Here is a 139243-nt window from a genome sequence, read left to right on the forward strand (position 1 = left end):
TTAGTAACCTAACTAAATTCTCCTTAATACGTTGTCTATATATAATCCCCTTAAGCTAGCGACCTTAAGAGAAGCTCTTAGCGGCCTATACGCAAAATAGTGGCTAGAAGCTATATAGGACGAACTTAAATCTCTTCTATAAAACAAAACCTGGCGCTCCGTCTAACGCTTATTAGTAAACTCTTTATATAAAGTCCTTAAAGGCAAATAGGTATTTAAGATTAAGCATAGGCTAAAAGGGGAAATACTTAGGTATAAAGCACGCTGGGTTATTAAAGGCTATAAATAGTAGTACGGTATTAATTATAATTAAACCTTCGCCGTAGTAGTTAAGCCAATAGCCTTCCGCACGCTATTCGCCTTAGCTACTTATTATAATCTTAAAATTAATTAAATAGATATTAAAACGGCATTTTTTAATAGTTAAATTATTAAGGACGTATATATTAAATACCCTTACGGCTTTAGCAAATCTAAAGAGGTCTACCGCCTCCTTAAAGGTCTCTATAGTCTTAAATAGTCACCTTATATATAGTATAAAGTTATTTACAACTTCCTCGTAAGCCTTAGCTTCTAGAAGCTTTAAGCCAACTATAGCGTTTTTATAACTAAGAACTCCCCTTTTACCTCTACGAATGGCCTTATTATATTAGTCTACGTAGATAATATTAAGATTATTGGCAGCAGAGCCGCCATTAACTCTCTTAAATAGCAACTCTACAGCAAATTTAAGATAATAGATCTTGGCCCTATTAGCTACTACCTTAGTATAACCGTTACTCGCAATCACAAGCTAAAGACCATTACAATCTAATAACGCAGCTATCTTAAGCGCGTGCTCCAGACCTTCCACTACTGGGATAATAAGCACGATAAACCCTTATTAAATCCGGTAAAGACTCCTATAGATAAGAAAGATTAATATCTTAAACTATTTAACGGCTAGGCCTTAAAGGACGACATTAAGACCTATTAATTATAGGTTGGTTCCCTTATATACGTAATAATTAAGACCTAACTAGATCTTACTTTTGTAGTTTTATAAGTTAGCTAGTTTAGCCATAATCCGGGACCTTAGTATTTTACTACAATTAAACAGATATTCTAATATATTGTAGGAACTCTAGACTATAGAATAAACTACAGTAGTAACCACTAAGATTTAACGCTTATCGGCTACTTAGATGTAAGCTATAGTAATAATATTATAAATTAACGCTTATCCTCCGGATATATCTTTATGCTTAGCGGTGGACTAATTACCTAGAGCTCTAAGCGCTAGACGACTATTACCCTATTAACCACCAAATCTAAGTATATAGGCCTAATATAAGCAGCAAAGGAAGCCTTATAGCTAAAGTTGCTGCTTACTAAGTTATAATAGATTAACTAACCTTATATAGACGTTAAGGTACGGAAAAACAACTTAGCAGCGGACTTAGTCCTTAACGCCACTAAATCTATTACGATTTACGGTAATAATAAGTCTTTAATAGCATTAGCTTAGAACCCTAAATTTTACTAGTATACTAAGCATATTAATATCTAACACCACTTTATACGCGATAAAGTCACTACTAAACGTATTAAACTTACTTTCGTTAACTCTAAGGATATAGTAGCTAACGCCCTTACTAAGCCCCTTGGTCTAATCAAGTTTAACCGATTTCTTACCTTAATAGGCCTTTGTTCTACTAAAGGATAATACGGAGGAAGCACTTTAGGGTAACGTTGGAATAAGAATGTAGTAAACGGAGCAGCTTAAGCATCTAGCCTTCGCGCCTTACCTACTGCAATTGGCCTTAGGGCTCTGCAACGGACGAGGAGAATTAGGTTAGGTAAGGGGTAATTCTAAAACTTATATTTACAGCTTCCGATTTTAATAAGTTTTACGTTTAAGATAGGCCAATAAACAGCTTAGCTTATACCAGCCTCACGAACTGTCTCACGAGCTGCCTTATAAGATGTCTAACTTACGAGCTACATTACGAGCTTCTAGCCTTACTAATCGCCTTACCTACTGCGACTAGCTTCTACGCTTTGTAACGGACGAGGGGACTATATTACAATCATACTAGGTATACAGGGAGTTTTAATAGGCAATGTGGTAGATGCAATACCGTTTGAGGGGGAGTGTTATTTTCACCCGATATTATATCACGTGACTCGGTTGTCGTCAACCTTTTATCTCAACCTCCTACTCAGATAGTTCAATTAACCACTTCTTACACTTGATATTCTGCAATCACGCTTGCCTTGACCTGCGCGTTCAACAACAGAGCCTCCCAAGAACTGGAGGCAGTTTAAGAATACAATTTGTACCACGCCGTGTTTCATTCGACGGTGAACTAATATGGCGGATGGGCCCTTTCGTAGTTACAAAATGTTATACTCCATGCTATAAAACAAGAAGTTTTCCAATATCTGCCCGTGCCCCTCAAGCATTTGAAGGTACATTTCTATGGTTGTGAAAGTCGAGCGAGGAAATTGCCGTGAAATATTACTTCTGAACTGGAGAGGAGGGTCTGCTACTACAATCTCGTGTTCCATTATTTCAAACTCTTACAAATAGTATTAGGGACAGATTGATGAGTAGTAGGTGTGTTACGGAAACGGGGGCCCTTTTGTAGCTCTCTTTTCAGGGATTGGCGGGCATAAAATGTGCATCACGCCCGCACTCTTACCCATTTGGTCCAAGCCCAACCATGCACGTTCCCCGCAGAATGAAGCTCCCGCTGACTGTTATCTACTTGTGCCCAACCTCCCTAGTGCCAACAGTATTGTTATCAGACCCACCATCGTGGTTTCTAGTTTATTACATTGGTGATCTCGATGAGCAACGGATGTCGCTCCCTGGACGACCCACCAGCGCATGCAACACCTGCAGAAGGAAAAAGGTCAAAGTAAGCACAGCCTAGAGACTCCCTCCCGCGTGCTCATAGTCATAGTGCGATCAAAGAGCGCCGAGCTGTCAGCGGTGTTTGAGCAGGGGTTTGCAGTGTGAAGGCTATGTAGGGAGTACCAAGCTTGTTGTTCGTTCCTCTTCCGGCTCGCCGTGTCCTAGTTATTATGTGGCTGAAAAGCCTGCGCCGTCGATCACGGTGTCATTGGAATCTCAGGCTATCTCACGTTTCTTCTCCGACTATGTTCACTGTGGAAGCAGTTCTGGGGTTCCGGGAGGTCATTTACATTTCCTATACGAACTCTTCGATAACGGCGAAATTACTCCATGCCTAAGCGAAGCTTTGACTGCAACAGCGTATGCGAGCTTGGCTAACCAGTTAAACTTGGAGAGCTTGAGAGTTAAAGCAAGGTTGGTTTACGGTACATCCTTGACCCTGGTAAACCAAGCATTAGGTAATGCCAGCCAGGCAGTTAAAGACGCCACTCTTGGAACAGTCATTCTGCTTGGTTTATATGAGGTACGAAGCATGCATGGGAAACTTGGTCAATGACGGACACTCTGATCATCGTAGTATATCATGAATGACGGTAGCAAGCCATACCTTTTGGATTTGCATCATAACGGACGAATGGCACTCCTTCGACTCCGTGGAAGCAGGCAATTGAACACATTTTGCGGTCACGCCATGTTTCGAATGGTTTATATGACAATGGTGGGTCTTACACCTCTTAAATCATTATTCATGTATCAATTGAACGACGCTGCAGCAATCGACCTATCTAGTAAAGTCGTGGTATCCACCGGAAGATATTGTTTTCCCAGAAGACCTAAATGAGGGCGCCCTATCTAAAGTAGTATTTCCAATGGACCACCCGCTCGCCACCCCTGTCACTCGCGTCATAAGACTCTGCGCCACGGCTATGGATCTGCTCCGGAATTCTGGCTCGTCTCCACTTTCCCAAGAACTGCAGAATGTAGTGCGGGAGGCTGCATTAGCGGATGCTGAACTGCTGCAGTGGAAAGAAAACGCACCCGCTGCATGGATATACAAATCTGTGATTGTGACGCCCTCCCAACGGGCACGGCTCCCAGAAGCATTCCCTAGCTGGCTCGAGCAATTCGAAATCTACGCAGACTTCCGCATGGCATGGGTGTGGAACTTCCACCGCAGTGTTCGGCTTCTCCTGCACCATGCCGTCCTCTGCTGCCTCAACCGCCTAAAGTCGTATCCTGACTGGTCACAACTCTGCACCTTGCCAGATTTCTGTTGGGATACCCATGCAGAAGCCGTTGCCACCATGGTAGATGAGATCTGTGGGAGCATGCCATTTTCTCTAGGCCAGATTAGCGCGAGGATCGTTTCAAATGCCTCACCTCTAGGACTGACGCCGCTTGGTGGATTTTTAGCTTTATATCCACTACACTGTGTGAGGACAAGGGGGAGGCTGGACGATAGGAAGTTCGATTACGTGAATGGTGTTTTAAGACTCGTCCGGGACGGACAGGGGGTCAAGCACGCGCAGAATATATTGGATTGGCCGTTCGTAAACGCAATATCTGGGTTTTCTGAACCACGACGTGTTGCATTGCTATAGTCGTATTAGAGGCTTTGCATATTCAAGTCCCAACCACACTTGTGAGTATCTAATGATCATTGTCTGCTTAATCAATTTACGTATCAAATCTTACAGTGAACGTGCAAATTACTTGACCATTAACGAAAGGTAACTATATGGTATAGAAACATTCTTAAGTAACCACTATAGACTCCCTAAACTTGTACTGTGGTCTTGCCATCTGACCGGTGCGCTATCGATTTATAATCCCCATCTTGTGCGTCCATATTCTTCTCTTGGCCACGAAGAAGCCTCATCGGTCCGCGCACGAATGCAGACAAGATGTCCATCATGTTCAAAGCCTGGAAGATTGCTCTGAGGCCGAGAGGGCCTCCCACATACTTCACGTTGCGCATAGTGTATGGTTTGGTGTTGTAAGCGAATAGCATCAAGACGGCGAAGAATGGCATCTCGCAGCTGAGAACTAAGGAGGGAATGGCAACGGTTACGTCATGGTAGGATAGGTACTTAGTTGACTTGATGGTGTTCGAGGAGACAAGCAGATTAAGGATAAACTGTAAATATAAGGTCAGAGATGCTCTAATTGTAAATCACTGGATGTGGAAAAGATAGGACCGCTTACTCCTTGAATGACGTTCAAGAAGATAATGCCTTTAAATGCGAGTAGCTTTATCATTACGTTGTAAGGGGATAATTGAGGCTTTAGGCGCTTATAAAATTTAAGGATAGAGAGGATTGCTAATGTAGTGCTGAGAAGTCTGATTATAGTGATCTAGAAGCTGTTTAATTTTACTTTCCGTAATACAAGTGAGATTAGGAAACCGTAGACTTACCCAGATATGCGCAAAGTACGGCTTGTTCGACCTCGCGCAATATGTGCCAGCCGCCAACGATGCCGCTGTCGCAATCCATAGTATGATGCTGACTGGAATGAATTGGAGGACAAGGTACCATGTTTTCTATTCCCAGTCATGTTAGCTCCTCGTAGCCAGGTAAAACAATATTACAGAGGCATATCAGCATACTTTCAACCACGGTGGACTATTCCCTGCATACTGTCCCCTCTCTAAAGCTCCATCACCAAATAATTCATTAAAACCGTACCGGCTTGCAAGAACGTAGTCGCACAAAAGGAGCAAAAACGCTGATAAGGCAAGCGCAGCTCCAAAATCAAGAGCGGGTGCAATATACGGCCCCGCAGTCTCCAGCCAGATGGAGAGGAAAGAAATAATGGATACCCAGGGTACAAGGCAGGCAATTCGAATGATCTGGCGTTGTTGTGCGGGTGTCGAATATTTCATTGCGTGGCTGAAAACTAGATATAGGGATATCACAAGAGCGAAAGCTCCACAGGCTCCAGACAGGATCATGGAGAAGGTGTGGAAGCTCATAGATCCAACGAGTGGCACAATCGCTGGAGAAGTTAGCAACTATATAGTGTTTAGGAGCTGTGATTCTAGCATACTAGGTCCACTCTCATTGGAGCTTGGGCATGTATGATTTGATGATCCAGATCCAGAGCCATGGTGGAGAAGACCTCGAGCTACGTTCATGGTTGCTATGTATTGCCCAGGAGGAACAGCTAAGAAATATGTAATGAAGAGAGGCAGCAAGTGGTGTAACTGCTGCGCAGTTGTTGCGAAGATGTGGAGGTGCTTAATGGGTTAAAAAAATTCCAACAGGACGTCTTCTCAGCCTTATATGATACTCGCGTCTGCTGGAACAGTGAACGCGGCATCGCTACAGTGCAGGAATTATCAGATGCAGGCTGGAGGATCTCTTCTACTGGTTGCACTGGCTTAGGGCCGGAAAACCCTTGTGTCGATCTTTTTCGCGTGCCAGGTAAGCAAGCCAACGGCTGGGAAAACCCTGCCAGTTCTTTGGACAAGATTTCTTGTCGAAGAAATTGTATCCAGGTTTCCAAAGGGCAGTGCAGAAGACTTACATGATTCTTAAGGATTGAGCCAGTTAGAAAATTTGCCGTACGCTGGTCTTCGGAGGCTACAACCTAATCAACTATCATCACTCACAATTGCGTTTCCTGGCAAGGAACGCTGAGGTGTCTGATCCCGGACATGGCGAAGCATCAAGCTCATAACCATGAACCCCTGGGACAGACCACGTCTTAATTAGGAAATGCGTGCGAGCTGCAGGAAATGTGATTAAGAGCATCAACAGGACCTCAGCTGGACCTCAGGGCCTCGTCATCTAGCACCGCCCTCAACTCTCTCTATGAAGACAGAAAAAATAGACAGGCAGCAAAGTCATTATCGTTTTCAACTTTACAGCTACAGCCATGTGCATGACCAGCTTCCACCCCTCCTCTGCAGGTTTCGGAGTCAACTTCGCCTAATTGCCACTAGCTGTATATAGCAATCGTAGCGAACGCCTCTGTTTGCAGCGTCGTGGTCTTTGTCAAATATCGTGAGGTTTCCACCCGTACGATACTGCCAGATTTCATTGACCTCTCTGCAGAGACAGCGTTGTATTCGCGTTTTAGAGGCGTGGGCAAAAAGGGGAAGAAAGAGGAAGCGTACATCAGGTAAGTTCTGAATTGCTTCAATTCGACTGTCAGGTGACGTGTCACCTCGCTTATATATTGCTCTAGTCTTGGTATTTTTTATACTTGGAGGCTGGTAGATAAGGACATTTGGTTGCAAAAAATCAATAATACGCAGACACCCATCCATAAGATAGCTATCATAAAGCTTCCACATCGGAACATGTGGCTCAAAAATAGGTACCACGAGCTAGCCAGTGCCATAGCCAATCCTGAAAGGTGGGTTCGTTGTGGAATTATAGGTCAGCTAGATACAATGCCGATAAAGCATCTCCGAGATTGCCTTGGATGAACATATGCTTGAGTTAGCTACCCCTCACTATTTTCACTAGTCATTACTGAAGCCTTTGTTTTTGAATAATCGCATTGTTATCTGTTAGCCGGAATTTGAGGCTATATATTGTCCTAATTGGCGCTGTCACTAGGACCAGTCTTTTCTACTTTTAAACATTTCCAAGCACGTCGAATACCGAGTTCTCCAGCATTTCTTTGACACCACCCTTAAGTGTCTTACCGACTGACGACCCAGCACATACTGCAAATGATGAGTCTACTCAGCCTACTTGCCCAGGTATGTATGGCACTTCCGATATATTAGTAGACTTTCACGACGTGGAAGAAATAGAGCAACTCGAGCCGTTGTTGCCAAGCTCGTTGGACGGCGATCAGCATATCGAACGAAGGCATCCAATATTGGCATTGTCTGAGAGAAATGAAAACTTCAAACCATTTGTGAGGGACGTAAGGCTACCGCCGCGCAATTGCCGCAAAGTAATGTATCCGTGCTGGCCTGGCGAAAACCTCAAACCAAGTCCTACGGAGAAGAAAGAGATAACGAAGTGGTGGCAGATAATCTGGGGACGCGGACTCAGCCGCGCTCGCAGGTATATCCATACGGCTAATAAGGTAATAATCAAAGGTAGTGGTTCATCCCACGATGATCCGCAGGGTGGTCGAGAAGACTACAAAATTGACCGGGAACCAATAAAATTTACGAAGAAAGAGCTAAAGTTAACTCAAGCGATTTCGTAGTTAACAAAAAAAGCTGGACGCGAGGACTGCTAGAACAATTGTTAATGCTGTAGGGGGATTGAGACGAGCATGGAGAGCCTCTCGCTTGAGCCCTTCAATGCTGCTGTCTGCTTTTTCTTCGTCGCCTACCGGCGAGCCCAGCGAATCCGATGAGGTCAGTACTGTTTAATAGCGCGATAATGACATCATAGACCTGTGTGTTTGAGAAAGTGGACGTAGAACTAACGAAAGGAATCTCAGCGTGAGATTTAGGAGAAAGGCAGCAGAGGCGCGTTAAGCAAATTTATGTCTTCGCACTAGCCCCTGTGCTTATTAGAGTAAATTTCGCTTCATTTGAATGTATTAATAACTATTTGAGGAGAAGGATGGTTTTTGTGAAAGGGTTTTTTTTTTAAGAAAAAGACTTTGGCGAGGAAATTTTTTTTTTGTGAAAATTTGGACGTTATTTTGTAATATTTTCTTTATGCTAGCTGAGGGAGTACATTCTGCAAATCTAAAGCTTACTGTTCTTTAAGTTGATGGCATGTCGATTTTCCCATGAATGGGTTGTCGTCAAAGTTGGGATGCCACGATGCCATCCCTGCCTACTAAAACGGTCAAATCGGAAGCTCGGTGCTTTGGCATGACGCTGCGAGCTTTTTGAAAGCTCCAACAGCCACGACTCGCGCCTCTGTGACTCGCCAATTCGTCGTAAGAGTTAATCCAACCTTCAAGCATGAAGTCCGAAATCTGCGCCTCGGCGCGGAGCCTTCATTGGGCCTGCCGAGGCGGTTTGGCCTTACGTCGATCCGCATTCCAATATCGAAACCCAATACATATACTTGCGTCGCACTCACAGACCCGACCACAACCCTCGCATAGATCTCTAGGTCCTTTCCGTCAGCTGCATGACACTTCACGTATTCTTGCGCGACCTCCAAAATCCCGCGACCGAGGCCCAAAGAGTACAGAAGATACACAAACAGATTTTGGGGCTCTCGATGTACTGGGCAATACACCTGCGCCGACAACAGGCATTGATGCATGTACACCTAATGGATTCTCATTGAACAATGGGCTTAAACTTAGTGGGAGTGGAGTTTTGCTCGTAGGTGGAGAGGCCTTTCGATGGCGGCCCTGGGTGCGGGAAGGGCGCAAAGAAGGAACAGTTGGCGAAGGGAGGGTAGGAAATGAAGGAGAGGGCGGTGGAACTGGTAGGCTGAAAAATCCCAAAGGACAATGGGAAGTACAGAAGGAGGCGTGGGGAGTGTTCGACTTGGTATGGCCGAAACCAGGTTCGCAATACCAGCTCAGGATCTCTTTAATCTACATTTACATCGAAACCTTTCAAGAATATGGTAGGCTAATGTGATATATCTGATCAGATCTACTCATTATCGGGACGGGTCCTTTAGTAATGCCAGTATCGCCGACAACACGAAAACACATCAGCGATTTGGGGATACGGCTCGAGATCCAAGACACGAGAAATGCGGCAGCACAGTTTAATCTCCTTGCCACGGAACGAGGCGTTCAACAGGTAGCAGCGGCGCTGGTACCAATGGGTTGGAAAGAGGGAAATTAAGATAGCTCAAAACCTAAAAGGATAGTGGGTGAGAAGCAATTGTATTAATGGTGGTAAGGTTTGATGCATATCATAATTGTCGTCATATGTCGCAGGATTATATTTGTCGGGCAGGCCCTGAGATGTGTATTCATATGTATTTATATTGTGAGTATTGGATGACTTATGAACTAACCTTACGTTTCGTCGGAAGACGTGGTGTTCTTTTCTCCACTCTACCAATGTTTCTGATCGAGTTTCCTTGGTTCCACAAACATCTTCTAACAAGCCTTGCTATCTTCAATCGTTGAGCAACCATGTACAGAACTATGTCTCTGCTTTTTATGCTGGAACATTCGTTACTTAGCCTTTCACTCTCTTCTTTGATGCTAAACAAACAATTCGTCGTCCTCCTCAGTACCATTCTTTCTTAGGGTGCTTCCAGTATAAGATTAGATCAATTCTCCACTTTCGTCGCGTTATTGTCCTATTATTGCCTCCACATCTTGACCTTACATCAATCACCAGCGCTTTACGTATTACTCATAGACTCCGCCACTGTCCCAAACATGTGCAGAAATAACGACGTCCGCTGGCTCCCCCGGAATAAGCCCGAAATCAGGTGCGGTCACGAGCGGCCTGACGAAGAGACCCCATATTCTCCCTGTTGGCGAACGATGTCCCGGAAGGCACCCGAACAAGCCCCCTTGCTCATTCACAAAGCAGATGACTAAGGTCAGGAATTACTATATGCGCCGCAGACCTTGTCCAAGATGTTCTGTCAAGAAGGACGATGGTAAAGAAAGGAAGATCACTGAGGATGAAGGCGGAGATTGCCTGAATGGAAACGGGCACGAGATGGGGGAGGACTCTAAGAACAGGTGGGAGCATATGCAGGAGGAACTGGAGTTGAGAGAGAAGCGTGAGGCAGATGACGCAGAGGTGGACGTTGCATCAGAAACAGCGCAAATAGGAGTAGCAGCAGGAAATGTTACGGAGGAGGATCAGATGGCCGCGGGCATGCCACCAGATACGAACGAGCCCCACAAGCCGAGGATTTAGTCGTGATGAGCGGTCGGAGTTTGTTGGACAGGTCGCTAACGAACCGACTTAGCACTAATTGACAGGCCTACAGTAGCGGATAAGTTGAGAGAAGTCGGCGAAATGAGGCTAGAAGGCAAACCAAAAGCACAGTATGCCAAGTTTGCGAAAGGGGGAAGCGTTGCCGCCGAGGAGTCAACCATTGACCCAAAGGAAAATGAAGCTACTCCAAATCTCCCTTGGAAGAAAGCTGTGGCTAGTGAAGGGAATCTCATCATTTCTGACGTCTTACAGCATATATTTGCCAAGGATGCTCTGGGGCAATCATCCTGTCCCAAACCTTGACACCACGTGACTGAAAAGCCAGAAGGTCCTAATACAGATGGCAATCCTATCCTAGCTACTCTTTCTTACGTCTTACTTTCTTCGATTAGCAGTGTTCGAGTGTCCTTGTCGAGCAGCTGCCAAGAAACGGCGACGATTTCAAGGATTTCTACACCAGACATTGGGCATGTTTTGATCACGGAGAATGATCTCGCGACGGTGCCGATGAATAATGCAAATCAGTGAGTGTGACCGTTGCGAGGTCAGCGCATCTATTAATGCAGGAGTTTAGCAAGGACCAATTGGCTTTTGCTAATCCGTCCGTCACCGTTAAGTTTGAGTGAGGGAGAGTAAGATCTCAATATAATTGCGATGTGTGCGTGTTTAATGGTACAGCGGACCGAAACGTAGCCACGCTTTCCCTATGACAGTAGTGGATGTATTCCTACCCACTATAGAACCTAATCGCTACACTAAGAAAAGTACGGATTCTGGTATCAAGGCAACACACCCCCCAAAAAAATAACAAGAAAGGCTATAGAAGAAAGTGACAGCAAGAAAAAGGACGTAGTAAAAGAGCCGTCCCTATATGTGTAGAGAGAAATAAATAATAATAATAAGCAAAGTACAAGTTTCCAATCAGCTTTTTGCCATAATTATTATAAACCATTGTACCGCGTCCCATGCCTTACAGTCCACAATATATCATCAGCCTAGCTCAACCCTACCGATCCCGTAGACGCGCTTCGTCGTCTATAAGTAGCTTAGTCCTTCGCGCCAGGAGTTGTGTTCCTCTCGCGACTATCTCTCTTGCTCCCTAAGAAGCGGCTCCTAACCTTGGGGCTGTTCGGGCTAGCAGTGCTCTGCGTATCGGCGGGTGTGAAGCTGCTCTTGACGACGACTTTGCCGCTGCCTGCTTCAATGACCTTCTCGCCACCAGCGCCCTGGTCGCCGATGAAGAAGATGCCGTCACCGAGATCCTCGGAACTGAACAGCGCGTGGTCCTTGACTGAAATCTTGAACTGCGCGTCTGCCGCACACGGCACTTTGAACGACTCGTCGAACGTCACTTGGCTCGATGGCGACTTGATGTGTTTGGTTTTGTACACTTCCTTCGAGCCAACCGAGACGTGCACCTGGACTTTAGACGATGCTGGGTAGCCGGATGCCGAAACGATGGTCAAGTTCGCGATGCCATGGTCGCCGACAAGGGACTGGGCACCAGCGAAGGACTGAGCACCCCAGCTCTTGTTCCGATTGTGCGGCGAAGGAGTGGCGGTGTTTGGGCTTTCGATGCTGATTGCAGGTGTCATTTCGTCGACGCTGCCGTTTGGGGTTCCCTCGCGTTCGAACTCCTCTCCCCCCTCTGCGCCACGGCTCTTGCGCCGCCTGAAACCGCGACCAATGAGCGAGGCACCTTTTACTACACCGCCACCCACGAGGACTGCGCCCTTGCCAACGCCCTTCACCGGCGCACCAATGACCTTTCCGGGAGCTGCAAATGTTCCGTGGAAAGTGGATGAGCCTTGTCGCGCGCGAACAACATAGTCCGGCTTGAACAGCATCTTCAGCCTGATAGCTCCCGATTTTCCATCCAAGCCTAGCGTAACCTCTTGGGACACGAAAGGCTCCAAGATTTCAAGGTTGATAGCAGTTTTGCCAAGAAAGTCTGCCTTGTCGCCGAAATCCCAGTCGTAGACTACGACCTCAAATTTAGCCGCTGTCCTTGATCTTACGGGGATCTCGAAAAATTCATTCCACGCTGGATGCAGTGTCTTTTTCTGTGTCTTCGTCTTGTGAACTTCTTTACCATTGAAATTGAATTTGCAGTATGGGTCGCTATAGCCATTTCGGTCTGCTGCTGGCAAATCTGCGGCGTCCAGGATATCAACACGGAGAGTACCTTGGTTGTTGAAGCTCTCACTAGGATCCAAACGCATTTTGATGGGTAGGTATTTCAAGCTAACCGTAATCTTGTTTTCATGGTTATGGTCGTCTTTGAGCGTGAGTTGGGTTGGCGTGTACTAAAGAGGATTAGAACATTGTGAAGAAGTGAAGAAGCAAGTATCTTACAAGGCAGCGCCTGAGCACATCAAGCGTGGGTCCGGTCAATTTGGCTATGATACTGTTTTCATCACCTTCGCCTTTCTTGTCGACGTGCTCAATTAGTCGAAGAGTGATCTTTGAGAAGTCGATCTCCCGGACTATCGCATCACCAACTATAAACAATTGTTAGCTTAGGACATGACTAGTCAATCCCTGATATCACTCACTCTCATTGAACGTGTGATTTCTTGATCGCACTTTGGTTGATGAATATGATGGGAATGCCATGTCATCCATGAGAATTTCAACGTAGCAATTCGTTTCGGAGAACTCGCCGTCAATGAGCTTGAAGACAATAAGACCGGATTCTGTAGGATAATTAGCATATTATCCTGATACACAACGTGTACCGTTTTACCATATTGCGCCAAGTCCTCCGGTCCGAGCTTAATCTTCGGAATCTCCTTCTTCTCGCTAACGCCAGTCTCTTCTCGTTCCTGCTCTCCCTTCTCAAGTTGCTTAGCAAGATCGGCATCGCTATTAGCATTGCTGGTTTTAAGTGAAGAAATAGCACCAACGGTACCACTCTGAGAAACTTTGTTATCGTCAACACTCTTCTGAGGCGAATCAGTGCTCTTTCTCGGAACTTCAGCGCTTGCTCGTTCTTTGATGCTCTCCTTTTCCTCTTCATCCGGATCTACGACGTGGTAAGTCGGATAGAACGAGCAGGTAAAGTTGAGAACACCCTTGGGAGAAGATCGTGGGCCTGTGCGGAGCGGTTCAGATAGTAGTTTCTTTTGTTCGTTGACCACATATTCGCCATTCTCGTCTTCTCGAATATATTCCGCAGCAGATAGCTCGACATGGCCTAACGATCGGTCCTTACCAAGATTCTCTTCGTCCATAACTTCAAGGAGCAATTTCTCGCGCTTAGAGTGCATTGGCACGTAGATGACCTCATCCCAGTCCGGATTTAAGTTATTCTTGAAGGTGACTGTTCGACCCTTCTCCACACCTGATAGAAGAGCCTTGACGTAAGGATCAGATTTACCCATTGTTTCCACATTGCGCAAGTCACGGGCGTTTTGGAAGTGAAGACGCATGACACCAATAGGTGTAACGTAGCCACCTGATCCACCAAGAGTGCCTTTCAGCGCAACAGGCTTCCATTGCAACATCATCTTTGCTCTACCAGTCTTCACACCTGCAAGATTGTACCATTCGTTACCTTTGGCCATTAGATCAAGCATGTTATCAAGGCCAATTTGATAGGTGCCAATGATTGGATCAGTACCAATTTCTCGGTCGTCCTTAATAACTAGTCCGAGTTTCGCCTTCTTCCGATCAGTGATGAGGAGCTCCTTCGAAGCATTTGACCAGATGGGGTTATTCGTTCTCTTTAGCTTCTTCGAGATATGTATCTCTTTTCCATTAAGAAGTAGCACCGCATATGGGTTCAATTGCCCAATCAAACTCTTACTACCATCGAGTTCCTTGGCTTGCTCCACGGTGAATCTGGCAATTCCACTCATAGATTCTGGCGGGGGCTCTTCTGTGCCGTCCTCAAGTTTCGAACCTGCGAGCACGGGGAAGAAGCGAATATCAGCTTGGACAACACCACGAGCTCTTCCATTTGCCAGAACTTCAATTTGCTGGTTTTCATGTTCGGGGTTCTCTTCAAGTTGTTCCAGAGGAAATGTGGCAGTTCCAAGTTCCTTGTCTTTACGATATTCATTGTAGTCGTATAGCTGAATAGTCAAAGAATCTTTAAGAGAGGTGATGATGACGTTCACTGTTTCGTTCCAGCGTGGGTTCGCATTCTCAGGTACAGTCTTTGTCCTCCCGAGTTCTTGTCGGCTATTGATGGAAACAACCGCATATGGATCAGGCGTGCCCGAAAACTTATCAGGATTTTTCAAGCCCTGTGCACCATGGAAAGTCACTTGCAGAACACCGATGGCTTGATCCACCGGGTTGCCCGCAAGCATCTTGGCAACTTCGATAGGGAAGACATTAGGGTCGTACATCATCGGGCCAAGATTGGCGTGAATCTGCTCCATAATGAAACTCTCAAGACCTGGAATGAAATTGATGTCGAATCCGAAGGTTTCACCACCGAGAGGCTTGCAAACATAATCGATCGTTGGTCGTTCTAGGAACGAAATTTCGACCTTCTCAATATGGGGAAAAGGAAGCTGGAGCTTGACTTTCACTCTCATCAAGCCTGAGAAGGCCATGTCTTCGACAATGACATCCAGACCTTTGCTGACGAGACCTTTGCCGACGCGAATTTCCAGTACGATCTTGGGATTGATCTTGTTCTTTATCTGCTTAGAAGTAAGATCTGCCGTGTCGTTGGGAGTGAAACTGAATTTCCAGTCCATGAGCACAATATCATCCTGGGCCTTGGGATAAGTTTTGACGTGCTCTAATCTGGGAGGCTTTGTTCCAAGAATGAAATGTTTCAGTCTTAGACTATCTAGAAAAGCTGGTGTGGAAGTGGATAGGACCTGGTCTACAGAGTTGATAATTGTTTCGCATAGAACCGGTGCATAAATAGGCCAAAACTTGACCAGGAAGCTGTTTATCCATTCCAAGCTCTCGTTGTCCGTTTCCAGTCTATTCTTAGCCATTTCGCGGTTAACATCGTCCCGGAAGTTGCGGCGTACACGACGAATAGAAGTTCGATAGTAGGTTCCGCAAGTTGCCATGATGAGGAAGACCCATCCTAATCCCCCACCAAGGACTGCCACGACCCAAGATGCCAAGCAAGCAAATATGATAACTCCGGTGTTATGATACCAATCTGTTGAGCGCGTTAGTGGCGGGAAAACGTCCATGATATCAATATACAAACCTCCGAAGAATTTGTCCTCGATTCTGCTTTCTAACCATGTTTGGTGGTCCAGCATTGTTCCGTCTCCCTCGTCTCCCATATCACCTTGGCCAAACCTTGGCGCCCAACCTACTCTCTCCCAGCGAGAATCGTCCTCTGGCGGATGGCCGTTGGCAGCAGCTGCATTCGGGGTTGTGGGAGATGCTGATACAACTGCACCCTTTTCTGAGGGCGGCGGAAGGTCGTATTTGTTGCCGATCCCGTCATCCTAAGAATTTCAATACGAAAAATGCCGCAAAACAAAGCTCGGAGTGGTTTCTTACAATGTCAGTAACTAGTGCAGTCGCATTGGGTTTGCGTTCGTGGTAAAAGTTAGCTGGAATATGCTGTAAGATATTAGTTAGCTCAGCAGTCTCACTCGGTGTCAATGCGGGGTTATTTACGGATCGGAGCTGAGCAGTTTTCTCTTCTGGAGATGCGTCAGGATCAAATTGGAATACTGCAGAACCCGCCGCCTTTGCCTCTCTCAAGACGGTGTCTTCAGCGGCCTCAGCAGTAACGCTCGAGTCCGGGTCTTGTGCTGTGTCTATCGCGCCTTGTTGTTTGAGCTCCGACGCATGGGCGGAAGCCATTGTGACTAGTGAATGAAGCTTAGGCGGAGAGGGAAGAGAAGCGTGCAGGTAGAGCGGGGACTGCCGACGGGGAAGAGATGGAGTTGCCCTCAATGATGGTGGTGTTTCCGAGCTTGTTAGCTGTGCCCATTAGCTCGCTCGATGGGTGGACTCTAATGCGGACCTTCAGATTAGCAATGCAGGCCGCGTAAGACTGATTAGCTGGGCTGAAGGAGCAGAAGGAGCAGGAGGAGAGAAAAGATAGAGATGAATGAAGAAAAGGAAACGGAACGACGGTTGGGCTTTGGAGTTAGTGATTGGGGAGCGGCCAGGGCCAACAAATGACGAGGAACTTGGAAGCTCGACAGAAACCCCGGTCCGGTGGAGCTTGGAAACAGCAAACGCCAGCTCGGCTGGGGCACCCTAGGGTAGATCCATCGTGGCAGCCCATAATTCACACTGAAGACGCAACAGTCAACAGTCAACATTTGAAATTACGTTCACTGCGACTGGCCAACGACGTTGAACATCTGATCTTCTGTAGTTGGGCACTTTTTCGCTGAGGCGTCGCTCATTAATTTCTACCATGATATCGCGATATCGCAGCTTGTATTCATCCATCCCGCTGAACCCACCAGCTGAAAGACTCTTATGTACAAGTAGTGGAGAAAAACTAAATACTCGTGATCTTCATTATGCACGCCCATTAGCAAAACGCTTCGTGTGTTGTCAAACCCATCCAATGCCATTGCCCAAAGCTAAAAAATAGCCGCCACCATGCAAGATCAACGCAAGTGTCGCCCGCCTAGAGACCTAACGCCATGGTGCATCCACCGGGTACCGTCGCCCTCCAACGCCGCCGTCCACTGGCGTTACATATCTATGGACTCTCTGCCTATCCCTGTCACGTTCCCGATCTCGGTCCCGCTCCCGATCCCGGTCTCGGTCATGCTCCCTAGACCGCTGCCTCGAACTACGATTGGTGTATTCATAAGGCTCTCTGGTGACAGGTGGCTCCGAGTCTCTTGGACTCGTCTGCTTCACTGCATACCTTACATTTTGCCGGGGATAGTGTGTCGACCTCGGAGGCATTGCCGGCCGCCGATCAGGCCGATCATAGCAGTTATTTGCCTGCATCTGTGCAACATGTGTTGCGAACAAGGGTGATTTTGTAGGGCCATACGCCGGTGGCTCTGGCTTGCGGTTATCTTGCGAGTACCGCCTTTCCTCATAGTAAGGAGGAAAGTATTCCCGTGGACTAGATGGAGGCTCATGGCTTCGCCGATGACGCAGTACTGGGCTTGGGTGGTGCCGAGGAATATCAGATTCAGAACCTGTGGACGATAGACTGTCCTCCCTTCGCGGATGAGGCCTCTTATGGACATAGCGAGGTTGTGGGTCCGTCGGGGTAGGGTTATCTTCAACCTCTCCATCCTCGTCGGCACGCCGATCGGGAAGGCTGCGACGTCTGCTCCACGGGCTCCAGAAATGACGGACACTGTTTGCTACAATCCTGCCACGATTCTCTACAAATTGGAGGGGTGAACGGGGAAGGTTTTTAGAGAAACGACGAACAATGGCAGGCCTTCCTTCCCGATTGCGGTACATAGGGTTTCTGAAATACTCGGCGACTCCATTGCGTTCATCCACTTCGTTGTGATTATCTACTGAAGAGTCTCCAGATGTTTCACTAGAGGTTCGAGGTTCATCTACCTCTATGTGTACTCGAGTAGAAGCGTTCCTCTGCTCCTCTGCTTGGGCTTCCTGTCCTAGCCTCTCTGAGACTCCTTCATACCATCGTACCATAGCTGCATCGGGCTTGTCGGGAAAGCTTTCTTTGGGGAGAATTTTCGGAAACGGGTTTCCTGTGGCTGGATCTATTATATCAAAGTCGCGTACGGCATTCTGTAGGAATGGGACATGTTCCTCAGGACCAAGCAACAGCTGGATTGTCTGCCATTTGATGAAACCCTTCTTCTTTAAAGCTGGTATACATGGAGAAGCGAATGTGTTGTCGTTCGGAGCAGGCTGAAGTGAGTGAAGGCACCCGATGGATTTGTAAATGAAGGCTAGGGAGCCAGGCGGCGTTTCGACGAATAGGACGTCATAGTCACCGCCAACAGCACGATAGAAGGTCGCAAGCTGTGATGGGGTGATATCTGGGCACTCGCTGGGCTCGTAGTGTGAAGTCTAAGAAGATTTTTCGTCAGCCGCTGCCTCTGTGGACATTTGTCTAGCACGGGTTGGCAGCGCAAGGGTACATACGATGTAGTTAGCTATTCCAGCCAAAAGTCGATCCAAGAGATCGACGCCGCAGTTGTCCTGCTTGAAGAGGTAGCCCCAGAATTGAAATGCTTCTTTGCTGGCCGAATCAGCTGGCTCTGTGGCCATTTTATCTCAATCGTGGAAAATAGCGCTGTGCGAAGTCCGGAGACAGTGTTGGGCAAGCGGCCGATGACGGTTAGGAGGATTGGTTCATCCGATGTCAAGAATCCTGCTCTGCATGGCGAAGGGCCTTGGGAACGACGTACATATAGCTTTTTCACGAGTAGCCGCTGAGCAAGGTGACTGGAAGACTAAGCCCCAGAGCTGGCTCAGCCGCTGGCCAAATGGTCTCTTGCTACAGGAACGGAGTTGCACAGCCAAGGATGCCCCAGCTGGGCGAGTGATGTAACAACACGATTGCACAAGCCACAGCAGGCGACAACACAGCCGCAACCCCATTCAGGTACGCCCGTCGCTCATATAAAGGCAGCAGCCCGAAAAAAAGCCCGTCTCTCTCCGAACTGCTAAATTCCGATACCCGATTGGATCAGACGTCAACCTCACGGAGCAGATGACGCCTGTCGACTGAACTTTGTTTCAGTCACCAGATCATCGCCAGATCATCACATGCTTACGGGGGTATTCCGCCAACTAGCAAATTAGTTTAGATTAACATGTCTATCACAGATATAAAGCAGTCGTGCTTATATGAAGCTAATGAAGGTAGAACCGCCTCATCCCGGGCATCTAACTACACTACCTGGCCTCGCTATTTAGACCATCATAGCCAGAAAACACATTTCATTTTTATCGAAACTAATGTTCAAGCAGCCTCAAGCTTCCCTGCACCACCACGTTCTCCAGAATTGACCCTGGAGGAACATCAATCGTGCTACCCTCTGTCGCCACGATGATGACCGTGCCCTTCAAGGTGACCCCTCGGCCTAGATTGACCGCACCGGTAATGGTGAGGTGATCCAGCTCGACGATCTTAGGAATACTGGGAATACGCGCTTGGAAGCTGGAAACCTTCTTAAAGTCGCTGCCGAGCTTGATCAGAGGAGCCGGGCCGAATCGGTTCGGGTCAATGACGAGTTGACCGTGCTGAAGGGTGTATAGATCTGATTTGACCAGCATAAGATCGGAGCATGTCTTCACGGGCAAGAACCTCCTCCGAGGAACGTTCACACCGTGGGCGTTGCTGAAGTGGCGAATGGCAGCACCAACGGCGGTCTCGAGCTGAATGACGGACAAATCGGCCTCACCCTTCTTATCCGCTGCGATTGACTTCTCATTAGGAATAATTTCCATGGCGAGCTCATTGTTCTCTACAACGCGCTTAACTGCCTCGAGGTTCATCCAGATGTTGTTGGTGTTGAAGTACTTGAATTTCTTGATTGACTTGAACTCATTGACATGCTCCTTAGGAACCTGTGCGATTTCTAGAAGGCGGACGGAACCCTCGTAGTCGATGATGGTACCGCCCTTGACGTCGGCCTTGGTCTTGTCTGTCAGCTCCATTATGTATTCCGCCTTAGAATCAACCATGTGCTGTAGGATGCGGAGATCCACAACAGCTCCCAGGTTGTCTGCGTTGGACAAGAAGATAATCTCGATGCCCCGCTCAAGAAGCTTGTCCAAAATGCCGGAGTTATACAAAGACTCGAAGACGTCACCGTGGCCTGGGGGATACCAGTTGGCGATGTCTGAATCGGCGGACTTGGGAGCGGGTAGAAGAGAGTCCTTAAGCACACGGGGGTACTTTGACTGGTTGAATGTCATGATGTCGATGTTGTGACCTTCATACTTCTTGATGATGTTGGCCGTATCAGTGTCAGTGTTGAATGAGTTCATGAGCACGAAAGGCACGTTGACGTCGTATGTCCTGTTCAGGTACTCAATCTGCCTAACAGACAAATCAAGGAAAGACATGCCATCACGGACTTCGATCACAGACTTAGGGCCAACGCAACCCATGGAAGTACCAAGGCCACCGTTCAGCTTGACCACGGCAAGCTTGTTCAAAAATTCGACAGATTGGGAGTTGGCAAGATCACTGTAATCGACGACCTGCTCCGCCTTTGGTGGTGCAATACGGGACCACTCAATGGCATTTCCTTTAGCCTTGTCGTTGAGGTATCTCCGGAAGAGAGCAAAGAAGTTGTCCATTTCAGTCTCAAACCTCTGCAATCGCCAAGTTAGCCGTCATTTTATATGCATATTTCCACGGCAGCCATACCTGCTTCTCTTTCGCATCCTTCACTGTATCGGCGAGCTGGTTGAGGGCATTGCGCATCTGGGAAGCTGCAACATTTGTGGAGGTGTTCTCGAAAGCCTGGGTAGAACAAAACTCGTTAGTTGATATAATTCCAAAAATTTTGTAAAAAGTGGCGCCCAAGAGAGCTCAGTTAATCGACCACGAACTGTTGACGGACTTCATGTGACGTGCGAATTTCATCGTTATCGTTTGGTGGACGTGTTCGACGAGTGACGTGGGTATAGAAATCTTGCTCGATGGGACTCAGAGTAAGCTCCAGGAAAGCAGTGACGCATGTCTGGTGGCTTCTAGAGCTCTGCTGAGCTAATTTTGGCGCGCCTAGGCAAGGTGGTATAGCTTGTCAATGTTGAGAAGGCTGTGCCAGGCTTTTTTTTGCAAGGCAGTTCTAAGCCGTCAATACGGTTTTGGGAATTTCCCGCGATTGAAATATCTTCCACGAGCCCGTGTAATGTCAAATAGAGCGATGTAAATGCTGTTCGAGTGTGTGGATGACGCTGTCGTTGCGAAGGTCGAGCAATGGGGCGAGCTAGCATAGCGGGGCTCCTGGAAACAGAAAAAAGTCCACCCACCACATGTGATTGGGTCTTTCCATGGTGCTTTCTGGCAAAGCTCTCCGCATCACCGTTGCCGGCAGCAGCAGAGGGCTTCAAGTGCGAGGGGATTGCGCGGGAAGCCATTGTGAGTGAGAGTGTTGAGTCTGGGAAGATTGGTTTCAAGTTAGAATCAGTGACGAAGAGGGGCAAAGCTCGCCAGGGAGCTTGCTTGGCTAGAAAATCCAGATTCTTGGTCTGTGCTGCGGCTTACTTGACGAGGGATGCCGGCTACAGGGAAATTCCAAGCCAGGCAATTAGACGGTTGTTAAACGGCAAGGTGTGGGTGAAGGTGGTGTTCAGAGCCCAAAAAAGTGGAGGGGTGGTCTCTTATATCAAGTTGCTGTCGTTGGAGCAACTAGCAGTGCGGGATCTAAGCACATGTTTGGCAAGAGCCACATCTGGGCACGAGTCCGACGAGCTGAGGATATCCCTCTATCGGCTCCCACCGTTCATCTCCAGGGGACGATCTCACGCCGGTCTGCTTCCTGTAGGGGATCTCATTACTCAAGAAGTATCCCAATGCATTTGAGCATCTATTTCTACCTCAGCATTGCTTACTTCTCTAGTATCAAGTGTAAGCTTCAGATAGCGACTCTGACTGCTCAGTGCTACAATGGAATTCTAACGAGCGGTGTAAAATATTTTGAGCCTAGAAAGTCAGTGGCCTAGGTTTCTGTGGCGGAGGGCTTGCGACTCGCATGCTGCTAAAGGATTAAACGAGCTCTAGAAGTTGTCCACGGCGGTAAATCCGTTGAATAGATCGCCAGAGCATGACGCCACAAGCCCAACAAGGTAGTGCAGGTAGTGCAGGTAGTGCAAGCAGGTAGTGCAGAGAGTCACCAGGCTTGCCAGGTATAAGACGCCACGAAAGATGGCACCACACTTGTAAGCTGCAGCTCGCCCTGGGAAAAACAAACCATGCCAAGGTCGTCACCCTCGGCATGTCAACGCCAGAAGCGCAGCAGTTCACACCCAACATGCACGGTACCGATAATATTTTATTCGGGAAATTGAGATCTACGCCACGTATTGAGTTGCCGAAAGCTCGTGGCGCTCATGACCTCCCACATCTTCCGCTGGGGCACGTGGGGGTATTTAGAGATCCAAAATGCTCAAAGAAACACCCCTGTCTCCACCATACCCACCTTCAATGCCCTGATTTCCAACACCAAGACTTCCAGCGGCTGGCTTGTTTGCCGATTTTCAATATCTCCCGTCTCCTGAATTATCCTTATCTGGCTGAATTGGCTTTCTTGTGGAGGCCTGCTGGCGCATGAGGCCCCTTGGGCTGTTGATAGATAAAGGAAGCCAAAATAAGCTCTGCAGCCGTGGGTCTCCAATTTCCGCCTTGCAGGGTTCATTGTTCAGCTCGCCTTTACTTTACTTAGGGTTTGAAAGCTCTGAAGATTTCAATAGCTGGTGCATCTGCAAAAGGAACTGCCATCGGCTTCGTGACGCGTAATCTAACGTTGGCTCCAGGAGAAATTGAGCGGACGAAACCGTCCATCAGTCGAGCCACCACTGTCGTTGCAAGGGACTCCAGTGTCTCAAAGGATGATTCCTCAATGGTCTAATACAGGGTCTGAGTTTATACTGCTGGAGTGGCTTAGAGTCAGAGTGACTTACCTTAATCAACATCTGTTCCACCTTGATATATTCATCGGTCTGGTCCCTAGCAAGACAGTCTATCCATAGGCTTGCCACTACAGGTTGCTTCATAAGCCTTTCATGACTATTTACACCAATAATGCAGGGAACGCGGACGTTTTTCAGGTAGAGAACCCTAGATATCGTGTTGTCGCCGTAAGCTTTGGAGTACGTGAGACCGGCACCATCGCCAAGCATGCTACCCTTGGGATAAAAGACGTCCACTTCACAAGCTGCAAGTGAGACTGAGCTGGCTGTGGCGGACGCAGCTCCTTCAATAAGCTGTGCCAGATCCATGCTAGAAAGCCAGCTCGGGCCTGCCTTTTCAACTGACGAGATAGCGCTTTTGCTCAGCCTTCCGTAGTGCACAGTGCTGCTATCCACCACATCACCTTCAGCAGCAGAGCTGAACGGCTGAGGCAAAGAGACCGTCACGGTAAGTAAAGCTGGTTGCGGTTTTTTCCTACCCCAGACATCGACCCCCGCATTTGCAGTCACCTGGAGATTGGAGACAGAAATTTGATCAGTGACCTCTGCCTGATAGCACTGCCAGACAGCCTGACGCAGCAGCTTTTCTTCGGCCATGGCTAGACCTGGACGGCGCCCTTTTAAGATCGGCGAAGATTTGACTTCTGAGAGAACGCTGAATAAGTCGAATATTGTGGCTAGCAAATATCCTTGACAGCCGTTGTCGTAAGGAGTGCTTGCTTCAAGTATTGAGAGATGTCAATTCGTATAACTAGTCCCCGCGCAGAACTCTTCCCGGTGATTTATATTCACACCACGAACATGACAGTGCAGGGGCAGCTCTTAAATAGGTCAGAGACAATATAGGATACTGCGAAATAGATCGTCGTCTCGTAACTCAAGATCTAGCTGGAAAACTGGTATGTTTGAACAAATGTGTCCACTGGCATGGCGGGGACTCGCGGGNGATGGAAAAAGTGACCCTGCAAACCATACAAATCACGAGGAACATCAAAAGTCGCCCAACTCTACGGATTTATTAAGCCACAATAACGTAGGTATTTCAAATTTTAAATAGGTAAAGGTGTTAATGTACCTTAAATATTATACCCTGTGTTTTGATTATTTTATATCTTTTATGGTTGTTATATTATTAAGCTACTTTGCAGTGCCAGTTTTTATTCTCACAGCCTTGCCGAGCTTTTGCGCCTTAACCTCTTCGGGGCGGCGGTGGCAGAAAAGCCAACCTATGGAAGATGGAACACTCCAGAATAGAGGAGAGGCACCACCATTTAATTCCGCCCTCAGCACGTTCACTTAAGCTCACCTATACTCCCCGAGCTGCCCAATAACCTCCTCTATTAGTCCAGCATGGCGGACGCTCTCAAAGCTGAAGGAAACAAGCTCTTTGCAGAGAAGAAGTTCAAGGAATCAATGTATATTCCCCCACGTTACCCCAGCCTCTCAGGCCACCATATTGACTTGGAGTAGTGAGAAGTTCACACAAGCTATCGCGATCGAGCCGGCTAATCATGTGCTCTATTCCAACCGCTCCGGTGCCTATGCTTCGTTGAAGGACTTCGCTCATGCTCTGGAGGACGCAAATAAGGTGACTGAGATCAAGCCCGACTGGGCAAAGGGCTGGGGACGGAAGGGAACTGCGTTACATGGACAAGGAGACCTTGGTGAGTGCAATTCGTCCAAGCTTAGGCTGTATACCTGCCACTAACCGCCTGCAGTTGGTGCAAAGGACGGCTACGAAGAAGCTCTGAAACTCGACCCGAACAACGCTCAAGCAAAATCTGGTCTAGATGCAGTCAAACGCGCAATTGATGCAGAAGCAAGAGAAGATGGTGTTAGCGGTGACCCCAGCGGAGGACTAGGGAACCTTTTCAACGACCCACAGATGCTGCAGAAGCTCGCGAGCAACCCGAAGACAAGCGGGCTCCTCGCCGACCCAGATTTCATGGCCAAGCTTCAACGGCTCAAGTCAAACCCTAATGCCATCGGGCAGGAGATGAGGGACCCGCGCTTCCTGCAGGTAATGAGCGTTCTTTTGGGTATAGACATGCAATTTGGTGCTCCAGGAGCCGGCGAGAACCCCGCGGACGGGGGACGGGCAACAGAAGCAGAGGAGGATGTCCCCATGCCCGATGCGAGGCCTGAGCCAAAGAGAGAGCCCGAGCCAGAACCAGAACCAGAACCAGAAGATGAGGAAGCAATTGCTCAAAAACAAGCCAAGGAAAAGGCCGACCAGGAGAAGAAGTTGGGAACGGAATGTTACAAGAAGCGGCAATTCGACGCTGCTGCCGAGCACTACACCAAGGCATGGGAGTTGCACAAGGACATCACCTACTTGACAAATCTCGGTGCTGCTAAATTCGAGAAGGGAGACTACCAAGGCGCGATCGAGGCATGCCAGCAAGCCGTCGAGTACGGCAGAGAAATCCTTGCAGATTTCAAGATGATCGCTAAGTAAGCTCCAGCGTGCACAATACTATTAAGTCCATATAACTAACACTCGTCCAGAGCCTTCGGCCGTATCGGCTCAGCCTACGAAAAGCTTGGCGATCTTCCGAACGCTATCCTCAACTATCAGCGCTCCCTGACCGAGCACCGGACCCCAGAAATTCTCACAAAACTCCGTGCTGCCGAAAAGGCCAAGATAACCGTTGAGAAAGAGTCGTACATCAACCCGGCTGAAGCCGAAAAAGCGCGCGAGCTCGGCAACGCCAAGTTCAAAGAAGCCGACTGGCCGGCCGCGGTGGAAGCCTATAGCGAGATGATCAAGCGCGCGCCGAACGACCCGCGCGGCTACTCGAATCGCGCCGCCTGCTTCATCAAGTTGCTGTCGTTCCCCAGCGCGGTCCAGGACTGCGACGAGGCCATTAAGCGGGACCCCAACTTCATCCGCGCCTACATCCGCAAGGCTCAAGCCTATTTCGCCATGCGTGAGTACAGCAAATGCATAGACGTGTGCACCAAGGCCATGGAGTACGATAAAGATGGCAAGAATATGCGCGAGATAGAGCAGCAGCAGCAGAAGGCGATCCAGGCGCAATTCTCAGCACGGGAAGGCGAGACTGAGGCGCAGACACTCGAGCGTATCCAGAAGGACCCGGAGGTAAGCTTCCTTTTCCCATACTCACTTCGTGCCCCAGCTTCGCCGCTGACTTGGAGTAGATCGTGTCTATCCTGCAAGACCCCGTCATGCAGAGCATCCTGCAGCAAGCCAAGGACGACCCCGCGGCTTTGCAGGAGCATATGAAGAATGCCCAGATCCGCGCAAACGTGCAGAAGCTGGTCGCCGCGGGCGTCATCCGCATGGGTCGGTAGAGGAAGGAGGGCAGCAGAGAAGTGAGGATGGAGAGGGAGCGTCAGTTCGGGCTTGCAGCATGGTATAATTAGTTTGGTATATTTTTCACGATGGACGCGGGCTGGTTCAATGTGCATAGCGAATTTTAGGTAGCATCTGGCTTACTTTTAACACTTCTTGCCGGCCACCTGTCCCTTCTCATAAATCATCTTAGGTCGTTTAGCAGTGATACTTCTGCAAACTCTACTGACAGGTCAATACTAAGGCCTCTGTTTTTATATTTCATCATGACTGCTTGCAAATTCCGTTTTTGCATTGAAGGCCGTTTTCTCTAAAACAATCGATCTGTGTAGTAGTTCGGAATGTGGCGAACGCCAGCGATAGCTGCAGCTACAGCGAGGACTTTATCTTGATAAATGAGGACTGGATCTTTTCCACGTGCCCAAAAGAAATGCTAGGGATGATTAGCATGAATTATAACCTTTCGAAATTTAAATCCCGCCTAAGCATTTCGGAAGCTCTCTTTATATATAAGGTGAATTATTACTCCGGAAAATTCACCCCAAAGAGCCACTAGAGTTAACTTGATGTTTAGATCCGTAATGATAGCTTTGGAAGTCTTTCGGCTATACACAACTTCAACTTTGGCTTCTAAAGACTCCCAAATCTGACAAGTCTATGCCTTATAGATTTTTCGAACTTCTAATAGGTAACTCTTACATCCCTTACTCTTTGCATCTTGGCGATGGATTTAATCATACAAAAGAGTGTCGCTATTATAGGCTGTGCCCATGACTATTATAATACAGCCATTTATCGGGTCAGCCGCCTTACCGTCCTTAAGGACATATAAGGTAAAAGATGGCTAATTAAGGCGATAACTAATTGGTGAGCGAAATAAACCGGAGGGTTTTACCAAATATTCTGGTGGCGGCGAATACGGATATCCAGCTACTGCCCAGCTTTTAGCTTTAGATGAAATAAATTTATTAAAAGAATCGCTAAGATTTAAAATCGGCTTCTCTAGCGCTGCGAGATATTAGCTAGGGACAATATGTGAAAGCTATAACTTTATACTGCATATTCCGACAATAAAGTGCCAACAAATCCAGCAGGAGCGGTAATACCATTCTTTCCAAGTCGGTTTGCCTAATTAAAGAAACGGAAGAGACAGGCCGCCAAGAATATGAATATGTTGCTGGGGTAGATGAAAAGAACTATTGATACTACGGAGGTCCCTAACAAAAGTTCTTGCACCTTCCTAATTAGGAAGTTTTAGGAATAATAATACTTATTACGGCTTTTTATATTTTTATATATTATCTTACTAAGTATAAATTAAAAATATAATAGGGAATTTTTATTATATATAGTATTAGGCTAGTAAATTAATATTTAAAGTTTGCGTGCCTTAATATACGCTGTGTAGACTCTAGTATACGCTACGTAGACTGTAAAATACGCACCTGTGCTTGCGCGTACGTCAGTTTGAAACATCCTAATTAGGAAGGTGCAAGAACTTTTGTTAGGGACCTCCGTAGGCTTCGCGTCTTAAGGGCGATCCAGTGGCTGGATAGGTCAAAAATGGGCATATTGTGGGACCCGGCTAAGCGGGTTGCTTACGCCATTCTCGTATACAACCAAAAATGTGTCTTGGTCTATCTCACTCGGCTGAGGGCGGTCTTGCACACCCATTTAAATCTAAATTGCGATCCATATATCCACAATAAAGACCTTTTTTATTGTAATCTATATTATAGAGGGCTAAAGTAAGGTCTCTATATTATATTCAAGACTTTTCTTAATAATTTTGGTTGTGTTTTAATGGTACAGGCCTGATTGGCAATTTCTGCCTTGCTGCCTCAGCCAAACTCACAAACCTCACCCTGGTGATCTGATCATGCAGGACTAGCCGTGGTGCCGTGTTCCGGTGTCCCGACACCACATCCAATTTCGCTAGGAACTGGCCAGGGGTGCACCATCCAGCGTAGACACCGTGCACTTACAAAAGGGCTGTGTTTGCAGCAAGGTGTGTGCACTTGCAAGAAAGGTAGTTTTTTAAGCTTAATTGTAATAGTGTGCAAGAAAGCGAAATTAGATGTGTGGTGTTTCGCGCACACTGGCTGTAGTTTTAGGGTTATGTCTTTTGTACAGCTGTCGGCGTGGGATGAGAAAGCATCTGGCGGCAGGTACTTGATCCGACTTGGCTTCGACTTGGTATAGCTTATACACACCCCACCATCTCTCACAAATGCTCCAGCACACAGCCCAACCTCAGTTTTTACACGTCTATGCTCGGTAATCTGAACGAGGTTGGCATTAAGATTGGCTGGCGTCAAGGCCCCTCGGGGAAGGCGTGTGACACCCGCTAGCGCCACCCTTACACTGGCGGAGGCGGGAGGCGTTTTCCACTCTCAGAATCTGCGTTACTACTTGACTCATTTGCCGCCTGCATTCTCACCACCAGAATGCACCAATCTGCCAAAGAACCACCGGTATGACAGAAAGACGCTTGCCAGTCAAGCAATTGGTGATATTGTGTGAGTCCCTCTTCTTCCCTTTACCTCATCCCTGCAGCATCCGCCCTTTACCAATTAAATGGTCGTTCTTAAGCCCATGAACGAGCTAACAATTCTCTCTTATCAGCAATATGTCGTTTCGCCGAACCAATAGCTCTGACGAGCGTTTTTCCTTACCTACCTGAAATGATCGAGAGCTTCGGAATACCCAAAAATGATATCGCTCGGTGGGCTGGATTAACTTCGTCTATATTTTCACTCTGTCAATGCTTGACCGGTATACCATGGGGAGTCGCTTCCGATCGGTTTGGGCGCAAGACCGTCATCCTCATCGGCTTGATTAATACCATGATTACGACGCTTGTATGGGGCTTCTCGACATCTCTGCCAATGGCTATTGTCGCAAGAGGGCTCTCGGGAGCAGGCTCGGGGAACGTGGGCATTTTAAGAACCACGGTGGCTGAGCTGTGCCCTTGGAAAGTGAGCTGCGCCAGTGAATAAGGCTAAAATTTGGTTGTGGTTGCATACTGACTCTGGAAAAGGAATTACAACCTCGAGCTTTCAGTATCATGCCTCTCGTTTTTACGATTGGTGCTATATTCGGACCGGTAATATTACTTTACGCCTCATCGATTTCTCTTGATTACAATGCCCTAACAATGTCGATCGTGTAGACCCTTGGAGGTGCTTTAGCAAACCCTCTACACACGGACCCGAAGAAACCACGAGGACACTCATTTCTTGAGAGATTTCCGTATGCTCTACCAAATATTGTAGCGGCTTGCATTTTCCTCATCGGTATTACTACTGGATTCCTGTTTTTGAGGGTGAGTTTATCTGTTCTCTGGAATCCTATCTCATGTGTTGATCATAAGTGGGTACATGCGAGGGAAAATATATTGAGTCCGTACTGCGCAATGTAACTTTTGAAGTACTTCAGGTACTTGTCCCGAACGAGGTATACAGAGGACCTTTATAATTCTCTTGGATACCCGAAGCAACTTACGAGGGTATAACCAGGATACCAAATAGAGTGGGCACCTTAACAGATGGGATATTTGAGTTTTTTAGAAGTGTAACAGGAACCTAGCTGACTGTGACCAGGAAACCCTCGACACACGTAAAGATCTTCCCGACTACGGCTTAATTCTAGGTCGAAGACTTACCAATTTCCTAAAAAGGCCATTTAACGCATTGAGGGGGAGAAAGAGCCCAGAAAGAGAGCCTTTGCTTAAACCATCACACCACAAACCACACATCAAGGTTATTGACGACGAAGAATCGTCATCGCAAGACTCAGAAAACTCGCCCGAACATCAACTAAGGCCCAGTTACAGAGACGTTCTAAACAGACAAGCTGTCATTAATTTAATAGTCTATGGACTTCTCGCACTGTATACTATAGCATATGACCAGGTATTTAGCGAAATTTGCCTTGGATATAATTGACTTCCGCTAACCCACAACTGAAAAGCTCATTCCAGTTTTCATGCATCATCCTCCACAGGATCTAGACAGTCCAAATGTTTGGCTTCCATTGAAATTTGCGGGAGGGTTTGGCGTTGGTAAGTTAACTACTTTGAGCATTTCCCTGGTATATGGATACAATCGCTTAAAGACAAGCTCCGCATGCATTCAAGTGCACAGGAATTCTGCATGACTAGTAGAGGACGTGCTAACTTGGTGAATAGATTCTAGCGAAATTGGTGTTCTGCTTACCATACAGGGAATTGTCTGCGTGACAATTCAGCTCTTCATCTTTCCTCCAGTTGCACACTACTTAGGCGTACTGCGTTGCCTTAGACTAGTCTTCATGATCTTTCCCTTCGTCTTCTTCATCACACCATTTACAACTCTACTCCCGACCACGTTCTCGAAGCAAGCTGCCCTTTTCGCTATCTTGATTGTCAGGGGATTCGCCGGCATATTCGCCTATCCCACATCCACCATCCTCATAACTAACAGCGCAAGCAGCCTGCGCACTCTAGGCACACTCAACGGCATCGTCACCAGCGTGTCCGCAATCGGCCGCGCCCTCGGTCCCGCCATTGGCGGCGGCGCCTTCACCATCGGCGTCAAGCACGGCTACATCATCACGCCCTTCTGGATCCTAGCTGGCATCGCGCTCCTCACAACCATCCCGACCTTCTTCCTCGTCGAAGGCGCCGGCTTCGGCGCCGACGAGGACATCGACTCTGACGCCGACGCCGACTCAGGCACCGAAGTGCTCGCCAGCTCCGCCTCCTCCTTCGACACCAAACCCGACGACCACGACGACGCGCTGGGATCCGAGCCCGAGTACGGCGAGCCCGTCACGCTGCTCAGCCGCACGTCGACCCGCTCGATTGCCTCGGGCGCGCTGGAGAGCGATGACGACATGGCGTTCGAAGAGGGCCCGGTGAGCCGCTGGCCGCGGCCGGGCCTGTCGCGCGCGGGCAGCGCGGCGCAGGACGGGCGGAGGCGTCGCTCGCCTAGTCGGAGGTCGTCAGTGCCGATTGGCATGGGTGTTGGGTTCAGGCGGTTCAGTTCGAATCTGGGGTCGACGGGGTTTGCGGGGGGTTCGTGGGGTGGGTAGGGGAGATGTGGTTGGTTGAGGAAGGGGCTTGAGGGAGTAATCTAATGATGCTAGGTTTTGATGTGGTAGAAAAGTTGTCATGTTGGTAAGGGGGATCATGTAGACGTCTGATGAGAAATGGGTGAAATGTAGTCGTAGTAGTAACGATCGTCTGGTCATCAATGCATAAACTAAACCACAAGATCTGTAAATTCTCTTCCTACCAGCTTTCGTGACGGCGTGATATAATATACACTTATAGCGGTAAACTGTCTAGCTCTGCCGTGCCTGCCAAAAACCCTCACCTTCTCAGCCCAGGAGTAAGAGGAGTAGTAAAAGCTCATTAATTTAGCGTCGCCATCGCGCCGACAAAGCAGCCCAAGAGTCATAATGTCCGTGACATGAAATGGCACAAGTAAAGCAGTGGCGCCCACAACATCTCTCCGCGTATCGTGACGATGTCAATCTACCAGTTCACACTATAACTCTGCATGCTTGGATCTGTATAATTCCATAGCATCCCATCTGGGACGAACAGAGCAGAAATATCAGCATCGATGCCGATGTTAAAGTCAAAATTTGAGTAATCAAAAGTAGGATCAAAGCCCGTCCCAGTCCCCATAGATAGAAGATCGGGTGTTTGAGAAGTGGCAATGCCAGTATTGTACCACGCCGGCGCGGTCTGAGGAGTTGGTTGCTGGGTTTGCTGCTGGGTTTGCAGAGCTTGTTGTTGCTGATGCTGCTGCTGATGGAGTTGTTGGTGTTGGTGTTGGCGTTGTTGTGGAACAGGTGAGGAGCCACTACTACCCATGGCCACTTCGGACAGCAGATGTAACGGCGTTTGAGTAGCTGAATTGGGTTTTGAACGCGACTTTGGAACCGGTTTCTGATCCGGGGCGGCGGTGGGACGTTCTTCGTCATGCGAGCCGCCTGAGCAGAATCCCGGCGCGTCACCTTTGGCGGCACCTTCTTTGATCTGCGAGAACTTTTCCTGCAGGCGCTTGGCGACAAAGTAAAACTTGCCATGTGGGCTTTGTGCATCTCTCGAGACGATTGTATTGAACAGTTGAACCAGCTGTTCCGTGTATGATTCAATTCGCAAGTCGTCTTTGTTGATAATATTGCCCATATCACTAGGGCTCGTCACTGAAACCCACATTTTCATGAGGCATACAATAGCATAGATAGCTCGCACACCTGAAAGTATGAGTATGGAATAATTTCAGGGGAGATTTTTGTAGAAACTTACAGAAGATGACAGGTAGGGTGAGAAGAATGTCTAATGGAACATTTAGAATCGTCTCCAATATCCCATGGGTTGCCGTAAGGCATTCTCCGAGAGCCGCGATATGGGCAGGGCCGACTAGATCCTGTTTACCCACTTTGGTGTAACTTTCTTGTTTGAAAGGAGTTTGGGGGTCTGGACCAGATTGGTTGTGAAGAGCAATCTCATGGATGTAGAGATTGGTGACATGTTCTGCAAGTCGAATTGCAGCTAATCGAAGTCAGCGGTCTTGGAAATAAAAGAATGCATGGTTTTATCTCATCTAGTGGCTATTTTCTTGACTCAATGCTAATGAGACATGAAACTTACGATCATTGTCTTTTGGCCTTTGAGCTTGTAAGGTCTTAAGTTCGTTCTCAAAGACTTTGAGAGCGTATACGACCTTAGGTTCAGATATGCCTATATCTAAGGATGGATCATCCATTGAGAATTGCGCAGATATTTCTTCCCCAATATGAGCCATCTTGACATGCTGGCAAAGGATGCGGTCAGAAGGAAGTGCCTCGGGCGATGTTTCAAGCATGTTTACGCTTTCCTCCATGTATCTCGTCCAACGAAGAAGAATTGGGCGCCTTAGAACCATCGCAATGCTCATGCAAAGGTAATAACAGACAATGAATGTTCGACGTGCTTCAATACTATTGGCATTAGGATGGCTTCTCGTGAATGGGCCGACATTCAGTTTTAGGACGTTCGGAGTTGGTCGCCTTCCGAGGCCAAGATCCAAAGCCATGACCGCAGCACAATTGACCATCATATAGAAATTGTGTTGTTCGTAATGAAGTGGTGGTCGGTACCTGATTCAAAACATTCAGTGCGGTTCCAGAGCATAGAATACGTAGAATTAATGGAATATAATTTCTAGTGGAACGCATACCATAGAACGCCTAGTTGAAGGGCTTGGACTATTTCCAGTGACTTCTCTCCGTTACGCCATATGATATCGGCAAACTGATCTTTCAGCAACTTCGTTAATTCTCTCTGAACATCTTGATTAATTATTTGTTCAGTGTTGCCGTGTGAAGATCCGGCAAGAATCGCGAGGAAAAGTAAAGGCTTCTTTTCCCTAACTTCTTTAACTGTTGTGCCAGGCGCAAGAGGAACCGCCGGGAAATGAGGGCAGATATCATTTACGTAATGATTGAATATTATTTCGGCAGTGTCGGCATCCATGAGGTTGTCAATAAGTCCGTTGATATAGGAATGATCAGCTTGGAACACCTTTTTGTAACCGCGTTTCATCTTTCCCCAGTTGGTGTCGTTGGAGTTCGAATCTGGGTTTTCGGCCATATCTTTGTGCATATCCTCCATATCTTCTGGTATGGTCGACTGGAACTAATTAGTTCAAGTAAACGGAGCGAAAGCTATAATCCGATCCTCTGGGAGCAACTCACTGTATTGCTATTTCCTTCCTCTATCCTTCTTCTCTTGTTGTTAGGGCTACGATTTGGTACTCCAGAGGACACATAGTTCATTGATGGCTCTGAGAGTCTGTTTGATAATCCCCATTCATGACTCTCTGTCCCACTTCTGTAGGAGCGCTGGTCACCTTGAAGCTGGGGCGGTGCTGGTTCATAGGCAGGCGATACCTGTGCTGAATAAGGCCGATTATCCCCAGGACCTCCGGACTTTTGAGCGTGTAATGTAGCCGTTAAAGCATCAATCTTCCTCTCTAATTCTGCCACTCGACTGTCGGCCTTCTTTTGTCGCTTTCTTGTGGGAGGGGTCGTTATGCTGGTTTTACCGTCAGCCAATACTCGAGCACTCAATCACCCTCAAAAGGGTCTTACCACTGCCTGTTTGCCTTTGCGCAACGTCGGCACGGAAGTTCGGGATGGTTTGGATCTTGATCACATCGCACCTGATTATGTTCAGTCGCCATAATAGTGTACCACGATTTTCCCAACGTACCTTTAGACCTCTACACGAATCGCAGGCTCGTGGCCTTTTTAGGTCTCTAGGGGATTTAGCGGAGGAACTTTAAATGGATTAGCACACGCTCAAACGCTCAGCAAGTAGGCATCCTCCTGTCGACGTAAATGATCAATGTGATCGCATGAAGCGAAAGAGCATGCTAGAGCAAATGCAGTATTACTCACTCATCGTGGTCACCATCTGCATCATTCTCATTATCTGTTGACGCCTCCTGCAAGCCTGGCGAGGGTTCTTCGAGCGTAGGATCGAGGGCGGTTGAGGGTGGGGCGTGTTGATGGTTCGTGGCGGGGAGATAGTACGGTTGATGAGCAGCGCCATTGTTCTGGAGGGTCGAGCTCGCAGTATACGACTGTGGGATTGCACGAGGCGGCAAGGAGGTATACTGCAATCTAGGATCGATTGGATCGGCCATTTTTTGGGTGAAGGTTGAAGTCGGTTCTCGTCGAAGGTCGGGATATCGGTTTCTCACAAAGTCCGCGACGGAGATCTTGGGAAGTTGGGAGTTTAAACGACAAATACCGTTTCGCGGACCACGAGGCTGACCTCAGAGAAGTTACTCGGAATGACTGTTCATTCGTAGAGTTCCGAGAAGATGGATGAAACATGTAGATGTCCGACCGGTGGTTGACTGTGTTTCCGCTGTGTTGCGATTGAATCATAAAATGTACGGTAGCCGCAAGGCGCAGACGAGCAGTTGGTTCGTAAGCTCTCGAGAATCAATGGACCGCAACCCAATCTGGCCAGCCTGCTTCCCTGATTCAGGAGTACGTGCTGCCTGCTGCCTGCTCCCTACTTGGAGAAAGGTCGGGCTCGGTTGGGCGACGGAAACGATTCTTCTGCTTCGATGCTTTGTATTTTTGTCTAGAATGTTTGAGGACATGAATTTCTTCGGAGCATGCAATGACTATTTTTCGATCAAAATACTACAGATTTTTCAATACACTGGGTAACTTCGCAGTATGCTTCGCCGACGGGACAGAAAGCTGCTTCAAATTACTCCAGGATGATATGTGGAAGGCGCCGTAAATCGAACAATATTCCCCCAAGAAACAGCTTTGGTGGTAAATTACTCCACAACCTAAAATTATTACGCTCAAGACGATCAACCGCTGGTCATCACTTAACAGAAAGCAATGAAGATGGTTGAGAATGACTTGGATTTGGATTTTCCGCCAAAATCAAGGCCTCAAGAGCCTGATAGAGCTATTCTATCGAACAATCATACTGGAGTCTGACATGCTCGGATACATAGCCACCACAATTACATGAAGAATTCCATGCGCCGTTGAGGCTTCCACTCGGTTTGATGCTCTAGGTGTGACCTCAAAAATAGCTCCGGAAACCAAGAAAACCATTCAAGTCAGCTTTCATATTTAGTTCTAAAGTGCTTTAGATGCTTATCCAAAATACACATGGCGTGGTGCGAGCTAAGCGAATGGCTCTTTGCGTGTACACCTTTATAATGATGTATGGGAGAGTCTATAGCAGGAATCTCTCCGCGTTGTCAATGCATCGGGAACTACAATCGGGTCTCTGTGGGTAGAGCTCCAGTCGCTAGTGCCATTCCGAGGTCGCCTTGGAGATCTCATTGAAACCAGATGGGAAGTTTGGTACCCAGCGAGATTACATATACGTGTGACAGTTGGTTGACAGATGAATGATAGTGTTTGTACAATAATGGAGAGCTGGATGGCAGCGAGCTACAGTCGGATATAATTGGATCTCAAGGCGCACCACCGTCCACTACGAGAATCTAGAGGGCCTCTAAGTGGCGTAATAAGTTAGAGGGCGAGGGCAAGTTGTCATCCAGAGCTCACGGGAGGAATGATAGCAACTTCGTCGCCAGCCTTGATCACCAAATCCATATCCGCCGCATCCTCACCATCCAAATCAATGTATTCGAGGTTGACAGTAACTGCACAGCTGCTGAGGACTTTGCCTCTTATTCCGGGATATTTTCCTTCCAGAAGCTCAAATAACTCCGCTGCACGGACAGGAGCAGGGATATTTTCGGAGTTTCTCTTAGTGAAGGAGGAGGCGGCTGCAAAGTAAAGTAGAGCAAACTGCCCTGCAGGAGGTTTTGGGTTTGCCATTTCACGGAGACTGAATTTTGTAATCTGTTAATAACTTCCCTAAATATAAAGCGGGTGCGTGACAGAAGCATTGGGGAATAATCAGATATAATTTGAAATTCCGCAGAAACGTTACTTGAAAGCAATCTTCGGATAATACATGCTATTTTTGGAGATCATCATAGAGAAAGGTGCGAAAGTTGTGAAAGCTGGCTTACTCTGAAATTTCCTAAGCCATTTACACCGAAAGCCACCTTGAGTATTCGAATAAAAACTGCTCAAGTTATGTTAGTCTGGGTAGCGCTATTGCTAGTAGTTATGGTGTGCCTGTGAGAAACGAAATGCAGAGATTTTTTGGACGTGGTGTTGAGGCAGTCGCGGCTTCTCTACTCAGTCTTGGCAATAGTCATCATCGTCTTTCTCGACTGGGTCTAGCGTTGGGAAATTCTTGGAGATGGCAAGTTGCGACGGCGAGTTGTTTTCTGCACTCAACACGATATGCCTAGGCCCAATGCTGCTGCTCTTCGAACCACTGATTTCTCAACGGCCTGTTGGAGCTGCATCATTAAGCAGCGCCGTCAACTCCGCCATCTATCCAACCTTCACCCTACATCATCCTCTTCTGTTCATGAACCTCCGGTCTTCAATGCCATTGAATCACCACCTCCTGTAGAAGGCTTACCTTTACGCCCTGAGCATTGGGCACAGATCCGGCAGCAAAAATCTCAGATTCAAAAAGCACCACTTCCCAGACCCAACCTTGACCTTGAACGAAAACCTCTCAACACCCGGCAGAAGAACCTAAGCCCTGAATTACAAGATGATCAGGTTGCTGGTGGACAGGAAAATAAAATCTTCTCCCTGAGGGAGAAACCGAGAGCAATACAGTGGCGGAGGAGACTTCAGACACCGTTTGGTGAATTTCAAATGAGAAAGGTAGCGACAGAAGTACCAGTAGTTGGACTTTACCATCATGAAAGGCCAGAGGTCAGGATTTCGTTTCATAGAACGCTGGAGACCAAGCTGGAGACCGAGCATAATCCTAAAAGAAAGCTGGCGATGGAATATCATCTTAAAAATCAATCTCCGAGAAAGCCATTGATCACGTATCGGTCTAGGAAACAGCCACTAGTCAAAAATCGACCTCAGATAGAGCCATCAGTCACATATCACCCTTATGGCCCAGGCTATCGAAAGGTGCCTTTTAATAAACCAGAGGAGAATTTATGGGAGCTGTTGGAACTGTATTCTTCCAAATCAGAAATCAACAATGATTCAACAACTCAAGAGGTATCTGGCGAATCCACAAGAAGTCTTTCCGCAGACCTTCATTCCCATGCTTTAGAATCGTTGGGCAAAACACGGCCTGCATTGGGCAAGCAGGCGGAAGCGATCTCGCACCAAAAAAGATCATTCCATAGCTCTAGAGTTGTACGTTGCTCTCAGTATCTAAGACCTCCAACCTGGCTGACTTGACCTCACAGCGCCCCCAGCAGACGACATTCTCGTCTACACCTATGTCCACTTCTCTGTCGCCACCGATAAATTCTCTATTAGAGAGGAAGCCAACGATTCGGGAGCGGCTACAGCAGTGGCAAGAGAAAAATGGTACCCCGAACTTCGATATTCTTAGCTCCTTTGAAAATCACCCACGGGTTCGTGATGTGACCAACGACCTTACAAGAATAGGTTCTTCTGAAGCAAGCAATACCCAGTCCTATGAGGATGATGAGACCGAGGAATATGAAACCGTTACAGATTTACATACGACTTCACTTTATTTGCAACCTGGTGATCTCGCTGAGATATTGTAGGTCTTTCTTTTCTTAATTCTATTGACTTCATAGGAATGACTCACATCACTTTAGTCAGGCGAATCGTGAGCCTATACTTAGTGTTTATGTCCAAAGCATTGGGTCACAGGCTCAGTTCTATACAATGACTGGAAAGTACGTTCACCGAGACCAACAAGCTGCCCAATTTGTCATTCCCAGCTTCATAGGTCGATCATTACTTGACAAGATCTTGCCATACCTGCCCACCAAGGAGCTTACACCAGAACTCCTCAATAAGTCAATCGATTTCGATATTGGTGTTCCGCGTGAAGTTGGTGCGCCAATATTAGAAAGACTCCTTGACCTCTGGCGTGAATCCGAAAAAGTTTATCGAGATAATGCATCCATTCTCGATAGCGCATACGCCACGCTGTCTAAGGTCAGCAGTTTATACTCGAAAACGTTGGAATCGATAACTTGGAAACTTCTTGGACCTCAAGGATCTGAGAGAGAACAATTCATCCCTACAACAGCTATGTTACTCGCGGCACGCAAAGCACTCTTACGTGCTGGATTCAGTATCTGGTCTGACTCACGAAACCAACGTGTCACTGGCCTCTACTCAATCAGGGTAAAGAATGAGGTGGAAGCCGTGGAACTTGTCCGGGACTGGATGCGAGACTATCAAGACTACTTAGCCCAGGCAAGCAGAGACAAAGCGGTGAAACGCTCGAAAATACTGAGACCAGAACAACACAGCCAAGGGGCGGTTCTAGTGGACAGATTCGCGGCTAAGGCTCGAGAGCTAATCTCCATCAGCCGAGGAATGCGAGAGCCCACTGATTCTGGGGGTGTAGGCCCAAGCAAGAAGCGATTCCCTATCACAGAATCGTCAAATGCGGTTCGAACGGTCCAAAGCCAAGAATTCACGGACGCGGATCGGCTTATAATCTCTTTCCTGGAGTCATGGTCACTATCGGTGAAGTTCAGAGGCTTGCCACAATTTCTCTCTATTGGACCAATGATTCTCCGTGCAGTTGGATGCTACGAAGACTATGATCACTCACGGGAAACTGGATACATGTTTCTGCAAGAGATCGGGGTCTTGGTACCGTATGAAAACAGGATCGCGTATGACGAAGGCCTGATGCTACCGACATCGCGGTTCTCACGCCAAGTGGAGTTAATAAACACCAGGGCGCAGTTGATTCGTAATGATCCTGGCTTTCACGATTCGATGGCGGACATGCGTGTGAATTGGGCTGGACAGACGATATACTGCATTGATGATGAAGGAGCCATGGAGATAGACGACGGTCTCTCGATAGCCAGAGTCGAGGGTAAAACCGGCTCACAGGCAGAATACTGGGTCCACGTCCACGTTGCGAACCCAACAGCGTTCTTCAACAAAGACCATGCGTTAGCCAAGCTTGCTGCACATATGACAGAAACCGTCTACACGCCAGAACGGGCATACCCAATGATGCCGCAATGGAGCAGCACCCAACACTTCAGCATTGCGCCCGGTCGGCCCGTTCTCACTTTCAGTGCCAGGATGGACTCTGCAGGCAATATTCAAGAGACTAAAATCCAACCTGGCACGGCTCGAACAGTGGTAAATATGACCCCAGCCACGCTGTCCCGCTACCTCTGTTTGCAAGAAGAGGAGGAAATAATCATGACGGTCGGTGGAGAGGTTCCAAAGAAACCCGAAGCACGACGTCGTATGCGAGATAAATTCCACCCGGATCAGATCAAAGACCTAAACATCCTAAACATGCTAGCCAATGCACGCCGCCAAAAGCGTAAGGAAGCCGGAGGTGTTTTTTTTGAGATGACGAGAGCTGAGGCTGCGGTTTACGAAAGTTATAACCGTCCAGGTCTAGGCTGGACCAGACCGTCTCGTGAAAAAGCTCGATTTGTGGAAGGAGACCCGGTCATTGAATTGTACGCGAAGCCATTTGTCAATTGGTTCGATGAGAGAACCCGCAAAAACATCATGGTCCAGGAGATGATGTTGCTGGCTTGCGAAATAGGAGCATCCTGGTGCGCCGAACGGAACATCCCCCTCGTATATAGGGGTACGGCACGAAAATCATTCAATATGTCTGTTCAGCGGTTCAAAAAGGAAGTTCTAGAGCCTGCGTATGATGCAGATGGAGTACTGCCTATGCATGTTGGGATAGAGTACCTGAAAGTCTTCGCGGGCCAGACTCTCCCGTCCACTACATCGATCCCGCATGGCGTCCTTGGACTACCACACTACGCGAAAGTCACAAGCCCTCTTCGCCGGTATGGGGACATGGTTACACATTGGCAGATCGAAAGCGCGCTGCGGGAAGAGGCAGTGACAGGTCGTAGTCTTGTGGGGAGCAAGGAAAGCAAATACCTTGCTTTTCAGACCCCAAAGATGATCAAGATCATGACTACGTTGATTCCGCGAGAGCGCCTCATCTCAAAGGTTAAATTTAACTCTACTCGGTTCTGGCAAGCCCAGTTCTTCCATCGCGCGCACAGCTTCAACGAATTGTCACTACCTGAAACAATTAAAGTCATCGTAACTAGAGTTTACAATGATCAATTCTGGCATTCAACCATCTCTACTGATTGGTCGGTTGAATTCAACATGGAGTTACCAGAGACTCTGGGGCTGCCGGCAGCAAAGGTCGGGGACTGCTGGGAGACTCGATTGGTAAGGGTTCATTTGTACTATCAATATAAGCAAGTGGTTCCGATTCGGTTGATCTCGAGGGAGGCGGAAGGATAGCTCGGATCGGACAGAATTTTTGCGGTTGAAAGCCCACCTCCTTCCCCCCCAAAAAAAAAGAGGCGGCGTCCAGTGACGTTTTCACGGCTTTTCAAATGTACATTAGCAATCCGCCAAGGCGTCAGATATCAATAGTATGTCCACAGTTGACCGACGATCAGCCGGGCTTCGAATACCAAGTTTTGCGAAGGGTCGAGACGTCAGCTTCCTTTTGCCATAAGGTTTCACCGCGTCTTCCAGACCACGGTCTTCGGACAGCTTCACGATTGCGGAGGCGTCGGACGTCTGCAACTGTGCAGCGGGGCTTCGGTGCCCTTGGGATGGGCCCAGGCCACCCATCCTGTCACGCCGTAGCACGACCAGACCCGGCGGAAAGGTCTGCTCGATGCTGGACATGGTGGGTATGGTGTTTTCTTGTGTGACGTTTGACGAAATGGATCCTTTGGCACGCGTGTACAAGAGATGCGGCGGAAGATTCCAGCTCGTGGTGCACGATGCTTGGGGATCGGAGGGAAAAAGACTTTCGGACGATGCAGGGCGGTGCCAGGCGGTGCAGGGCGTGCTAAAAGTGGCGACTCTGAGAATTGGNCATGGTAAGTTTCTGGTTGATGCGCATCCGACAGTGACGATCCGCGGAACAAGACAGATGGCGGTCAAGCCACACTCGCCAGCGGCTGCGGGAGATGACCAACCATGCGCATTGGCGGCGAGTCATATCGGACTGAACAAGATTTCGACATATCGAAGACACTACCGGCGGGGCCAGACTCTAGAATGCATGAATCGTGCACGTCTGGCTCGAATCGGTGCTTGCTGGTGGTGGTGGTGCTGGGTGTAGATCTTGGATGTGGGGCAGGGTCTGTGGTGAGTTGTCGCCATGGCAAAAAGGATCGGCCCGCCAGAATGGGCCAAATAACGATCCGAACGGACTCGAGATGTGCTGCAATGGCTGTCATGTTGGGCTGTGCGGGTTAGGATGGGGGCGATTGGGGGTGTGGAATAAGTGTAACAGGCTGTCTTGCCCGCCGTCTTGCCTTCCCAGCTAAAGGGCAACCACTCGATGCCCACTCGTCGCCCGCCTGTCGGCCTCTTTGATGCGGGAGCTGTTGGCTTCTGCCTGTGGTCTGCTGGCTGCTTGGCGATATCTGCTGCAGCCACGTTATCTGCCACAGATCGGCCTGCCAAACTGAATCCATGGTGACGAACCCGGAAGCCGACCGTGTGGGCCAAATGCAGCAGGTCAGCCTGACCACGCGAGTCAACTGGTCGATCCGTCCCAGGAGTGACACTGCGAATTGAGCCATTGAGCTCGTAACCTGGTTCTTGGGTCGGAGCAAGGGGGGAAGACGGGATCTCCTGTAAGATGGCTCGGGGGGTGCCATGTTTGCGGAGCGTACGAGTAAAGACGGCTGCTGCTCGAGCTGGGCTATCTGGATGATGATATACTATTAAAATCCCTATAGGTGTATATCTATATATTCGCAGGGTCCATCTAGACCGCACTTCTCCGGTCCATTCGAGCTTCTCCGAACTTTTCCTATACTGCAAGTCTCACTCATAACGCACTGCGAAGCTTTTTTTTTTTTATCCCAGCATCTGACTGGACAAAAGGTGCTTCCCGTCGTAGGTCACAATGACGATCCAACCTCCTAGCTCATCCTCGTTGACCGAGAATGTCCGTCCTGCCGACGAAACACTAACAGTCAACGACGCCAACAAGAAGAAGCAGCCCCAGCAACCCCGCCAGCTGCTGTCATGTACCAAATGTCGTGAGCGCAAGGTCAAGGTAAGCTCCCCCAAAAAAACCACTGGGACACAGCGTCTTGCCCCGTACTCTCGACTCACTCATATACGAAGTGTGATCGCACCAAGCCTTGCTCAGCGTGCTGCGCTCGTGGGCAGCCGAAAGAGTGCCACTTTGTGGTTGCCGAGGGCGGCGACTACAGCCCTATCCAACAGTCCTACGAGCTTCGTAAACTGCGCGCAGAGAATCTCCGCCTGAAAGAGCTTCTACGCGCAGGAGCATTTCCACTAACAGACGAGCAAAATGAGCGGCCCACGTCTTCAGATCGTCCTATGGTGGAGACGCCGTGGAAGCGGGCGATGAAGAGGAGCGCGAGTTCGCGGCAAAAGAGGTTCAAGAGCCAGGAGAAGTCGGACAATCTGTATTTTGGGAGTCCTAGCCTGGCCAATGTCATCAATGATGTTCGTAACCTTCTCATCTTCAACCGCGAAAGTCCCCTTTTTCTCATCGTGCGCGTAGTTCGCCAATCTCCAGGTCGGCCCGCAGTCCTTGACGCATGCCATGCCACGGGGCGCAGACATCTATGCTCCGCAGAACCCCCCCGCGTTTCCATTCGCAACCATGTGGCCGGCGTACCCGCAGGCTTGCATCCCGGCTCTTTTGAATTGTTTGCCTCCGAGGGATGAGCTTCTGGGTTATCTCGAGACATTCCAATGCCGCGCGCAGAGCTACTCGTTTCCTCATATGCCCGACGAAATCACCGCCATCGAGGTCGAGCGGTTCTTATCCGACTCCCAGAAAAATGCAGAGACATTTCCTGACATGCTTGCCCTGCTTTTTGCCGCGCTTGCTCAAGGATCGCAGAATGGCGTCTTTGACAAGTGTGGCGGCAAGTGGGTTGAAGGCGCCATGGAAGCAGAGTCGAAAAAAGGGGACGTCTACGGTAAGAAAATGATTGGTCTATTCTAACTCGAGCGCAACATTGACACCGCAACTACAGTCGCAGCGGCAATGCAGGCTCTACGCATGGCATCCTTCATGAACCGTCCCACGCTACTTGCTATCCAGACGTTGATCATGATCGGGCCATACCTGACGAACAGCGGACGTTTCCTCGACGCATGGACGCTATTTGGCCTCACGATCCGCCTCGCCCATTCCATTGGCCTGCACCGCAATCCCAAGTATCTCGATCCCGCCCCGCCGCCGCGAGAATGCGCTCTGCGGCAGATGCTGTGGTGGTGGATGCTGCACATGGACCAGCAGTACTCCATGACCCTAGGCCGTCCGCTCGGCATCAGCGGCATCGGGGACTGCTTACCACCAGAGCCTCTTACCACGAACCCGATAATCTTACGGCTAGACGAGTTCGTGAACCAGCTCACGGTGTTGGCGAGACAGATCCTCAGCAGCGATCGGCTCACCAATGGGAAAATCGACAACTTCACAGACAGGCTGCGAGCGCTGTGGGACGCGATGCCCGAGATGCTCCAGTTCGACGAGTCCTGGCTGGATGAAAGCAAAGAAATCCCTGAATGGCCGCTCGACGCCATGGCAGCCGGTAAATCTTGCCCCTCCTTCCACACTCAGGCCCCCGCTAACCAATTCCCGTAGTCTTCTACGGCAAAACGCACAACTACCTAATCCTGCTCAACCGGCAGCGCGTCGACGACCGGAGTTCGACGTCGCACTCGCCAGCCGCTGGCACGACGACCGCAACGCCTAAACCCACAACGGGGCCCCCAACCTTGATGCCCCCGGGGCCCGCGCCGCCGTCCCCGACGTCGCCGCTCCTACGCGGCCGCGCTCTCGTCATCTCGTCATCCACCGCCCTCCTCTCCGCCTTCCTCTTCTTCTACCATCGCGTCCCCGCCGCCCTCATCTGCTGGAACATGGGCCAGCAGGCCTTCAACAGCTGCATGATCCTGCTGCTAGACGCGCTGGAAACAGGGGACCTGGCGAACATTCCGCGCGTCGAGCGCGCCTACGCCGTCTTCGTCGAGCTGGAGCGAAAAGGCGTGCACAAGCTGGCCGAACTGGCCGTCGGGCGCGTGAGCTGGGCGTTGGCGCTTTTACGACGGCGTGAGAAGGAGGCCGCGGAGGGTGAGGCGGGCATGGCGGGTATGGATGTGGGAGGGGCGATGGGTATGGAAGGACCAATGGACACGGTTATGGGCAACACGGGGATGCTGCTGCTCGAGGATCCCGGGCTGCAGAGCTTCAGGCCCGAGCTGTTCGCGCCGCTGGGCTGGGACATGGCTGGGCGGGATCTGCACCCTCACTCTCATTCCTATCCACAACCTCAGCCTCAATCTCACCAGCCTATCCAGCAACAGCAACAACAACGGCAGGAACAACAACAGCAGCAACAGCAACAGCAACCGCAGCTTCAGCAACATCAGTACCAGCAGCAGCAGCAGCAGCAGCAGCATCACCTGCAACACCACCACCAACAGCCCTCCTCTCCCTTCTTCCCGCAACCGCACCAACACATCCTGCCCCACCCCCCTCAGCAACTCCCCCAGCAGCACCAGCACCAGCATCAACACCAGCACCAACACCAACGCCAACACCAACAATACCCTTTCCCACTACAACACCACTCGACGCCCTCCTCATCCTTCCAGTCTCACCCGCCCCAACCCAACCCCTTCAACCCCCCGGCGCACCCCTACCCGCGCAACGCCGCCGCGATGGACCTCGGCGGGGACCTCGGCGGGGACCCGGGATGGGCGACGCGGGGTGCGGCGGTGGTGGGAGTAGGAGTGGAAGTTGGAGGAGTGGGAGTCGGAGCCATAGATCCCGGAGCGGGCGTGGGGGTAGCGGACGAGGCGCAGGAGTGGGGGATGGACGGGTAGGTGGGGCCGCGGTGCTGGATATCATCTCGCTGAAGGCGTGGAGGAGCGGACGCATGCAGCATGAAGCACGAAAAGGATGATTGGTGGCGAGGCTCGTTTGCGAGGGACGATGGCAATAGAGCGAGGTGGCTTAGACGTGTATTAAAAGTCCTCGGGTTGAGTAATGTATAATACGCACACCTCGCTCTCTACACAGAGTGGGCATTTCGGTCTTCGGTAGAGAGGGGGCTTTGGGTTTGGATTTGGATTGAGGGGTAGGCGTTTACTTTCGTAGCGCGCTCCAATCTAGTTTGATTCACACAGTTCAGGTTATAGTCATTTCCATTAGCAATACCCCAATCCAACATCCGCCCCCCCCTTTCTTCTTGCAACCCAGACCCATTAAATAAAAACCCCAAACCAACAACCCCGCTCTATAAACGTGAAGCATATCAAACACCCCATCCAAGCCTACCCTGCGCGCCAGAATGCCGTAAATGCCTACGCGCTTCTACCCACCGAACCTGAGTAAGTAGCGATAGATCCAAACCAACTGATTAAAACGGACGAAACGCCAACATGTCTAAAAGCCTGATCCTGAATGCAAAAAGGAGAGTCCGCCCACGCAAAAAAGAACCGCCTGCCCCTTGCAGCGAGTAGAACGTAATGGAAACGAGCATGCATGCATTGCGAAAAAGATCTTATTCCGGTCTGTAGAATAAAAACTGTTCAAGAGTCGCGGGTCGTCTAATCATGCAACTGATGCGTCGGACAGCTCCCCGGCCCTTTAGTCTCCCACCACCTGCGGATACAGCTCTGTGCGAACCCAAGTTAGCTTTGTCCAATCAACCCCATTAACCACACTCCTCGAACCAATCCTCTTAACCCATCCCCTAACTCTTACCCCCCACCCTCATCCCAATCCAACCAAAGCACCGAAGTAAAAGGCAAGGGGAAAAAAAGGAAAAAAAAGGGGGGGGAAACTCACCCGATGAAACTTACACAAGCACAACAACCTCCCCATCTCGTCCCCCTCCTCGAACTCCTCGAAGCAGATGACGCACTCCTGCGCCTCGCCCTCCTCGCCCACGCAGTCCTTCTCTGTCGCCTGGTACACCAGCATGCGGTTGCTAGCCGTCACCCGCCGCGGCCGCGAGCCCTCGGCGCGAGACGAAGCGGCCGCACCGCCGACACTACTACCATCGCTACCACCACTACCACTGCCACTGCCACTACCGCTACCGCTACTACCGCTCGACCGATGTCGCGCCGCCACCCCCCCTGCCCCTACCCCTCCCGCTCCTCCTCTAGCACCCCCACCCCCCATCCCGGCCGCCGACCCGGATCCAGACCCCGACCCCGAAAAATGCTCCCGAATACACTCCACCACATGCTCCTCGCGCTCCGCCTCCCCGCCATCGAGCCCACGCGGCGGGAGTTCGTTCCCGCAAACCGGACACTCGTCCTCCTCCGCGATCTGGCGCTGCGGATGCTGCTGCTGCTGCTGTGGTTGCTGGTGCTGTTGCGGCGGAGCCAGGGGTGCAGGGAGCGGGGGTGGAGGCGAGGGTGGGAGAGGGGCGTTGACGTCGAGGAGGGAGCGGTAGCGGGAGGGGGGGGCGGAAGAGGGGGCGCGGTGGTGCTGGGAATGCTGGGAATGCGAGTGCGAATGGTGGCGGTTATGGTGGTGGTGGCGTGGAGGTTGGGGGACGTAGTGGGAGTGTGGGCGGGGCGGGGGGTCGCGGTGGGGGGTGTGCGGGTCGGTGGGTAGGAAAGGAGGGGTCGTCGCAGCGGCGGAGGAGGATGGAGGAGCGGGCGGAGGCCAGAGGTCTGAGACGCGGCTGCGGTTGTGGAACGAAACGCGGCGGTCGCGGAAGGGGTCGGGACGGTTGCGGGGCTGGTCGGGGCGGGCCTGTGAGATGTCGCTGTTGGAGGTGCGGCGGTGTTGCCGTGGGACGCCGGCCGAGGAACTGTCGTAGGTTGTGTGGCGAGGCCGGCTTTGTGGCTGAGCTGGTGGAGGTGGTGGGGGGTTTATCCCGTAGTCGAAGTTAGGGAAGGGCCAATTGTCGGGCTCTATTTGGTCGGAGTGATGCTGAGGGGGTGGGCTAAAATTCGGGTCTGGCACACAGGGGTTGCAGACTCGCACTTCCTCACCACCTCCAAGAGCTGGATTCCTGTAGGGACCGAAACTCGACATTACTGTTTGGTCTTCAGGGTCACCAGTAAGGTCGATAATGGTTGCCCCAACCCCAGTCAATTCAGACGGAGGGTGGACAATGAACTGGCGGGGAATCGTGATCCTATGTGGCGAACAATTCGCACAAACCACTCGCCCGCATTTTCTAGAGGTAAATGGTTAGCATCGTAGTCTCTAAGGAAATAGAGAGCTGCAAGCAGTGAAAGTAAAGAAATCAATGAATATCAAAATCAACGCACTTCCTCTCAGCACGATACCAAGTGAAGTTCCTCGCAAAACACACCCTCCTAGAGATATAAAACACCCTAACAGTAATGAAAAAGCGGAAAAGCCTCTTCCCATCCTCCACAAACCCATCCCAAACCCCTCAAACATAACAAAAAACTCCCCCAAAACATACCTGCAATGATGCTTCCGATACCAAAAGCTAAACTGATTCCCACAAACGGGACACTGCGCGACCTCCGAATCCGGCTGCCACGCCGGCAACACGATATCGCTCTCCCTCCTCCCCGCATCCACCTGCTCCGCGCGCCCACCACCATGATGAGGCCGCGCAGCCGGCAACGCCGTCAAATCAATAGCCGTGGCCGCCGACGACCCCGACGCCGCCGACAGCGGCAGGAACGACGCGCCGCTCCCACCACTACCACTGCCCGCATACCCAGGCCGCCTCGTCGGCGGCTCCGGCGCCGTAAGCCTCCTCTTCCTCTCCGCAATCCCCAGCGCCTCAGGCTGGAGCAGCCCACCACCACCACCACCGCTGCTACCGCGTCCCCCCTCTGCCGCGTGCGCCGGCGGCAGCGTCTGGCTACCGCCACCGCCACCGTCCAGGAAGCTAGGATATGGGCCCGTAGCATCGTCGGCGCTGGTCTCGCGCAGGAAGTCGAGCCAGGTCTGTCCGCCGAAGGGCTCGGTGGGCGGGGGGCCGGCGGCCAGGAAGTGGGCCGCCATTGCTTCGTCGCTGGCGTGGTGGGCTAGGGGGTGGGACATGTTGCTACTGTGCCCGTCATAGCGGTTGCTGTAGTAGTTGTAGTGGTGGTTGCTGCGGTTGTTGTAGTTGTTGTGCTGCTGCTGCTGCTGCTGCTGGGTGTGGTTTGGGTTGTCGAGCGGTGGGATTAGGGCGGGGGTGCTGTGGGAGTGGACGCGGGGCGGGAAGAGGCTGTAGTCCATGGCTGTGAGGTCAGCCAGGCAGTTGTCGAACGCTGCGGATGTGTGCTCGGGCGCGTATTGTGGGGGAGAGAACGCGGAGGAGGCTGAGGGAGGGAGGGGTGGAGGAGGTGAGGTTGGTCGTGCAGAAGGTTGGAAGAGCTGTGGTACCGAGAGGATTGTTCGGTTCCTCGCCACGGTAGAGGTGGAGGTTTAGTAATAACTCTGAGGTATTCCGTTCGCCTCCATGTGCATCGATACACTGGCGGAGGGTAATGTGTAGTGTTCAAGCGTCGGCGTAAGCTCGAGGCTCTCGGGGAGTGTTTGAGGGGAGTCACTAGTTCAATCCGGGATTAGGCGGTGGCGGTTGCTGGGCATGTAGCTAGCTGGAACGAGCGTGGATGCTAGAAAAAGCAAGTAGGTTGGGTAGGAGGGGGGATTATGGTGCAGTATAAGAATGTCAGGCTTGGTGCAGCAGAGACAGAAAGGAAAGTCAGTAAGTCTCGTGCTGTTTGGGAGTCGGCGGTGGTCGAGTGGTGGATGTCCTTATCTCAGAATCTCAGCCGCTTCGCAGAGGAATTGTGGCGGTTGCATAACCCAGCACCTACCACCCCCCCCTACAACCCTACAACCCCCGAATTCCTCCGCGAAGCGTCTGAGAGCTTATGGGTGCGCGTTTGGTGTATACTGGGTCCTTTTTCCAACGCGTGTTGATTTTAAACAACCCTGGCGGCGTGAATATACCAGCTACGGTCTTAGTGCGCGATGCATTTGAATTATAATAACTGCAACTAGCTAACCACCGTATTAGGGGGCGAGATACAGCCTTAAAGTTTAAAGACGTGTTTTTAAAACTGGTCCCTTACACCTAGCCTCTTTGCTCTTATAACTATACTCTACCACTATAACTTGGTTTACCCTAATACTTTAGGAGCTGCTTCTTAGTAAACTAAGTTGTGGTGGTGGAGCGTAGTCGTAAGAGATTAGAGACTATCTATTCTGTAAGGGTGCAAACCACGCCCATTTTCCCTCAGACCCAGTAATTGTGCCTTGGTACTCTCTAATTGGCTAGCGCAAGGGGTCTCCTCTGGCAGAACTCCATAATATTGTGCAGAGGTAGATTCCTCACCGACGGCCTAAGGCACCCGAGATAAGGATGTCCCAGGTACGGGTCTGGGGCCGTGCTCCATATCGAGCACGCCCTCTACGTCGCCAAAATCATTAATTTTGCTACCTACTTAATACCCCGTCATTTGCCCTTCAGCCCTCCTACAATCATGCAGTCTTTTAGTATACCATTTATACATATTCTAAATCGCACACTGATCCATGGTGCTTGTGGTTGATAAATTGGTTGGTTTATTTACATGTAAACAGACGGTTTTTGGTGGTTGCGCACGTGCCAATTTCAGCCACTTATTTTGGCGACGTAGAGCACGCCGTCTTTGATCTGCTACATCAAGTCGTAAAGAAAAGGAAGGTCCTTATTATACTTTATCGAGTGGGAATATGCACATATGAGACTTGTACGTATATGCGTATATGCACTAGGCCCTAATCAAAAGTGGCTCTGAAGGCGTTTAACTGCTCCGTTGCGAATAGCCAGAGTAACGCCCAGTTCGGCTAGCACGGTCCTACACAGCCCTTCTATATGAAGCCTTGTGCGTCTAATTGTAGTTTATAGGACATATATGTGTTAGAAATAAAGCTTCGCAGCCATTGGGAAGGACGGAAGAGCCTATAGACTAATAGACTTAAAGCTATTTGGGTGTATAGATATCGTAAATATGTCTATTTTCCTATGGCAATTTAATGTGGGTCTCCATAGCTTATATAGATTTCTCTTATATAGTGTTCTGAAGAGGTAATGGTAGTAGCAGTGATAGTAGCAGCAGTAGCAGTAGTATATTACTACTAGCTCTGTACCTACGCCTCTGCCCGTGCTTCTGCCCACGCCTCTACCCACGCATACAGCGTTACCTTGTAACGACGGTAGAGTTTAGGGAAGCTTAGAGAACTCGGAGGACTTAAGTTTACTGCGGTGGTGATGGCAGCAGTGGTGATATGGTGACGTTTTAACCCATCATTTACGTGCGTTATATATTCGTGCTCTACCATCATACAGCTATAGAATGCGTCCTACGCGTATATTGCCTTAATCAGCCGGATAAACTGATTAAGCAATAACTTGATGAGATAAGAGGACCTATACATAGGTGCAGTAGATGCATAGGGGTCGTAGCTGAGCAGCCGAGCTGGGCCTCAAATATCCATGAAGCAAAGCCCTGCATCTGATTAGCACCATTCGAGTCCAGCATAGCCCTGCACTCTACTCCGCTCTCTATTCTACATTATTCTCTGATTTGGGCGCCTCAAGGGATACTATTCACTTCGGTACGTCTACTGTAGATCCATTGCCTGATATATTTCTATCAATAAATCCCTCCTCCCCCGCAACCTCCTCTTAAATTAACGAGCCAATCTCCCTTCCTCGTGAGAAAGTCCGGCCGGAAGTGTATACGTAATATACAACGAAAAGAAATGCCCCCTACAAAACTCTCGTTGAAATTACAAAGATACTCTCCCAAAAGGCTGCAATCCCCAGAGTTTCCGTATGCTCAATCCTCTTGCGACGATCCCGCCTTTGCTGGTGGCCAACAAGCAAAAAAATCTGTGCAAATTATGGCCTAGTAGCCTTGAAGCAAGTCAAAGTGCCCCGTCCCATTACGCCCAGCCCTATGACTGATGCTGCCACTTTTTGGCTATACAGTAAGGAAATTCGTCGCTATCGCTTCTATGCAGTTCAATAGCAAAATAAAATAAAATAAAATAAAATAGAAATAAAATAAGTACCAGAGAAATGTGCTACGTCGGCTTGTTTTGGAAAAGGGTTAAATGGAATCGAAGAAAGAATATTTCATTATTCAATGGGTTCTATCGCTCCGACTCGTGCTCACGCTCTTCCGCCTAGCATCCACCAGCTCCGCTGCACTTTCCAGATGCGAGCTCATGTCGTAAGCATTCGCCTGGATGCTGTCACTTGCGAGACGATGGTGCACGTACCCAGTGCTGAGCGGTCGATCCGGCTGATTCATTGACTGAGGCGGGACCAACGAACCGCGCCGATGGCCCGGATCCGTTGCTGCTTCTCCCATAGGATAGATGCTTGAAGCCGCAGAGTGTCCAGGTGTGCGCTCCGGGGAAGGCGACAGTTCGGAAGAGCCGAATGGTAGCCGCACCGGAAGGTTGTCCGGGCGAAGATGCTGTCCGACCGGCATGGGAGATATAGACATTCCTCCAGGAGTATCTGGAGGAAAGCCTGCAACCGTCGATAAATGGGTTACGTCGATCATAGGTGGTCCATCTCTTGAATTGGTCCGCCTTGAACTCCTCCGTGGTATCGTAGGCACGCGGTTTACCGTCCCGGCCCGTGAAGGCTTGGAACTTGCGCGTGAACCTATCCGACTTGGAAGCTCGATGCCACTCAGAGTGTCAATCGGCCCTAACATTGGAGGAATGTCCGAAATTCGATTCATACGATGTTCGAATGGGTCGTCATGGCTACTTTGGTAACTCTCTCCATCATCCATAATCAGCGGCCCAGGCTCCCCTGTGACTTCTAATACTCCTCTTGCTGCATTTCCGCCGTCTTCGCTAGGTGCCACATTAACAGCTGCGCTAGACGGACCGTCGGGGCTGTCTTGATATGGCTCATGATGAACAGGCAGAGATTCTTCGTCTTCGTCCAGTGACATCATTTGTGGTGGCATCCGCGTGCTTCTCACAACCTCAAATCCTTTGCCTTTCTCTTTTCCTTTGCCGCCGAAGAGGGTTTTGAACCACCCGGTAGCGGAAGATACTGGCCCCATGGGATCTGCAGGCCCGGTCTTGAGCTTTCGCGTCTGCAAGTTTGACAATGCCGGACCTCTAATGCCATAGTAGTAATCGGACTCGCGGACGGTGTAGTCAGTCTGCTCCCGTCGTTCACTGAGATTTGGATCCGAGTCATCTCTATGCATCCGAAGATAAGCTGGAGCAATAGATCCGCGAGGAGGGGAGAAAGAAGACGACCCCTCTCCAGAATCACCATCTTCAGCCTGTTCTGGAGAATCTCGATACGGAATATTCGCTAAATCTGCACTTGCAGTCGAGCCCTTGCTACGTGCGCCAGGAGTGTATGGATCTATGGTAGGTCTGCGAGCTCTAGGAGGGCGGTAGTACGGATCCACAGCCTCGGCATTCGTTCCCAGAGCCAAAGTGGGCCTGCGAGATGCTGATCCAGTAGAGCCACTCCCACTCCCGCCAGGAAGGTATGCGAAAGGGGTTGCGGAACCAGGTGTTCCTGGGATAGGGCTAGTGCCTCCAAAATTGCTATACTCGCCGCCCTGGCTGAACTTGTCGAATCCTAGGCTTGCCTGTTGGCTTCCGGTTAACGGCTGATTTAGCAAGACCGCAGAGCTTGCGGACAAGCTTCTTGTTCTGCTTCCCATAAGCTGGATCGATTTCGAATCGCTTTCTGCACCTAGCATTGCGGCATCGGAGTTGAGACTGCTTCGTTGATTCCTGCGATGAGTACGCCTCGAGAGCTGACGCATTCCAAAAACTCTGGTAAGTCCACCCCTTGTCTCTCCACCAGCACCTGCTGCTCTGGCGACAACTTCAATAATCGTCTGGAGTCCATTCAAGAAGAACCCAAAGACAAGGACAATGGCATGTAGCAAGAGGATCGCATAGCCTAGCCATCCCTTTGCCGACTCCGAGACATCTAGCGACGGAACAAAGGCGATGCTAAGACAGGTCGTGACGAGTCGAATGACGGAGAAGAAAGTGTGATAGGCATTCATAGAAGTGTTTGCCTGGAAGGGTCGGAAGGCGTTAAGTGTGAGGATCAAAATCACCTCACAAATAGCAAGAAGAACAACCTGGGCGATCCCGGAGGGTTGTATTGCCCCAATTGCGACACCTCGAATGCAGGTCAAAAGAATGGGGATGAAGGCGAAAGGTGCTGCCTCGTCCGAGTATGTGTTGTAAAGTGGGCCATAAGTCAAAACTGTAGGGAGGTCATCAAAAAGGTGAGCCCGGGGTCGAGTCGTGAAGATTAGCCAAAATATCCAAGTTACAAAACCCATGACGCCAACCAGCAATGCGACGGCCATGACAACGACTGACGCTGGGGAGTGATATGCAACCACGAGTTGGAACATTGAGAACGCAATGATTGGTAAAAGGAAGTAGTTGAAGAAAATCCGGACGATATTCCCAGCCGTAAACGGCCAGTTCAGACTCCGGAGATCTCTTTGCTGGCTATGTCTAATCTGGCGATGACTCCATCGTATCATGAATCCTAACTGGCACAACAAGACCACTGCGAGGGTTATACCGAGGAGCCACACTGCCATGCCGGCCCAGATATCATCTTCCATTGACATTCCTACCAGCTGGCCGAGTCGCGAGAGCCCGTAAGTCCCGTTGACGAAATATATTCCATCGACGAGGCTTTGGGTTCCGTTTTGATGGCTAACGAAGCTTTCGTTGAAGAGTAGTACCGACCAGCTTGCTTGACTGACCACTGGCTGGTAGAAACCCGGGTAATTCAGGTTCAGGCTACCTGCTAAGACGATGAATTGAATATACTGCAGGCAGTCACCAAACCCAGGTGTCACCAGCCGCAGCAAATCTTCGTCCCGTCCATAGTTGCTAGTCCAATGGAATGGATCTACAGTGCCCCACGGACTGAACATTGCTGCGAGCATGGTTGCAATAGCCACCAGCGCTAATACTGCTGCAGGAAGGTATGTGAGAGCGTCTGAAAGTTTCTGACCAAGGTCCGGCGTAATGTTGGCAGACACACAGGCTAAATGAGGGGCACCATCATCTCCAGAATCAACCCTGACGGTACTCGCTAAGGTAGCGAAAGAGTACAAGCTGAAGAAATCATGCCCGACCGTGAAAGCCGGCAAGGAATACGGATCGCTAGCATTGGCAGTAAACGCGGGAGCAATTGGGCATGATGTGTTGACTGTCGACAAACAGAATTGGCTTGCAGGAGCAGCGTAAGGCGTGTAAGTAAGAACTTTGTATGTAGAAAAGAGTGTCGCATATTTGTTATTCGATGAGCTCAGGTCCACGATCTTGCCGAATGTGATTTTTGGATCCGACCAGGATTTGTCGTCCGGCGGGGGGTAGGTACCAACAGTTGCCTGCCCGGATACATTGCCATAAATTGTGATGTTGAGGTTGTGGCTTGGTGCCGTTCTATTGAACCTGGCCGAGAAATAGAGGGGTATGAATTGGAGCTGTAAAGGGTCCGACTGGACGATGCCAGGGTCTAGGCAATTCTCGAAGTTGATGAAAACAGCCTGCGTAAATGATGTGAAGAAGGAGAGAAGCAAGAAAACCAGTAGGTGGGGTGAAAGGATATTTGGCGGAGGAGCAATCCAGAATTTTCGTCTGCTGCGAGGGGGCCGCCGCGAGGGCTTAACAACTGGCGCTTCCCTTCGTTTTGACCGGGAATGGTTTTCCCAAGAGCGCGAGCACATTGTGAAGAGTGTCATTGCCTTCTCCTGGTCCAACACCTCATGGTCACCAGCAAAGCTTGCTCGTAGCCCCTCGGATATAGTGGTGGAGGTAGCCGTGTTGTCCATCAACCAGCAACCAGCCAACCCGCCCTGTCAAAGTATAGTCTCCAGCTCGAGCTTTTGTTGAATCGAGACCCTCAAAAGCCCACGTAGGTATGGCGGTATTATATGCGTTGTCGGGGCCCAGACTCTGAGCTGACTCTGGGTACTCGGCCAACAAGAAAAAGCCCGTGACGGTGAAACAGCACAGCAGGTGGAACTCTACTCCGAGAGGCGAGCGATAAAGTTATGAGGAGCAGGGGCCGGCGGTGATGTTCTAGGACTGTTGAGTTGCCATTCTGTACTCGACAGTCGATTGCGTAGTGAGCGAGCGTGGTAGGAAGGGAAAAGGGCGTTAGGTGCGACTGCTGGGCGTTTCGGCGAGATACTCCAAGAGGGCTGTCGGCGGGTAACGTGAGAAGCCAAGCGGTGCGACCCGGGCAAAACCGGAGGGGGAGGGGGAAGGGGGGGTGCAGAAGGGCTGGGGACAAAGCAGAGGGGATGTTTTATGGTGTTTGAGGAAGTGCGTTGGATTCCTGCGCGCAATGTCACGCTCGTAACCTACTGGCGGATTTTATGGTGTGGAGGTGGCTCAAGCATCACGCAACGGCATAGGGTTAGGACCAAGTTGCAACCTTACCAATCGGGCACATCTCAAGCTTTCTATCTACCAGGGGCGCAGCATCGTCATGGCTATTACATCGTACTTTTCATCCAAGTCGACTTTCTCATTCGCGCCCCGTCGAGCACGCTGAGCAATTCCATCGATCTAAAGCAACACTAAGGCAAGCCGTCGCAGCGGAATACGATTCGGACGTTTTTTCGGCAATGGCAACAGCGGCACAACACCAGCAAAAGGTAAACAGCACGATGGCGAGATTTTCTTCGTGTAGAGCTGGCGGGCAGGTTGGAGGGCGGTTGGAGGCGACATGGGGACTTTATCGGCCCAGCGAGCAGCAAAGTCCATCGTCATTTCAGTTTTAAACCCTTGTTCGAAACGAGGGTGAGGTAGGAGTCGTGACAGATGCGGCAAAGCGTCGACGCTGTGGCAGTGCTGTCATTGCAGATCAGCCCTCCACCATGCCTTAATCTATTTTTACCTACTCGTCCGTTCTTGGCCTTCAGACCGATGTGGTACATATCGCTGAAGCATCCCGAAGCCCCGATTGAATGCTGCAAAATGTCACGTTCTACATACGAAAACGAACATCACGCTCAGGATAGACTTAGTTTTTTTTTGCGAGCAGCCCGAGAACTGCGAGCTAGAATCCGTAGCCCCCATTTAAGGCTCAATAAATTCAGTTTGTTGCCTACAGCTCTTTAATGTAGGCTGAGGGCCTTCATAAGAGGCTTATCGAACCCGACGCATGTACTAAATTACCTATTCGACTGTAATTTCTTTTAGCTCGACATGCGCATGATTTGGTTACTGCCACTTCTCCCCATCTGAAGTTAATATGTGGTGGCATCCAGCGATCAGATCACGCCTCAATTAAACCAATAACTTACATGTAATATATCTATATGATTGAACGAGTGCTTCAAGAGAACTAAACGTGTTGTGATATTGCTTCGTAGGTGATTATAAATTATGAATTCAACCATTGCTGCTTTACTTCCCAACATCGTATCCACCCCAAACTCCATATATGCAATGCCACTCATACAGCCCAGATACAGACTCAAGAAATCCAAAGTCGCATCGATTTCCTCGCGACTATAAAACATTCCTCCCCATGCCCCTCATCTAATTCCTTCCCAGCCATCAAACCATCGGCCTCGGCGTAACAAATCTATCGTCGTATGCCGGCGGAGCGCCAAGGTGCCCCAACGCAACATCGCTTCTCGACGGGTCGTACGGCGTTGCATGCCCGCTCCCGGGTATCATCGGCGCACCCCCATGTCCCGCATACTCCGAGGACCCACCAGCGTCAAACCCGCCTAGTGCAGCAGCTCTCCGCTTCTTCTGCCTTTGCTTGAGGAAAACCAAACCGACCACCACCAAACCAATAGCGAGGACAGCAAGAGCATAAGGTATGTTCGATCGGCTGCTATCCGCGAAGCTGAAGCCCAGGAAGCCGTTGGCGACGCCGAGAGCCAGTATCACGGGACCGGCGTAGCGATGGATTTTACCCATGAGGGTTGGGCGCAGTGTTTTCTTGTAGAGTCGGTGATGGAACCAGCCGAGGCTGAGTTGGACGAAGAGGAAGAAGAGGAGAGTAAGGCCGAGAATTTGGTGGGCTGAATTGATGTGTTTGGACTGTAGTGGAGAGTTTCAGCACCAACGCGATTAAGCTGAAATGAGAGGCTACGAAGTGTTGACTTACGTGATTGTACATCATGCTCAGATAGAGCCCTATCGCGACTCCCACAATGGAAACCAGAACTCCAAGAGCTTGCATACTAGCGTGAAACATGACCTTCTCCAGCACTCGCAGCATGACGACACCCATGGGGAATATTATTACAAAAGCGCCGCACATTGCAGTAGCGTGTAATACACCAGTCCGATCGTTATCCTGCGTCGGGCTGCCCACTATCTGGGTATTGCTATTCTCCGTAGCAGCCTTTCCAGTCGGCACAGTCACTCCATCGCTATCCTGCACCGTAGCCTTTGTCATGTCCATCTGGAAAACGCCATATTCGTCGTGCCGCCGAATGCCCGCGCCCTTATCGTCACTCTCGAGGGTATGATCTCCTGGTCCGACGGCAAAAATGAACTTCTGCTGCGTGTTGCCAAAGTCGATTTTCTCTCTAGCCAACCCGGTGATGTTCTTGCACTGCGCATTGACGACGTAGATCTCGCTGTTGTTATATGTGATAACTCCATTCGTGATGCCATTGCCGGTGACCAGTTCACAATCGATCTCGGGGTCCCAGGTGGGCTCGACATGATTGCCACAAAGACGTGGAGATAATGTTACACCTGTAAAGCAGGACTCATGTCAGCCTTGCTTTTCGGCAGCTTGAAATATCCGTCCTCTTTGAGCTCTAGAATCTAATAGTACCCTTTTTGTTTGCGCTGGTGTACGCCAGAAACATCAACGATCCGTCCATTTTATCCCCGGTCCCAACCGCAACCCAAGAGTTACCGGCCGGAGCCTCCATGTGGAAGAAGATATCGCCATTTGACTTGACAGCAGTAAGGGCAAAAGTGATATTTCCGCTATCGGTGGTATATACGAAGGCAGAAGAAGCAGTCGTGGTATCATCTCGATCTATGAGCGGTGCCGCGGGCGACCCCTCGGACAATGCCAATGCTGGGCAGTTGTCAGCCAACCAAGTTGTGGGTTTGGAAGAAGCTGGGGTCGCGCACTAGTTACCAACATGGTAAGAACAACCAAGACTGTGTGTGTGAAGAACATGGTGAACGAACGTGCAATTTCAAAAGACGAGAAAGAGTTAGAAGTTCTCTGCCTCAGCGACTAAATCATATGAACAAAGAAGGTCAGAGAAACCTCGCAGGCTTCCAGGCCCTTTATGAACTGCCGTGGCGCAAAGCACAAGTTGAACTGCCAACTCTCAGATGCGCCATGGCCCTGCGGGAAGATCACCAGCGAAGCTCAGCTCCTTCTAGGGCTGGGTTACTTTTTGCCACTCTCTGATTCGCCGCAAACTCCACTTTGTCACAGCGCCTCATGGCTTGAGAAAGGTTCAGCTCAAGGCGCTTGTGCCTTGAGCTGACGCATTTATCGACTGGGTGCTTCTGCTATGTTTCAAACGCTAAGTTGACATAACCAGCCTCGCAGCAACTGAGAAGCCCCACCGGTACTGCGAAACTCGCAAACATTCCCACGCACGATTCAAATCCCGACATTTCTGATATCCCTTCAGTCCAACGAGTAGGTGGTCCGTGCGCGGACACTAGTTTCAAAACAACACGGCACCCATGGCTCCGAGTAATGAATGAACGTATATTCATACCACTTATCGTACTCATATCATTAAAGTCTCCAGATATTCGTTATCGCGATAATATTGCGATAAGCAATATCACCAGGCTTAGCAAGGCGTTAAGGGAGGCGATCGTCCTCGGAGTCCTCCCAAGTCGTCACCCCCTTCTGCCTCTCGAACCAATAAGCTCATCAATAGCTCCTCCCTCCATCCTAATATAAATTAATAAAATTTTCCTTATACGTATATTTCAGAACGATAGGCGTATTCACAATCCTTTATGAACACCGTACTACCCCTTTATAATACCGCCGACTACCACTAACCCTCCAATCATATATATATATATATTCATAAGCTTATAAAATATTTATTCATTTATAAGATTCAATATCGTATCCATGTCACTTCATAACGATAAGCATATCGTGATAAATGAATGAATAGGGTTATCGTTGGGAGGCCTGGACGGCACCTATCCCTTCGCACGGTGGTTTGCGTCCACAGCTATCGATAAGGACTTAGCCAATCAGAGGCCCTGATTCTAGGGCTCGTGATATGCGGTTGTGTACAGGTGAGCACGGTGTTCCTATGCTTGGCGCCCAGCTGTGGACGCCACCGTGCGAAGGGATAGATTCCGTTAATTAATTACCTACTATAATACCTTCTAATCATGCTAATTAATATAGATCTTATTAGCCTACTTAGTATTAGGCATTTATGTTAAGCAACTTAAATCCTAAAATTAGGCGTATATATTTAAATTACTATAAAATTAAAAGCTTTATATTCCTCAAGTACGGGCGTTAAATTCCGCTCGATCGATTGGCTAGTTCTTGTCGATAACCGTTGGACGCGAATTAACGGGTCAAGGGAGGGATGCCCTCATGAGCGGCTTCACGCCATTTAGCACAACTCACAGACAATTGTAATATAGACTTGAGACGGCATTTCCTTGGTCAAGTTGTAGTTTAAGGCTCTGCATGTTCCTCTGCTAAAGTTCTCCCAAGGCCCCCCCAGATTTAGTACATTGTGGCAATGTCTGAACGGATCGCACTTCAGCCAAACCATTCGGTCAGCCAAAGTGCGGACATTTGCAAATATCGAGATTCACGTGTCACAAGCGCTCCAGTGGTATGTGAAATTGCCTCAATATATTGCTAATCAAGTTCCAGAACAGCATTACGACAGCGTGAAGGGACAAGAGACGACTAAACCAAAAGGAAAGGGGTGATCGGGGAGTCGAGACTCGGAGATACTTAAAGATAAGATCCAAAACAAGGAAAACCCCAACAGTCGAGGTTCGGAATAATACAGAAAGTCCGAATAAGATTAACTCCACATGCAACAAAAGAGATTATACAAGGAAAGGATCAAAAAATGTTGACCGGATAATTCAGAATGAGAACTCTGTCTATTTAAACTGACTCTAGGAGTCCTTTATATATATAAGGTAGGTATAGGCAACAGGATGGTAAGCAAGTCCGATTTTGGTCGACAAAAAATAAAGACCTATCGCTGCCTCAAATCCCAGAGTCATTCTGATCTACCAATGGATTATACACGGTAGGGTTAGCCGACACCCAGTTATCCCATTCAGTGCAGGTATTCCTCGTTTCGTCCAACGACCCGATCGAAGTCACAATTTCCTGCTGTCGTTCAAGAATTTGAAGCGCAAAGCCTATATTTTGTCAGTCATATGCATGTGTCTTCGAGTAGTTCTGCCATTGTCATACCGGAACTAGAGTGCCAGGCAATATGGCAGTGTAGGAGCCAGACACCAGGATTATCAGGTTTGAAAGCAATCGCAAGATATCCATTACTAGGCAAAAGAGCCACATCCCTTCTGGGGGGGTTGTTGAAATTGAAAGTGGCCGGGGCGTTCACCGGATCATAGGTAGTCGTGTTTTGCGCCAGTATGGCAAAGTCGTGCCCATGCAGATGGATAGGATGGGTGACTCCCATGGAATTGACGATTCCCGCGTACTTTGGGTGATCAGGGTACAGAGCACTTATAGTTAACACCATGTAAACGAAGCCTTGGGTGTAATCATCTGAGAAGATTCATTAGTGGAAGACTTGAAAAGAAGCTGGACTTTACGCCAAGAAAAACTACTATCACTCACAGTCTACCACGCAGTACTCAGGATTCCAGGTTGTGTTATCTAGGTTGAGAATGGTAGGATTGGAGAAATTCAACCACAGAGGTTGATTTAGGATATCCCAGCGGGTGTAACCGTGAAATTTCTGCGTAAGGTCAAGGCCGACTTCATAGGTATTATTGGTCACGTTGTTCTGAGGTTGTCCGACAGTCCATGGAACAATAGGTATCAGACTTGCGTATGGTTCGTCCGCACAAGTTGTCACAAAGTCATAGGCCGAGGAACTGGGCAGAGCTGTGTTGTTACTGTCGTATCTTATGATACCGGTAGTATAATTGGCAGTGTCATGGGCTCCGTTACTGCAAACAGGAGACACTGTCCGAATCCAATAGTTTCCGTCACTAGTTGGCGTATCGGGGTTCGCCTCGACGACGATACTATAACGTTGGCCTAATAAACCATTAGCCTCAGTTACGGTTATCTCAAGAAAACGGAAGTATCCATGGAAGATCCCTAAAACATCATTTTGTCTTCCCGAGATCAATGGGTTGGTGATTCGACATACCTATGGCGACTGCGAGCGCGGTCGTGTTATAAGGCTGGATGGGTACGAAATCGGCCGAGATAACCTGCATGACGTGATTGTCGATAGAGAAGATAAAATGTGTAGCTGTTGATGCATTGATGATCCTTATAAGATATCTTCTTCCGGCCACGAAAGTCCTGTTGAAGTAAGAGCCAGTGCCGACACAGTGGGTGTCTGACGAATCACAAGTGTAGTGACCTGAATGATATTAGCTAAGAATATGCTGCTCCGTATCGTCGGCTTAGGGTTGTGCATCAGGTTGGCTCGGGCAGGAGGAAGTGTGAACGGCAGCTCAATCAGTCGTAGTCAAAGTGTACGCACTTTAGATAGGCTTCCGAAGGCTTTCAAAAGACGCTCACCAGCCACGATACATAACCCTGAACCGACTGGAATGTTGCTCACCTTGTCCGTCTAAAAGAAAACTGTCAGCTGTTGGCGGCATTGCGTCCAATTCCGTCTGAAATAATTCAAAAGCACTCTCATGAATCCAATCAGTCATAAGAATCGGAGCCCACTCTTCGTCCCAATCTGCACTGCTCGGGCCATGAATGAGAAGCGGACCTAAAGCATGGTCAATCTTGTGCCTTTGTGATGCTTGAAGCAGGGTTGGAACTACCAGCTACGCCGTCCGTATATTGCTGAGAGTAATGACTTCAGGGATGAAGGTTAGCTTACATATATTTGATGAGTTGAAGCGTGAAACCGTACCTGTGATACCATGTGTGGCCATATTGAAGCGCTTTGAAGCTATAAGTGAATGTGCTGCCTTGGGCAATAGGGCATTGGGTAACGCCTGAGGCGAAGTTAGCTAGATATACAAAATGATTACTAGACGAATGTCGATTAGACTTACCATTGACGCCGTCCATTTTATTGGTATGAAGCTGTCGGATGCCGTGCCAGTGGATGCTGATGAGGTAGTCAGTACATTCGCTTAGTGTTATGCGTACAACGAAGTGTTTTTACTTACGTGGTTCCGTTATCAGGGAGCTGGTTAGTGACATGAACAACAATTTCATCTCCCCAGCAAGCCTCGATAAGAGGGCCGGGATAGCTGCCATTGGTTACCTTGGCCAGTGGTTTGGAGTATCCATCTGGAGAGATCTACCTTTGTCAGTTGTTGATCCCACATGTCTCTATCCCTACGTCAACACTGACATCTTTCTCACTTATTTCAATAAAGTATTCCCGAGTCGTTCCTGGGGGAGCCAATGCCTCATCTAAGGAAATATTAGCAATGCATCAGGGGTACAAAAGTTGTACATTCTACATACAGTCCGTGTTGATGTCATATTGCGTGCCGTACGGGGATTTTACCCAGCAATCTCGACTATCAGCTCCATTGCAGCTTGTCCAGCCACTGGGGTAAAGGCATTGGAAACCAGGATACGCTTGGTGTGAGTAGAGTGGAGTTTTTTGAAGTGTAGTTGCAGATGGTGAAACTCTCGGGCCCAAGGTTCGAGCAGAGGTGAAGGAACTAATTCCCGATAAAAGAATGAAAGCTTCTAAGTGATGCCTGAGAATGCCCATAATGAATGACAACTGAAGAGAGTGAAGTTGGTCGATGATTTCGGCAGGAAACGGATGATAGCATGGCTTTAAGAGTCTACATCGTTCAAGGACATGGCCCCGAGCTAGGTGACCCCTTGCTCAGAACCAAAATCAATCGCCTAAAGCGGTTGAAAAGGTAGGTAGCGCCATAGCTATGGTGGGCCTAAAGGTCTTGAGGCAAGGGCTGAGCTAGTACATGATATGAAGGGAAAAGAACTATCCTTAGGACTAGGTAGCGAGCACCCCGCTTAGCGAGCCATATAACAATATGCCTCATTTTTGTAATTGCATAGCAATTTACACCAAAATCAACAAGCCTCGGCATAATGCACGATACCTAATTAAGCCTTACACTCTTATAGGGCCGAAATTAATATATAGGATGTTATATAAGATATTATCTCTAATATTAAACGGTCGATTTACAGGACCTCTAGTGCCTGTAGAGCGCCTGGATTAACTGTTAGCTACCGTCTTACCGGCTATCTCTTATACTATTTAGCTTATCTAAGTCTTATACATCCTTTTTAAAAACGGTAAGTTGTTAAATATATTTAAGAATATTAATCCTAAGGCCTTCTATTAAAGACTTCTATATCCCTAAAAATAGCTTATATAATTTTTTAAGAAAGTAAATATTAAATTTACTATAAAAGTTATTTAGTAGTAACTATAATCGTATTAAAATATATTTTATAACTTTTTATAATTTATATAATATATAAGTTATATATTTCTAAAACTTATAATCCTATAATTTTATAAGTTTTAGCCCCGCTACAGTCTCTATTTATAAACTTACGTCCTAAACCTCTTATAGTTTTTTTTAAAAATTAGTCTATAATAGTAAAGAACTATTAGTACTAATTATCTTAATTATAAATACTAATTCGCGACAGCTTAGCTATATAGTTATTTCATTTTTAGCCCTTTTTCTATAGCTCTTGTTTAAAATAATTACTTAAGCTACTATTATAAAGCCTAATATATATATATTTTTTATATTAAAGTTATAAATAAATTTTATATAAGGGTTCGAAGAGGCTTTAGAGCAGATTTAAAGGAATAAAATATATTCTATCTAAATCTAGGGGTATAGCTCTTATAGAGAACAAGACGTTGCGTAAAGAAGAGAAAGGAATAACGAGAGAATTATGTAATTAAATAGTCAGGGGTCCTGGTGGTCGATGCGTGCGTATGTGCGCACGCGGTCTTCGACGGACTTTAGTAGAATTCGACGGATCTGGCAGAACTTGGCAGAAGTCAATCAAGCTGGCAGAATTCGGCAGAATTTGGTTAAAGCGTCGAAATTCATCTGTCGAGTGTTTCACCGAGACATTACTACTGTAACTGGGCTAGTCCCGTTACAATTTATAACTACTAGATTATTATTTTAAGATTTTTAGCCGTCGAGCTAATGATTTATTCTAGTATAGAGGCATAGCGTTAAATAAATCTTTACTTTTAATATTTATTAATAGTTTTACTCTATTAAAAAAGAAAATGGAGATCTAACTGCCTGTTTTGGAGGGTTTTATCGCCGTTTTTAGAGGTCGCGTTACTAAAACTCCCTGCCGCCCTAAGCCTCTTACTTACCAGTCTAACGTTAAGCCTCTCGCTTACCGCTCTATACCCTTTACTTTTTAATAGGTAGACTATAATCCTTCTATATGCCTGGCGCTAAAGCTATATATACTCTATAGCTCCTACCTCTAATCTATTTAATTTAGGCCCCATTTCTCTTATCCTTTACCCCCCCATCTTCTTAACCTTATATTACTCTTTAGATCCTTCCCGCCGTTATTACCCTCTAGGTCCCTCCCGCCGCTATTACTATAAGTTCTCTTCTAGCTCCCTAGAATGCGGCGCGCTTAATTATCAGATCGCAGCTTATTATCTAGTATTACTAATAATAAGTATATAGATATAGATAGCGACGGTAATAGCTACGGGACAGAACTAACTGTTTTTAATAGTAATGCTAATAGTAATACTAATAGTAACGCCAACTGCAACGCCAATAGTGGTATTAACTGTAATACTAATAGTATTGCTAAATCTAATAATGCTTGCGAAGCGCCCGCTTAAGTATAGCTTTATAAGAATTAAGACTATCTATTAAAATACTACCTTAAATAGTTAAAAGAGTTTAAGGAATCCAATTTTATAATATAGAACTACGCTAATAGTAGTATAAATCTCCTTGGCCGTATTGGGGATTAATAATATTAGTAAGTAATAACCTGTTTTATAGCTTTCTCTTAGGCTTAACCTAGAGCTAACTATTTCTAGATACTATACCTATATAAGGAAAGACCCTAAGAAAACGTACTAAGTCCTTTTACTTTAGCTACTTTATAGCTTTTTTAACTGGCTCCTAAATTAGAAACGAAGGAAGGGGGGTAAAAAATAGTGCGGGATAAAGCTTTCTAGCTCGCTTAGTATATACTAAAAGTACTATTGCCTTATATATAAGAGAGCAAGTAGTAGGAAAATTGCTAGTAAATTAACCCGCCAGATATATAAGGTAATTACGTTCTTTTAGCCTAGTAAAGTAAGGCGGAGCTAAAATATCTTTTCTAGGTACTTTAGAAACTAGTGAAGAAATATAACTTAAGTAATAAGAAGTAAGAAAAGCCCGTTATAGACGTAGAGGATCTCGCCCTAGTTCTTAAAACTAACTTAGTTATAATGAGAAAGAGATATATAGTTAGGCGATATTAGATATAAGTCTATTTCTTACTATAGCTAGGCTTTTGCACTATAAGCTAACCTAAAGCTCTTCTTAATCTATGCTACTAATATATAAAGGTTCAATGGAGGGCGGGGGGGGCGAGCAACGGGCGCCCCCTGATGACTCTATAGTAGTAGAGTAAAGTTTGCGATACTAGCGCGTCCATAGGCTTGTTACGACAGCAGTGGTTCCCAAGGACGTCAAAAAGTAAGGTAGTAGGAGCACCACAGGTGACTCGCAGGCGCCTCGCAGGCGAGTCCCAAAAGGCGAGGAGATGGATTACGGGGTTTTCTCAAATAGAGTTTTCTCCCTACATGTACATAAGGAGTAGTCCGCGTGGGCCTAATAGGGATCCAAATCGGACGTTAAGCAATGAATTATTATTAATATATAAAGGTTATACTTATTTATAACCTAGAAGGCGGGCCTTATAAGATTATGCTTAAGTTTATATTTAAATTTACTAAGGAATATCTTAGCATAAAAGAAGCGTACATTCTCTTTCTACCCTATTTCTTTTACCTTATACTTATAGAGAACTAGTAATACTTTCCTAATTCCTAAAATTATCTTTAACCCTTTACTTATTCTTAGCCCTTATGTTTTTCTCCTAGGCCTTCTCTTTACTAACTAAGCTTTTGTGCCCCCTGATCTAATATTTATAGAGCAGCTTAGTAAGCTATATATTAAGCTTAGGCGTAATAAGTTATTACTACTACTCCGTTTAGACCTAGGTAATATCCCTATATTTTAGCGATTAATTAAAACCCCCTATAGCTATAAGGTCTCACTTAATAAGCCTTTACTATACTTAACTCTTTTGCCCTAGATTAAGGACCTTAGCGCAATTATAGGATTTTAGCAGGTTGCGCGCCTATATAGTCTCCGTTATGGCGTAGGTAAGGTATTTAATAAAAATAGTAAGTTTTATTGTATAGAGCTAGTTCTATTAAAACCTTTCTAACGTCTATACTACCTAGGTAACGTAAGTAACGCCCTCTAAAACCTAATAATGTAGTATACCGACGCTCGAACATTCCTAAAGCACTACCTTTTATGGCGTGTTAGTATAGATACATAGGTAATCGTTTAAGGCTTAGAGCCTTAAAAAAAGTTAATAAAAGTAGTATACTGAATAAGCCGATTAATTAACCTGTGGCGGCTATAGTACTTAATAATAGAATAATCCTTATTAGTAAGCGAGAACCTATATATTTATTCCTTAATTAAAGTTTAAAATAAGCTAAAGCTTAGCCTTAAGCGCAAAACCACAGGAAGTATAAAATGCTAAAAGCTTAGCCAAGAAATTATAAATAAAAGACAATGTTAGAGAAATGCGCTATTGGAAAATATTAAGAAGAATTAGGATAATAAATAAGCTATAATTAATATTAAGCGGCAACTTTCTAGGGTTATATTTAGCGAGGATATTAAAGCAACCTTAAAATCTAGCGATAATAGATTAGTTGAATATAAACGCCTTATTAAAGTAATTATAACGCTACCTAGTACGTTACTAGAAGATAAGATATATAGATATAATAATGCCATTAATGCGGTTATAGATTACTGTAATATTAAGGAGGGTAGAGTATACCGGCTAAGTTATTGCTAAAGATAGTTTAGGATAGATATCGCCCTTAGCTAAGTTAAGATTAAAGAAGATACTAAGATTTTAGAAGCGGCTAAAGCGCTAGAAAGTATAAAGTTATCCTTATATAAGGAGAAAAGACTAAAAATATGCTTTATCTGCCTTAGGAATAAAAAGCTTATAATTAGTAAGCGTATATATAAGTTCTATACTCTAGCTGCTCTTATAAAACATTTTTGAGGTAGTTATCTCTCTAAACTCCTATAGTAGGGTAAGATTAGATATAACGTTTATAAAGTAACCCTTAAGCATAAAATATATCTTTAAAATTATGCGTTTAGTGTATATAGGACCTTTTCCTAGTCATTACGCGCTTATCTTATTATTCTTTACCACTTTTTATTTTACTTTAGTCTGTTATTATCTAATCCTATTATAGTATTTAATAGAATAGATATAATAATTAGGATTTTATAATTTATCTAGGAGGGGTAATAGGTAAGGTAAGGAATAAGGGCTCCTCTTTAGCCTTACTATATAAGCCTTATATATTACGGAATAAACTAAAACCAGTAATTATAGACTAGAAAACGCTGCCTCCTTATATTATAACTTAGTATTTTAACTAAGCCCTATAAAGCCTTAATCTAAGCTATATTAGGTTGGCTTAACTTTTCTACACCTAATCTTTAATCCTCGCGTTTACTTATATTTAATAAAATAGACGTAATAACTAGGAGTGTATAACTTGTTAAGGGGGGTGTATAGCCGTAGCGCCTAAAAGTAGTTAGTAGTTATATAATTAGAGGCTTAGTTAGAGGACGTGTTCCTATAGCTTAGATTAAGGCTCTATACTTTATTAAGCTATATTAAGTAAAGTTAAATAGTATTATATTCCTGCGTACTAGGCCGCTAATTACACTACTCTACTTTTTAGGTATATACTAATATATTCTATATACTAGTCTATCTTTTATATACACCCCTATACTAATCTAATAATGCTATAAGTGCTCTAACAGCTATACGTAGTTCGCACTATCTAATTACTTATCTAATTATACCCTAGAACTTAGCTTATAAAATTACCTAGCTTATAAAATTAGTTCCTATAAGTCCTGGCTCCTATAAGGAAAGTATACTTAAATATTTATCTTATTCCGCTTTTAGATCTAAAGCTAGTGTATATACATTAAGTAAATATTTTTTATTTATTATTTTTTTTTTAATATCCGTTGTATTATACTACGTACAATACTGCGCATGCAGCCTCTGGGCTATGGCGCTATAGTTCTATATATATAAATCCTTTCTAGGCAGCTTAATATATACTAGTAGCTATGTCCTAGTAGTTTATAAACCCCTAAATTAGGAGTTTATAGTTTCCTAGTAAAAATACTAAGATACTACAACTACTAGGGAATGAGAAAATGGTAAGAAAAACTATAAGAAATCCTAACCCCTATCCCTATCCTTTTGCAATTTATTTCTGTACTTTTGCTCTCTACTATCTTTTAACCTAAAAGCCTAGTAGGAGTTACCTCCTTCTAGACTCCTATTAATTTTATTCTTCCATAGAATCTTCTACGCTAGTACTATGTACTAGTTTAGCTGCTCTAAGATTCTCGCAGTCTCTATTATTAGCAAAGTGTTTTTCTTTACAATTAATGCAAAGAGGGGTGGTATGCTTGTAAGGCCTGCCGCTTATTAAGCAGGTAGGACAGCAGTGGTCTTTAGATAAATGTGCAGCCGCATAATATCTATAGGCCCTAGTAGAGCATCTATCTCCTGTATGGCCAAATTTTTAGCAGCTATTACACTGCGTAGTAGGAGAGACTTTGAGGTATTTTACTACCTTAGTAGCTGTACCTGCAATTGATATCTCTTTTTACTTAAGGATTTCTTGTCTTTTTTCTTCGTTCTCTATAGTAAAAACTATAGAGCCAAATCTGGTCTATGGATTGTGTCTTTTTACACTAGATAAGATCTATCTAGGTAGTCCTTATATCCTTATAGGATTAAAATTCTCAAGTTCTTCTTTTAGAAGTTTAGAGCCTCCTTCTCTTAAGAAAGGTAGGGTAGGAACCCCATGGGCTATAATTTGAACCCATGGTTCTAGTTTTTGTTCTCTTTGAAAGGTAAAGCAGTTATGCCAGATTTCCTTATATTTGACTAGGAAATCTGCATTATACTCTTCCGTAGTCGTAAGGAGAATATTTTGTTTTCCTTTAGTTCTAGCTATAGATGCTAAAACCGGTTTTTCTACTTGCAGTTTTNATNNAAATAGTTAATTNACTTTNTTTCGTATAGAGAAGGTATNTANAGGTTNGTCCTTTTNGTCTGTAATTANGACTAGCTTTCTTTCTTATAGCTGCTTTTTCTTACTTCTAGTAGAAGTAGAAGGAGTAGAAAATGGTAGTGACGAAGAAGGTAGAGAGGACGAAGTAGGGAGGTCCTTTTTTAGCCTCTCTGCGTAGGTTTCTTTGGTAGGGGCTACCTCCTTACAGAGAGCTTTTACTTCTTTAACTAGTCCTTTTAGGACATCTTTTGTCTTTTCTTTTCCTTTTATAAAGGGATTTTCTCCTNCTAGGATACTACGTGTATAGTCCTCTAGCTATTTAACTTNTTCCTTTTTATCTTCTTCTTCTTCTTCTTCTAGCCCTTTATAGGCCTGGATTAGGCTATCTAGAGCCTTTTGTAGGTGTTGTTCTGGAGAAAGGGGAGAGAAAGATATACTAGGTATACCAGCCGTAAAGGTTATCAGTTTAGTTGTCTTTTTTACAGGTTTTTGGTTTTCTTTTTCAGTAGAAGACTGAGGATGTCCTCTTTTTTCTCCTGTCCCAAATAGGCCAGGAGAAGGAGAAGGGCCAGAAAAAGTAAATGTAGATATAGACTCATTATCACTTATTTCTATAGGAGGTTTCTTTTTAGGCCTGCCGGGCCTTGGCATTTTATAGGGGAAGTTTTCTAGTTTTTACTATCCTTATACCCTTTTTCCTTACTAATCCTACTAGAGGATTTCTGGAGAGATTAGGTTTAAAGGTAGTAGTAATACTAGACCCCTGGTATTGGTAGTAGTAGTAGTAGTAGTAGTAGTAGTTTTAGTGTTCCTGTCCGTGCCTCGCTTACAAGCTAGGACTACCCCTAAGAAGAATTTTCTGTTGGGGGAAAGGGGGTAAAACGACAATTAAATCCACCTATAGCTCGCTAAGCAGTAGGAATTGGGTCTTGAAAGTTGGAAAATCGATTGTTTTTGGTGGTAAGATGGGTATGCGTAAGTTTTGAAGTGCGGCGCTACCTTTTGGTAAGGTTGCATGTGTGGTAAATGGTTAAGTAAATATATAGGCGCAGTAGAAACACCGGTCAGCCTATTTTATCCTTTAAAAAAGCCTAGTCTAATTCTAAAATACTAGCGTTAAGAAGCCAAAACGGCTTTTTAGAATAGCTCCCTTTCTAATACTAGCCTTACCTTTACGCTAACGTTCCTTACGCTAGTAATGCCTAATTTAGGTATTATAGCAGCCCAAAATTTTTAGGGCACTAAACGCCCTTAGAAAATTAGCTATACCCTATACCGGCGCCCTTTTAGCCGCGCTATACTAAAGCCTAACTATATTTAAGCCTTATGCGTCGCGGAATAAACTAAACGCCTACATCACTAGAGATTGCTTGCGTGCTCTTAAAGGTATACGTAAATATTATAAAAATACCAAAACTAGAAATAAAAGAAATTGTTAATAGGGGGGGTAGGCTTCCTATAATTATATAATAGCTTCGCTAGTATATAGATTTGTTTTTTGTAACAACCCTACCTTATATAGTCTCCTTATATACCACTATATACCTACGTCCCTGTGTAATAGAAATTTATAACGCTAGATCTAGAAATATTAAAGAAGTTCCCATATAAAAACCCTTATGAACTTTATAACGACCCAAAGCCCCCTTATATATACTTAAAGAAGTTCCTATATAAATAGCCCTATAAGCGTAGCTATAAGTTTAAGCCCCCTCGCGTAACCTAACTACCCCTTTCTATACTAGAATAGATATAATAAGTAGGGAAATAATTTAAATAAAGAGAAAACACTATAGAATAATACATTTATATTTTTAAGGTATAAATCTATAAACACCGTAGTCTTAAATACGACTAATAATTACTAAGATAGCATGCGTTCTAGGTCTATAAGAAATTTAAAAAATCCTAGGTTGTTAGTATGGATTTGCCTTCTATTATCGCTTTTAAGGTAGTAAATAAGTTTATCTAAAGAAAGGCCTAGATCCTCGCGAATTCTTTATAGCCCGCTATAAGTTAAGCGGGTAGAGGCTTTAGTAGGAATAGTAAAATATTGTTTTATTTCACGATAGGCTAGGCGAAGAAAGGCTAGGGTGGGTATAGTATGAGGTAAAAGTTTAATCCTTTTACTAGCTTTTATTAGGACTCTTTTTTATATTTATATCCTGCACTTATAAACTTAAGACTATAGAGTTAAGGACACTATATTCGATCGTCGCCTATATTTAATTAATAACGTTAGTCTTATTATTAACTAATATCTCTTTATTACTGTCTGCCCTTATTTCTTAATCCTTAGTACTAAAGCTATTTTCTCTACTTAATAATGTCTTTATGTCCTATTCTTAATCCTTAATACTAGAGTTACTTTCCGTACCAGTTAACGCCTCTAGGTTATTATCGCCATTCCTAAAGTTAGTTTCTCTATCTATAAATGCCTACTCCCTAGCTAGTAATTTAGGAACGCTATACTTATAGGTACTTAAGGATTATGCAATATTACTTAAGGAGAAGTTATAATTAATGCCGTTAGGGATATAGAATATAATAACTTCTTTAGCAATATTTAATATAATATAATATCCTTTGCAAGAGGTATATTTTTAAAAGTAGTAGAATATATAAATAAGGGTATAAGTCTGTGTGCCTCTAAGTACTAGCTGCTTAGTGTCTTAAATATAAGTCCTCCTTTAGCGCAAGGTAGATTAATAGGAGTTATTATACCGTCTATATAAGGCGGAGCGCTTATAAAGGGCTTAGCTAAAATGCTAATTAAACTACCCTATAACGTACTAATAGCTTCTTTATTATAGATAGGGAGTAAATATATAAGATTAACTAGCTAAGATAAGTTTATTACTTAAATAGTGTTCTATTTCGTAAAGAGTAAGCGTTAAAAGTGGATTATATAATGCTATTCCTGCTAGTAAGGCGTTATTAGGGGTTTATTATTGGCTTATAGTTCTAGTTTATAACTTTATGTAAACGCCTCTAAACCCTACTACGGCGTCTATTAGGCATCGTTAGCTATTTATATTTAGTAACAGCTTAGCTAATAGTTACTCTTAGCAGTTCCTTACGTGTAAGTTACTCTAGGCGCCTATAGTATTATCCAGAATTAGACTGCTGCGAGTAGTCTTTAGCTAAAGAGAGTACTAGTGGCGAGAGCTTAGGACTAGTATAAAAGAATTAAGAACTATAAGTGCTGTAGAGTAAAAAAATACTGCGTAATAGCGCCCTTTATACCCTCTGCCTAGGACTAACGCTAAAAGCATAGCTCTAATCTAAAAACATTAAACTACGTAAGCTGCTTCGCTGTAAAACTAAGTTATATTAATAGTTATAGGATAATCTCTTTACCGCCTATAGCTTTTAGGTATTTAGGGGGCTAATACCTCTACTAATATCTAGTGTCTAAAGCCCTTCTTATAATATTAAATAAGTCCCCTATTTAATTATAAGCGTAAAACTTAGCTTAATTAGATTATTAGTTTTAAACAATAATTAACTATTAGGGCTACCCCTAAATACTAGTATATAGAGCCCCTTATCCGGTTCCAGATAGAGTAGGAATTTTATTTTTAAACTTTTTCTTAGTTACGCTAGAGCTAGCTAAATACGCCGTAGCTTTATCTCCTAACGCCTTACTTATACTATATACCTTAAAAACTATAGCATAGCGCTTAGAAAGTAGTATTACTTTTACCTATATTATATAGGTTTAGGCAGAAATATTAATCTTTAAATAACTTATATAATTCTAGTTAACAAATTTATATAAACCCCTCTAGCCGCTAAAGTGTACGGCGTTTATATAAGCTTCTTTATATTAATGCTAATAAGAGCTAGAGTTTATTAAGACTACTTTATAATCTAATAACTAATAATAGCTAAGCACTACTTACAAAACTAGAGACTAGTGCGTTAGTCCTTCCGCACTAATATAATATTTTAGTTAAGTATTTATATTTAGTAACAGCTTAGCTAATAATTACCCCTAGTAATGCCCCCTTTAATTAAACAGCTACTATTAGATTTAGTCTAGTAATCTACGCTTTTAGGTATAGGTAGAATACTAAGTAAGGAGTAATTATAGCTAACGGATATTACGCGCCAGCTTTAGGGTAAAGGGGTCGCTAATATACTTCGCCTTGTTTAGGTAGTATTAACCTCCCTTTTTAAACTTAGTTTTAGCTCTATTAAGTAGAGAAAGAAATATTATAAAGGGCATTTACCTTACCTTTAAATGTCCTTAAATTAAGCTACCTTTTCTTTAGATACTAAGCCTTATTAAAATATAGTTCTTTTCTATACTCGTTAAATAAGTCCTATTATATATAATGCCTTAAATAAACCTAAATTTAATTACTAATAATTCTTATAGGTCTATAGAAGGGGCTTAGGAGATAATCTATATATACTACTATAGCTTTATATATTTCCCACCTTGTAATTAAGGATAGGAAGAGGATAGTAATAAAGAGGTGGTAGTTTTAAATAATAGTAATAAATTGCGGAGTTCTGGCCACCCTATTAATAGATTACGCTAAAGTAACCTAGTAGAAGGGCGAATTAATACTACTAATATTAATAAACCGAGCCGGAGTAACAATAATAGATTATTAAGTAACGATAGAAAACTTAGGATTTAGCGTAATTTAGTAAGCGAGACTCTATAAGTATAATACTATATAAAAGAATAAAGTAGAAATTTAATAAGAAACTATAGAACGCCTATAAAATACCTAGTAGTCTATTTACGTTCTAAAATCCGCGTTTTTATCTCTCTTAGCTTAACCTCTTCCGAGCTCTATATAATTTATAATAATTTCTTAAGTTTCTTAACACGGGTAGAAGATTTTATTTACCGTATTATTAATAAAGGACAACTAATATATAATAATAACCCTAAACTCTATAAGTTTCTTTTTAAGCTAAAATGCTTATATCCTAAGTAAGTACTAGTTATATTTAAGGTTAGTAGGCTTATAGATTTATATATTAAAGAGTTAAAGAATAATGCCTAGTATATATTCTTTAGCGCTTATTCTATCTATTATAATCTACTAAGTGGGATTATATACCTCTACTAGTGTAGTAGGAAAGGGTTAGGAGGAAGTATAATAGGACTTTTACTAGTTGCTAAATTTATAGGGCTTCTTTTATAGGAATTTCTCTAGTTCTTTAAGCTAGTAGAATCTATTATATAGGAACTTATTTAGTATACTAGGTTTATAGGGCTCTTTATATAGAAATAGATTTATATTAAAGTTATTTTCATTTTTATATATCTACTATTAGTACTTTCTTAGCACCTGCTTTATATTTATACTTACTAAAATAGTTTTCTAATTACTACCCTTTTCCTTTAAAGAAGTTTCTTAAATTAGGGCTTAAAAAATATATCTACTAACCCCTTTTATAAGTAACTTAAAAATCGCCTTACCCTTTATTAAGGGTTTTAATGCTATATAATTAGTTAGATATAAAAGACTATTAGGAGGTATCTGTGAATTCCTTTTACAGCTAGTATATTTATTATTAAGTAAATTTATAAAGATTGCTAATAAAGTATTTACCTAAGTAATATATTCTATCTGTAAGAAATATGGTATACTAAGCGTATAGAATATAACTTATAAGATACTACTATAGGAGACCTCCCGTTCTACTATATATATAATTTAGCTTAACTACTAATAACTGCTATATACTGTTTTTATATTTACGTTATTAATTTCTAGGGGCTTTACGGTTTTAATAAGTTAGATTTTAAAATCTTACTTATAATATTTTGTATAAGAAAAACCTACTTTATAAATAACGCGTTAAGGACTATATAATTTATTAAGATTATTAGTTTAGTGGTAACGCAATATCTCTACTATTATTTATTAGCGCTACTATGCTAATTTTGCGCGTATTTGTGACACCAGAAGCCGTTTATTGGCATTACTTTAGGCGTAATAATGCATTAGATTACCTGTTCCTCTAGGGTAATTAGTTATACTATGGAGTCTACTTTTACTTAAAGTATAAGTGGTTAAAGCTTAGCCGAACTATAAGAGCGGTTAATAGGGCGGTTAGTAAAGCGGCAGTTTTCTAATATCCCTAATTTAAGCTTTCTATTTTGTAAATCTCTACTATATAAGTTCTAGGAAACCGAATTTATTCTAATATTAAGCGCCTCCTAAGGAATAAGCTGCTATTTAAGTTGCTTTTATAAATTAGTATATAATACGTAATAGAATGCCTCTTTATTAAATTTTATTAAGTTATAGCTACTCTATATATTCTTTAGACTCCTTATTAAAGCCGTTACTATTGTCCTCCTTACTTATATATTTATTATTTCGCGCTTTTAGGCATTAAGAGAAATATGTGTATTATCTATATTTATAGATTCTCTCTAGGGCCATACTATTAAATAGGCCCGAGCCTTTATCTAGAGCTAATCTATCTCCTATAGGACCGCGCTTAGAGACAGCACTCTCTTTATTAATGGTCGTACCGTGTCTTTAGAGTTAGTTATTGGGTTCTAAGTTAGGCTCCTAACTACTAACCATTAGATAAAGATCTACCTCCTTACTATAATGTTTATATAGAGGATAATCCTCTAATCCCTATTAGTGTGAATAATTATCTAAAGCTTGTTTATAATAGAAACGACCCTCCTAATTATAAAGGTTAAATGTGTTAGTAAGTATTTATATATATAGGACACTTGTATATTACTAAGGCAATAATAGTTAGCTTTAATTGATATTAATAATAGCTTATAATTACCTTAATGCTCTATTAAGAACTATTCTAAAATTTAGGTCCTATTATTTAATGTTTTTACGTCTTTAAATAATAGATTAATATAGAATTAATAAAAGTTTCCGTTAAATTATTAGCTTATTTCTTTGTAAATTCGTTAATATATCCTGTTGTAAGGGGTTTAAGATAATGCTAATGGCCTAAGTACCTCTCCGAGTAACCCTTAGTAAGTATATATTTTTGCCTACGGGCCGTAGCATACTCCCTACTAGTAGGTATCTAGATAAGTAATAGTTAATTCTTCTATAGGTCGCCTAGATCTTAAGGCACGTAATATTTTAGACCTACTAGGCGCCTAAATTTTTTCTAAAATAGGCTTTTATACTATATATTACGTGCGTGATTTTGCCTAGCCTAAATTAGCCCTACTAAAAAATCAGCCCTACTATATGATTTTTATAACTGCTTACAAGGGCGTCTTTATTTACATTTCCCTAAGATAGTTATAGCTATACTATAAAAAATTTCCGGTATTATAGATAGTAAAAGTGCGGATTATTTATAAAGCATATTAGTAGTATAGCGCAATTCTATGCAGGTACTTAGTAAACTAGCAATCTATATCTTACCTAGTAATCCTTTAATAAACGAATACATTACTCTGTATATAAAGGTATTACTAGCGCCAGACTATATATAATAGTATACTAATAAATATATTAGAAAGCTAAAGATTACGCTATTACGATCCTAAATATAACCCCTAATACGGTTTTAAATAAACAATTATACCTAATATAATATAATAAGCTTATAAACTTATTCCTTTTATAGCTAAATAGAGTATAGATAAGGCTTTGGTAATACTAGCCCTTAATAGGTTAGGTTAGAATAACAGGTTATAGATATTTAAAGGCTCTAAACCCTTTAAACTTAATAGTAGAGATATCCTGGTTACACTATATAATATTTCTTAACTCTTTTAAGGATGGGGCTGTGGGCTTGCTTATATATTTATATAGGTCCGTAGTGTTATAAGAGCCGTATTAGATTAAGGACTATCTTAAAGTAGTATAGGATTAAAAGCAGTAATGTTGCCTAGTTGTATAGGAGATGTTATATTAAGATCGCTAGAATGTGCTAGACTCCTATACTATGCCTATAGAACCGTAGTATAGTAATTAAGTCCGTTATTTACCCCTATAGTACTAAAGAAATAAAGGTTAGAACTATCCGTTAATATATTTATTAGTAGATGTTATATATAGAAACTAGTATTTAGCAGAGGGTTTTAAGGGAGAGTAAAAGGAATTGGCTAAGGCTTGCGTAGGATATCTAAATAAGGCTAAGAGAAATTAGGAAGGTCTTTAGGGAGAGTAAAAGGAATTAGCTAAGGTTTGTGTAGGATATCTAAATAGGCCTAAGAGAAATTAGAAAGGTCCTTAGGGAGAGTAAATAGAATTAGCTAAGGCTTGTATAGGATATTTAAATAGGCCTAAAAGAAATCTGGAAAGTCCTTAGGGAGAGTAAAAGGAATTAGCTAATTGAAATAGGGTTAAGAGAAATTAGAAAGACCTTTAGGAAAAGTAGATAGAGCTAGCTAAGGGTTATAGAAGATATCTAAAGAATCCTAAAGATTGCTATACGTGTTCTAAAAATCCAAGCTATTTAGTAAATAATTTGTAGTATCTACTAGCCCTTTTTGTGCTAAAATAACGCGTTTTTAATTACTAGGATTTATTTAGGAGGTTTAGTTCGCGCTTTAATTAGAAATAGTTAGTATACTATTTATTTCCCCTAAAATCCTTCTTCTGGGGTGCTTGTTCTAAAGCTATTAAATATTATTTAACCTTTTTATTCCTCTAATACTCTAGTAGGTGCTACTAATATTAAATAGCGCTGTAGAGCTAGAGAGAGTCTAACGGGTAAGCTATACCTTTAGCTCTTTTGCTATAGGAGAAAATTCCCTCTACTTTCTGTACTTGTCTTATTTCTCTATCTAGGCTTTTAATATAATAAACTCTATAGGCGTTATATATCTCTTAAACCTATAATATATTAGCTACTTAATTTAAAAAGGGCTAAAGGTAAACTTATATTATTTAACAGTCTAGGGCGCCGAGGCCTATTAAAGCTTTAAGTTTAAATTTATTCCACCTCTACCTAGTAATATCCTGTTATTTAAGGTAGATGCCCCTACTAAAATAGATCTAATTCTGTACTAAACTCCTATAGTCCTTACTAGGTAGCTGCTTTTTCTCTTATCTTTATATTCGCTTTACCTTAATATCTATCCTATTAGAAAGGAGAGATATTATTAACTATCGAGTAATCGTATTATTAATCCTTTATATATTATTAACCTTTCCTACTTTTCCTATCTTTGCTACCTTTTTTACCTCCTTAACCTCTTTACCTTAAAGTCTATTAAAAAGACTATAAATAATAGCATAATTGCGGCTTTATAAAACTAAGGTTAAGTTTAGCGCTAGGTTTAGAGATGGCTTTAAAAGTCCTCTAGGCGGTTTATATAAGTCTAAGTATATATCTTTTAGAAGTAGAATTTTCGAGCTAATAGTAGTTACTTGGAATAGAGCTTTTAGGGTAAAGCATCCGTTCTAGGCTAAGTCTCCTACTTCCTCGTAGGCTAGGCTCCCTACTCCCTTATAGGCTGAGCTTTTATTATTAGCTAGGCTTTTATTATAGGCTATGCTTTTATTATAGGCTATACTTTTACTATAGGCTAAGCTTTCTACTCCCTTATAGACTGGGCTTTTATTATTAGCTAAACTTCCTTAAAGTAGGGTTTCTAATTCTTTATAAGCTGCGTCTCCTTTACCTTCTTTAGGAGCTTAGAAAGATAAAAAGAATTTAAAGGTTAAACGATTAGCATAGTTAGGTAAGGAATTTAGAAGATTCTATATCCCGCTTTTAAGATATTAAACTCCTATAACCTTATCTATAGAACGCAGCTATTACGCAATCTTCTTAATATTATTTAACAATTGCTATTTAATATAAGTAACTACTTAAGTAAAGGGTGTAAGTTTAACCTATAGAGGAATATAGATAAAGCGCGTAAGTAAACTATAACACTTTATTAGTAAGCTTTACTTCTCCCTTTTATACCTAAACAATAGTTAGCCTGGGAAAAGAAAAGTATAAAAGGGTTTAAATTACCGTAGTACCGCCACATACTTTATTAAATTACTATTAAAACTAGGGTATTAGGATTTTATAGGCTGTTAACCCTAAGAAAGAAGGCAACGGGGTATAAGTAAGAAAGAAGTGTAAAGGTTATAGGGGTTTACAATCCTTAAGGATTATAAACCCCCTATAATTTTAGCTTAGTATATATTAACCTCCTTACCTTATTATTCCCTAAAACGCTAGCTTATCTAAACTCTACTACTATAACTTATACTCCGTCAGAGATCTATAACGGAATACTAAAGCTAATTAAAGTTAGGATAGGCAGTTATCCCCCTAATTAAGTAAACTAAGCTTACTTACTACTGTAAAGTCTAGAAGCTACTACTAATATACTTTTTTAAAGATATATAGGATGCGTAAGCTACAACGATATTTCCTATAAAGGATTAAAGGCTAAAATATTTTAATAGACTAAGGGTGCGGCATGGGGCACTAATATATAAAGCTGCTCTTTGCCCCGGAACAGTAGAAAGATATAATTACCTTTAATTACTCGTTGCCTTGCCGCTACTCTATAGCTATTATTTATTACCTTTCTATTTACTAATCCTTTATAAAGCTGTATTTTATTTTACTCTATTTCCTCTAGCTATTTCTAGGACCTCTATATATAATATTTATATATTAATATAGATACCGTCTCCCGCTATTTAATGATTGCTATAGCTATGCCTTCCTTTTTTAACTTTATAACCGCTTACCTTATACTCTATTTTAAAGGCCAATTATAGGGATTAATATGCTCTATAATTATAAGTTATATAGCGCATTCTACTACTATTATAGTGGCGTTATTATTTGCGAAAAGATTAAGTAATAAGGAATTTTTAAAGGTTATCCCAGTATGCATATTATATATATTACTAGCTAGCTTTATTATAGAGATTAGAAGTTTTCTATATTTTCTCCGTAAATACTAATATATATTAACGTAGTTTTTAATAAACACTTCTTATTATCCTAATATCTATCCAATATATATTATTATAGGGATTACGATCTTTGTAATTGGAATAGGGTTAACTATAGGTTTTATAATTTAGTGCGTAAATAAACCGAATTCTCTTTTATTGCTAACTTCTCCTATAGCAGAAATTCTTATAAAAGGTAGATTTTAAAATGTATCCTTTTATTTATTACCTACGCAGAATATATCTTAACTATTACGTTTATAGTTATTAACGCACTTAGGGCAGATAATAAAGACAATAATACATTAAAAGGAGATAATAAATACCGGTATATTACTAACTTAGTCTCGCTAATAGTTAACGCTCTCTATACGCTAATTATGTTTATCCTCTTAATACGCCATTAAGATAATAACCTTTTACCCTTAATATCTCTATATATAGTATTTTATTTAGGCTTACACTAAGGCGTAAGATTTTATATAACCCTATAGAAATACACCCTCCTACTTTACCTAGCGTAAAGCCTAATATTAAATTAGATCTCTAATTTAGTTTAGTTCTTTAAAACTAGCGTAGATACGTTATTAAATATAGGGAGGCGAATATTGTATTTATATAAAGCTTTTACTAAGATATATGTTTTATTTTTAAAGTATAATAAATATATAGGAGTCTTAGATTCCTTTATAATAGAATAAATTAATTACGGTTTATATAGATTTAATAAATAGTATATAGCTTAGGTAATACTAGCGGTAAATAGGTCTTAGCCTTTATAGTAATAGTTTCACCATTATAAAGTAAATTACTATATATCAAACTAGCCTATATATAGAACTTAATTTATATACTAGGGAACTCCTAAAATTATATTGCTTATATAGTAGATAAGAATCCATCTAATAGCGTTTTCGCCTCTATTTAGCTGTTTAGCGCTTTATTAGTAAATATATTTATAAAAAAGGTCTCTCCTCTACCCTACTACTCTATAACTTACTTAACTTAACTAAATTACGCGTAAATAGAGATCTATACGCTGCTAAATCTACTACCTTAAATATCCGATTCCTTAGATTTATTAAACTTAACTAATTTATAACCAGATATTTAACAAATACTTATAACGACGGTTTATACCCAAAGCTCTTCTATAATTCTTATTCTACTAATACTTAATATAGTCTAGAATAATTACCCTTCCTATTAATACTAAGCCTCCTATAAATACTTAATTATATAGTTATATATACAAGGGGGAGCGTTTTATTAATACTTTAGACTAATAATTTTCTAAGAGAAGGAATGGAGATTTAGAGAGTATACTAGAAGTTTTTTAAGCTATAGCTGTAGTTGCGTACCAAAATCGTTATCAAAAGAAGTGCAGCCCCTTGCTATTGTTAGCATTTAGTAATTCCACTATTATAAATAGTAGCAAATCTAGCGTTACTAGCAGCATTTAATCTAGCGCCACTAGTAACAGTCCCTTACTATCACTAGTACCTAGCGATATTAGCGTTACTGGTAATAGTTTATCTAGCATTACTAGTAATAGCTAATTTAGCGTTATAAGCGGCTTTCTATAGAGCGTTTCCGCTAGTAATAAATAGAGCGCCGCTAGCAGCAATTAAGCTAGCGAATTATTAATGCACCCGCACTCCTTCCGTTTATATTAACAACCCTTCTCTAATTTCTATCTTACTAAAACTTCCTAAAATGCTTTAGCGGGGGCCCGTTAGACAAATATAAAAACTAGCTAGTAAAAGTAATAGTTAATCTGGATTATGGTTAGGATTAACTTGCGGATACACTAAGGGTCGGACTATATACTTATAAAAAGTAGTACCGCGAAATTACTAGGGGATTTTATAGAGATAAGCGGTTATAGGAAACCGCTAAAGACGAATTATTAATAAACCTTAGAGTGACGAAAGTTAACTATAATAAGATTGCTATATAAATAGGATCGTATACACCAATTTAATGTATATAAAGATACCATATATATAAATTATGCCCTCTTAACTCTAAAATATCTTACTTACTACCTTTATAGTCTATGCAAAATTAAAAGACCTAAACTCCCTTCTATCCTAGACTAATGCGCTCTATACTATAGTAATAGTAAAGATATAATAAGGAAAAGTTGGGCTAATAAGAAGGAGATAGATCTTCTCCACTGGCGTAAAAAAGAAAAGGATTTTCGCGAGATTATAAAGTTAATTCCTAGTAGGATAAAATTTGTATATACAAAGCGGTATACTTATATTATAAATAACTATTAAAGGGAACTAAAAACTAGTACTAAAAACTAGTAGTGGTTAAGACCTAAGATAAATTAACTCTTAGAGCTGGTTTATAAGACCTATAATTAAAAGGAAATTGCAGGAAAATTTATAAATAGGATACTATACGCGTATGCATTAATATATTATATATTACACCCTTATTACACTAAGCAGAAATCCTAACCCTAGACTAGTTTAGATACTGAAAAAGTTAGAGAGTTATAGGAAAAAGGACTTTTATAAGCAGAAGTAGGAAGGGATATAGGAAGAAGACTAGATTTATATAGGAATAAGTTAAAATAGTTTAAATAGGTAGTCTCTCTAGTAGTTACTTTAGCAAATTACATATCTATTAATTTAAATAAAGTATGGGCTGTAGAATCCCTATAGTATATCTTAGCCTATTTATACTATAATAAAGCAGAGTAGCCTTTTTTATACCTATATGCAAGCCTTATAATCCCTAGTATTATATTAATATCATAGTAGGTATAAATAAGTGGCGCTAGCTAGCTATTTACTATATCTAGCAGCCTATACCCTATTTACTACTTCTACCTAGTTATCTAATAGCCCTTATAGTATATAATTAGCGGCCGTTCTACCTACAGCCTAACTATAGAAAAAATTACCTATTTAACCTCTCCTTAGACCTAATAAAACTCTCTAATAATTATAATGCTAGTAAAAGAGTAAGAGCCTAATAAATTAAATATAGAGTAGCTAAGGATAGCAGGCTCTTCTAATTTAGAATCTAGTGCGACTTAGTTTATACTAACCTCTAATACACTACTATAGAAAGGATCCCTACCGCTAGTTAAGTAAACTATATTACTATAAGAGAAGGAATTAATTACTAAGAAGGGATACTAAAAGGTAAGATAGTAAGTATAACTTTTATAACGCATATTCTAATTAAATAGGACATTATTAAGGCTATAGATGGTATTTTTAGAAAAAGGTTTAATAGTAACGAGGTATATACTAAAGGCCGCTTAAAATGCTAGCACTTTACTAATTACCTAAAATTAGAAAGGAAAGCGCAAGAAGAATAACAAATGCGTTATTATTCTACCTCTAGCTTTATCTTTAACTTTCGTAATAACCGCATTAGAGAGGAAGCTTAAAGAGTTTTAAACTTTAATATAGAACTAGTTTACTAAAATTAGGAAGGGGATAAAAAGGAAAGTTATAATACTAGAGGAAGCTACTAAGAAATAGTGTAAGGAAATTAAGAAGGGAATAGAAAAGAGGGTTATAATACTAGAGGAAGCTACTACGAGATAGCGTAAGGAAATTAAGAAGGGGACGGAAAAGAGGGTTATAATACTAGAGGAAACTACTAAGAAATAGCGTAAGGAGATTAAGAGAGGGATGGAAAAAAAGGTTATAATTTTAAAGGAAGGTAAAGCCAATTAACTTTAAGGTCTTAATTATATAATATAGTATAGTAAGGACTTACTTTAATTAATAATGCGTTTTAAAGGATATAGGTTAGACTATTAGATTTTAAAAAAGAGCCCTATTATTTCGTCTAATATATCTAGTTAGGTATTAATAGTTCTGCCTTTTAAGTATATAAAATAGCTTCTACGGTACTATATTCCTTTCTCTAGTAACTAATTATAATATTTTCACCTATTAGTCCTTCTATATTTAGCTATACTTGCCTTTTAAAAAGGCCGTCTACTTATTTCTTATAATTCCTTTTTTTATAACTGTTTTAAATAGGCCTAGTATTACAGACGCTTTAAGTACAATGTTATAACTACTTGGAGAAGAGTTAAAAGAAGCTAGTTGGTTAATATAAGCACGGTCTAGAATAGAACCCGTAGAACCATATAACGAGGAATGGTAAGCAGAGTCACGTGATATGATCTATATAATCTGTATAATCTATAAGATCTATTACAGAGTAAATAGAGTAGATAGAGCAGATAGAGTAATAACTTTCTTAGGAGTACGGTTGTGTATTTAAGGACCCTTAGTCTCTACCTAGATAGTTCCTTCCTTATAGTGATTCTTAGAATATAATTAGAGTTAATCTGTTGGGCAACCACTCCACCAATTATTATTACGTTATTGACTTTTGTACTTACATTTCCTATACACCTAGCCTATTAACGAACCCATTGTAGTTCTTACTATAAGGTTCCGTTACATAATCACTACCTGGTTATAGTATTAATATAAGAAGTTAAACAATATACCACTAAAAGCAGCCACTATAACGCCATTAACGGCAGCAACTACTTTAAGGATAGGAGGTAATACTAGTATAGCAGATACTGACTTATAGCAACCTGTGACGGTTGGACAGCTATAGGAAATAGTTAACTAGCTAATAGCTAATAATATAGTGTTAGAAGAAAGACTTAATGGGATAGAAGCGGTAAAGATTAAGCTACTATTAATTAAGAGATTTATAGGAGAGAGGTTAAAGCTTAAAGGATTCCTTACGCAGATGCACTTTAAGGTCTTATAAGAAGAAGTAAAGTTACCTATACCCGTGGATCGGATAGCCTACGCAGGACTATTCTTGTTAGGAAAAGCACTTAAGTAGTTTAAACCTTACCTTACGGAGATATAGGTAAATGGAATGACGACTACTAACCAAGACGTGCGATTTATATTCTTAAGTTAGGAAGGATTTATAGAATAACTTACGCAGATATTTGGAGACCTAGAAGAAAAAACTATAGCAGAAAGAAAACTCTAAAACCTTATATAATGAACTTTAGCAATTAAGTATACGATATAGTTCTAGATACTAGCAATATAAGTAGAGTAGAATAATAGGGCGCTTATGGTATAGTATAAATAGGGACTTAAGGCTAAAGTCTAGGACGTAATTATCCTAATAGAAGATACGGATACCCTAAGGGATCTAATAGATTAGGCGATTAAGATTAACAATTAGATCTACCAAAGGGAATAGGCTAAGAGAGGCTAGAATAGAGTTTTATAGTTATATAAGGCGCAAAGTACGCAATAATAAAAGCTAAGTTAGAAACTATAGTATGGCGTAGAGCTAATAAACCTAAGTGGTACTAAAGAAACCTATAAGAGAGGGAGTAAACTATAAAAACCTAGGGGACAAGGATTAAGTAATTAAAGGTCCAAGGAGTAGAGGCCGAATTAGGGATCTTAATAGTAGAAGATATTTAGGCAGACTCTATAACAAGAGAAATAGTTTAAAGAAGGAGCTTATATAAATTACGGAAAACAGGGTTATTATATTAGAGACTGTAGAAGTGGGCAGAGTCACTATATAGTAAAGGGCATAAGACTAGCAGACAATATACATATATAAAGGGATAACAATGTACTGCGAGGAACAAAAGAATATTTAATTAGAAGTTTTGCATTTTATTATAACAACGCATACCAAATTTATAAGGACGCTAAATATGGCGCAAGCTACTAGTTATAAGAGCTAGCACCTATAGGATATAGAGGAACCAACGAACTAGTTCGTAGATTGGATATTAAGGACGATAAATTTAACCTAGGTAAAACATTCCATAACAATAAGGTAATAAGGGCCGCTTACTAGGAGCGAGTAGACCTTGGAAATGTTATATTAGAAGTAAAGGATAATTCTATTACGGAATAAGGAATATTAGTAGGGATTAAAACCCCACTAGATATAATATCTATTGCTTTATAAGATATAAAAGAAGTAGAATAGCGAACCACTTCGGCACTTAATAAAGGTAAAAGGCTAAAGGCTTAAGATTCTTATAGCAAGATAAAAGATAACTAAGATTCTTAAGACGAGATAAGGCAAGCTTAAGGACCTATAATAGACAATAACTAATAGAGCAGAGTAGCAGCTTAGTTCAAAAACATACGAATAAGCTCGGGATAGAAGTTCCTACAGGTATAAGATTCTTAAGACGAGATAAGTAAGATTTAGGACTCTTAAGACAAGACAAGGACACTAAGTAAGCCTAGTTAGACTAAGGCTGGAGCTAAGCTTAAGTTAGAAGCAAGCTCGGGATTAAAGAACCTAAGGGGTTAAGAATTTGGGGTATAAATTAGGACACCCACAGATAAAAGGTAAGGAGCTTCTTTATAGATTAGAGAATCTACAGCACAAATAATAATTAGACTGGGAGACGAATATATAGACCTAGAGGATTTACTAATAGAATAAAGTGTTCAGACTAAAGATTAAAAAGTCAATACTAGAATTAAGAAGTAAGAAGACTTTAAGAATTAGAGCGTAAGACGCAAACCAAAAGAAACTATAGAAGAGTTTAGGTAAAGAATTATTACATAGCAAGAACAGAAACTAAATAAGAGATTTAGTATATTGGGACGTATGAAGGACAGAGCGCTAGTATAAAGAATTACTAATAGACCGAGAGCAGGCATACTAAGAGCTAAGTGGCTTACTAAACTAGAAGATAAAGAGGATCTAGGGATTCTAACTAGGTTTGAAGAATGATATATAAAGGGCTATTACGACGCAGTAATAAGAAGATACTTCCTTACGGACAGACTATATATACTCTAGCAGCTATACTAAAAGTGGTATAGGCAAAGGCACAATAATAAGTGGGAAGATTTCTATATATAGTTAGATAAAAAAGTTATCTAGGACTACCTAATTATAGAAAAGGCCATAACGCATACTAAAGGAGCCTTAATTATAATATTAAAGGATTTAGAGAAATGTTTAAAGGACTAGAGAAGCAAGAGACGTATCTTAATACCTGTAAATAAAGTCGTAATATTTAGATTAGTATAATAGAGGTTTAAACTTAGGGATAAAGACAAGCTAAGAGTTAACCTAAAGCACCCAGTATACTATATATTATTATAGATTGCGTGCGTGGACAATATATATAAAATGCATAAGAATCCGAAGAAAAAGAATTAGAAATACCCTATAAGGATATACTAGATAACGGACGAGTAATAGTATAGGAATACTAAATATATATATGGATGGTATCTAGCAAAGGTCTAAGAGGAAGGAAGTTTAGTACTTTAACCAGGAAGATTTCTTACGGAAGAATGCTTAGACGGACAACAGTGGTAAAAATGCCTAAAAAATATATGTTTATGGTATATTAAAGATAAAAAGCGAACTAGGCATTGGCTAAAGAATAAGCTAAGTATACTAGGATTAAGCAGCTAATAGTTAGGAAAAGTAGAGGCCCACGGGACCAAAGGGAGCTAGTAGTAGAGCCTTAGACCCTTAAAGAAATTTAAGGATAATACCTAAATTTATAAATTAATTAGTAAGATTAGCAGTTTAAAGCGCTAATAGATAGTGGAGTAACGCGAAACCATATCTTACTAATAGCAGTTAAGAGAATAGGACTACCTTATAGATAAAAGGAGCAACCTTACCTATTAGTTATAATTTTAGGAGATCTAATAACCTATAGAGGAGGGATCATTAATCTTAAAATAGAACCTATTTAGATAACTATTAAAGGAAGATAAATTGAGATATCTTTTAATATCCTACTATTAGGACGGGACAAGGTAGTATTAGGCATGCCTTAATTATAGGAATATAATCTAAGGATTAATTGGATTATAGGTTAGGTTAATATTAGAGATACTTAACGCCGCAAGATATAATAATAAGTTAAGTTGGTATAGTACTAAGTAGGAGCAACCTATAAAGAAACAGAAAAAGGACTAAGTTATATACTAAAGAGATACCATAAGTATGGTAAGAAACTATGGTTACTAGAAAGTAAAAAGCTATTAGAATATGTAGCATGGGACTATAAGATAGAATTGAAACCAGGAATAAGTTTAAGGTTCTTTCTAATCTATAAGCTTACTAAAGAAGAAGGTAGAGCGTTAAAAGAGTTTATCTAGGAAAATCTATAAAAGGGATATATTAGACCATTATAGTTATTAGCAGGTTATCCAGTACTATTTATACTAAAGAAGAATAGTAAACTAAGGCTGTGTATTAACTATAGACAGTTAAATAGCATTATTAGGAAGGATAGGTATCCTTTACCCTTAATTAGCGAAATCTAAGATAGGATAGGTAATGTGCAAATCTTTATAAAAATAGATCTAAGATGGGCGTACTATTAGATTAGGATTAAGGAAGGCGATAAATGGAAGACAGCCTTTAGGTTAAAGGAAGGACTATATAAACCATTAGTTATATAATTCGGGCTTATAAACGCACTAGCAACGTTTTAGAAATGTATTAATAATATATTAGGAGAATACTTAGATGAATTTATTATAGCATATTTTGATAATATCATTATCTACTTAATAACTAAGGAAAAACACGGGGAATACGTTAAATGGGTCTTAAAGAGATTATAAAAAGAGCAGATGCTAGTAGCAATTAAGAAATGCGAGTTCTTTACTAGGAAGACCAATTTTATTGGATTTATTATTAAACTAGGCCAACTTAGTATAGATCTAAAGAAGATTAAGGCTATAGTGAATTGGCAGGAACTAGAGAACGTTATATAGTTAAGATTATTCCTAGGGTTTTATAATTACTATAGAAGGTTTATAGCGCAGTAATTAAAGGATATTAAGCTATTTACGCGGTTAATAAAGAAAGAAGAACTATAGGTATGGGGAGAGGAGTAAAGAGAACTTTTTAAGAAAGTTAAAGAGTTGTTCACCTAGGAGCCAGTTCTTAAGATCTATTAACTAGGACTAGAGACGGTTATAGAAACGGATATATTAGACTATATACTAGGGGCGTGCTTTATATAAAGGCATTAAGATAAATGGCACCTAGTGGTATACTATAGTCGGAAGATAATACCACTAAAGTTAAACTATAACATCTATAATAAGGAGTTATTAGGTATAGTTGCAGCATTAAAAAAATAGAAAGTATTTTTATAAGGTATAGAGAAACTATTTATAGTTAAGACGGATTATAAAAACTTAATAGGATTCCTAATGATGAAGGAACTTAACTAAAGATAGGTTAGATGGGCAGAGATGCTTATAGAATACTATTTTAAGATTTAGTATACTAAAGGTACAGATAATACGCGGGCAGATGCTCTAAGCCGTAAAGCTAAACTATAAAATGAGGAAAAGCTATTAGGGGCTTTATTACGAAAAGATATAGACGGATTAATTAGGTATAATTATCCGAAAATTATAGTAACTTAAAAAGATAATAAACTAGAAAAGGTCTATAAGACACCAGAAGGCTTTTAGGTATAAAGAATTCTAGAAGTATAGTTAGAAAATCTATAGACGGATATATACGAAAATTGAGAAGTAAAGTATATCCTAAGAAGTATAGCAGAGTAGTTTATGGAGGACTTTTATAAGGGACTAACTTAAGAATATAATAGAGCTATGGGCTTAGTGTTAAGACTCTAGAAGGAGTATATTATTAACGGAATCTAGAGGATAGCTAGAAAAGTTATAAAGGAATATCTAGATTGCTAAAGGAATAAACCGATAAGATATAAGCTATATGGAGGGCTATAACCTGTTAAAATACTAGAGAGACCATGGGAGGTTATATTATGGGACTTTATTATTAAGTTGCTAAAATTAAAAGATCCTATTACTGGACAAGATTATAATGCGATTTTAGTGATAGTAGATAAGCTTATAAAGTAGGGATACTTTATAGTATGTATAGAAGAAATCTCAGCGGAAGATGTCGCTAGAATCTACGTTAAAGAAGTGTTTATAAAATATGGAGTATTAAGCAAGATTATATCGGATAGAGATCTAAAATTCGTAGCAGTATTTTAGGAAGTGTTCTTAGCGGAGTAAAGAGTTTAAGTAGTAACTTCCACCGTATATTATCTGTAGACAGACGGTTAAATAGAAAGATTAAATTAAACGTTAGAACAGTACCTAAGGTATTATGTTAATTATACATAGAATAATTAGGTATTACTATTACTAGTTATATAGTTCGCATATAACGTAATACCTTAAGGAGGGATAGGTATATTACCATTTAAGGCAAATTACGGATATAAGCTAAGAATATTGTTATTACTATAATAAGTAAAGAAAATGAGTAGTACAGCTAAAGAAAGAATGAAGATGTTAATAAATCTTTATGTAGACCTTATAGAATTAGTAAAGAAGGTATAAGAAAAAATAAAAAAGTACTATAATGCTAAGAGATCTAAGGGACCAGATCTTAAGGAGGGAGATAAAGTATGGCTACTATATAAAAATTTCAAGAGTTGACGACTAAGTAAAAAGTTAGACTATATTAAACTAGGACCTTTTAAAATTATATAAAAGATTTCACTGGTCACGTTTAAGTTAAACCTACTAGCCAAAATAAAGATCTACCCTATATAGCATATTACAATGCTAGAGCTAGTATATAGGAATATTAAGCCACCGGTCTATGAAGCAGACATGTATAGAGGATAAGAAGAAGATAAATGGCAAGTATTAAAGATTATTAATTATAAAAACATTAACGACGAAATATGGTACGAGGTTAAGTGGATAGGCTATACTAAGACTACCTAGGAACCACTAAAAAATTTAAAGAACGCTATGGGAAAGGTATAGGAGTATTAGAAGAGATTAGGTTAGGCAGTATTGATAAAGAAGGATTACTAAAGAATGAGTTACCTAAGGGGGACCTAAAAAGAGCAGTTACCGAACTACTTAGATCTATTTCCTTCTCTGTTAGAAGAGAATCCGTTCTTTTATTACCTAGTTCCTACAGACCTTATTTTATAAGCTTCTACTCCTTAGAGTAAACCTTTTTATAAACGCGTTAAAGATACTAAACTTTTGTAAAGGTAGATTACTAAGCCTTAAGGGCACGAGCAGATTCTTTAGATTAATGATGGGCTTCCGCCAGCGCTGCGGTAAGATCGCCCTTAAGCTTTTCTGCCTTAAATTAAACATAAGACCCTAAGACAAATTAATTAGGGAACCTAACGACTATTAAGAGTAATAGGTCGCGTATATTTAATATTAGAGATGGAGCGAACGTTATAGGATAACCGAACATTTACTTTAGTGCACTCTAAATAAGAGGAAGGTTGCCGGGATAAAGGACTTACCAACGCAACGTAAACTAGCCCCTCTTTTACATAATAAGAATACGGAGATAGCATTATCTCACTAAGAGATAATATTATAGTAACGGTATAAGACCAATGGGCTATAGAGGAAAAAGAAGGTACTTTAGGTATTATAAGTAACGATATTAACTAAATTAATTAGATGGATATTACACCTCTAGTAAACGACTTAGAGATGCTAGATATCTTTAAAGACGAAGATAGAGAGGAGGGAGATGGTATTACGGACGCTTTAAGTATAATATTACGACTACTTAGAGAAGAGTTAGAAGAAGCTAGTTGGTTAATATAAGCACGGTCTAGAATGGAACCCGTGGAACCATATAATGAGGAATAGTAAGCAAAGTCACGTGATATAATCTGTATAATCTGTATAATCTATAAGATCTATTGTAGAGCGAATAGAGTAGACAGAGTAGATAAAGCAACAACTTTCTTAGGAGTACGGTCGTGTATTTAAGGACCCTTAGTCCCTACCTAGATAGTTCCTTCCTTGTAGTAATTCTCAGAATATAATTAGAGTTAATCTGTTAGGCAACTACTCCACTAGTTGTTATTACGTTGTTAACTTTTGTACTTGCATTTCCTATACACCTAGCCCATTAACGAACCTATTGTAGTTCTTGCTATAAGGTTCCGTTATACCTAGCGACTTATAAGGCTAATAGCCAGTTATAATTATATAAAAGACAGACCTAAGGCTAAATATATTAGTAGCTAGGGTTAAGATCTAGGGATCTATAGGATTATTAAAGCTAAAGTCTAGAAGGTACCTACTATTTATATCTCTATATATAGACCCACTAAAGTTACAGAGGTAAACATTAAGAGAGCTAGTGGAGTTTTAGTAAAGGAGGTAGTTTTTAGGTTATAGATTAGAATATATTATATCTCTTATATAGATAAAGGTAATAGCTTTAGTAGCTTATATATACTATTTAAGGCATAAATAGAGGTCTATCGTATTATTCTAATTATTAAGGTATTTCTAAAGATCTCCGTAGCTCGCCTTTATAAATTATAGCCCTTAAAGATTTAGTGTCTTATAGGGTCCTAGATATCTAATTTATTAGTAACAGTAATATAAATATAACGGCGAGGATAACTTATTATACTTTATAATTCTAGGATGCTTTTCTAGAATTTTAAGTATCTACCGCTTAATAGCAAAGTTATATTTAACCTTAAACTTCTCTTTAGGTAATTTAAGCACTACGCCTTATTAAAGACGGAAGACTACGGTAGTAGAGCCAAAAGTGTATTTTATAAGCGCTATAATATAGTAAATAGTGCGAAGACTAATATTTATCTTAGACTATTTAGTAAATCGGATTCTCTTAACGCTAATTTATTTTTAGTTAGCGTTATATCTTAGCAGCTAAGGCTTTAATAAAGACTAATAGATAAAATGGAGTTCTGCCTATTTAAAATAACGTTACGGAAACCGATATTGCTAAAGACTAACCTTTATTAGATAATACAGGATTTACGTTTATTTATGTTAAAATATATAAGGTTTAAATTACTACGAAGATATATAAGTGTAGTAATTGTATTAAATAAGAGGTAAGAGAAGGATATATTAATTTAGGCAGCGAAGGTTGCCTAAGTCTTCGCGAAGTGCCTATAAGATTAAATAGGGTTAAGGGAAAATATAGGCGTAAAGACTGTAAAAATCCTTAGAGATTATAAAGCATTATACTAAAGAAAATTGGTAATCTTAGTAACAGTATATAGGAACAGTGCCTACCTAAAGCGATTTTAGGCGATAACGCGGAGGAACGTTAGTATATTAGGACTGTGACATTTTAGATAGCTAAAATTAGTATTTTATTTGGAATTATATATCTAAGTAAAAGTATAGTAACTATTTAGCCGAGCGCGCCCTAAATAGAAGCTTAGTTGTATAGTAGGATATTCTAAGCTTATTATATTTATAAATTTATAATGCGTTAACCTATTAGGGAGGCTATATATAGGTTTCGCATGGTATTACGTATATTATATTAGATAGGCTATATTAGGAAAACCTTTTTATTTTTCTATTACTTAGTTCTTAACCTAGTATTTTATTTTCTATTTTTTAGATCTAGACTTTAGAACGCATTTTTATATTTAGTATATAGCAAAATTAATAAGTAATAATGGTCTAACTAATAGATACTTCTTAAACCGCCTCCCCCTCCGTAGTAAAAGGAAACTACTTTATACCTACTAGGTTAAACTATAAGCTCTTAACCTTAAAATAAAGCTATAGTCATTTAATGCTACTATATAGCTAGGTACTTAAATAGTAAGCTATCTACTACTAAATTAGCACTACTTCCTTAGGTCCTACCTAATATAGAATTAATATTTACGTCTTTTCCTCTAAAAACATTACTATTTGCTTTACTAACTAAATTAATATATTGCTCTAAAGGGTTAGCGTTACTATTAGCTGCAAAATATAGATAAAAAATAATAACTTAAAAGTTACTAAATAAGGGAGCTAATATCTAAGTAATAAATAATTTTAGTCAGACGCTACTATTACTAGCCGTAAGTAACGGGTATAAGGCGGTAGTGAAGTTACTACTTACGCAGGACAGCGTTAATATAAACTTTAAGGATTCTAACTAGGAATAAACACTATTATTATTAGTGGCAGAAAATAGGTATAAGGTGGTAGTAAAGCTGCTTCTTATAAGGGGTAGTATTAATCCAAATTCTAAGGATAAATGTAGTGCTATACCGCTATTATTAGCTGTAAAATGCGGACGTAAGGTAGTAGTAGAGCTACTACTTACGTGGGATAATATTAATCTAGATCCTAAAAACGCTCTTAAAGAGACGCCGCTACTATAGGCTATAAGAAACGGGTATAAGGCGGTAGCAAAGCTACTACTTATATAAAGAGGCGTTAGCCTAAACCTTAAGGGCTTCTATAATTGGACGCCTTTGTTATTAGCTATAGAAAAGGGGTATAAAGCGGTAGTAAAGCTACTACTCTAAAAGGACGGCATTAACCTAAACTCTACCAATATTTAAGGTCGGACCCCCCTCTTATAGGCTGCTGGTGGTAGGCATATAATAATAGTAAATTTACTGCTTATAGATAGTGTTAACCCTAATACCGGTAATAATAATAACTAGATACCGCTTTTATAGTTTACGCAGAGGGGAAGCGATATAGTAGTAAAGCTACTACTTACGTAGAAAGACGTTAACCCTAACTCTAAGGATAGTAATAGCCGGATACTACTCTTATAGGCTGCCTAAGATGGGTTTTAGGGTATAGTAAAGATATTACTTAAAAATGGTATTAATACGAAATCTAAGGATAAATATAGTAAAACGCCGTTATAGTAGGTAGTAGAGGGCTGGTATAATATTAGAGAAATATATTCGTTAAATACGTGGGTAGTATAGCTTATAAATATAAGATATAAGCTAGTAATACAGTTGCTGCTTATAGAGGACGATGCTAATATAGACTTTAACACTATATATACTTAGAAGAAGACTAGCTATAAAGGTATAGTAATAATATATATTTTTGTTAATTGCGTAGTTATTTAAATAGTAAAAGGCTGCCTAACTTCCAGTACTAAGTAAGCCGTATTATTAACTCTACTATCTGCCGTCTTTCCAAATATCTCTATAGTAGCAATTCCGCATTTTTACTAATTTACTTAAAATATTTTTAGTAAGCTTTTAGCAGTCTCCGTATATTATATATTTAATTTAACTATAAAATGCTATTCCTAGTGCTTATAATAGGCAGTCCTTATTTATCTATATAATAGAATTATAACTCTTTCTTACCTTTGCCGCTAAGAACGTCGCCAGCTATAGCGCACCTAGAATTTTTAACTATATGCCTATAATTAGAATAAGATCTAGGTCCTAGCGTTAGGCATATTAAGAAGTAGCTAAAATTGCTTCCCCATTTAGGAGTGTCCACTTCCCTATAGAGTAGTATATTAGGTTAAAGCTAGCCAGCGCCTATAGACCTTTTATTTACTTTACTGCTTAATCTTTTTCTTTATATATTCTGGATAGGGTAATAGTTATCTTCCTTAAAAGTATTTCAGATTAAAGCTTATGCGCCACTTACACTTTTTATATATTACCAAATCTAGGCGGCTGTAAAGCTATATCGTCTTCGCCTATAGGCTGCGTTTCTTTAAAACATAGTTAGGTAATAATTTTAGGCATTAGTCCTTAATGCTATTAACATTTTAAATAAAATGTTAAAGGAGACTTAGGGAAATCTTATCTAGAGGCTAGTAAAAGGGGGTAGGATTAGTATAAGAAGTTCGCTTCTTTATCTTGCAATTTCCTTATACAAATATTTTGTAAAGTTATCGTAATTATAACTATAGATTTTAAGTATACTCTATCTAGACTTACTCCTAGGAGTTATATAAAGCTTAGGGACTATTAGTGCTAATATTAGATAGTTGCTTTTAATGGCTTTTAAAACAAGACCTATATATATCTATTAAAATACTAGCATCGCTAATAATAATAATCTTCTTACTTAGTATAAATAGACTTTTAAATGTTCTAATTAACACTTTAAAAGAGCTTAAGGATTTTAATTTTAGAATAGGGGTTCCTATATAGGGTAGGGTCGAGTTACTTTTTAGAAGCGAATTACTTAACTATTTTAGCTCTAATAGATTAAGAATATAAAGGAAAGGGTAAGGATAAGTAAGGATAAGAATAAAACTAGTTGGGGGATACTACTAGTTATACCTCATTTTATATTAGCGAAGATCCTAAAGGGGGTAAAGCTAGTATAAGGTAGATATAGAATATATTCTAGAAATAGAGTTTCTTTTATATCCCTTATAATCTAATTAATATAATCACGCCGCCTAATAAGCCGTCTCTATAGGGCTATCTAGAGACGCTGTATAAATTAAGGTAAAGTATAAATAACCTTACCCTAATTATCCTAGCTACTCGGAAATCTAAATATAGTAGGTATTAACTAAGGGGTTGCCTATTGTGTAAAGGCTTAGGGGATAGGCGCAGTAGTTCTATATAACTAACTAGGCTAGGGGTTTTACTAGAACCTAAAGAATATAAGCGAATAAATGCTATAGCGCTTTTTAAGAGTATTAAAAGCGAGAAGGCTAAGTATGCTTTATATATTAGAAAGTAGATGCTGCAGCTTATAGCTGTCTATTATAATACAGCGTCTTTAGCTAGCTTATTCTATATATTTCAATTCATTTAGAAATTAAGGATCTATTAGCCATAAAGTTAGCATAAGTTTAAACGCTTAAGGTTCTACGTTACTAAAGAATTCTTAGGCTAAGGCATTTCAGTATTTATAACGCCTTAGCTCTATTAGAGTGTCTCCCTTTTATAATTAGAATTTATGCAATAGCGGTCTTATAGAGATAAGATATAGCTACGCCCTTTTCTTTAAGATACTGTTCTAAGTCTTTTATAAAGGCTAGTTTCGTAAAGGATATAAATAGGCCTATCTTTAGCCCTCTAGTCGAAGAAACTATCTTATACTAGGAGGTAAACTAGATAGCAAACCTCTTCTTAATGGCTCTTATTTGTGGCATTTATAACGGCCCTTTTTTAAAGGATGACTTTTTTGGCTAGAGCTTTATAGGAATCTCCGAAAATTCTATGTTTAATAACTAGATAGGGACCACGCCATTTTAGGGGCAAGACGTATTAATGGCGGGTACCTACTTTATATTAATTAACGGTATAACTAGACCTGGGGGGGTCCGTATTATCGAATTTAGCTAGACGCTTAATTCTAAAGGATAAGGTATTAGAACTATAATATATAATAAAGCTATAAGTAATATTAAAATTTTTACTAAAGTAAAGGGCGCGTTCTAAAATAAAGGTATATTTTAGCATATCTATCTTTATAAAAAATTGGAATTTAAACCACTAACTCCTTTTATTAAAAAAAACCTATATTTAAAAATAAGCTTCGGTTCTACGCTAACCATAATTTAAGCTTAGTATTTCTTAGGTTTAGCCGGGCATATTCTATAGCCGAAATTCACTAGTTAAATATACTTTATAATTATAATAGCGTAAAGAGAACATAAAATAAAAATAAAAACTACTTAGATAAATTAGGTTATAAATAAGGGGCTAAAAATTATAAGGCCTTTAGAAGAATATAGAAAAATTTAGTCTATCTATTAGATAATAAAGGCTAATCTGTACTCTTCTAATTTTTAAATTTCTTAGTTAGCTATGTTAACACCAGTATAAGATCCTTACTATTGCTAAAATTTTTAGGGTTAACTAAGCTTTCTAGTTCTAATACTAGGAGCTTTTCTCTTCCCTAGTAATCTAACTTACTATTAAACGCTATATGCTAGTAAGCTAAAGGCCTTCTTTAAGTTAAGTCAGCCTTACCTTTAAGAAATAATATCTTTGGATTAACCTGTTCTATTTTCTAACTAGGCTTTATTACTTTAGCTATTAAATAAGACCTGATTACTATAAGGGCTCGTAAAGCGTTATCCTCCTTTCCATATTCCTGGGCTGTAGTAATTTCTTAAACGCTTACTTTAACCTTTCTATAGCTACTACAGTCCGTTTTAAGTATTCTTTATAACCGTTAACCCTTCTTTTAATTCTGTCTATTTTTTGTTGTATTTATAGTTAAAACTTCTAAAATTCGCATTAAATCTAGAGCCGTTTATCTTAGAAGGATTTAATAGTAATACGCTCTTTAGCAAGCTTTTCTTTACGTAATTTTATATAAAGATAACTCTAGTATTACTCGCAGCAGTATAGATTAGGCTTGGTAAACGGTTTAATAAAGCTCTAAGTAGAACCGATTTTAATTACAGCTTCTCTTATATAAGTAGGGTTAGTAAAATAAATGTCTAATAGTTCCTAAGATAAATAAGTTTAATCCATTAGGGTATCTATTAAGTATTAGTAATTAGAATTATTTTTAAGCTCTATAGTGCTATATACAGCAGTAAGTAGCTATAAGTATCTATTTATATTATATTCGTCTATAAATATAACATAAAATAGGTTTATATTCTCTTAGCTAGTATATCTAAATAGGTTTCCTAAGTAATAAGGAACCCTAGCGGCTATAGCTGCATCTAGGAGGCGAGGAGGCTTGCGTCCTCTACGCTATCTTACTTACAGCTAGTAGCGTGCATATTTTATATAGTGTAAGCGCCTAAGATATTTAGCCGCGGTATAGATATTATGTATATATAAGCTATGCCAAAATATTATATATTATATTTTGCCTTTAACTTTAGAAAATATAGCACGTTTTAATTTAAATAGAAGTAACTAATAAATTTTAAAAGACTTAGTAGAAGCGTTAAAGTAGAAACTTTACGCTATCTAGTTTTTAACTAGGCGCTTAATCTAATAATTAAGTAGCTTTAACTAGATTCTTAGATCTAACGCTACTTAATTTAAAGTAATTAATTGGTAAGAACCATGCTCCTCTTCTACTATAGTTTAACAATAGTAGAAAATAGCTATAAGTTTTTGTTCCTTAGTGTATATTACTTCTATTAGAGGTTTCTTAAGACTTATAACTAATTAAAGATATTATCTAGTAATATTAAAGTAGGGAAGTAGCTCTAGCTTAAACTAATTATTCTCTCTAGCTCTGCTTTATAAACTATACTCTAAGTAGTTCCTCCTAAGTATCTTCTACTTAATATTATATTGCTTACTAAGTAATTGCTTTATATAAAGGTATTAATTCTAATCTATAGCGTGCTACTTAACACCCTAAAACTGCTACATAATCTCAGCAGGATTCTTTAAAGCTATTAGTAATTAAAAAAATACCGTTAATATCTAAGATGGTTAAACAGCTTTCTTTTTAGCTCACTTTAGTTTCCTAATCTACTTATTTAAAATAAGCGGTTTAGGTTTTATAGTTTTATTTTAAGGTATAGTTATTTAATTAATCGGCCTTTAGGGGGAATGCGGCCTTAAAACTTAATAGACCTAAGTTGCTAGACCTAGTCGTGCCCTATTTAGTAATAGTAATAGGCGCAATAACGTCTTATAGTTACGTTTACTATAACGCAGAATATAAGTAGTAGATATATTTTGCACTGGCTGTATTAATATAAAAGTTAGGTAAAAATGGTTTAATATAGTTATAGTAAAGGTAAGGGGCTTAGAAAGAATAAGGAGATCTTTTAAAGACGTAATATAATAGCTAAGCGTTACAGATTTTTATTTCTTTGTTATAAAAGGGGGAAATTAAGAAATTTTAAATTTTTTTAAATAGAACCGAATATCTAATAAAAATTTTAGCTAAAGGAAGGATAAAATGCCCTAGTAGGATTCTAGATTTAAGTGCAGAAAGTTAGTTTTCTTAGCTAATAAGGGATTTTACTCTATAAGGAAGTGTAACCTATATACTAAAAAAGCCTATAAATAATAGGAACCCCTAGGGGAAAATAGGCTATATAGGGTAAGAGTCTGTATAAGCGCGTATCTTAGCTAGTTTTCTTATCTAATAAGGGATTTAAATCTATAGGGGCGCGCAACCTATATGCTAGAAAAAGCTATATACTATTTAAACCTTTATAGGAAAATTAAACTTTATAAGTTTTATAAAATACGCTTAACTAATAAGAGAAATAGAATTCTAGCCCTTGCGGACCTATTTCCGTATTTCTTACTAAAGGATATAAATAGGTAGCTAGAAAAGAGATTTTATGCTTAATAGTTTTTAGCTCCTAAAAACCGTATAATTCTTAGTTAGGAAAGAAAATAGGAAAATAGAAATAATAAATTAATTTTAAAATTATATCTAAAATTACTAATTAGGATAAGTCTTGCCGATTTCTTAGTCTATATAAGATTATAGTTATAATAAAATTAACAGTATCTAGCCGAAATGGCATTAAATAATCCCTTAATATATAAGAGACACCTTAGTAATAAAGGTAATCTAATTTATAACCTAGACTACGGTTAAGCCAACTAACTAATTTAGTTATTTATATTTTAACTAGAGAGATCTAACAACTTTATAAGGCGGAGTAGTAGTATTATAATAATATTATAATAAGCTTAGATATAATGTAAAGAAAACTTAATATTAATTAAAACTATATTAAAGAAGGGTCTACTATAAGCAGTAATAAAATTTATTCTTTAAAGGTTTACCTTTTTAACGAGTACTATAGTATTAAAGGGCTCGTATAGCAAAAGTTATTTAAAGTTACTTACGAGAGGAGTTGGCGTATATATTATTTAAGCATTTATTTAGGAGGCGTCTTTAAAGGGATAAGGGAGAAATTGGAAAATAGTTTTAGTAAGTATTAGTGCGAAGTAAATAATGCAAAAATACTAAATATAGGAGTAAAGAAATATAAGAATTTATAACTTAGAAAGCTTAGTTAGTTTCCTATATAAGAAGTCCTAGGGGCTTTATAATAACCTTTTATATTAAAAGCTTTATGACTTTAGCAATAATAAAAAGTCTAGTTATATGCCTATATAATTATAGCACCTATTGTACTAACCGCGTGCCTACGCGTTTGGTACACTAGGTACGCGTTTACGCGTTTAGTGTACTAACTACTTGCTTACACATCTAGTGCACTTATAAAGCACTAACTAATTAGGGGGAGGACATATTAGTATATAGACTACGTAGTCTACCTTAGTATAAGAGACAGTTACCACTATCCCAAAGAGCATATAATACTATACGTATTTCGTGCCCCGGGATATAACTTACTCGTACTATTAAATTGGTACGAACACTAATCAGTAAGCGCGCATAGATTAGCAATCACTCGACACCTCCCCCCAAGCGATACTCGACAGCGACCACCTATTTAATCCCAGTACGACCTACTAAAAGGTTAAAAGGTAAAGGATTACGGACCTATTACCAACTCTATATACTTATTTAAGTCTTAGTACAGTTTACTAAAAGTTTATAAACGCGAATACAGACCTTTATAGAACCCCCTACCCTCCCATAAACTACTATAGACCTACTAATTACCTTTATAGACCGTTACAAGACCTTACAGAAACCCCCTACCCTCCTATAAACCGTTACAGACCTATTAACCGCCTTTACAGACCACTATCCCTTGCAACGTCAGGGTCCTTAGAGTAGGTGGTCCGTGCGGGAACACCGTTTTCAAATCAACGCGTGTATCTATATAGAATTCAATCATCAATTACACCACCACCATGCCTTCNAATCGTGCTAGAATTAATATAGACCTTGTTCAGAAGACTCAATGCGACGTCCCTCCAAATAAGACTGCGAAAATAGCTCTTCCTAAGCCCTCCGTTGCCCAAATTCGAACCTCTCCAATTGGGACCACCATATTTCTGAGCACGGGTACCGAATTCAGCTAATCCAATTGGTTAGTTCTTATCGATAACCTGAGGACCCATTTTGACGTTGCAAGGAATAAGACCTTTTCCACCCTGCTATGTACTATATTATATAGTATAGCAGATATAAGCAAGTAGATTAATAAAGGTTAAGAGAAATAGAGCCAAGGAGTCGACCTTATATCTATAAACAACATTAATAACTACATTAAGTTTAAAGTCCTTAAATACGGACATTATAAGCTTATAAATAATAACCTATAGGAGCAATATAAGGAAGACTTTACAAACTTTACGGAAGCTATTTTTAAGGCTTGTAGTATTATACCTATCTGTAACCTACAAAACCTTTTACGTCACTAAGGTATATAGGTTAAAAAAGATAAACGAGTTACTATTGCATAGTCCCTATACAATACACTATATAAGAAAGACCAAATAAAATAAACTAAAGAGGAAATCCTAGACTAGGTTAAGGCCACTAATAAACTCTTTACTTTTTCTAAACTTAATAGGATTACTAGCCTTATACCTAACATACTTAACCAAATTCGTCTAATAAACCTAAGTGTATTTGGAATTAATCTTATAGGCTAAAGCACACCCTATTCTTAAGCTACGGACTATAATACCCCTATAACCCAAGTTACGGACTATAATACCCCTATAAACCAAAATACGGACCAAATTACCCCCATTATTTAAGTCACAGATCCGTAAACTATATATCCGCAAACCACATATCTGTAAGCCATATATCCGCAAGCTATAGATCCGTAAGTTACAGATCCGCAACCCACCTAAGTAAAGACCTATGGTAAGGAGCTAGCTAACTTAGCTAAGCTCTATACTAAAAAATCGAAGTATAGTAGTAAAAACAACAATTTTAACTTTAAACTAACTATCTTTACGGACCTTTATTAGAAGGCCGATATTCCTAAATAGGAGTTCGGCTAAGCCTACTCTACTATACTATATAGCCTAGCCCTTAACCACTACTATACCAACCTTAAAAGTAACCCCCTTAGTGTTCTATTTAATAAACTATATAAAGCTATATGTAACTACTTTAAAGGACCAGAATATAAGCGTAATATCCTTACCTAATAGAATGCGACTAAGCTACGGACCGTAATTAATAAGAACACCGAAAAATTAACTATAGAGTATCTATAAATCCTTATTAAAGACCTCCGGCACCTATAGCACGGCCTTAACGCTAAGCTTTAAATAGACAACTTCCTGCATAATAAACTTATTACGGCTTACTAGGAAGTAAAGCCCTATAAGTATACCTACTATAAGCCTACAGATATCTTAGCTGGCCTTATTAATAATCTACGCTCCTCTATTATAATGTATAAAGTCTTAAACCCACTAGGCAGCACTTAAGCCTTTACTATAAATATTCAATATCCGTAAACAGACTTAGACGTCTACTTTATAGACCGCCGTTACTACTAGCAGCACCCGTACTAACTAAGTCCCACTTATAACCCCTATAGCAACTCCCGTACAAAAATATACCCCTATAGACAAATAAGCTAAAAATACTTTGTATGTGGTAAGAAAGGATGTTAGTCTATAAGGCATACCTAGAAAGAATATAACAGGTCTAAGAAGAGATTTAATAAACAAATTAACCAGTTTATCTTAAAATATAAAGGAGAGGAAGAAGAGGAGCCCCCTAATAAGTCAATAGAAGCCCTTATAATTAACTTTAACCTAGATAACTAGGAATAGGAGACCTTAGAGACGTTCTTAACTACTTTTAGACCTTTCATAGATAGCTAAGCCTTTAATATTATAACCGTATTAGCCGACCGCTTATTTGTATACTTAATTATACCTAAAAACCAATCTATAAGTATACCTGCTAGACCTATTACGGACATTACAGACTATAAATAGGACCTATTTATATACATCACCACAGAACGCTATACCTCTAAAGAATTCTATAGTATTATAATTAACACAAGTGCCTTAAAAAAGTCTACTACGGGCTATAGATAATACCTTATATATAAGACCACCATAAATAATAATACGGACATTGATATTACGTAAACTAGGGCCGTAAACATCTAATTCGGCATCAGCTCAACCGCATTAATTAGATTAGTTAAAGTTAAGACTCTAATTAGCCTAGTTAACTTCCACGTAATAAAAGCAGATACCCCCTTCCTACTCTATCTTATAGACATAGATAAGTTATAGGTGTACTATAACAATGTTATAGATACCTTAATTAGCCCTATAACTGCCCTAGGAAGCAAGTATATTACCCTACTAATTATACGATAATTCGGACACCCGTTCCTTATATAAGGAGAGACTTTACGGACCTATATTTAGGAATCTTTTAACTATAACCCATACTAACTTACCAGTACGGAGATCTACCGTCTACACCGCCGTTTCGGCCACCTATTAGCTAAAAGGCTATATAGAGTCCTTAAACGCTCTAGACACGACGACGTTAATAGAAAGGCAGTTAATTACCTAACCAAATACTGCTCCTTCTGCTAGAAATACAGACGTTCCCTAGGCTAATTTAAGTTCACCCTTTATAAGGACCTTAACTTTAACCACTTAGTATACATAGATATTATATATATTAACAGCAGTCTAGTATTATATATAATTAACAAGGCAACCCACTATTAAGCCGCCCGTTAGTTGCAAAATATATTCACAAAATACACTTAGGATATTTTACGGACCTACTAGATCGACATATACGTTAGACCTCTGTAGTATATTACCTATAACGCTAATAGGAACTTCATTAGCAAGGAATTCTAGCAGTATGCTATAGCCATAGCTATATTAACAAAAGCTATTCCAGTTAAGGCGTACTGGTTTATTAGGCTTATTAAGCGAGCTTACCTAGCTCTATAAAGAGCTTACCAAATTATTACGGATAAGTATAAGGATATTTAAAAAGAACTGGCTTTACAGATAGCCGTAAAAGCTATTAATAACACTACTAGCCCTAACGGACTAGTATCTACCCTCTTAGTTTATAGAGCCTACCCAAGGATAAGTAACCTAGGCCCTTCTACCCTATCTATTATAAAATAAGCAGCTGTAATATAGAAGGCAATAGCTAAGGTAGTTAAGCTACGGGCCAAACAAACTATTAATAACGCCCTATACTACTATAACGGACCTAATACGACCTTAGTATACAACCTCCCGCTTAACTCTAAAGTCCTTATATAGCGTAAAAGCGGCAGCTAGAATAGACCCTATTATCTACTAGCTGTAGAAAATAAGACATGCTGTATATAGCTTCCTAGCGGGCCAACTAGCTTTAAAAGCACGTCCATAAAACCCTACTTTCGGCCCAAAAACACCTATAATATTAAACCAGACGAACTGGAAGCACCCGTCAAACTAGATAAACCAGAAGCACCCGCCAAATTAGATAAACTAAAAGCACCCTTACCTACCCTAAAAGTCCCCTAAAAACCTACTAAACCTACTAAACCTACCGTAAAGCGTGGTTAAGGACGCCCCTAAAAGCACCCCGTAACTAAAAACACTATAATAGAAAATTACCTAACCTCTACAGGAATATCTATAAGGCAATCTCCGCCTACGGATATATTAGTTCTAGTATAGGAAACCCTATTTACAGACTTATAATATAAAGAGATTAACGGACTACTTAAAAAGGGTATCTTTGCGGTTATAATAGAGAGAGACGTTCCACAAGGCGTCCGTATATTTAATTTACGCTTTATTAATAAAATTAAGCACCCTAGTACTAATAAAGCTTTTGAAAAATTAAGGCTTATTATATAAGCCTACAACGACTAAGGGAAGGGCTTAGTCCTTACGTAATTGCCTATAATTTAATAAGTTAGCTAACGGATTATACTTATACTTACGCCCGGACTATAGTAAAGCAAACCCGTAGCCCTTTACCTATGGGATATCTCGCAAGCCTATATGCAGTCTAATACCTACCTAAGTAGAGATATCTTTATACGACTACCCCTTAAGCTTAACCTATAACTAGGAACAATTTTATAAGTTATAAAACCTCTTTATAGAGTACCGGAAGCTAGAAACCACTAGTTTAAGACATATTACTAGCATTACATTAGTAAACTTAAAACAGAATAGTTGACCTACAACCCCTGCCTCCTATACACCCTATTAAACAGCCTTAGTATTATTAGACTCTAAATAGATAATACCCTATTCCTAGCAGACCAGACCTTATGGACGCTAAAGAAACTAAACTATAAAAGGCTAAGTTCTTAGTAAAGCTATAAGAGCAGTTAACTAAGTAGAATCTAATTAAGTTTAATAGAGGCCTAATTATATAAAAGGGCAACCTAATTAAGCTAACTTAGGAACGCTAAGCTTAAAACCTAAAGCCTATTACAGAAAAGCCTATAAACCTTACTAGTTCCTATAGAGAGACCCGCAAGACCGTAAATATAAAGGACTAATACGCTACACAGCGTGCAAGAGGCGCCTATATTGCTATAGTCTGCCAACCCAAATCTGCCTATAACTTATCCTTTACGGCCCAGGCAGTAGATCCGCAAGAAGAAAACATTAAGTAGCTTAATAAGCGTATTTAATAGCAAATTGACAATGCAGTAAGGGGACTTACCTTTATACTACTAGACCTAAATTCCCTTAGCCTACTAGTATTTATAAATGCCTCCTTTACTAATAACAAAGACCTATTATTATAAATTGGCTTTATAATTATACTTATGGACCGCAATTAGGACGTAAATATACTGCATTAGTCTTTAATTAAGTGCAAATAAGTAACCTGCAGTGTACTAGCTTCTAAACTATATATACTAGCTTATAGCTTTAATATAGCAGCCGCAATCAAATTAACAGTCTAGAAGATTCTATAACTAGAGCAGTTACCCCTGGTTTTATACACCAATTTAAAGTCCCTCCATAACTACCTAGTTAAACTAGGTACAATATAAGAGAAGAGGCTTATAGTCGACCTAATNTGCNTATATTAGGCCTANNAANGACGTAANATTANNGAGGTTAAATNGATNAGCGGCGGAAANAACCTAGTAGACGCTATAACTAAGGCAAAGCCGTGTTAAGCCCTTAAAACCCTAATTAACATAAATAAGCTTAACCTAAAAGTTATAGAATAGGTAGAACGGGACTAACGGAGTACCTATAGTACGCCTACGGCCTATTAGAAGGCCGTATAGCTTATTATACGGCCTATTCTACGGACCGTAAGCTATTAGGTAGAAAACGGTAGAAAGCTGCGATAGAACTTAGTGAACTTACGTAACCTGCCATATTCTGCCATATTCTGCCACGGTAGTTAAATCCACTAATTATAATTTTCCATACCGGGCACGGAAAATCGCCATTAGCTTGCTTAGCACTAGCGCCTTAGCGGCCCTTAAGATCTAACTTACGGCCAGCTCGGACTTACGGCCAGCTTAAAGCACCATTTAGAAGATAGCCTAGACGGCACCTTAGGGGAGATTTCTTATATATTTTCCTTTATATTTTATGGTTTTATTAAAGCAATTACGGAGGCTGTATATAGGTGGTTTCATTTTTTAAGTACCGCTAGTATATAATTACAGCACCTGTCGTACTAACCGCGTGCCTACGCGTTCGGTACGCCAGGTACGCGTTTACGCGTTTAGTGTACTAACCAATTACTTACGCGTCTGGTGCACTTATAAAGCACTAACTAATTAGGGGGAGGACATATTAGTATATAGACTACGTAGTCTACCTTAATATAAGAGACAGTCACTACCATCCTAAAGAGCATACGATACTATACGTATTTCGTGCCCCGGGATATAACTCACTCGTACTATTAAATTGGTACGAACAATGCCCTTTTAGTTCCTCCCTACTATATTAGAATAGATATATAATAGCGTTAAATAAAGTAGAGAATAATATAAGAAGTTTTCTGCAAACAAATTAAAGGCTACGCTTTAGCTCTCTCTATATATACTTATAGGTAGTTTTATCCTAAATACATATAAGGGAAGCTAGGGGAAACTTACAAAAATTTTACTAAAAGGACTCTTAAGTAAGTACTTTAACTCCTCGATATATAGGTTTATAAGTACTATATACTTAAACACGAAAAGGGGGCGCTAAGATAGTATAGTTACGACTTTATCTTTAGATTTAACTTTAAGTTTAATGAAAAACTAATTAAGCCTAAGGGTATTTATATAAATTTTGTTTCTAGAGGCATCTCTAATAGAGTATAAAAATTTATTTGGTAATAGGTTAATAGTCTTTACTATTTTTATAAGTTTGCTATATATTAAGCTAAGAGAGACTAAGGTAGAGATAGCAGAATATTCTCTAAGTCTTTTACTAACTCTTATTAAACCTCTCTTTTATACTTATATTCCGCACTTATAAATTCCTATATAAGAGCTTACGCGGAGACCTAAACTTTCTATTATACCTTAGTAACTCTATAATTTTACTTCCGCTTAATTTATTAATATTAGTACTATTAACCTAAGCTTCTACGCAGTTATTTTTAGCTTAATTCGTTAATAGGAACAGCAGTAATTAATAATTCGTTGCTATTACTTCTATGCAGCGTCTTTATATTATTATTAATTATCTCTATTCTAAATTACTATTTTTAGATAATTTAAGGCTTCTAGTAGATTGGCGATCTAGGATATTATCTCTGGGACGATAGCATATAGTGATTATTTCTTAAGCACTGCCTAACGACCTATAGGTTATATCAGTAATATCTTTATTAGAACTTAAAGTAATATATATAATGCCTAATATTACAAAGATAATAATAAACTATAATATTAAAGAATTAGATATAAAAGTAAAAGTGAGTTAATTTAATGGCATAGGAGAACTAGGCATATAACCTTTATATTTTATTTCCTTTTTAGGGTAGAGTTATAGTAGAGATAATAGGGAGAGGTAGAGTATGTTAGCTGCCCCTTGCCACATTATATAGAGTCTGCTATGAAAACTTTAATGGCTATGCTTATGTCTTAGTTTACGCATTGTCTGCGCCTAAGACTATAGGCGCCTAGACTAATCTAATAATATCTATTTAAGATAAAGGAGGCAGTATTAGGAGAAGCTATTAGCTAAGCTGTTGCTAAATATAAATAACTTACTAAGGTATGTTATTTTAAACCTAATAAGTGTCTTGTAATCCATTATATCAATATATAGTTATACTATTTTTAGCCATTCCCCACTTAGATACTCTATACTAGCGATATATAATAGACACCGAATGCCCCTATAGGGCCTAGACGCATTTATATAAATATATAAGTTAAAACCGGAAGATTTTTCTAGATATATTATATTAGAAGCTTCCGTAAGGGATGCTTCTGCCTAAGACTATATAATATAAGTAAAAGCAATGCCACTCTTTAAGCGCTTTACTATACTTTCTAAAGGATATAGCCTTAGTAAGAGAGTTAGAATTTAAGGTTATAATATATCTAGCTAACCTAAATACCTGTTATTATTGGATATTATAAGGAAACCCCTATTTTTAAATACCCCTAGTAGTAAACAGTTTATGCTACTAGGGTAAAAACGACTTACTTTTAGGGCGCAGTATAACTGGCTTCGGAGCTCTGCCTATATAATTAGTTTTATAAGTAATAGTATAAATAAAGTAGCTGCTCTGCTTGTTTTAGGTCTATAACACTTACCACTCTTTAATTTATTAGACTTCTTCTATCTACCTATATTAGCTCTTAGACCCCTATTAATACACTACTAACTATGTCTTATAGAACTAAGGAACACTTATAGCTTTCTAAACTTAAATAGGAATAAATGCCTTCCATACCTACCTTAATATTTAAGGAGGTTAATCTTTACGAAAACGACTATAATTAAAAGGGTGACACTTAAGAGGATCTAGAGTTATACCCCGCGAGGTTCTATCCTATAGAAGATTATAGCAAGACTAAGAAAAGCTTATATAAGTCGACGGTGGATAATAGTAAGGCTAAGATAAGCTTGCCTAAGCCAATTAAGGACCGTATTAAAGCTAGGGTAGGCTTACTAGATACCGTTATAGACTCTAAATATATTTTACTAGTGCCTAAAGGTATATTCCCAAAATACCTATATATTATTTTGTAATACTAATAGTTTAGTAAAGAATAGTTTAGCTACTCTTATAACCCCCCTTAAATATATACCTCCTCTATATAAGGTAGTAATAATTTATAATTTTAAGGTCTTAAGCCGGAAACTAAAGTATCTTATATTATGGTTTCCAAATTATTACTCTCCTAATAACTTAACTGGTCTTAGAAATGATAAATATAAATTATCTATATCTATATGTGGTCCTCTATAAATAGTAAACTGGCACTCTACCTGGATATTACCTAAGGCTTTACACCACAATAATCTTATATTATACTATGCTGGGAATCCGGATCTCCTTAAACGTTATACTAAGATATTTAAACTACTAGAAGATGTTATTAAAATAATAAATAAGCGTAATAGACAAAGATACGCAGGAAAACCATTAGACGGTCTACTAAAAGAGTTATTAGGGAGAAAAGTATATAAGAGAAAGGCGGATTACCTCTAAGAAGCTAAAGGAATAAGGAATTTCTTATAAGGAAAGCTGTCCACAATTACACTCTTATCTTTTAATATTCCGTTTAGAATTACCGCGTTAATTAGATTTCCTTAACTCGTTCTTTATATATTATAGCTTAATTATAGTTTATTTCTATTTAAGAGTTTCTAAATTTTAAGAATATCTTATTATTAATAATTTGCTTACAGCTATCTCTTCCGGTTAAAAGCCGGCATTAATAAGATATATATCTTACTTATATAAACAAATAGCCTTCCTAATCGCACTCTTAAACGTTAGAGTTCTATAAATTACGCTACCGTTAGAAAGGGAAGAGAATTAGCAAATATATACCTATTAGAGATTAATATATTTCTAGCCTTTACTAACCACTTACTTTTAATATACCACAATAGATTAAGCGGCTAATTAGTCCTAAGAAGATAATCCTATATTAGTCCTTTCGCTACCTAACTAATAGCTATTAACCCTTAAGTTATATCTAGAATATAGAGGACGAGTATAAAAATTAGCCGGCGATTTAACTTAAGCAACTTATATAGAAACTTAATGGCCCAAACTTCTTAATCTGCTAAAGCAATTAGAAGCTTAATATAGACTTAAAAAGGATTAAAATTATACCCACTATCTCTAGAAACTATACTAACGCAACCCTATAAATATAGGCATTCTAGTTATTATAAGCCTATAAGAGATACCTAATAGAGAGGAGATAAGTAGTAATATTAACACTACTTATAATAAAAAGGACTTTATTAAACCCGTTTAAAGTCTATATTCCTCTATATAGGCCATCTATAATTATAAAAGATTTACTTTAGGATATAGTTAGAGTGTTACTAAAACCTTTACATTATTATATTAAGAGGATAATATTAGTGCTGGTATTATTTAGGACTTTAAAGGACTATATAATAGAATATAGATATACTTAAAGAAACCCGCCATAGAGACGAGTAACGCTTAGAAGTATTATATATATATATTAACTAGGTAAGATTTTCTATAGCTTTTTAAGAGTAATAGACAGCTATATAGCCTAGGTATCGTTACTCTAATATAGAAAGCCCTTTAAAGAAATTCTGCCTACTAAACCTAAGCTAAAGTTTTAATATACTAGAAGAATAAGCTAGACGGTATAGTATAAAAGCTATAGTTTAAAACCAATTAAGAGATATATTATTGCTTAAGCCCTAGTTAGTCTAATATAGATCTATAGTATACCTACGAGTGCTAATATAAGTATTAAATATAATTTTAGGAAGATCTTATATATAACGTAGGTAACGGGGTTTTGACCGCCCCCTGGGTTATGACCGTTTTGAACATCAAAACTTTACCTAAGTTATATCTATTACGCCTAGGTAAGCCTTAGCACGACACACCGCCTTTTAAATGTATGTGTTACTTCAATTTTGGCAGAATAACAAAACTTTACTTAAAATAGCAGGCGGTACGCTAGCGCGGTCATAACCTAGGGAGCGGTCATAACCCCGTTACCTACGTTATAGCGGCGGAGGTAGAGGATTAAAAGTGTACTAAGTAAAGTAAGAAGAGAGATTAGCTGGAATCGCTTTAGTATAAGAGAAAGTTAAGGATATAGACGCAATAAATTAAAATATGTAAAGTTAAAGTAAGAGAGCTTAAGAGGTTAATAATCCTATAAAGTAGGCCTTAAACTATGTAAATACGGCCAATTTAGCGGTGTAGGAGACTTAATTGGCTTAAGTTAAGCTATAACACTTTATTACTAAATAGGCTGGTTTTGCCGCCTAGGTATAATAGTATTATATTAATAATAAAAAGAAAGCCACAACGTTTCGCGAATTTAGTGCTGCTTAAGACTTTAAGGACGCTAATAATAAGATTTATTATAATATAGAGAAGAATATATAACGTTATAAGTACACTTAGATCTAAACTTCCTTTTTATTGCTTAGTAATTAATATATAAACAAGTTTTTTGTAAAGAAAGGAAAAGATAAGTCTATGTCTTAGGGTATTAATAAAATGCAAAAGTTTCTATAGTATAAGAGCCCCTAGGGTAGTAGCGAAAGAGATAAGAAAGATAAAGACTAATTATATAGTTATTCTATCGTAGTAATTATTATAGGCGGGTCTTATATTTTATACTATTACTATTAATAGCTAAGGTTTAGTTTTATTATAAAATTGTGGATTTAAATAGTAGCTAGGTTTTAGGAATATAAATATAAAATTAAATAAATTATTTTACCGCAATCCCTAAATCCGGAAAATGCCTTTTAAGTTTAACTTATATTTTCTGCTTTAGCTAAAAGCTTAAATCCCCATTTCCTAGTGTAGATTATTAGCTGCAAAAACTAACAGTTGCTTTAGTTATTGGTTTAATAAGGTAATATAAAATATAGGGTTTTGCTTTATCCCCAAGTTTTACTTAATTTAAATATTAAAATTCGCTAAAATACTAATTTAGTAAATTGGGAGGCGGTTTATTAGCGTAAGTAAACTTAGGGCTTAAGCTATGTCTTACGTTACGCTATAACCTTAAAGGCCGCGCGTACCCTAAGATTTAGGTAGTCCGTTTATATGACGCCCCTTATTACACGCGTTAACTATTACATAGCCTAGATAATTAGTAGCTTAGTAGATCCACTAGGATGCTAAAATTAAGCCTAAAGATCTTCTTAGCTATAAAGAGTAGAACTAAAGAAATAAATTGGAACACTATAAAGACTACTACCTACGCTTATTAACTACTATATTTATTTATCTACTATTACGCAGATTTATTAATTTATTAATTACTATTCTCCGCTTACTATTATAACTGCTTAGGTTATAAAAAAGCTTTTTAACCGTTAAAAGGGCGGAATTAATAAGAAATGCTATAAGCTTTAGAAGAGAGTCCCTAGGATAAAAATTAGCCTTATTATTAAGGATATAAACGGTTATTAGTATATATACCGCTCCTCTAAGGACTATAATTACCCATCTATAAAATACTTAGTTTAGCTTCCTCTTATCTAAATTAAATTATACTAATAGAGAGGTAATAGTAATAGGGTAATCTAGTTAACTATCTTCTATCTAACTTCTAGACTATAAAAGAGCTTTAAGATATAGGGGGTCTTATATATAGGGATAATAATTTAACTATAGTCTAACCCATAATAGTAGAGTCCTAAACCTAGCTAGCTTCCTTCTAACTACGCTATAAGAATAATTATATTCCCTTTAAAGGTTATATTAACGGTATTAAAACTCTTATCTTCTTTAACACTATCTTTATCCTAATAATAAGTAACTTTCCGCTAGACCCTTTCTATAAAGATAATAACGCTAAGAAAGATAACTAGGAGCTAGATAAGGATAACTCTAAAATTTTTAAGGATAACGAAGAATATATTTATTTAGAAGCTATTAAAGAAAAGGATAACCCTAGAGAGGAAGTATTATTTATAAACTCTATTCTTAAGCAGATAAACACTAGGCCTTAAAAAAGATACTACTAGTTCTAGAACTCTAACTACTAGAACCCTATTTAAAAAGTAAGTTCCTCTTAAAGAAATAACTTGCCTTAGAGAATTGTAATACCTTATAAAGTAGGCACGCCTTAAAAGGGCAGCCCCCTTAAAAGCGGATTATTTTAAGCGGATTCTCTACGTCCGGTAAATAGAGTTATAAGGATTAGGCCATAAGAGCGATTTATTAGCTATAGCCCCTATAAAATGCCCATAAAAGCTATACTTCTAATTAGGTTAAGAAATAAGAATTTATATAGGGCCTCTTTATTTAAATCCATATAGCAGGTTCCGCTACGTTTAACCTTTAATAGAAAGACTTACGGTAGATAGTTCTAGAATATATAATCTTTTTTATAATTATATAAATCTATATTTCTTCCTTTAGTATTTTTTTATTAGGTCTTATTAAACTTTCTTTACTAGTATTTTAATTTTATATAGTCTTCTAATTTTTTATATTATAAACTTTACTTATACTATTAAACTTACAAATCTTAAGTTTAACTTATAAATTAAATGCGATAAGTGGTTTATTTAATTTATTTTACAGTTTTTAAAGATATAGAAACCTTTAGTAATCTATTTAAACTAGTATAGCGTAGATTTAAGGTCTAATATACTATACCTAGATAGGAATAATAGTAACCTATATAGGCTAGCCCGCTATTTTAGATCTAATTAGCGTAAGTATTCGCTTAGGTTTAAATAGACTACTAGGAACCTTAACCTTTAGAGGTATAAAAATCTTAATCCTTAGAATTATAGGATCCCTAACTTTAAACCCCTTAGCTACTAAATTCTTGTAATCTTTACTTAATTCCACTCTATAGGTTACTACTAGTAGCAATACTAGCCGTGTCTCTACTTAAGGTTTTAGTAGCTTTTTCTTAAGCGTTAGTGCTATTTTTAGTGCTTTTAATAAGAATAAAGTAGGATTTCTGTATAATTACAGCACCTGGTGTACGAACGCGTAAATACGCGTTCGTGCACTAACTACCTACGTGCTAACTAATTAGGGGGGAGGCGCGTTAGTATATAGACCATGTAGTCTACCTCAATAAAATCAACAGTCACCACCATCCTAAAGAGCATACAATACTATACGTATTTCGTGCCCCGGGATACGACTCACTCGTGCTATTAAGTTAGTACGAACACTAATTAGTAAGCGCGCACAGATTAGCAATCACTCGATACCTCCCCCAAGCGATACTTAACAGCGACCACTTATTTAGACTCCTAGTACGACCTGCTAAAAGGTCGGAAGTCGGGGATTACGGACTTATCTTCAACTTTGTATACTTATTCAAGTCTTAGTATAGTTTATTAGAAGTTATAGACGCGAATATAGACCTATATGGAACCCCTATCCTTAACCCCCTTAAACCTTAAACCTCTTTGGACCTTTTACGGAAACCCCCTACCCTCCTACAAACCATTACGGACCCGTTAATCGATTTTACGGACCATTATAAGACCTCCTCCACCCGTTATAAGCTGCTACCACCCGCTACGCACCACACTACATTATAGTATAGCAGACATCAGCAAGTAAGTCAGCGAAGGTTAAAAGAAGTGGAGATAAGGCGTTAACGTTACGTCTATAAACGACGTTAACAACTATATTAGCTTTAAAATCCTTAAATATAGACACTTTAAGCTTATAAATAACGACCTATAGGAGCAATACAAGGAAGACTTTACGGACTTTACGGAAGCTATTTTTAAGGCTTATAACCCTACTGCCATCTATAACCTACAAACCCTTTTACGTTACTAAGGCGTATAGGTTAAAAGGGATAGACAAGTTACTATTGCACGGTCTCTATACGACACACTATATAAGGAGGACCAAACGGAATAGACTAAAGAGTAGATCTTAGATTACATTAAAACCAGCAACCTCTTTACCTCTTTTAAACTTAATAGAATCTCTAGCCTTATAGCTAACCTATTTAACCAAATTTATTCCACAAACCTAAGTAGTATTAGAATTAATTTTACTAGCTAAAGTACACCTAATACTTAAGTTACAGACCATAATACCCCTATAACCCAAATTACGGACTATAATACCCCTATAAACCAAAATACGGACTAAATTACCCCTATTATTTAAGTCACAGATCTATAAGCCATATATCCGCAAGCTACAGATCTATAAGTTATAGATCCGCAACTTACCTAAGTAAAGACCTACGGCAAGGAGCTAGCTAACCTAGCTAAGCTCTATACCAATGAATCCAAGTATAGCGGTAAAAACGATAACTTTAACTTTAAACTCACTATCTTTACGGACCTCTATCAGAAGGCTAATATTCCTAAATAGGAATTTAGCTAAGCCTACTCCACTATACTGCGCGGCCTAGCATTTAACTACTACTATACTAACCTTAAGAGCAACCCCCTTGGTGTTCCCTTTAATAAGCTATACAAAGCTACGCGCAACTACTTTAAAGGACCGAAATATAAGCGTAATATTCTTACCCAATAGAATACGACTAAGCTATAGACCGTAATTAACAAGAACACTAAAAAATCGACTATAGAGTGCCTATAAATTCTCATTAAAGACCTTCAGCACCTACAGCACGGCCTTAATACTAAGCTTTAAATAGACAACTTCCTATATAATAAACTTATTACAGCCTGCTAGGAAGTAGAGCCCTACAAGTACGCCTATTATAAGCCTGCAGATACCTTAACTAGCCTTATTAATGACCTACACTCCTCTATTATAACGTATAAAGTCTTAAACCTACTAGGCAGCACTTAAGCCTTTATTACGGATATTTAATATCTATAAATAGACTTAGACGTCTACTTTACGGACCGCCGCTACTACTAGCAGCATCTATACCGACCAAGTCCCACCCGTAACCCCTATAGTAACCCCTATATAAAAATATACCCCCGTAGATAAACCAGCCAGAAGTGCTTTATATGCGGTAAGGAAGGATATTAGTCTATAAGGTATACCCGGGAAGAACGTAACAAGTCTAAGAAGAGACTTAATAGCTATATTAACTAGTTCATTTTAAAATACAAAGGAGAGGAAGTAGAAGAGCCCCCTAATGAGTTAATAAAAGCCCTTATAATTAACTTTAACTTAAACGCTTAGGAATAAGAGACCTTAGAGACATTCCTAACCACTTTCGGACCTTTTATGGACAGTTAAGCCTTTAATATTACGACCGTATTAGCCAACCGTTCCTTTATACACTTAGTTACACCTAAAAACTATTTTGCAAGTACCCCCGTTACAAATATTATAGATTATAAGTAGGACCTATTTATATATATTACTACAGAACGCTATACCCCTAAGGAATTTTACGGTGTTATAATCAACATAGGTACCTCTAAGAAGTCTACCGTAGGCTACGGACAATACCTTATATATAGGACTACCATAAATAACAATATGGACATTAATATTACGTAAACTAGGGCTATAAACGTCCAATTCGGCATCGGCTTAACTGCATTAATTAGATTAGTTAAAGTTAAGACTCTAATTAGCCTAGTTAACTTCCACGTAGTAAAAGCGGATACCCCCTTTCTACTCTGTCTTGCAGATATAAACAGGTTATAGGTATACTATAATAATGTTACGGACACCCTAATTAGCCCTATAACTGCCCCAGAAAGCAAGCATATTACCCTACCAATTATATAACAATTTAGACACCCGTTCCTTATATAGGGAGAGACTTTACAGACCTATATTTAGGAATCTTTTAACTATAACCCGTGCTACCTTACTAGTACGGAGATCTACCGCCTATACCGCCGTTTTAGCCACCTGTCAGCCGAAAAGCTATATAGAGTCCTTAAACGCTTTAGACATAACGATGTTAATAGAAAGGCAATTAACCACCTAACTAAATATTGCTCCTTCTACCAGAAATACGGACGTTCCCTAGGCCAATTTAAGTTTACCCTTTATAAGGACCTTAACTTTAACTACTTAGTATACGTGGATATTATATACATTAACGGCAGTCTAGTATTATATATAATTAACGAGGCAACCCACTATTAAGCCGCCCATTAGTTGCAAAATATATCCATAAAATACACTTAGGATATTTTACGGACCTACTAGATCAATATATACGTCGGACCTCCGTAGTATATCACCTATAACGCCGGTAGGAACTTTATTAGTAAGGAATTCCAGTAGTATGCTATGGCTATAGCTATATTAATAAAAGCTGTTCCAGTTAAGGCATACTAGTCTATTAGGCTTATTAAGCAAGCTTACTTAGCCTTATAGAGAGCTTATTAGATCATTACAGACGAGTATAAGGACATCTAAAAGGAACTAGCTTTACAGATGGCCGTAAAAGCTATTAATAACACCGCTAGCCCTAATGGACTAGTACCCACCCTCTTAGTTTACGGAGCCTACCTAAGGATAAGTAACCTAGGCCCTCCTACCCCGTCTATTACGGAACGAGCAGCTATAATATAGAAGGTAATAACTAAAATAGTCAAGCTACGGGCCAAGCAAGCTATTAATAACGCCCTACACTACCGCAACGGACCTAACACAACCCTAGTACACGACCTCCCGCTTAACTCTAAAGTCCTTATATAGCGTAAAAGCGGCAGTTAGAATAGACCTTATCGTCTACTAGCTATAGAAAACGAGACGTACTGCGTATAGCTTCCTAGTGGGCCAACCAGCTTCAGAAGCACATCCGTAAAACCCTACTTTCAGCCCGAAAACACCCATGATATTAAACCAGACAAACTAGAAGCACCCGTTAAACTAAACGAACTAGAAGCACCTACCAAATTAAACAAACTAGAAGCACCCTTGCCTATCCTAGAAGTCCCCTAGAAACCCACTAAACCTACTAAACCTACTATAAAGCGTAGTCAAGAACGCCCCCGAAAGCACCCTATAACCAAGAATACCATAATAGAAAATTACCTAACCTCCGCAGGAATATCCGTAAGGCAATCTCCGCCTATAGATATATTAGTTCTAGTATAGGAAACCCCATTTACAGACTTATAACGTAAAGAGATTAACGGACTACTTAAAAAGGGTATCTTTACGGTTATAATAGAGAAAGACGTCCCATAAGGCGTCCGTATATTTAACTTACGCTTTATTAACAAGATTAAGCACCCTAGTACTAATAAAGCCTTTAAGAAATTAAGGCTTATCGTACAAGCTTATAACGACAAGGGAAAGGACTTAGTCCTTACGCAATCGCCTATAATTTAACAAGTTAGCTAATAAATTATACTTATACTTACGCCGGGACTACAGCAAACTAAACCCGTAGCCCTATACTTACAGGACATCTTATAAGCCTACGTACAGTCTAACACCTACCTAAGTAGGGACATCTTTATACGACCACCCTATAAGCTTAACCTATAACCAGGAACAATTTTATAGGTTATAAAACCTCTTTACGGAGTACCAGAAGCCAGAAACTATTGGTTTAAGATATACTACTAGCACCATATTAGTAAACTTAAAATAGAACAGTTGACCTATAACCCCTACCTCCTATACAGCCTATCGAACGGCCTTAGTATTATTAGACTCCAAACAGATAATACCCTCTTCTTAGCAGACCAGACATTTGCGGACGCTAAAGAAATTAAACTATAAGAAGCTAAGTTCCTAGTAAAGCTATAAGAGCAGTTAACTAAGTAGACTCTAATTAAGTTTAACGGAGGCTTAATTACACAAAAGGGTAACTTAATCTAGCTAACCTAGGAACGCTAAGCTTAAAACCTAAAGCTTATTATAGCAAAGCCTATAGACCTTACCAGCTCCTATAGAGAGACCTATAAGACTATAAATATAAAGGACTAATACGCTGTATAGCGTGCAAGAGGCGCCTATATTGCTACAGTTTGCTAACCCAAATCTACCTATAACTTATCCTTTGCGGCCCAGGCAGTAAATCCATAAGAAGAAAATATTAAGCAGCTTAATAAGCGCATTTAGTGGCAAATTAATAATGCAGTAAGGGGACTTACTTTTATACCACTAGACCTAAGTTCCCTTAGCTTACTAGCATTTATAGACGCCTCCTTTACTAATAACAAAGACCTATTATCACAAATTAGCTTTATAATTATACTTACGGACCGTAATTAGGACACAAATATACTATACTGGTCTTTAATTAAGTGCAAATAAGTAACCTATAGTATACTAGCTTCTAAACTATATATACTAGCTCATAGCTTTAATATAGCAGCCGCAATTAAATTAACGGTCTAGAAGATTCTACAACTAAAGCAGTTACCCCTAGTTTTATATACTAATTCAAAGTCCCTTTACAACTACCTAGTTAAACTAGGTACAACATAAAAGAAGAGGCTTATAGTCAACCTAATATACTTACGTTAGGCCTACGAACGACGTAAGATTACAAAGGTTAAATAGATTAGCAGCGGAGACAACCTAGCAGACGCTATAACTAAGGCAAAGCCGTACCAAGCCCTTAAAACCCTAATTAACACAAATAAGCTTAACCTAAAAGTTATAAAATAGGTAGAACGGGACTAACGGAGTACCTATGGTACACCTACGGCCCGTTAGAAGGCCGTACGGCTCATTATACGGCCTATTTTACAGACCGTAAGCTATCAGGTAGAAAAACGGTGGAAAGCTATAATAGAACTTAGTGGACTCACGTAACCTACTAAATTTTGCCATATTCTGCCATAGTGGTCAAATCCACCAATCACGATTTTCCATACCGGGCACGGAAAATCGCTATTAGCTCACTTAACACTAGCGTCTTAGCGGCCCTTAAGATCTAACTTACGGCTCGTCTACTACCCGTCAAAAGGCCGTACGGTTTATTTTACGGACCGTAAGCAGGACTTACGGCCAGCTTGGGGTACCGTTTAGAAGGCAGCCCAGAAGGCACCTCAGGAGGAGTTTCCTATGTATTTTCTTATGTGTTTTATAGTTCTATTAAGGCAATTACAGAGGCTATACACAAGTGGTTTCATTTTCCAAGTACCGCCAGTGTATAATTATAGCACCTAGTATACGAACGCGTAAATACGCGTTCGTGCACCAACCACCTACGTGCTGACTAATCAGGGGGGAGGCGCGTCAGTATATAGACCACGTAGTCTACCTCAATAGAATCGACAGTCACCATCCAAACAAGCATACGATACTACATGTATTTCGTGCCCGTGGATACGACTCACTCGTGCTATTAAGTTAGTACGAACAATTTCTAATAACACTCTCCATTTATTAAACTGCGAGGTTGGCCTTAGGCGCTACTTTACTATATATTACACGTGGCTTATTTAGTTTCCGAGGAGGCTTAGGTAAGTCTTCCCTATTATCCTACCTATAAAGTAACTCAAAAGGTATCTTTTATTTAATTCGCCTTATAGAAACTATAGTCCCCCTAAAATTTGCCTCTATAGCCTCTATAGCCTTATCCTCTATAAGATTTATATTTTTACCGGTATTTAAATATATACGTTTTATAATAAGTCCAATAGTATCTTTAGCAAAAGCTTTTATATCTAAATCCTTTCTAAAATAGCAGTATGCGTTATTTTTATATAGTGACTTAAGCTGGCTATAATTGTCGTAAGCAACTTTTTAGAGAGTTTTACTACTGTTAGTATATATAGTGCAGCTTTATACACCGTAGTATTCTCAGCAATATTATATAAATTTCTTAAGTAGGAGCTCGTTATTTTCTAAAATATTAATATAAATACTTCTAAAACCGCTAGAGAAAAGGAGTAAAAAGATTAAGATATAGTTATTAGGTATTCTACTGGCAAAAATAATATTCCTAATATCCTTTAAATCTTAATAACGTTCTAATTCTATATCTTCTTTAAGACATCTTAATGCCACCATTACTATATTATCTAATATTTTACTATTAAGCATTAAAGCTTAATGCGGTATTAGGTGGTTCTCCGTTCTACGTAAGCTACATTAGCGCTAACTAGTAGGTTCTTTTCTTACGTATTAAGTACCTTATTTTAACGTTTTAAGGTCCTTATTTTCTTAACAGCATTCTTAACCTTTTATTTCTCTCTTTTAATATTATCTTGCTTACTTTATAGTTGTACCTACACCGTCTAGAGCTCCTCTTCTTTACTCTAAAGCTAGGCCTACGCTGCTTCTCTTTCTTAAGCTAGATTTACGTTTAAGAGGTTAAGTTTACCTTATATGTAATCTTTCTCTACTTAAAGTTGCTTAACTATACCCTCTAATCTTAGTTTACGTAGCAGTCTAGCTTCCGTTACTTCTGTTTATAATTATAATTTGCTTTCTAGATCTACCTTATATAGTTTTAGTATATTTACCTTAGCCTCTAGGGCTTTAATTTAATCTTCTATACTATATGCCGCTATATTTAGTTTTAAGTTAGAGTAATTTCTAAAGAAATCGTTATTATCTTCTAAATTTAATAGTTGAACCTCTTTATACTACCGCTTAAGATTTTATATTTTATACTAAAGCTCTTAAATCTTTATCTTATCGGCTTAGAAATTATTTTATACCTAAATATAGTTCTATTTCATCTGCTCTAAGTCTAAGAAATATATTTTTATATAGCTACCTCTTCTAAATACTTTTCTATTTTGTTTTTTAGATTAGTTTTTAGTTCCTTAATTGTCCTATTGTCCTAAATCTGCTATTGCTCCTAATGTTGTTAAGATACTAACGTCTCTATAGTTAGGTCTTCTTAGTATTTTCTTTTCTTATTTTTTAGAGTAGCGTTTACCTCCTTTAGCTTATCTTATAGCTTATGCTTAAGATTTCTAAAGTAGGTAAACTCTTTATACGTTATAGTTTCTTAAAACGTTAGTTTGAGAGTATTAACTTTAACTAAGTTAATTATATTAATTAATAACTGTAGAAAGTTAAACTTTTAAAATAATTAGTGGAATATAAAGATGTAAAACTAGCCTAACTTACCTATTATATACTGTTTTAAAGAAAGCTATAGTATAAGTTGCGCTTAATATAAAAAGGCGTAATTTTAGTCCTAGGTTTATAGGTTAAAAAAAATATTAAGGGTATAAATAAAGAAGATTAGTCTTTAATATAATTATCTTTAAAAGGTCGGCCATAACGCCAGTCCTTTAGCAATGCAGCCTTAATAGTAAATTAGGGATACTGTCTTTGTTTATAAGATATTTACTTATTATAGTTACCTACCTAGCTAGGTTTTGCCTATATAAAGAAATACATTATAAATTCCTAATTAGGATCTCATTTCTAAAGATTAAGTACTACTTAAGTTTAATACCCTATAGTTACTATAAGATCTCCTAACTCGTGCTAAAGAGCTAGGTTTAATTCTTTAATTATAGGTTTCAGTTTACCCTGCATCTTTTTAGGAGCAATTAATATTATTTCTAAGAAAGAATATATGTAAAATGCCCACAGATAAGCCTAGGCTAGCTATTAATTGCCCTTATAGGTAGTCAGAAAGTATACTCTTTTATTACCCTTTATAAACTTAATAATAGGGTTTTCTAGACGAAAATACGTAGCCGAAAAGCCTTTTTAAAGGGTATGCTTAGAACCTAGGAGATGCCTTAGAATATTACAGCATTGCTTAAGATACTTTAAATTTTTAAAGAATGTTTATAGACTAGGGATTAAGTAAGGGATAAATAGAATATTCTTAAGGAGATGTTCTCTCTAATATAAATCTGTAATAGTAGGAAATATATCTTTAGAACGCATACGGTTTATAATAAAGAGACGGTCTTTTTTAGAAATAGTAGGTATGTAAAGCTCTAAATTTTGCACTAATATGGTATCTATAGCTGATATTAGAATATTAGAATCGCTATAGCGAAGAATCTGGTTCTAAATTGTTAACATATACCTTAAATAATTAAGAAGCTTATTATTGCATTTTAAGCTTAGTAATTAATGCAGCGTCCTAAGTTTAATTAGGTACTATAGTCTTGGCATTTTGGTAAATAAATTAAAAGCTTTTATAAAACGTTTATCTTTTAGTAACTGCCGTAAGTCTTTCTATTTCGTTGGAGTTAATTAAGCTAACTATCGTTTTTTTAGCCTTTTCGTCACCTATTTTATAATACTGCCGGATCTTATAGAATATTTCGCCATCTAAAAAGGGCTGCTCGTTTTAAAAAGCTTTAATTTTTCTTATTAAAGCATTAGTTAATAGTTCTTATAATTTAGATTAATACCTTTAAAGATAGCACTAAATGCAAACCTACGTTTAAAAAATAGCTTAACTACCTATTATTAATTATTTTAATCTAGGTGCTGCTTAGCGGCACTAATACGGTATAAGTCATTAAGGTAATCAACTTGTAATAAAAGAAGTTTAGGAATTTCCCCTATGCTTTCTAGCCTGTGGTAAAATATATTTACCTTAAGACTAGGGGCTTTAAGAGCTTCCGTAAGCATATTATTATTAATAATAGCCTTAATAAAATTTTTGTTGTCTAACTAAAGGCAACCCTCGAGTTTAAAAATATTTCTTAGTCGTGCGATTTTTTTGTTAGATGGCTTACGGTAATAATTACGTGCTAAGGGGTGCTTAAAATTAAGTACTATTAAATTAATCTGTATAATGCCTCTAAAGAATAATGCTTTAATTTTCGCGATTTCGTCGGCTAAGGCGTCCATTACTATTTTTCAGCGCGATCTTTGGCATTCTTTTTTTTATTTTTATATCCATTGTATTATACTACGTACAATACTGCGTATGCAGCCTCTAGGCTATGGCGCTATAGTTCTATATACATGAATCCTTTCTAAGCAGCTTAATATATACTAGTAGCTATGTCCTAGTAGTTTATAAATCCCTAAATTAGGAATTTACAGCTTCTTAGTAAATACTAGGTTGCTAGCAACTATTAGGTAGTGAGAAAACGGTAGGAAAATAGTAGAAAAAATTGAAATAAAAGTAATCCTAACGCCTGTCCCTGTCCTATTTGTAGTTTATTTCTATCCTTTTGCTTTCTATAGTCTATCTACTAGGACTTTAATAGGAGTTACCTCCTTCTAGAGATCCTACTGCTCTTAGCCACTTTCTAGTAGCTATTTTTGTCCTACTTATTTGGCATTCTTATATAAGAAGAGCGCGCTATAATGTACTTAGGAGGACAGGCCAATACTAGGTACTATTTACTATATTTTTAACCTTTAAAAATAAGAAAATTAAATATATAGCTGGCGTTTTCTAAGAAATGGCTTTCTTATGGCCTATTTTAGATCTATAATTAGATAATCGGAATCCGGATTTAATAATATTAATTTAACCCTATTAAGAATTAAGATATAACTTATAAGCTGCTTTACCGTACCTACTACCTCTAAATATAAATCTCCTCTATATAAATATAAATGACTAACCCTAGGTGCAAATTGCGTATACTAAAAGTAAGAGTTTGCTTATAAAATATAAGCCCGCCTTTAAATCTCTACTCCTATTAAGGCTAGAGTTAACCCCCTTATTTACTACCCTAATTGGCAGAAATACTAAGGCTACGCTACTTAGTTAGATACTTAGTGTACTAAACTATCTATCTTTAATAAATTACTATAATAAGATATATCTTCGGAGTAATACGAGGATAAGAAATAATAAAAATCCACTAATATATATTAATAACGAGATTTATAGCCATAGTTTATTAAATTTAACACTGTATTTTATACGTGGGGGTAAGACCTTAAGAAGTATTAAATGGCTAGAATTAGGCCATCGTTTGGCTAAAACAATTTTAAATCTTCTTTTAGTAAATATACTTGCTCCCCTTTCTAATATTATTTGCTATTTTACTTCTAATCTTAATAGGCTTTGTAGCGTATTAAAGCTTTTAGCTACTTAAGCGGTTATACCTACGCCGTATAACCTTCCTTAAGCTATTCTTCCTTATATTCTTATAGTTATTAGAACCTTATCTATTAAGTTTAATTCGAGAATTATGGAAATATAACTCTATATATATATTATAAATAATATAAAGGGCATTAAAGATTATAATTAAGAAGACGAAATTAAACGGGTGCTATAATTTTATTTCTATAGTATTTAAGTTCTTAGACTAAACTAGGATCTAAACTATATTATCTATTCCTTAGTGCTTTATAAATGTCTTTTATTAATTTATATAGAAGTATAATAGGCCCATTACTATAACAGATTTCTTTTTAATATCTCTTATTTTAAAGCGTTTTTTAGCCTTATACTAGAAAACTTTTATATAAATAACTCTCTATTCCGTTTTATTCTCTTATCCCGCCCTTAAGGATCTACTATATAGGATCTTTAACTATATTTATAAGAAGTAATAAGCAAGATGCCCAGCTAAGCGTAGTTATAGCATTTTATAGTGCCCTTAATAGCTTTAGCTTTAATCCTCGCAAGCTATACTTTTAGGTCTTACTATAAGAGCTATATATATTTAAATTAATGGAGTTACTAATTTACGACCTAAAGGTTTTCTCCCCTTGTCTATATTTAACGAGATATACCTAGATATATATAAGAACGCAATCTATAAGTACACTATTTACCATAATATGCAGAAGAAATTTATTTTAGCAGTTTTTAAGGATATATAGTCTCTATTTGCTAAGATAGTAATATAAATAAGTATATAGAACGCTTTACTTTTATATATACAACGTCTCGAATTACTTTAGCCGTAGTTTATACTATTTAAAAGTTATAAATTATGCTTTTCTTATTTTATAAGAATGCCTAAAAAGGTCTTTAACTGTGGGTATGCTGTGTATAACGTTTGTATTAAAACTTTTAGGTAAAAATTAAAGTTAGAAAAGCATACCTTTATCCTCCCTTACTGTTTACTCTACGGCGTAAATAATATAATATCTACCTTTCGCTTTATCCCACTTATAGCTAGTATTTACGTTCTTTATATTAATAGAGGTGGCATTTATAGTATTATACCACTTATATTTCTTAATTACATTAACCAATAATTCCAATAACTTAGATGCCTACTCCGTAATTACTTTAACTATATCTATGGTATATTAACTAGTAAGAAAACGTTTAGCTTATAGAAATCTATTTACTAATATACTTTAAAGGTAGTGTAATTACTATAGGGATATTTCTTATGCTATAGAGCTCCTAACTATATATTAACCGATTTAAAGAGCTTATAGGAAAAACCTTTCCCCTATAAGATAGTAATAGACAGTCTTTCTTAACATGGCAATTTTAAAGACTTATTAGCGCCTATAAAGATTATTAATATAGTTTAGCGAATATTGAGGAGGCGTTTTAATAGAATTAGGGTATCTCTCTAAAAATGTTTAATCTACTAAGGAATAATACTAAAGTCGCGGTTACTATAACGACTATATAATTAGCTATACCTTACTTACTCTCTAACTATAATAAAGGTTAAAGATCTTAAGAAAGTGGTATATGGCCTAGAGAACTTTAACTATTCTACTTGTATTAATATAGCTTTAGTATATTATCTTATTCGGGTATAAAAACCTAAAGATAATATATTACTTAGTAAAGCGTAAGTTACTTCCCGTATTTATAGATACTAGACTTAACTAACTAAACTAACTAAGCGCTTTATCACCCTGGCATAATGCAATCGCCCGCTAAAGAAACCTGCGAAACAAGCCTAATAGAGCTCCCACAAGCTCTAGAGGACTATAGAAACCCTTCCTATTAAAACCACACACCCTAATTTGGTGGTAGTAGAGGTATATATGGTGTTTTCTAATATACAGCCCCTAAAACCAGATCACAATAAATAAACAAACCCCTAACCCTAACCCCAACCACCCCAACCACCCTAATTAAACAGCGCGCCTTTTAAGAACGCGTTCTATAAACTATACAAACTATAGAATAAACCCAGCAGGTACTATAGAAACGATCTCTTAATGTAGACGAGGAGCGCTCTACTATACTCTCCTTCCTTACTACCGCGATTACAACCCTCCGGACAGCCTTCGCCACGTTGGCGGAGCTTATCTGGACCTAAGGAACCCAGGAGCAATATGCCTAGGATATAAAGGCAATCCGGACAGATATTGGCGCCCTTAGGAAGGCCGTAACAATGGCTATAAAGAGCGGACCGACGTTTATAGGCCCGCTGTCATACGTATACGTCGCTGCCACTATACCTATAATGCCCTAAGCCATAAGACAAGCTGCCTATAAACCTATAGAAGTACATAAGATCACAATCCGCATAGGTAACGCCGCCGACTATAAGGAAACCTTAAAGCAAAATAGCTAAGCCCTGGTATATAAACTCTAGGCTATAGGACCCCTAGACACCTATAGGATACAGGCCGTAAAGAAGTTACAAAGCGGTAACGTTAGGGCGTATGTCACGGATAAAGACGTAAAAGATAGGCTGCTATAAGAAATAGAGTAGACGAAGGTCCTTGGACGCTCTGCTATACTAGCTGTTCCGCTAGTACTAGTAGAGGTCTACGCGGTACCTACAAGCCTCGCCATCTAAGGCTTGAAGGCTAAGTAGATAATAGAAGATATAACAAAGCAGAACTGTACTATAGCGGGGCTTATAGTAGAAAGGCTGGCGTAGAAAAGGCTAGGAAGAGTCCGAACGGGACAAAAGGTTAAATTGTTACTTATTATAGGTATAATTTTTTTTTTTTTTTTTTTTTTTAGGTCCGTTGTATTATACTACGTACAATACTGCGCATGCAGCCTCTAGGCTATGGCGCTATAGTTCTATATATATAAATCCTTTCTAGGCAGCTTAATATGTACTAGTAGCTAAGTAGACACTTTGGCCCGTTTTAAACACTAGGGGGAGCTCCTAGCCTATTGGTGTCTTGTCCTAGTATTTTGCTTACTACTGTCTAGTTTATACCAAAATCGCACTAAGGAAATCCTGGCTCTTTTATCTATTTCTGCTGTATTCTGCTGTTTCTAGAGTAGAAAAAGCGCTCTAAAAGGTGAATTTTAAGACTGTTTTGCGTATAAGAACTAAAGGCGTACATAGTTTGCTAGCTTAAAGACAACTACCAGTTATTCCTATACGACTTTTTATCCTATACCCTATTTCTCCTCCTTGCTAAAGAAAAGGGTAGGGAATTAGTAATTAGTAGGTACTCTCCCTAAAAGTAACCTACTAATGGTATTTTATAAGGGCGAACCTCGTTACATAAACCTACTTCTATAGGAAAATTTTTATAAGGTTGTCTGTATAGGGTATAAACACCAATTCACCTATACACCTTATATATAACGTGCTAATGGTAATATGGGCCAGTCCCCTTCCCCTATCCCCTACTATAGCTACCCTAGCAGTGCATCGTCTGCGGTACGCCTACGGTGCGCCTACGGTACGCCTGCGGTCCTCTATAGTTTGATTGCCTATAGCGTAATAGCCGTAGACTGGTTGTAGAGGAGGTCGTCTGCCCTGCGGCAGACAGTTCTAGAAGAGGTTGTCTGCCCTGCGGCAGACAGTTGTAGAAGAGGTCGTCTGCCCTGCGGCAGACTGGTTATAGAAGAGGTCGTCTGCCCTGCGGCAGACTGGTTGTAGAAGAGGTCGTCTGCCCTGCGGCAGACTGGTTGTAGAAGAGGTCGTCTGCCCTGCGGCAGACTGGTTATAGAAGAGGTCGTCTGCCCTGCGGCAGACTGGTTGTAGAAGAGGTCGTCTGCCCTGCGGCAGACTGGTTGTAGAAGAGGTCGTCTGCCCTGCGGCAGACTGGTTATAGAAGAGGTCGTCTGCCCTGCGGCAGACTGGTTGTAGAAGAGGTCGTCTGCCCTGCGGCAGACTGGTTGTAGAAGAGGTCGTCTGCCCTGCGGCAGACTGGTTATAGAGGGGGTCGTCTGCTCTACGGCAGACTGGTTGTAGAGGAGGTCGTCTACTCTGTGGCAGACTGGTTATAGAGGAGGTCGTCTGCTCTGTGGCAGACTGGTTATGGTGGAATCGTTAGTTGTGGTAGCTAGCGTCGTGGTAACATATCTTTAGGGGGTATACAACCGGCGGCGCCCTTGCGACGACGGACGGAGGAGCAAAGGGGAGGCGACGGACGGAGGCAGGTAGTTATATAGTAGAGTTCGATATGCCTGCTTATCCAGGCCTCTACCTCAGTTTTTGAGTAGCTTTCCCTTACCAGGCCTAAGGGCCCGGGGCTTTCCACAAGCAGTTAGCTGCGCCACCACTAATAGCACGGGGAATTTCACCAGTTCTCTCGAGTATCTTATAATAGGCTATTAGCCTAAGTACTAGTCTGCCCCCCAGCAGTCTATATAAGAGTTCCCTCCTAGAGTTAGTACGCTTTCGCACGGCTTGGGAGCCTTCCATAGCCTCTAGTTTCACACCTCTCTTCATCATTTCCGCCGGCACGGGCATAAGCTGCCATTTGCAGGGGTCGCAACTCCCATCTTACGCGCCTACTGGCGTAGTCCTATAAGGGCGTCGTGGCTATATCCTGCAATGTGGAAGCCTTAGGTACCTTCTGCGGTCGAGGCCTAGCTAAAAGCCTCTCCCGCCTGAGTAACTCCTGTTTGCTCCTTAAGCGTACCTCACTAGCGTACTGCCCTAGCGAGCAGTCCTATCTATTGGTACACCGACACGTGCATCCGTTCTCTTGAGCCACGTAGTAGTCTTTTTAGCCAGGACGTGATCCTGCCTGCCTACTAGGTGCACTAGGGGTCAGAGCCTAGCTAAGGGGTGAGGTCCCTAGAGCTAGCAGTGGATACTACACACTACGCCCCGCGGGAGGTTTTAATTCCCGTTTCGCGTTGCCTATAAGAGTCTCCTTATGATAGGCCGACCGTGTCTTGCAGGAGGGGTCGTAGATGCTCAGTCCCGCGCCAGGCGACCTGCTCTGCCCTCTCCTACTAACCAAGCTTGTGTTCCCCCCTTTTATAAGCTGGCCTGTGTCTCTATCTATCGAGACCTCGTCCGACTGGCCTGTGTTTCCCCTACAGCCTCCCCCATATGTATATGCATATACGTGTGCGTATGCGTATGCGTCAGGTTGCGTGCACCACGCCTATTAAGACCCTCCTGTGAGTCACCTGGTCGACCTGGTCGAACGCCATGGGGCCGTCAAAGCTGGCCTGTGTTTCCGCTGCCTAGAGCTTTGCCCGTGTTTCCACCTCGTTAAGCCGTCTGGTCGCCGTCGCGTTGCTGTCGCGTCGCTGTCGCGTCTGTCGTCCAGGTCGCGCGCACCACGCCTATTAAGACCCTCCTGTGAGTCACCTGGTCGACCTGGTCGAACGCCATGGGGCCGTCAAAGCTGGCCTGTGTTTCCGCTGCCTAGAGCTTTGCCCGTGTTTCCACCTCGTTAAGCCGTCTGGTCGCCGTCGCGTTGCTGTCGCGTCGCTGTCGCGTCTGTCGTCCAGGTCGCGCGCACCACGCCTATTAAGACCCTCTTCTGAGTCACCTGGGTACCAGATAGGCCCTCGTAGAGGGGCCTTAACGAGTTCTCTAGGCAGGGCCTTAACAAGTTCTTCGCGGTGGCCTTGGGGCCTTAACAAGTTTCATACGAGGTATCTGCGACGCGTTAACCTTAACAAGTTCTTATAAAAAAGGGTTTCCCTACGCCCTCGTCTTGCGATCTCAGAGCTGGTGCAAGCCCAAGGGTGTCCTATTGTACGACTAGGACGCGTCCACGTTAACTAGCTGATAATAAGGCCAGTTTCGGGCCTGGCTACGAGCCAGGTAGTCGTACATCGGGTGGTTTTCGTATCCCAGTATCCCTTGATAGGCCTCCCTAGGTGGTAGAGCAGGAGCCTTAAACGGAGGCAGTAAGGCTCCTGGTGTTGTTGAGGGCGATGAGTACGCGTCGCGAGCTCAACACCACAGAACCGCGACGACAGCGCGCTGCATGCGCTGCGGCGGCTCTCTACCATCGCCTCTGCACTTAGCCATCGTAAGGAATTGATTCCTGATGATGTTTCCACCCGCGGCGACGTGGACGCGTGCAGTAGGGCTTCGCGGGCTTATGGGTATATAGTTAGAAGAGTTAGCAAATACGCTATTTAATCGGGGCCTCTTTTTAGGAGGAGACTACTACCTAGTTATAAGGCACGAGATAACGTTTCTAGTAACGCAGTGCTTTAAATGCCAAGGCTTTAACTATATAGCTAAGAGTTATAGGAGAGAAGCTAGATGCGGACGCTGCGCTGGGCAATATAATACTAGCGAATGTATAGGAGACCTACCTAAAAAGTGTATTAACTATAAAGTAGACTACGAGGCATAGAACGGGGCGTATAGTGTTAAGCGGATATAGTAGGAGAAGGCTGTAGCAATTAGGGCCTATACGCTAATACACTACGCAGGCACCTATAAGGCACCTATAAGCGGACAGCAATCACAATTATAGTACGAGATTACTACTAAGGAGGCCTTATAACGAGCTAAGAAAAGGAAGCTAAAGGAGATAGTTACGCAAGAGAGCTCTATATAGGCAAAAGAAGCCCCCCGGAAGGTCGGCCGGCCACAGACTTTTAATTATTTTAGGAAGGAAATGGGCCAGAGGACCCTCTAATTAACACTCTAAATAGCACTATATAGTAGTATATACGCCCTAATTTAAATCCTAGCAACCTAGGAGCCTTTACTAAATATGGAGTTTAATATAGAGGTGGAAGCAGAAGCCTAGATCCGGAAAGAGGTATTTAGAGGCTCTAAAACTGCGTTATAAGGAAGCAAACGGATGCTAAAGGGCACTGACTTAGCTAACTTAGAGGCTAGCATAGACCTCTTATGTTAGGACACCGGAAAATACTTATAATTATATAGTATAATACTAATAATAGTAGGAACGGCGTACTGCTTTACTTTCTATAAGAGGTGGAGTAGGCGGACCCCTAGCTAGATATATTAGCTATCTAAGAGCTATGGCGGAGGGACTAAGGAAATACGATATATACTATAAAATCCTACTACCTAGTATACGCGGGAGTAGGTAATATAAGGGTCTGCTTTTATATAAATAAGGCTATTAATATAAACAAATAGGCGCCTATACACTACTTAGCGGACGTATATATAATTAAGCTGGAGGGCTGTGAGAGGACTATTTAGATTTATAATATTTATAACCCCTAATAGACAAACAGTAGTGTCCGTATGTTACTAGAGCTGCTAAGGGCTGAAGGAGAATATATACTATTAGGCGATTTTAATCTACACTACCCCTTCTAGGGGGGTGTAATAGTAATATACGCGGATAACGCGGCGGACGACCTTATCCGCGTTATAGAGGCAGCCGGCCTAAGCCTAGCCACTAAGGCGGGCATAGAGATGTGGGTAAAGGGTATGTTAAGGAGCACGCTAGACCTAGTGTTTACCTCCTCCTAGATTACCGATAGGCTGCTATAGAGTTAAAGATAAGACCGCTAGCATATAGGGTCTAACTACTTTCCTATTATTATAGAGGTGGACGTAAAGACGCCGGAGGGGCCCCCCTTACTTAAGAGACCGCTATAGAAGAAGGCTAATTAGAAGGTGGTGTAGAGCGAGCTAAAGGGCCGACTCTAGCCCCTATATAGACTTACGTGCGATATAAGAGATAAACTAGATATACTAGCGGAGGCCATATACCAAGCGATTAAGAACACTATAGTAAAAACAGTACTTAACGCGTGGCCCTCGCCGTAAGCCTCTAAAGTATGGTTAGAGGAATATATAGAAGTGGTAAAGGAAACCTAATAGGCCTTCCGGGCGTGGAAGGTCTCTTAGTTAATACCTAACTGGATTAACTATAGAGTTATATAGAATAAGAAGAAAAGGGTAATCTAACGAGAGGCTAATAAGCTATAGAGGAGGACTATTAAAAAGCTAATAAATAACCCTAAAGGGATGTGGAGGATGGTAAAATGGGCGCGTATAGCGGACGGGAAGCCGAAGGCCCTACTATAGTTTCCTCCTATTAGTAGACTAGGAGAGGAGACCCTACACTATAATAATAAGGAGAAGGCCACTATTCTTATAGAGTAGTTCTTCCTGCTGCTGGTAGAGGCGGACCTTAGCGATATACTAGGGTTTGTATACCCAGAGCCGCGAACAGTAAAGGAAGTAGTTAAGGAGGAGGATATTATTACGGCCCTAAAGGGGCTTACCCCTAATAAGGCCCTAGGTCTAAAGAAGATTACTAACTAATTCCTTAAGACGTACGGAGAGCAGCTAGCCCCAGTGCTGGCTAAACTCTTTAGCAGCTGTATAGTAATTAGACATTACCTAAAATCGTTTAAAGACTCTATTATAGTAGTCCTCCGGAAACTATAGAAGCCATCCTATACTACGGTAAAGGCCTACCGGCCGATCGCGCTGCTTAACACCATTAGGAAGCTACTTAAGAGAATAGTAGCTAGCTAACTGTCTAAAATTGCGGAGGAGACGGGTATGCTATCGGCTAGTTAGATGGGAGTAAGGCCGGGGCGCTTAACGTAGATAGTACTGGAGCTACTAACCTAATAGGTATATATGGTGTGGAGGAGTAACCTAAACCTAGTAGCCTTATTACTTAGCCTTAATATTTCTGGGGCTTTTAACTAAGTCTTTTATAAAAGAATAATCCATAATATAAAGGCCCAAGCCGTGCCCTACTGGATAGTACAGTTTATAAAGTCCTTTCTTAAGGATCGAATAACGAGGCTCTTAATTGGAGGATATATGGCATAAATAATATAAACGAACACCGGTATACCCTAAGGCTTAGCGCTATCGCCAATCCTATTCCTCTTTTTTGCCTATATACTCCTACTAGAGCTATAAGGGGGAACTACTACGGTATTTAGATTTGTTAATAACTCTAATATACTAACGTATAGCAAGACTATGGAGGAAAACTGTAAAACTATAGAAAGGGCGCATAAGGTATATATGGCGTGGGCACGCCGGTATAGGGTAGTATTTGCCCCTAAAAAGTACCACCTTATCCATTTTATAAGGAGCTATAAAAAGTTTAATATAAAGGCTATAGCTAACATATATGGCTTTACGGAAGGCCTAGTTAGTAACCTATGTGTATTAGGGGTATAAGTTAACTTAAAGCTTAAATAGGGACCATACGTTAACATCGTTAAGATAAAGGCGATTACCTAAATGGCCGCACTAACCCGGCTTACGGCCTCTATATAGGGCGCCTCCTTTTAAAAGGCGCGGATAATATACTCCGTTATAGTCCGGCCGGCAATCTTATATAGATATAATATCTAGTACTCGCCACCGGAGTGGATAAAGCCTAAGGAGATAAGTAAAACCAAGCTATGCTAGTTAGGCGTAGTATAGAACCTATACCTCCGTACTATTACGGGGGCGTATAAATTAACGCTAATAGCAGTACTAGAGTATAAGACGGGGTTTCCGCCGCTTTAGATGCACCTTAAAGAGCTAGCTATAGCCTATGTAGAAAGGACGTAGGAAGGACCGGCAAGAGAGTATATTAAAAGGGAGTGCAATACCATACGGGCTATAATAGCCCACTAACTCCGGCCTAGAATAAAGCCACTAATACGGCCCACTAGACGGGATAAGCTTAAGAGGATGGTGGCCGCTATTTTAGGGATAGATATACGGCTAATAGACTTATCTAAAGCGCAGTATAAGAAAAGTAAAAGGGCTGGGGTATAAAAGGCGTTTAAGAAGGGGTAGAAAAGGGAATGGGAAAAGTACTAGAGCACGCTTACCCACTATATAACGGCCTAGGCCGAACTATAGAATAAGGAAGTCTTTAAACGCTACGCGAGGCTTATAAAGGTAAAGAGCATAATTAATACGCTACTTAGAACTAAGTATATAGGGCTTAATAGATACCTCTACTACTAAAAAGTACTAGGGCACCTAACCCCGGCCTACCCATGCGGCCATAGCCAACAATTAATAATATACGTAGTGGTGTCCTACCCTAGACACGCTGCTAGCCGGGCGGAAATATATTACTATGCTGGAATATCCTTATATAAAGAGCTCCTAACTAAGCTAAAGGCTGCTAAGGTAGTTGCGGACTAGTTTATGCAGACAAACCTCTTACTGCACCTTTTATCTACTAGAGAGCTAGCTAGGGTAAAGAAAGGAGGCTAGGAAGTGCTTTAAAAGGTAAAGGATAAATACTGCAGGGATAGTAGAATATAGTAGAATTTTGTAGATGGCAACCTAGTAGAAGTTGGTAGAACTCTAGCAACCTAGTAGAATTTAGCAGAACTTATTAACCTAGTAGAATTTAGCAGAATTTGGCAACCTAATAGAAGTTAGCAGAATTTTAGCAACCTAATAGAATTTAGCAGAGTTTTGGCAACCTAATAGAATTTGGTAGAATTTTAGCAACCTAGTAGAATCTAATAACCTAACAGAAGTTAGTAGAACTTTAGCAACCTGGCAGAATCTAACAGAATTTGGTAACCTAGTAGAATTTGGCAGAGGTTAATATCCTAATAAATTTTAATAAAACTTGGCAAGGTATAGAGCTGTATACGCCAACGTAGATATAAATGACGGAACCTTCTACACCACTACTAGCCTTATAGGCCACCGGCCTACGCCCTACCTAGATAATTGGAGCAGCTAGGAACGGAACCTAGGCCCTAGCTATATACCCCACCGGATAGACCTAGGAGTACGCATTAAGATGGCTTTTCTATAGCGCCTTAAAGAGACGTCTACTCGTGCTTGGTAGTTACTAATTAGAAGAGAGGCTATATAGGCTGTATAATAAGCCATATAGGCCGTATAATAAGAGAAGGAGAGGTTTTATCTGGCCCTAGCGGTACGGTTCCCCTCTTATATATATATATATATATACCCATATAGACCCGCTGCATGGACCCTAACGGGAGCCGCAACAGCGTAATTGAATATTATAATATAATATAACATAACATAATATAACTAAGCGCTTTATATATATCTACGGCTCTATAGTTTTTTAAACCTAAAGTGCTTAAAAATTTAGGCACTTTTTAAGATAGAGGTTTATAGTATAATAACCCTTCTAAGATTGCTAATTGGGAATACTAATTTCTCTAGCCGGAAATAAACTAGCTAGACTTTATACTCTCGCTAGGGACTAAAATGTCTCTAACTTTACCCTATAAGGAAGGTTTATAATCCCTAGTTAGAGACTAATATATTCCACGCCTATTAAGAGCATTTATAAGCCATTTAGACGGTAAAAAACTATAGAAAGAATTCCTTAGTACTGTACCTACTAATTCCCGTAAATGGTATTATCGGCTTAATATATTCTTCTACGGCGCGGAGCTAGATATTAATAATATATCTTTATTTAACTATCTTAAATAACTAGTATAAAAATAAATTACATTAAATACACAAGTTGTTTTAGCAATGGATTTAATATACGCTTTAATATTCTATCTTAAACTTAATAATATCCCTTAGTTTATTAATAGAATTTTTTAGTATTACGGAAGCATCTTCTACTGTCTATTACTTGGCCGTTACGGTAGAGAATCTCTCTATTACGACCTTATTTAAAATTCTACCTACCCCCTTATCTCTGGACAGTATATAGCTTATATAGCTTCTATCCTAAAAGGCGTTCTATTATATAGATGCCGTATTTACTTTACTGTAGATAGTATAAATAAGAAGGTATATATATTAATTAGAGGTATTATAAGCAGCCTAAGGATAATAAGTGGACTTCCGAAAACGCTTTAGTAATTAGTGCTTACGTAAGGCCTAGATATTCTATTTAGATATATTAATTATAGAGAATTATAAAGATCTCTTCCTAGGGTTCCTTTAAAACGTAAGTTTTAGGAAATTATTAAATAAATTACTTTAAGCAATTTTCGTATTTAGATTTACTTTATCTATA

The 139243-nt window shown here is 40.9% G+C and overlaps 23 protein-coding genes across 23 annotated transcripts; 12 read left to right on the plus strand and 11 right to left on the minus strand.

Moving 5' to 3' along the window:
• Positions 1–2705: 2705 nt before the first annotated feature.
• On the plus strand, positions 2706–4981 carry K441DRAFT_693768 (uncharacterized protein; the record flags this gene model as incomplete). The annotated part of the gene is made up of 4 exons (XM_067652670.1): positions 2706–2903; positions 2949–3422; positions 3477–3617; positions 3673–4981. The coding sequence occupies 4 exons, from the start codon at positions 2706–2708 to the stop codon at positions 4498–4500; spliced, it is 1641 nt and encodes a 546-aa protein (XP_067507395.1). The 3' UTR covers positions 4501–4981.
• Positions 4613–6155, minus strand: K441DRAFT_654728 (DUF300-domain-containing protein). Its single transcript, XM_067647732.1, has 5 exons — positions 5948–6155; positions 5508–5896; positions 5316–5441; positions 5105–5254; positions 4613–5036 (listed from the first exon to the last, which is right to left on the minus strand). Exons 1-5 carry the CDS (start codon positions 6033–6035, stop codon positions 4677–4679), a joined length of 1113 nt encoding a protein of 370 aa, XP_067507396.1. The 5' UTR covers positions 6036–6155; the 3' UTR covers positions 4613–4676.
• A 1250-nt stretch (positions 6156–7405) lies between these two features.
• K441DRAFT_654729 (uncharacterized protein) lies at positions 7406–8175 on the plus strand. The gene has a single exon (XM_067647733.1). It carries the CDS (start codon positions 7616–7618, stop codon positions 8072–8074), a length of 459 nt encoding a protein of 152 aa, XP_067507397.1. The 5' UTR covers positions 7406–7615; the 3' UTR covers positions 8075–8175.
• A 470-nt stretch (positions 8176–8645) lies between these two features.
• On the plus strand, positions 8646–9638 carry K441DRAFT_684983 (uncharacterized protein; the record flags this gene model as incomplete). The annotated part of the gene is made up of 3 exons (XM_067651833.1): positions 8646–8669; positions 8958–9348; positions 9439–9638. 3 exons carry the CDS (start codon positions 8646–8648, stop codon positions 9636–9638), a joined length of 615 nt encoding a protein of 204 aa, XP_067507398.1.
• Positions 9639–10161: 523 nt separating this feature from the next.
• Positions 10162–10835, plus strand: K441DRAFT_654731 (uncharacterized protein). Its single transcript, XM_067647734.1, has one exon. The coding sequence runs from the start codon at positions 10344–10346 to the stop codon at positions 10677–10679; it is 336 nt and encodes a 111-aa protein (XP_067507399.1). The 5' UTR covers positions 10162–10343; the 3' UTR covers positions 10680–10835.
• A 494-nt stretch (positions 10836–11329) lies between these two features.
• K441DRAFT_629678 (tricalbin) lies at positions 11330–16805 on the minus strand. Its single transcript, XM_067646243.1, has 7 exons — positions 16308–16805; positions 16188–16250; positions 15886–16132; positions 13447–15834; positions 13256–13396; positions 13056–13201; positions 11330–13006 (listed from the first exon to the last, which is right to left on the minus strand). Exons 1-7 carry the CDS (start codon positions 16494–16496, stop codon positions 11747–11749), a joined length of 4434 nt encoding a protein of 1477 aa, XP_067507400.1. The 5' UTR covers positions 16497–16805; the 3' UTR covers positions 11330–11746.
• A 208-nt stretch (positions 16806–17013) lies between these two features.
• K441DRAFT_629682 (uncharacterized protein) lies at positions 17014–19100 on the minus strand. The gene is made up of 2 exons (XM_067646244.1): positions 18741–19100; positions 17014–18665 (listed from the first exon to the last, which is right to left on the minus strand). The coding sequence occupies exons 1-2, from the start codon at positions 18864–18866 to the stop codon at positions 17289–17291; spliced, it is 1503 nt and encodes a 500-aa protein (XP_067507401.1). The 5' UTR covers positions 18867–19100; the 3' UTR covers positions 17014–17288.
• Positions 19101–19497: 397 nt separating this feature from the next.
• On the minus strand, positions 19498–21715 carry K441DRAFT_654734 (UDP-glucose pyrophosphorylase). Its single transcript, XM_067647735.1, has 3 exons — positions 21588–21715; positions 20980–21075; positions 19498–20924 (listed from the first exon to the last, which is right to left on the minus strand). Exons 1-3 carry the CDS (start codon positions 21693–21695, stop codon positions 19557–19559), a joined length of 1572 nt encoding a protein of 523 aa, XP_067507402.1. The 5' UTR covers positions 21696–21715; the 3' UTR covers positions 19498–19556.
• A 1280-nt stretch (positions 21716–22995) lies between these two features.
• On the minus strand, positions 22996–23843 carry K441DRAFT_674589 (uncharacterized protein; the record flags this gene model as incomplete). Its single annotated transcript, XM_067650769.1, has 2 exons — positions 22996–23181; positions 23238–23843. 2 exons carry the CDS (start codon positions 23841–23843, stop codon positions 22996–22998), a joined length of 792 nt encoding a protein of 263 aa, XP_067507403.1.
• Positions 23844–24187: 344 nt separating this feature from the next.
• K441DRAFT_338321 (uncharacterized protein) lies at positions 24188–24597 on the plus strand. The gene has a single exon (XM_067641251.1). The coding sequence runs from the start codon at positions 24316–24318 to the stop codon at positions 24544–24546; it is 231 nt and encodes a 76-aa protein (XP_067507404.1). The 5' UTR covers positions 24188–24315; the 3' UTR covers positions 24547–24597.
• Positions 24598–24961: 364 nt separating this feature from the next.
• On the plus strand, positions 24962–25855 carry K441DRAFT_338328 (uncharacterized protein). The gene has a single exon (XM_067641252.1). The coding sequence runs from the start codon at positions 25132–25134 to the stop codon at positions 25702–25704; it is 573 nt and encodes a 190-aa protein (XP_067507405.1). The 5' UTR covers positions 24962–25131; the 3' UTR covers positions 25705–25855.
• Positions 25856–26241: 386 nt separating this feature from the next.
• K441DRAFT_545272 (uncharacterized protein) lies at positions 26242–26561 on the plus strand (the record flags this gene model as incomplete). Its single annotated transcript, XM_067642803.1, has 2 exons — positions 26242–26349; positions 26409–26561. 2 exons carry the CDS (start codon positions 26242–26244, stop codon positions 26559–26561), a joined length of 261 nt encoding a protein of 86 aa, XP_067507406.1.
• Positions 26562–28889: 2328 nt separating this feature from the next.
• K441DRAFT_654737 (MFS general substrate transporter) lies at positions 28890–31712 on the plus strand. The gene is made up of 7 exons (XM_067647736.1): positions 28890–29081; positions 29188–29540; positions 29603–29668; positions 29735–29887; positions 30165–30476; positions 30535–30625; positions 30752–31712. Exons 1-7 carry the CDS (start codon positions 29039–29041, stop codon positions 31633–31635), a joined length of 1902 nt encoding a protein of 633 aa, XP_067507407.1. The 5' UTR covers positions 28890–29038; the 3' UTR covers positions 31636–31712.
• Positions 31713–31810: 98 nt separating this feature from the next.
• K441DRAFT_629697 (uncharacterized protein) lies at positions 31811–35648 on the minus strand. The gene is made up of 8 exons (XM_067646245.1): positions 34999–35648; positions 34811–34877; positions 34690–34760; positions 34294–34633; positions 33777–34228; positions 33209–33696; positions 32864–33109; positions 31811–32811 (listed from the first exon to the last, which is right to left on the minus strand). Exons 1-8 carry the CDS (start codon positions 35244–35246, stop codon positions 32081–32083), a joined length of 2643 nt encoding a protein of 880 aa, XP_067507408.1. The 5' UTR covers positions 35247–35648; the 3' UTR covers positions 31811–32080.
• Positions 35649–36557: 909 nt separating this feature from the next.
• On the minus strand, positions 36558–37269 carry K441DRAFT_693779 (Molybdopterin synthase sulfur carrier subunit; the record flags this gene model as incomplete). Its single annotated transcript, XM_067652671.1, has 3 exons — positions 37125–37269; positions 36652–36937; positions 36558–36587 (listed from the first exon to the last, which is right to left on the minus strand). The coding sequence occupies exons 2-3, from the start codon at positions 36925–36927 to the stop codon at positions 36558–36560; spliced, it is 306 nt and encodes a 101-aa protein (XP_067507409.1). The 5' UTR covers positions 36928–36937; positions 37125–37269.
• Positions 37270–38423: 1154 nt separating this feature from the next.
• On the plus strand, positions 38424–41448 carry K441DRAFT_546125 (RNB-domain-containing protein; the record flags this gene model as incomplete). The annotated part of the gene is made up of 2 exons (XM_067642845.1): positions 38424–38716; positions 38775–41448. 2 exons carry the CDS (start codon positions 38424–38426, stop codon positions 41446–41448), a joined length of 2967 nt encoding a protein of 988 aa, XP_067507410.1.
• Positions 41449–42922: 1474 nt separating this feature from the next.
• Positions 42923–46290, plus strand: K441DRAFT_338448 (uncharacterized protein). Its single transcript, XM_067641254.1, has 6 exons — positions 42923–42992; positions 43060–43234; positions 43306–43653; positions 43712–44135; positions 44193–44753; positions 44807–46290. The coding sequence occupies exons 2-6, from the start codon at positions 43082–43084 to the stop codon at positions 46048–46050; spliced, it is 2730 nt and encodes a 909-aa protein (XP_067507411.1). The 5' UTR covers positions 42923–42992; positions 43060–43081; the 3' UTR covers positions 46051–46290.
• A 296-nt stretch (positions 46291–46586) lies between these two features.
• On the minus strand, positions 46587–49604 carry K441DRAFT_338416 (FYVE-domain-containing protein). Its single transcript, XM_067641253.1, has 3 exons — positions 48624–49604; positions 47018–48368; positions 46587–46845 (listed from the first exon to the last, which is right to left on the minus strand). Exons 1-3 carry the CDS (start codon positions 49394–49396, stop codon positions 46777–46779), a joined length of 2193 nt encoding a protein of 730 aa, XP_067507412.1. The 5' UTR covers positions 49397–49604; the 3' UTR covers positions 46587–46776.
• Positions 49605–52296: 2692 nt separating this feature from the next.
• Positions 52297–55911, minus strand: K441DRAFT_545679 (uncharacterized protein; the record flags this gene model as incomplete). The annotated part of the gene is made up of 1 exon (XM_067642823.1): positions 52297–55911. One exon carries the CDS (start codon positions 55909–55911, stop codon positions 52297–52299), a length of 3615 nt encoding a protein of 1204 aa, XP_067507413.1.
• Positions 55912–57429: 1518 nt separating this feature from the next.
• On the minus strand, positions 57430–59443 carry K441DRAFT_604600 (iron reductase domain protein). The gene is made up of 4 exons (XM_067645346.1): positions 59306–59443; positions 58998–59249; positions 58317–58915; positions 57430–58249 (listed from the first exon to the last, which is right to left on the minus strand). Exons 1-4 carry the CDS (start codon positions 59352–59354, stop codon positions 57755–57757), a joined length of 1395 nt encoding a protein of 464 aa, XP_067507414.1. The 5' UTR covers positions 59355–59443; the 3' UTR covers positions 57430–57754.
• A 1590-nt stretch (positions 59444–61033) lies between these two features.
• Positions 61034–64300, minus strand: K441DRAFT_693785 (laccase-like multicopper oxidase). Its single transcript, XM_067652672.1, has 11 exons — positions 63846–64300; positions 63730–63791; positions 63542–63675; positions 63425–63480; positions 63280–63364; positions 63188–63222; positions 62974–63132; positions 62551–62769; positions 62010–62435; positions 61620–61937; positions 61034–61564 (listed from the first exon to the last, which is right to left on the minus strand). The coding sequence occupies exons 1-11, from the start codon at positions 64099–64101 to the stop codon at positions 61407–61409; spliced, it is 1908 nt and encodes a 635-aa protein (XP_067507415.1). The 5' UTR covers positions 64102–64300; the 3' UTR covers positions 61034–61406.
• A 2943-nt stretch (positions 64301–67243) lies between these two features.
• Positions 67244–67490, plus strand: K441DRAFT_545944 (uncharacterized protein; the record flags this gene model as incomplete). The annotated part of the gene is made up of 2 exons (XM_067642839.1): positions 67244–67347; positions 67400–67490. Coding segments are annotated over 2 exons (195 nt in total), but the record flags the coding sequence as incomplete, so codon positions are not given.
• Positions 67491–95610: 28120 nt separating this feature from the next.
• Positions 95611–95958, plus strand: K441DRAFT_545091 (uncharacterized protein; the record flags this gene model as incomplete). Its single annotated transcript, XM_067642794.1, has 2 exons — positions 95611–95753; positions 95862–95958. Coding segments are annotated over 2 exons (240 nt in total), but the record flags the coding sequence as incomplete, so codon positions are not given.
• Between the last annotated feature and the right edge of the window lie 43285 nt (positions 95959–139243).

Source organism: Cenococcum geophilum (assembly GCF_001692895.1).
Source record: "Cenococcum geophilum 1.58 unplaced genomic scaffold K441scaffold_8, whole genome shotgun sequence".
In the NCBI taxonomy this organism is placed as follows: domain Eukaryota; kingdom Fungi; phylum Ascomycota; class Dothideomycetes; order Gloniales; family Gloniaceae; genus Cenococcum; species Cenococcum geophilum.

What these genes read in the sequence shown, in the direction of transcription:
- K441DRAFT_654728 (XM_067647732.1), bottom strand. Translation starts at nt 6,035, where the DNA reads ATGAACGTAGCTCGAGGTCTTCTCCACCATGGCTCTGGATCTGGATCA. An exon ending in CTCCAATGAGAGTGGACCTA is followed by an intron (nt 5,897 to 5,947) that starts GTATGCTAGAAT and finishes TAACTTCTCCAG; the next exon opens with CGATTGTGCCACTCGTTGGA. An exon ending in TCTTGAACGTCATTCAAGGA is followed by an intron (nt 5,037 to 5,104) that starts GTAAGCGGTCCT and finishes TTATATTTACAG; the next exon opens with TTTATCCTTAATCTGCTTGT.
- K441DRAFT_654729 (XM_067647733.1), top strand. Translation starts at nt 7,616, where the DNA reads ATGTATGGCACTTCCGATATATTAGTAGACTTTCACGACGTGGAAGAA.
- K441DRAFT_654731 (XM_067647734.1), top strand. Translation starts at nt 10,344, where the DNA reads ATGACTAAGGTCAGGAATTACTATATGCGCCGCAGACCTTGTCCAAGA.
- K441DRAFT_629678 (XM_067646243.1), bottom strand. Translation starts at nt 16,496, where the DNA reads ATGGCTTCCGCCCATGCGTCGGAGCTCAAACAACAAGGCGCGATAGAC. An exon ending in AAACTGCTCAGCTCCGATCC is followed by an intron (nt 16,251 to 16,307) that starts GTAAATAACCCC and finishes AATATCTTACAG; the next exon opens with CATATTCCAGCTAACTTTTA. An exon ending in CGAGGACAAATTCTTCGGAG is followed by an intron (nt 15,835 to 15,885) that starts GTTTGTATATTG and finishes CGCGCTCAACAG; the next exon opens with ATTGGTATCATAACACCGGA.
- K441DRAFT_629682 (XM_067646244.1), bottom strand. Translation starts at nt 18,866, where the DNA reads ATGGCCACAGAGCCAGCTGATTCGGCCAGCAAAGAAGCATTTCAATTC. An exon ending in CTGGAATAGCTAACTACATC is followed by an intron (nt 18,666 to 18,740) that starts GTATGTACCCTT and finishes AAATCTTCTTAG; the next exon opens with ACTTCACACTACGAGCCCAG.
- K441DRAFT_654734 (XM_067647735.1), bottom strand. Translation starts at nt 21,695, where the DNA reads ATGGCTTCCCGCGCAATCCCCTCGCACTTGAAGCCCTCTGCTGCTGCC. An exon ending in GAAAGACCCAATCACATGTG is followed by an intron (nt 21,076 to 21,587) that starts GTGGGTGGACTT and finishes TGTTCTACCCAG; the next exon opens with GCTTTCGAGAACACCTCCAC. An exon ending in AGGATGCGAAAGAGAAGCAG is followed by an intron (nt 20,925 to 20,979) that starts GTATGGCTGCCG and finishes TGGCGATTGCAG; the next exon opens with AGGTTTGAGACTGAAATGGA.
- K441DRAFT_338321 (XM_067641251.1), top strand. Translation starts at nt 24,316, where the DNA reads ATGTACCTTAAATATTATACCCTGTGTTTTGATTATTTTATATCTTTT.
- K441DRAFT_338328 (XM_067641252.1), top strand. Translation starts at nt 25,132, where the DNA reads ATGCTGCAGAAGCTCGCGAGCAACCCGAAGACAAGCGGGCTCCTCGCC.
- K441DRAFT_654737 (XM_067647736.1), top strand. Translation starts at nt 29,039, where the DNA reads ATGACAGAAAGACGCTTGCCAGTCAAGCAATTGGTGATATTGT. An exon ending in CTGGATTCCTGTTTTTGAGG is followed by an intron (nt 29,888 to 30,164) that starts GTGAGTTTATCT and finishes GACTGTGACCAG; the next exon opens with GAAACCCTCGACACACGTAA. An exon ending in ATACTATAGCATATGACCAG is followed by an intron (nt 30,477 to 30,534) that starts GTATTTAGCGAA and finishes ACAACTGAAAAG; the next exon opens with CTCATTCCAGTTTTCATGCA.
- K441DRAFT_629697 (XM_067646245.1), bottom strand. Translation starts at nt 35,246, where the DNA reads ATGGCCGATCCAATCGATCCTAGATTGCAGTATACCTCCTTGCCGCCT. An exon ending in GCAAAGGCAAACAGGCAGTG is followed by an intron (nt 34,634 to 34,689) that starts GTAAGACCCTTT and finishes CGGTAAAACCAG; the next exon opens with CATAACGACCCCTCCCACAA. An exon ending in CACCCTACCTGTCATCTTCT is followed by an intron (nt 32,812 to 32,863) that starts GTAAGTTTCTAC and finishes TCATACTTTCAG; the next exon opens with GTGTGCGAGCTATCTATGCT.
- K441DRAFT_338448 (XM_067641254.1), top strand. Translation starts at nt 43,082, where the DNA reads ATGACGATCCAACCTCCTAGCTCATCCTCGTTGACCGAGAATGTCCGT. An exon ending in GTCGTGAGCGCAAGGTCAAG is followed by an intron (nt 43,235 to 43,305) that starts GTAAGCTCCCCC and finishes TCATATACGAAG; the next exon opens with TGTGATCGCACCAAGCCTTG. An exon ending in GCTCGACGCCATGGCAGCCG is followed by an intron (nt 44,754 to 44,806) that starts GTAAATCTTGCC and finishes CAATTCCCGTAG; the next exon opens with TCTTCTACGGCAAAACGCAC.
- K441DRAFT_338416 (XM_067641253.1), bottom strand. Translation starts at nt 49,396, where the DNA reads ATGGACTACAGCCTCTTCCCGCCCCGCGTCCACTCCCACAGCACCCCC. An exon ending in TATCGGAAGCATCATTGCAG is followed by an intron (nt 48,369 to 48,623) that starts GTATGTTTTGGG and finishes ATTTACCTCTAG; the next exon opens with AAAATGCGGGCGAGTGGTTT. An exon ending in GCTTGTGTAAGTTTCATCGG is followed by an intron (nt 46,846 to 47,017) that starts GTGAGTTTCCCC and finishes GGGTTCGCACAG; the next exon opens with AGCTGTATCCGCAGGTGGTG.
- K441DRAFT_604600 (XM_067645346.1), bottom strand. Translation starts at nt 59,354, where the DNA reads ATGTTCTTCACACACACAGTCTTGGTTGTTCTTACCATGTTGGTAACT. An exon ending in CACCAGCGCAAACAAAAAGG is followed by an intron (nt 58,916 to 58,997) that starts GTACTATTAGAT and finishes CCTGCTTTACAG; the next exon opens with GTGTAACATTATCTCCACGT. An exon ending in TGAGCATGATGTACAATCAC is followed by an intron (nt 58,250 to 58,316) that starts GTAAGTCAACAC and finishes TCTCCACTACAG; the next exon opens with TCCAAACACATCAATTCAGC.
- K441DRAFT_693785 (XM_067652672.1), bottom strand. Translation starts at nt 64,101, where the DNA reads ATGGGCATTCTCAGGCATCACTTAGAAGCTTTCATTCTTTTATCGGGA. An exon ending in ATATGACATCAACACGGACT is followed by an intron (nt 63,792 to 63,845) that starts GTATGTAGAATG and finishes ATATTTCCTTAG; the next exon opens with ATGAGGCATTGGCTCCCCCA. An exon ending in CTCCCTGATAACGGAACCAC is followed by an intron (nt 63,481 to 63,541) that starts GTAAGTAAAAAC and finishes CTACCTCATCAG; the next exon opens with CATCCACTGGCACGGCATCC.